The sequence below is a fragment of the Chenopodium album genome, chromosome 12 (genome assembly GCF_948465745.1).
Source record: "Chenopodium album chromosome 12, dcCheAlbu1.1, whole genome shotgun sequence".
Taxonomy (NCBI): Eukaryota; Viridiplantae; Streptophyta; class Magnoliopsida; order Caryophyllales; family Amaranthaceae; genus Chenopodium; species Chenopodium album.
Window position 1 is genome coordinate 54693848 of NC_137845.1, and position 102156 is coordinate 54796003.

General features: G+C 34.2%; 8 protein-coding genes, 1 long non-coding RNA gene, 1 other non-coding gene and 3 pseudogenes across 10 annotated transcripts; 3 read left to right on the forward strand and 10 right to left on the reverse strand.

Annotated features, from left to right (window-relative positions):
- Nucleotides 1–446: 446 nt before the first annotated feature.
- On the reverse strand, nucleotides 447–1682 carry LOC145572665 (RING-H2 finger protein ATL74-like). The gene has a single exon (XM_081631632.1). The coding sequence runs from the start codon at nucleotides 1267–1269 to the stop codon at nucleotides 616–618; it is 654 nt and encodes a 217-aa protein (XP_081487758.1). The 5' UTR covers nucleotides 1270–1682; the 3' UTR covers nucleotides 447–615.
- A 9050-nt stretch (nucleotides 1683–10732) lies between these two features.
- LOC145570642 (regulatory-associated protein of TOR 1-like) lies at nucleotides 10733–40792 on the forward strand. The gene is made up of 23 exons (XM_081629777.1): nucleotides 10733–10994; nucleotides 18391–18493; nucleotides 23274–23356; nucleotides 23500–23658; nucleotides 23742–23858; nucleotides 23963–24114; nucleotides 25587–25741; nucleotides 25840–25984; nucleotides 28249–28327; nucleotides 28494–28595; nucleotides 29523–29606; nucleotides 29735–29845; nucleotides 29993–30346; nucleotides 30446–30626; nucleotides 32443–32988; nucleotides 33360–33686; nucleotides 33784–33907; nucleotides 36617–36741; nucleotides 36868–37013; nucleotides 37102–37203; nucleotides 38756–38841; nucleotides 39524–39608; nucleotides 40002–40792. The coding sequence occupies exons 1-23, from the start codon at nucleotides 10794–10796 to the stop codon at nucleotides 40338–40340; spliced, it is 3906 nt and encodes a 1301-aa protein (XP_081485903.1). The 5' UTR covers nucleotides 10733–10793; the 3' UTR covers nucleotides 40341–40792.
- Nucleotides 40793–48344: 7552 nt separating this feature from the next.
- Nucleotides 48345–52831, forward strand: LOC145572666 (uncharacterized). Its single transcript, XM_081631633.1, has 8 exons — nucleotides 48345–48554; nucleotides 49358–49972; nucleotides 50193–50342; nucleotides 50478–50624; nucleotides 50836–51156; nucleotides 51318–51512; nucleotides 51668–51873; nucleotides 52540–52831. Exons 1-7 carry the CDS (start codon nucleotides 48426–48428, stop codon nucleotides 51845–51847), a joined length of 1737 nt encoding a protein of 578 aa, XP_081487759.1. The 5' UTR covers nucleotides 48345–48425; the 3' UTR covers nucleotides 51848–51873; nucleotides 52540–52831.
- Nucleotides 52832–53320: 489 nt separating this feature from the next.
- Nucleotides 53321–53830, reverse strand: LOC145571395 (non-specific lipid-transfer protein pseudogene; annotated as a pseudogene).
- Nucleotides 53831–55858: 2028 nt separating this feature from the next.
- LOC145571396 (non-specific lipid-transfer protein pseudogene) lies at nucleotides 55859–56773 on the reverse strand (annotated as a pseudogene).
- A 6315-nt stretch (nucleotides 56774–63088) lies between these two features.
- LOC145572668 (uncharacterized) lies at nucleotides 63089–68028 on the forward strand. The gene is made up of 3 exons (XR_014096915.1): nucleotides 63089–63168; nucleotides 63836–63945; nucleotides 67906–68028. It is a non-coding gene; the product is annotated as an uncharacterized LOC145572668 (long non-coding RNA).
- Nucleotides 66637–67617, reverse strand: LOC145572667 (non-specific lipid-transfer protein-like). The gene is made up of 2 exons (XM_081631634.1): nucleotides 67161–67617; nucleotides 66637–66918 (listed from the first exon to the last, which is right to left on the reverse strand). Exons 1-2 carry the CDS (start codon nucleotides 67505–67507, stop codon nucleotides 66909–66911), a joined length of 357 nt encoding a protein of 118 aa, XP_081487760.1. The 5' UTR covers nucleotides 67508–67617; the 3' UTR covers nucleotides 66637–66908.
- Nucleotides 68029–69411: 1383 nt separating the features above from the next.
- LOC145572669 (non-specific lipid-transfer protein 6-like) lies at nucleotides 69412–70652 on the reverse strand. Its single transcript, XM_081631635.1, has 2 exons — nucleotides 70245–70652; nucleotides 69412–69615 (listed from the first exon to the last, which is right to left on the reverse strand). The coding sequence occupies exons 1-2, from the start codon at nucleotides 70586–70588 to the stop codon at nucleotides 69606–69608; spliced, it is 354 nt and encodes a 117-aa protein (XP_081487761.1). The 5' UTR covers nucleotides 70589–70652; the 3' UTR covers nucleotides 69412–69605.
- A 3731-nt stretch (nucleotides 70653–74383) lies between these two features.
- LOC145571397 (non-specific lipid-transfer protein-like) lies at nucleotides 74384–74878 on the reverse strand. The gene is made up of 2 exons (XM_081630437.1): nucleotides 74529–74878; nucleotides 74384–74393 (listed from the first exon to the last, which is right to left on the reverse strand). Exons 1-2 carry the CDS (start codon nucleotides 74876–74878, stop codon nucleotides 74384–74386), a joined length of 360 nt encoding a protein of 119 aa, XP_081486563.1.
- A 2139-nt stretch (nucleotides 74879–77017) lies between these two features.
- Nucleotides 77018–78079, reverse strand: LOC145572670 (non-specific lipid-transfer protein-like). Its single transcript, XM_081631636.1, has 2 exons — nucleotides 77652–78079; nucleotides 77018–77202 (listed from the first exon to the last, which is right to left on the reverse strand). The coding sequence occupies exons 1-2, from the start codon at nucleotides 77993–77995 to the stop codon at nucleotides 77193–77195; spliced, it is 354 nt and encodes a 117-aa protein (XP_081487762.1). The 5' UTR covers nucleotides 77996–78079; the 3' UTR covers nucleotides 77018–77192.
- A 7577-nt stretch (nucleotides 78080–85656) lies between these two features.
- Nucleotides 85657–86106, reverse strand: LOC145571399 (non-specific lipid-transfer protein pseudogene; annotated as a pseudogene).
- Nucleotides 86107–94775: 8669 nt separating this feature from the next.
- On the reverse strand, nucleotides 94776–95810 carry LOC145570643 (non-specific lipid-transfer protein-like). The gene is made up of 2 exons (XM_081629778.1): nucleotides 95360–95810; nucleotides 94776–95069 (listed from the first exon to the last, which is right to left on the reverse strand). The coding sequence occupies exons 1-2, from the start codon at nucleotides 95704–95706 to the stop codon at nucleotides 95060–95062; spliced, it is 357 nt and encodes a 118-aa protein (XP_081485904.1). The 5' UTR covers nucleotides 95707–95810; the 3' UTR covers nucleotides 94776–95059.
- Nucleotides 95811–98200: 2390 nt separating this feature from the next.
- On the reverse strand, nucleotides 98201–98298 carry LOC145573283 (U6 spliceosomal RNA). The gene has a single exon (XR_014097332.1). It is a non-coding gene; the product is annotated as a U6 spliceosomal RNA (small nuclear RNA).
- Nucleotides 98299–102156: the final 3858 nt, after the last annotated feature.

Here is a 102156-nt window from a genome sequence, read left to right on the forward strand (position 1 = left end):
GAATTTTCGTTGGTAAACAAAAATTTGAATATTAATCTCTATACATATAATGGACCCAAATACAAATATCCAAAAGGTTAGTTAAAACTCTATTGAACCATCACATTATCGGATTGTAATTGAAGAAAACTATAATATCTATTTTCAAAAACACCTCTCCAATAATTCACTCAATAACCTAACAAGAGAGTTCTAATTGAGTTATCGACCTACAAAATAAAACTACTATATGAAGTATAGTTATACATACCAATTTTTGTACTCAAATCCATATATACATTGTTTCATGTATTACAACTTTCCAGTTTATGCACAAAACAAATTTAGTGTTGCTTATATCAAGCATCTAAAATTCTCAATTAAGGAGTAACAAAACTAAAAAATATTAAAACACCAAATAGAAGATGAAAGATGATAGTCAAAAGAATACCTTCCAAAATGGCATCTCAACAAAAAAAAGACTGGTGTAATTGATCAATTTGACTTAGCTATCTTAGCTAAGCTTCTCCCTCTTTTTGTAATACATAACAATCTAACTTTCTTTTTACAGGACCACTAATTTTTTCCACCAATACACAAAACATAAACTAAAAAAAAATCACAATTAATACTAACTCAATTCCCACCACTCACCTCAACCACCACGTGGTCCTGTCTGCCACTGCTGTCACCACCGTCACGTGGCGGTGGCGTCAGTAGGCCACCCCCATCGTTTATTATGTCCCCTCCTGCCGCCTTCGACGTAGAGCCAATAGTCTCTAGTAACGAGTGGCGGCAGTTGGGGCAGGATGAGTGGGACCCAAGCCACGTGTCGATACACGACACGTGGAACCTATGGTTACACTTAGGAAGCACTCTCACTTTATCCCCATCAATAAACTCCCCTAGACAAATGGGGCACTCTGTGTCATCACTTGAATCCATACTCATGTCAGATGACCCTCCTTTACTCCCGTCTGCCCCATAAACGGCAACAGGTATTTTCTTTAACGCGCTTTTCTTAAGCCCGGTGGCCGACATCCGTGCGGCCGCCTGTTCCGCAGTCTCCATCCCGAACCGTGGCCCACACCTTAAAATACACCGTACCATAGAGTTCAACCCTAGAGCACATATCAAAGCACACAATAAAGCAGCCAAGATGATCACCATGTTGGTGTCAAAGTTAGCTTGAGTCAACTGAGTATCCATATTAGACGGTGCTCCCGTCCGGTTATTCGTCGTAGTCGGTGCCGCTACCGCGATCTCCAACAACTTCCGGTGCATCATCATAGCTAGCTATAACAAGAGAGAACTTAAGAAAAAGAGAAATGGATAAGCTGAACTAAGCTAAGCAAAGGGAGATAACAAAAGAGGTGTAATATAAGAAAGGCCAAAAAAGAAGGGGTTGTATGTGTATTTGTAAGGTAGTATAGTTGAAAGGTTGGTTAATTGTTATCCAAATTGGGGACCAAGAGGCTAGTTTTTGTAGGTATAATTAGATGATTCCCTTAAAATTTGGGGTAGTAGTTCTATTTTCTTTAGAAAGTGAAAATTTCTTGAAAAAAATTATAGGAGGAATGATTTAAATTTTTAGTATGAGATTTTTTGGTTTACCTACGTTTGTTTGTTTTGATGTGAAGTGGTACGGTTATACTTGTGGTTTCTAGAATATCTTAAAGTTGATGAAAGCTAGAATGCTACCAATATAAGTTAATTATTGTGAGTAGTAGACAATTGATTTTCTATTTAAAAAACAATTACAATTTATTCAGATTGGAGTATACAACAGTGGTAGTCCTTTAGATTGTATATAAGCATTAAATGAATTTTAATAGTACACTCTTAAATTTAATGACAACACATATATATCAGTCGGTGTTAATAATATGGAGTATTAATCTTTTCTTTATTCTATTTTCTTATATATCGTAGTAAGGGATGTATATACGTAGTGATTTGAGTACTCCGTATTAATCTTTTCTTTATTTTTATTTTCTTATAATAATTCTATGGTAGTCATCTTTAGAATGACTATCATTATATTGATTTTTTTATTGGCTGATATTTGATTTATTTTTACGTTAAAATTAATTATAAATGTTTTTTCTTATTTTTAAAATCAGCCATAGAATCATTGATTACTCTTTTTAAATTAAAACAATGGATGTCAATTAGTTTTTTTTATTTTTAATAAAACAAGTTATTTATGAAGATGATGAAATTAGTAAAAGACACAAGTAGAGTGTGACCTCCTTTATGCTGGGAAAAGGGAAGGTTAGATGGGGTAATATTACCAAACTTTTGGTCCCTCTTTGTTTTGTGGAGAAGGTGTGGAGTGATTTAAGCAGCTGAGGACATATGAAGGGCGGACTATGTAAGAATAAAGTGAACGTGTGATACAATTTTATTATTTTAAAGCGATACACTTTAAAGGTTTAGACAATAACAAGTGTATAGACGTTTATCCTTGTTTGCGGATTAGTAGACATTTTGAGTTAATGTGGCATACAAAAATTGTTCTTCTTGCTTTCAGTTATATATGAAAATGGAATTTAAACTGATATGTTCTTTACATTCTTTATTGGTGACAAAGTTGACTTATGACAATACTTAAATAAATAGCTTGTTATTCAATTTCGTGTATCACAAGAGCAAAGCTGAAAAAAGGAGAGAAGAGCGGGAGGAGAAACAAATGTGAAGTTGTGGGTAAAAAAAATTGATTAAAGACATAAAAAAACACTTTGAGATTTTTGACACAATTTATCACCATTACTAAATACTAAGTGGTTTTATTTTATTTTATTTTATTTTTTATTTTTATGAAGTTTTAGGAAGTTTGGATTATAAAACAATTTAATAGAGTTTGTTTTCTAAATTGATGAGAAACCATCGAATTAATAAAATCCATGTAAAACTCTGTACTTATATGTCTGTACGTATATTCTTGTTTGTAACTTTGCTTCCCATGTTAGAATTTTTTTTTGACAATAAATTTTTAAGGCCAACTCTTAACAAAATAGAAGTATAATGAGATGTAGATGATTTTTTTAGGAGTTGACAATTGTTATTTTTTTATTTTATTTTATTTTATTTTTGGTAAAATTATTTTTTAATGTTTCATGATAATTTATTTTAAATTCGTGTAGACTCTCTCTCCCTTTTGTAGTTGTTGTAATTGCAGCCTATGATTCTATGAAGGATTTGGAGCTATGTGACAAGATTGACAACATTCAATATTTATAACTCTCCTAATTTCATTTAATTATTTATTTATTTAGTTTTAAAAAAAGAAACTTCCACTTACAAAAACCAAAAGAGTCTTGCTTTTTAGAAGGGAACATCTTGGAAAGTTAAGTGGGGGATATCATTCAATTTTCACAAATTTATTTTGGGTCTCAGATCAGAATTAAAAAGCTTGAATCTACAAGTATTTTATTAGATTATCCCAAAAGTTTTTAAGAAAATTTGTAAGAGATTCTTCAACATCTGTGTACACTACTACAAAAAAGGGCTTAGAGAACTGTCGAAATAGTCCTTATAGATCGCCTGAGGACCGTTCTTCTGCTAAGCGATGTATAAGGTTTATAGAACGGTTTGAATAGGCGTTTTGTATACTCAACTATAGAGAACGGTTGTGTTTGATCACAGTTCTCTATTCCCGGCCTAAAATGTGATAAAAATGAAGGAAAAGAGAACGGTCATGACACTTAGCCGCTTTGTTTTCCTTCACCATAGAGAACGGTTTGGTATGCCAACAGTTCTCTATTCCTCCTTTTTTAATAAAAAAAAAGAATTAAAATAATAAATAAATAGTGGAAATCCAAAAGTTTATTGAAAATTCCATTAAATTAATAAATTTTTTTTACAACTTAAATGTAGATGAAAAAGGAATAACAAGATTTAGAAAAAAATCTACAAGAATCTCTTATTCTTTCAAAGTTGTTGTGTTGCTGATCTTCTTTAAGCACAAAATTTGATCTTCTTTAAGCATAGTATTTGATCTTCCATTTATGATTAATCTGCATTAATATGAAAAAATACCATTGTTATACAACTAGCAAAAGAAAAATATCTATATAAATTCTTCTATCAAACGCTTATATCCACAAAACATGTCCAGCAATTAAAACAAAACTCCTACACTGTTAAAACAATTGATGATGAAAAAACATCTAACCAAAATCCAATCAAAACTCTACAATTGTGACAAATACAATTTCAAAATAACATCAAAATTAAGATTTGATTAAGAATCAAGCAAAATCCAACATAAAAAATTGAAATCATACGCATTTGGATATAACGATATCAATACAAATTTTCAATCATATACCAAACACTGATGGGTTTTTGCAGAAGTGTTCAACCAAAAAGACATGATTAATTTGAAATTTAATTTGGCACAACATGAGAAAAAAAAACGAACTTCTCAAATCTAAATCATATATATGTAAAAATAAAAATTTAAATAATGATAGAATCGAAATGGATGAAAAAATATGTCATACAAGATCTGAAACCAAATAAATATGAAATTTAACAAAATAAAGATGAAATGATGAATGATCTACCTTGAAATTGGATCTCATTGACTTCGACCTACTGATACGGCTTTAAAATAGTTCAAAAGGAGTAAAGGACCAACTTAAAATCATCGATTGTGGCCATTGGAGCAATGGGAAATTGCGGCGAAATCAACAGAGGAGTTTCATCATCAGCGTCCGCATCGCTCGCCATTGTCAAGCTTCTCTAATATAAGGTCGATCGAGTATCTCTTTCTCTACAAACAGCCAGATCAGTTAGGATCAAATTCATTGAGGGAAGAACTCTAAACGGATTTGAGGAGAAGAGAAAGAGGAAATCTATGAGAGGGATGAGAAGGAGCGGCTGTTGAAAAGTTAAGATTAAAGGAAGAAAGAGGAGAGTAGTCCTAGGGTTATATTCTTATGTTATCTGATTTTTTTTTTATTTATTATGTTAAATCAAATAGAACGGTTAGCTAAGAAAAGCGTTCTTTATGTAAAGTCATATTTTTTTAAAAAATATAATTAAAAGTCAAATAGAACGGTTATCTAAAGAGGCGTTATATAAGATTCAACATACAAAACGGTCATCTTATCTAGGCGTTCTATAAAATCCTAGAGATCGCCTATCCAACTTAACAGTTGTATACTATGCGTTCCTTATTCCACTTTTTGTAGTAGTGGTGTTAACTTTCATAGCTCCATATTGGACCGTATGTACCACCTAAGAAAAATAATGATATAATTGATAAGTATTTTTCTAAGATTACATTTTATATGCTTAGAAGGAAGGCACAAAATATTATACAACTTTAGTTACATTCCAACTTCCAATTCAGTTAAGCATACAAAACTAATTAACATATTGTTTATCACAAATTTTTATATGTGGTTAGGCACACGGTGTGACCAGCCATTATATTGATTACTTCATTAGTATAATAGATTAATAGGGGTTACTTGGTCAGTGCTAAAGGAGTTACTCAATCAGTGTTATAGAGATTACTTGGTTAGTATCAGGGGTTATTTGATCAATGTTATAAAGGTTATTTTTTTTTTATAAGTAGTCACACCACACACAAGACGAGCACATATAAGTATAGTTCAGAGTATGTCCTTCCGTTGATTATTGAGCATTTGAGCTTAGATAAAAATCATCTTTATATTATCGAATGTACGAAAATGAGGAGACCGTGCACTCTAGATCCATCTTTTGATAAGAACATTTTCCATGTATGTGATATGGATTAAGCATCTTTTTGTTTCGGTTGCTTTCAAACCTAGTCATCGAAATTATACTTTATTTTATTCTAGATTTTAAATACTAGAATACCAAACCTTAACTCCTACCTCTTGGAATTATGGTTCCTCTTGAAGTAACAAGAGTAGAACTTTCTTGTTAGGCTAGCTACTAATAAAGTATATAATAAGAAGATAATAATAATGTACAAAAAGAAATACTTAGTGGGAAACTAGGTGAATTAAACCTACCTTAGTTATCTCATTTTGACTGATTAATTAGTGACTTTTTGAAATATCATTAGAGATGAGTACTACGAGTAGGGACAAATATAAACTATCATCATTAGAAAGTTTAATTTTTAATTTTTATTGTTTTAATAATATAAGAAAGTTTAAAATTATTGATTACATTAATATCTTCCAAGAACCTTTTTACTTTAGTTATCATTGTTGAGACTTGAGATCTTTCTTAGCAAATTGAACTACGCCAGCAATATACTTTTTTTTTTTCCCTTTTAAAGTGAATTTTTATTATTGCATCATTTGGTTGGATTTTCTATTGATTTCATAGTACTTGTACATTTTGAATAATGAAGTTGCACCGTACAATTTCTCTTTTTTAGAGGTCGAATTTAGAAACTTTGACTGTTTTGTTGAAAACTCTTTTTGTCAGGTATATATAGTCTTGTTGAAAACTTCTCAATATGAATTTCAAATATCAATTATTATGAAACGGGGAAAATATATCATATAGGGAGCCATGGATTGGGATCGTCATTATAGTAACTATTTCTAAGCTACGCAAGTATGCATGCCCCATGCATGCTTTCTTAGTACTCAATACTTCGATCTATATGAACTTCTAATGTATTTTTTATGTGATCAAAACTAAAATAGTACAAAGTTTCAGGAGTAGAAAATAAAAATAGTAGAGTGAACACAAAATGTTTACTAATCAAGTTTTATATACATAAACAATACATAATTTATAAATTGAGATGAAAGAAGTATATACCACGCACACTATGTACGGTTAAACAAAGAATTGAATTTGTTCTCATAGGTGATCATTAAGGCTTTCAACGTCAAAATGGAATTAGTTGGTCTTATCTTTTGCCAAACAAATATGGAAAATCAATTTGTTAGATACACCACTTCTACCAAACTATTTAAATACTACATTAAGTAACTCATTATAATGTGTTTATTTTAAACAACCATAATCATAAAACCAATGCAGTCTAAAAGTTATAAACCAATGCAGTCTAAGAGTTATACGGAGTACTTTCTCCATTATTTTCTATTTACACTTTTTAATTAGGATTGTTCATTTCTATATGCGTTTTAGCTAACTTTTGGGTAAAGCTTACAGACAATTAGACAAATAAACATAAATTATGCACACAGCAAGTAGCTCTAATTAAGTTGAATTAGTTTATGTTCAATCATTATTACAAGATGTTTAATTTCTATTTGATGTAAATCTTGTACATAAAAAAGTAATCGTACTCCAAGTATTGTTGGCTTGGAGTAAGGAGTGACTAGTGAGCTCACAAGTACATTGTATCTTGTACTTACTCAAAACAAAATGAAAAGCCTTTTAGTTGTAACTTGTAAGGTGTAAGAATTGTGTTATCAAAGCAGCTTCAATGGTTATAACTAAGGACTTGTTTGCAAATTCAAATAGTTTATAGCTACTAGGTTAACCATTGGAGGAAGCTAGAATATGTAATTAGGTTGGCCAAGCAAATTAATAATTAGCTTTGACAGTCAAAGCTAATTTGCTTGAAAATAACTCAATAAAAAGAAAATGCTAAAAGTTTAAGATGAAAGTAATTAATTAACAATTAAATAGTAAGCTAATACCTAACTATTGAGGCTCAAACTAGTTAGAAAGATAATTAGCTTAAAAACTTATGTGACATGACAAGCTGATTTGACAATTAATTTGTCATTGGAGTTGCTCTCAATCATGTACTTACATATAAGAGAGTAAGAGAGTCGATGGCGACTTTAATTTTTTTGTTTAGTTTAATAATATGTTAAGATTGAAGTCCACTTACCTACACATATACTAAAAGATAATATAATAACCGAGCGACAGAAATACAAAATAGGTGAAGAAATCATATAGAAGAGTACCAAAAACAAGAATCATGAGGCCAATCATAACATATAATTGCATACAAATATAGAAGATGAACAATAATGCTGAGAAGATTTAAGAAGGTCCATGTGACATAGGCAAACTAGTTATTATTACTAAGTTACAAAAATGTTTAGTCAGTGATAAAAGGGAGAATTCATTGGAATGGGTCCGACCTTTATTAACCCCTACTATTATAAGTCATGTGATCGAGCCATGAGACATAAGACGCATCTGCCCGTGACTCGTCGGACCCACGTCCTATAGGGGTTTAATTCCGGCATTGCTCCCTTTCATGTGTGCGGTGTGCCTTCATTAGTTCATTTGTTGAAAGAGTATTGCGGAGTACTTCTAATAGGTGGTGGGCTGGTGGCTGATGGTGTACGTTGTACCCGTTAATCAACCGTTGACACATGTTCAATATGTATCGGACATTTCGAATGATGTGTCCTATAGTAGTATTTTCAAGCCGTGTAACAAAGATATTTTGTTTGAGATTTTATGTACGTGGCTTTGATGATTGACGGTCAACTACCATAGTTCGGTATCATATTGGGAGGAATTATAATAAGGGTATTATTCATCTATTCCCTTTTATCGCACTTGGAAAAAAAATTTCATAACACGCGTTGGTATTTTATTATATTTCAGATGATATCATCATGATATCAACAACCTTATTCAGTGATATCAACGAATACGAAAATGTTTTGTTGGTATCGATACAAATTGTTGTTGGTATCATGTGAAATACCAACACCCTTAATTTAGTGCCAAAAATGTTTTCGTCTGTTTTATTATATTATTAGACTTAGAATAATGAAGTGGGAATAAAAATATAGTAAGTGAAATAAAAAGATGCACGACGAAATAAAGCAGACAATACATCCTTAAGATGAAAAGGACAATGCATATATCATGGCTATCAATCCATCATTGTTACACATGTAGAAATTTTACCAGACTACTCGTACAGTCTTGCAGCTTACTAGTTATGTCTACCAGTTATACAGCAAGGTTGACTTAATTACCTGTGTAATATTTTCATGTCCTATAGTACTCCATATTAATTTTAATTGAATCTTCTTAGGGAGAACGAGAAAGAATGATGGGCAAGATTGCACATCATTTCTTTTTGATGCACATCTTTAATCATTTACGTAATATATTTCTTATTTTGTGTCCTTGAGGTTAATCACACTAGAGGTTGACATTGAGTCTATTACGGAGTATTACTTTAAGACTGCACGAAAAGAATCTAAACAATGTAAGCTCATAATAAATACTTTAAGATACGAAACAATGTAAAACAACCTCCAGTATCCCTTAGCAGCCAATTTCAAACATAAAGTATACATGATAAACTTCATGTATGTTATGAAAGATGCAAGTTTTAACTCATTAAGCAAATCCGTTAAGTTTAGTTTTTATAGAAATTAAAAGTCCTGGCTAGTTGCATGATCAACTGTCCAACTTATTCACTATGCCAACCATATATAAACGAAGTATTATGTAATATAAGAGCACTGAGCACCCGGTGCAAGTATATATGATAGATCGATGTTCGACAAAGCATACACCATCATTATTAAACCATTTGAACATGAATGTAATTCAGCTTAAACGCCATTAAATCATAGTTCATGGATCCCATCACTTCACAAAGAATAACTCATCAGTTTAAACATGAATGCAACAACTCTTTAAAATGGTTACCATCAAATGACCATTCCAAAACAACGCCTTCAAGCTTCAATTCAATGTTTCAGTCCATATCCTTAAACATAGGATACACCTAATCAAAGCATCCATTGCACTTGATGTAGGGGGGCATGCAATAAGCTAAGAGTGCATGTGAGATTGTTATGAAATCATATCCATAACAAAAAAATTGTGTAACTAGTAACTAAAACATTTAATTGTGAAATCGATCATGTGAGATTGTTATGTTAAAAATCATTCAATTGGTGTGACATTATTCATGTTACTCTTGCTTCCTTTTTAACCATGAGTTCATGACAAAAAAATTGAGTAACTAGTAATTAACTAAAGTGCAATTCATGATGGATCTTTGACATCTTTATAACATTATGCTATGTTTCAAAATTGCCTCAAAAATGCAATACATAACTTTAGCTACGGAGTTTAGTTTATTGAAAAATTTATAAGAAGAAACTTTTGATTTTATGCTATCCATTTTGTGAGAAAGGATTTTTTAAATAAAGTGGCAAAAAATGACTGACCTTTTATGTATTTTTGGTTGTGGGATGGGATCTTATGTTAGATGTTAAGATTGTTTTTTACCAACCAAAAAAAAAAAAAAAAAAAAATAAAATAAAATTGGGCCTATAGGGATTGTAGGCGGGTTGGTGGGTGATTGGGTGGATATGGCATCAAATTCACCATCTACCAGTTATCCACGGTGGGTATGCATATGACTTTTGTATCATACCCGCCTACTTACCTGCCAAAGTTGGACTCATACCCACTTCAATTGAGGCGGGTGCGGTGTGGGACCCACATTTTATACCCACCTGCCATTTTAAATGTATTTATCGTCTAAACAAACACGTAGTAACGGTAATGATTAATTGAATTTATAAGTAAAACACACTCCTACTAAACATATTCTTAAATATATTTATCGTAGAAATATTGTAATTATGCTTATGTTATTCTGTTACCAAATAGAGCTACTACAATTACAACCTACTTTTCTTAAACCCAAAGAATAAATATCCTAAGTCCTAACGGAGTCGACTACTCGACTATCAAGTCAATTTTAATGTATACGAGTATTTTCGAGCAAACTTTAAAGAGAGTCAAATTTGGTGGCTAATACTTAGTATGTTGCAAGCATTTGTTAATAAAACCTTAAATAATGTTAGGACTAAACCAAGAAAATGGACCTTTACTCCATGAGGTCTGCACCCTGGGCGAGTGCCACTCTTGCCGATGTCGGGTTGTACCGAAGTCGTGCCGAGGAAGTTTCCGACACCACTAGCGCCAGTGGTACGATGTATTTTCCTCCAAGTATTGAGTTTTACGAGGATTCTGTCCCCTCTGACAGTGGGTTTGTTTCGAAATGGCGGCTTAAGGATCGAGTAAGATTCCTATTTATATTCCTAGATCATCTTTGTTTTTGTTGTTGTTGCTTTGATTGATTTATTTAGAGAGTGCCGCTAAGACAATGATGTACTCCGTAGATGGGGTTTGATCCCAAGTGTTGAGTTGCTTTGCTTCGGTTTTTTATTTGATTTTTTGGGTGTGGAGTGAGGCGCAAGGACAATGATGTAGACGGGGTTTGGTCATAACTCATAAGTGTTGAGTAGCTTTGTTTTAGGTGTAATTGCTGCTTTTATCTTGTGTGAATAGAATTATATGTGAATTGGGTAAATTGTATAATGTATCAAAAATCCGTGAATGTTGATTTTGTTTTAGGGCCTTTTTGGTTGTTGCTGTTGTTGTTTCCATTTAGAGAGAACAGCAAGGACAATGATGTAGACGGAGTTTGATCCCAAGTGTTGACTTCCTTTGCTTCGGTTTTTTATCTGATTTTTTGGGTGTGGAGAGAGGCGCAAGGGCAATGATGTAGACGGGGTTTGATCCTAAGTGTTGAGTAGCTTTGTTTTAGTTGTAATTGCTGCTTTCATCTCGTGTGAATAGAATTATACTATGTGAATTGGGTAATTGTATATTGTATAAAAAATTTGTGAATGTTGATTTTGTATTAATATTGAGTAGAGTTTGGGTGTATTTCTTTGAGATTGTAGAAATCTGTTGTTGGATAACGAGTTCTTCAGCTTCAAATTTTCCGAATTAGTGGATTACATGATATACTCTTAGTTGTGTGTGGTACTTTTAGGAAGTCCATATATCATATTTGTGGATGGTGAACCTTGCTCGTGTCGAGATTATCATCAATTAATCAAATATGTGAAGAGTGAACCTTGCTTGTGTTGAGATTATCTTCAGTTAATCAAATTTGTCAAGAGTGAACATTACTCGTGCTGAGATAATCTTCAATTAATTTTCATCGAGAATGCAATGCGGTATGACCACTATGCACAATGGAGTGCATTAGATTCAGAAACTGGGAGAATCTAACAGTGCTGTATGGATTTGTGTGAAAAATGGTATAAATAATTAAATGGAGAGATGAACTATATTGAAAACCACAGATTGTTGAATCTTTTAGACTCATTAAGTACTTAAATGTCTATAATTTGCTGTTAGGAAGACAACTACAGAAAATTAGAAATTGATTTTTTAGCCTATAAAGAGCTTGGAAATACTCCGAAGTATTAATCATCTGGAAATTGGAAAATTCTCTGAGCTCTCCTGGAATTGCACTTTGGTATTGTTTGTTGGTTAGATAATGTGTTCAGTAGTTCATTCTTCCCTGGTTACTTGGTCAGTAGTTTCCTAGGATGCTTGGTTCCATGTATCGGAATGGAAAGAGTTGCCTTTTTTGGTCAATTCGACATAGACTTGAGAGATCGGGTGAAGATTGGAGAAGAGGTGATTTGCTAGTGCTTTAGCCATTGGGAGATATCTTCTGGAAAGCAGACATCATATAGGTGAAGAAACTAATGAGAAAGCTAGATTTTGTGTTTTTGGATATTGCTTTTGTGGATACAAGTTGTCACAAATTGTACAATCGATTTCCAGAACAAATGAAGAAGAAAATGAAGCAGAAAACTCAAGAACTTTTAGAGAATTTTAGAGAGAGAAAATAGGAGAATTTTTGTATTAGATTTTGTAGAAATGAAAAGCTTACCGCATATTATTACAACAGGGCTATTTATATTTTCCTAATGTAAGGAAGAAGAAAATCTGGAAGCATCCAAAATCCAGCAGTCAAGAGTAAGTTTGTTATAACAAACTTGCTGACTTGTATAATTCTGTTATAACAGAATTTTGGGTTATACTAATGTGACTTGCTGTGACTTATTGCTGAATCCTTGGAATCCTTATCAGTATGTTTAACATCCCCCCTCAAACTTGGGATGGTATCAATCATACCAAGTTTGGAAATGAGAAACTCATGTTGTGCTGAAGGAAGGATTTTAGTAAACACATCAGCAAGTTGATGTCCTGTAGGTAAATAGCTCAAATGTATCAAACCTTGAAGAACCTTGTCCCTAGTAAAATGACAATCGATTTCTATATGCTTAGTCCTCTCATGAAAACAGGATTCTTAGCAATATATATAGAACTCTGATTGTCACAGTGAAGGGTAACAGGTTTAAGCTTATCCAATCCCAATTCAGCCAGCAGATTAACAAGCCAAGTAACTTCACTTCACTAGCAGCAGATGCTAAAGCCCTGTATTCAGCTTCACTGGAAGAATTAGACACAGTCCCTTGTTTCTTAGATTTCCAGCTAATTGGAGAAGACCCTAACATCATCACATAACCAGATATAGATCTTCTGCTATCAAGACAGGAACCCCAATCAGAATCTGAATAAGCTTGCAAAACAGGTTCAGCTGAACCTTTAAGTAGAATTCCTTTACCAGCAGTACAAGCAACATATCTAAGAGTATGATAGAGAGCTTGCAAGTGAGTAGAATCAGGTGACTGTAAAAATTGACTCAGATGTTGTACTGTATAAGAAAGATCCGGTCTTGTATGAGTCAGAAAATTGAGCTTACCCACCATTCTTCTATAATACTCAGGCTCACCTAACAAATCATCATCTTCAGCTGTTAGCTTTAAATTCAGTGGTAAAGGTGTTACTACAGGCCTGAAATCACTGAAGCCTGAATCCTTGAGAAGTTCCTTAGTGAACTTTTTCTGAGTCATTGAGATTCCACAATCAAGATATCCAATCTCTATTCCCAAAAAATAGTGTAACTGCCCAAATCCTTGATTGTGAAGATTTCATGCAAATGATCCTTAAGAGACTGTATAGCATGAACATCATTACCAGTAATAATGATATCATCCACATAAACAGCAGCCAAAACCAAAGAATCTCCAGATCTTTTAAGAAACAGGCTACTGTCATACTGAGATTGTTGGTAACTAAGAGTTCTGAGTTCTGCAAGTAGCTTAGCAAACCATTGCCAAGATGCTTGCTTGAGGCCATATAGAGATTTTTGAAGTAAACAGACCTTGTTTTCAAGATTAGGAATGCCTGCAGGAACTTGCATATAAACAATCTCATCCAAATCACCATGCAAGAAGGCATTATTGACATCCAATTGGAATAAGGACCAAGATTTAGAAGTTGCCAAGGAAATTAAACACCTGACTGTAGCAAGCTTGATTACAGGTGAAAAAGTTTCCTGATAATCAATTCCATACTTTTGATTATACCCTTTAGCAACTAATCTTGCCTTGAACCTTTCAACAGTCCCATCTGATTTTAACTTGACCTTATACACCCATTTGCACCCTATTGCCTTTTTACCCTTTGGCAAATCAACTAAAACCCAAGTCTGATTAGACTGTAATGCTGCAATTTCCTTGTTCATAGCCTCAACCCAAGCAGGATCACAAGAAGCCTCAGCATAACATGTTGGTTCTGCTATATTGTCCAAAGAACCAATAAAAGCTTTATGTTCAGAAGATAAATTCTCAAAAATAACCATATTGCACCAATGTTGAGATTCAAGAACAGTGTGTCTCTTAGCAGGTTTAGAATGTGGAATGAAGTCTTTATGGTGTTTTGGTGGGTTGATAGGTCGAGTAGATCTTCTAAGGATAGGCTGATCTTTAGATTCAGACAGATTCTAAACTGATGCAGGAACAGATGGTGTTTAGGTTATTTTGTGGTGTGGAATTGTGAGAGTTTGGGCTATTTTGTGGTGTTTGGCTATTTTGTGGTGTTGACTGTAAAATGTAAAATGTAAAATGTTGGGAATATCATCATCAAAATAAGTTGGAATAGATGATGATAAAGGCAGGAAAATTTGAAAAGGAAGATTAGAGACAGTTGTGCTTGGATCAGAAGTAGTGTAGGGCAGATTTTTCTCATAGAAAATTACATCCCTGGTAACATGAATTTTACCGGTAGAAAGATCTAGAACCCTATAACCCTTTTGTGATGCTGGATATCCTAGAAAAACACAAGGGTTTGCTCTTGAATCAAATTTGGATCTGCCTTGTTTGATGGTAGACATATAACGCAGGCAGCCAAACACTCTAAGGTGGTCAATATCAGGTTTTTGGTTGAAAAATTTCTCAAAAGGAGAAACAAAACCAAGGCATTGTAGAGGCATTCTATTGATTAAATGAGCTGCTGTCAACACACACTCTCCCCAAAATCTTGCAGGAACCTTGACTGAAAGAAGAGAGCCCTAGCTGTCTCTAAGAGGTGTTTGTGCTTCCTCTCAACTACCCCATTTTGTTGAGGGGTTTCTGTACAACTAGACTGATGACAAATCCCTTCTCTAGCATAGAACTTCTTCATTTCACCCTCACATAACTCTGGTGCATTATCTGTTCTGACTTTCTTGATTGTGGCCCCAAACTGATTACCAATAAACACTGCAAAATCACATAATACTTGGACAACATCTGATCTATTTTTAAGCAAGAAAATCCAAGTAAATCTTGTAAAATCATCTACTATTCTCAGAAAAATATTACAACCATTATGAGTGGTTACCTTATTTGGTCCCCATACATCTAAGTGTAACAACTCAAAAACCTTAGATGTTTTGATGGAACTATGACCAAAAGACAATCTATGTTGCTTAGCAAAATGACAAATCTGACAAGTACAAGATACTAAATAGTCCTTAGTATCTAAGTCAGGTATGACTTTATTCAAATTAGCTATTGGCATATGACCTAATCTTAGATGCCATAGCTTGACATTATTTATAGAACTAGAATCTAGGACAGATTCTTGTGGACAATGAACTGCTGCACAACTTGACTCTTGGCAACCTTGAAAGAAAGACCTCTCCAAGCAATACAAACCATCTTTTAATCTACCAAAGCAGCAGTGGCTTCGTCATAGGGCCCTGAATGTAACATTCATCATGAGAAAAATAAGCCACACAATCCATATCCTTACACAATTTTGGAATTGAAATCAAATTGAATTGTACATGCATCACATCTTTCAGCACAAGTTTATCACCAAAACTTATTGTTCCCTTATTTTGAACACTCGGTTTTCTTCCATCAGGTATAGTAATATTACTAGCAGAATTATTCAAACTATGATAATTCTGGAACAAACTAAAATCATGACTCATATGATAAGTAGCTCCACTATCAATAATTCAATGAGAATTACTGAAAGACAAAAGACAGAAGTACCTGCTACCATTGCAGCTATCTTGGTTTTCTCATCTTCATTCCTTTTGTCTAGAAGAGATATAAGATGATTGTATTGATCCACAGTAATGGTTGTAGTTCCACTTGCTTCATTAGGCTGCTGAGAATCATCCTCAACATCAAACTCACCATGTACTGCTGCTGCAATACCTTTTCCCTTCCAATTCTCCTTAATGTGAGGTGGATAGCCATTAATCTTCCAGCATCTCTCAATAGTGTGTCCTGAGATCTTGCAATGATCACAAAAATAAGGTGAAGGTCTTCTTGAAGTATTGTTCCAAGGCTGGCTGAGAACTTTGCTGTGCTCCACCTCTTTGCAAACCAGTATTAAACATTCCAGTTGGTCTGTTTCTCTGCTGATTACTAGATTCATAGAATCTTCTCTTATGTGCTGCTGCAAAAGCTACTCCCTCACCTGAATGTGAAGCAGTATACACTTCTCTATGCCTTTCTTCTTGCATTAACAGTCTATATGCATGAGAAATAGATGGAAGAGGAAAAATCATCAAAATATTAGCTCTGACTTGACTGAATTCTTCTCTCAACTTCATTAGAAACTGTATAAGTCTCTGATCCTCTTGTGCCTTCAAGATCTTCTTAGTAATATGACATGTGCAGTTAGCACAAGTACAAACAACAGGCAAAGGATTTTGAGCATCATACTCATCCCAGAGCATCTTCATTTTAGTAAAAAATGTAGAGATATTCTCTGATTCCTGATGTATGTCTGCAAGTTGCTGTAGTATAGTATAACTCTGTGTGTTCCAGAGGTCTGACCAAAACGTTCTTCCAAGTTTATCCATATTTCTCTAGCATTGTCAAAGTATAGTACACTTCTAGCAATTGTAACATCAAGAACTTGAATAAACCAGGAAATGAGTGTGCTATTACACCTATACCAAGCCTTATGCAATACAGTGTCTGTTGGTTCAGGTTTCTCAATTGATCCATCAATGAATCCAAGCTTATTTTTAGCTGATAATCCAATCATAACAGTTCTCTTCCAGTCATTGTAACCACTACCATTGAATTTTTCAGAAACTAGTTTATACTGTGAATCACTAGGATGTAGATAATAAGGTGATGTAGGATCAAGTGAAGGATCAGATTCAGTTTGTGCAGCCATTGAAGCAATCAGAAATTTGCAAAATCAAACTAAGAATCTCAGATTTGCAATGCAGATCAACAATATCAACACCAAAAGAATTAAGCAGCTAGAACAATCAATCACAAATACTTGCAGATTTCTGACTTTTGATGAAGAAATTATCAGAAAAAACAAATTTGAGATCGAAGAAATTCTTACAAAATTGTAGAATCAAACGTTTGCTTCACCAAATTTTGATTAACAGATCAGAAATGAGCTCCATAGCTCTGATACCATGTCACAAATTGTACGATCGATTTCCAGAACAAATGAAGAAGAAAATGAAGCAGAAAACTCAAGAACTTTTAGAGAATTTTAGAGAGAGAAAATAGGAGAATTTTTGTATTAGATTTTGTAGAAATGAAAAGCTTACCGCATATTATTACAACAGGGCTATTTATATTTTCCTAATGTAAGGAAGAAGAAAATCTGGAAGCATCCAAAATCCAGCAGTCAAGAGTAAGTTTGTTATAACAAACTTGCTGACTTGTATAATTCTGTTATAACAGAATTTTGGGTTATACTAATGTGACTTGCTGTGACTTATTGCTGAATCCTTGGAATCCTTATCAGTATGTTTAACACAAGTAAACAAAGAGGCAGGATAAGGATGGCTGACCTTAAATGCTGGCTCAGGAATTTATGGACAAGGGCTTGGCTTGTCCTTATCATTCATAATGGCTTAGATTTTATGTCAATCTTGAAGTATCAAAATAGAAATTTATGCTCATAATGTGGTTTCTGCTCATTTAGTACTTAGAAATTCATCACTTTGAAATTGATCCTAGTTGCCAATCATCGGGTTGGCTGTTGAATATTTACTCAAACATTATCTTTTTTTATTATATTTTCATGTTTTAGGTCACAGAAATTTCTCAGAATTTGATTTTGAATCAGATATACCCGTATATTGGCTTTTGATGCGCAGTGCTGACATTCTTTATTCCTTCTATCATGACTCTGATTTTTCCTAGGATGAGATGTGGTTGTTCAATGCTTACCACTTAAGAGTTTGTCAGTAGATCCATCTCTTACAATACCAATATATTTTTGCAGACGTCGACGATAATGGCAGCTCTTGTTCTATGTCTAAATATCAATTGTGACCCACCTGACGTTATTAAGATATCTCCATGTGCGAGGTTGGAGTGCTGGATAGGTACGTCTAACTTCTTTCATGTTTATTTAATTGTAACATATGTTACTTAGATTTGGCTAGACTAATAATTGGATTGTGATCCCGGGCTCATTGTGCACCTGAAGAACCTTATGGCTAAGTTCCCTTTAGTGATGATGACGATTCAATGGATTTGGAGATGAGATGTTCCTAATGTTTTTGTGTTAAGTTCTCCGTTACTTTCATATATTTAGGCAAGAGAACTATTCTTAATGATATTTTACTGGGGGTAAACGAACTTACTCTATATAATTTCGCTACTGAAAATTTGGGAACGCCTTTAGGGTCAAGCAAGCTTTTTTAGCATCTTTATGGTCAATTTTTTTATTTTAATGAGAAAATAGTCTCCTTGATTATTTGATTAGTATGTAGTTGTAGATTTTTTAGCAACATTACATCATACTAAGTTTAAAATGTTACATTGAAGGTGGCATAGTTTTGATTAGGAAAATTTGAAAAATACCACCATGTAAAGTAGTGAATTTTGACATTATCACCTCAAGTTTTTTTTATTTAATTGTACCACCTAGTTTTTTCCAAAACGCTAAAAAGTACCACCATTTTTCCGAGTGACGTCATCATGGGATTGTGTTAGTGTTTTCGCCCCAATTACATGTTTTAATTGTGTTTTCGCCCCAATTACATGTTTTAGTTGTCCAGCTATTCATCAATTAATCAATTTATAAACCCTAATTTTTTGAATTGAGCAAAACCCCCAAATTGATTACCCAAACCCTAATTACGCTAATCGATTCAATTCATTGAAGGTTTAACTGCAGAAATTAATACCCTAATTTGCGAAAATGCTATAATTGAAATCAAATTTGCAAGATGAATAGGTAGGTAGAAAGAGGGGAAAAGATAGGGGAATTTGAGGGAAATCGAGGGGAAAGAGAGGGAAAATGAAAAAGTGGGACCCATGATGACGTCATTCAGAAAAGTGGTGGAACTTTTAAACGTTTTGGAAAAAACTAGGTGGTACGATTAAATAAAAAAAACTTGAGGTGGTAATGTCAAAATTCACTACTTTACATGGTGGTATTTTTCAAATTTTCCTTTTGATTATATAATTCTAAATGATAATGGCAGAATGAATATATCTATTGAAATATCTAATGAAGATAATAAGAAGTAAAAGATTGTTTGAAAAGTTTTTAGCTGTTAAGTTGCTGCCATTTCTCCATGTCATAAAACTTTGAAAAGGTCGTCTTACTGATGTATGGTGCTTAACGAAGGGAAAAAGAGAACCTTTGAAATCCATGAATGGGTTTATGATGAATTAAAATTATACAATACAGCAAGTGCTCGTTGTCATATGTTAGCAGAGACTAAGCAAATTAGGGGTCAATCTACAAGGAGAGGAAATCCTTTTAATTTTTATTCAATTATCATAAGCTATTTTTGTAAACAAATAATGATTTGGTTAATTTGTTAGCTAAACTAAAACTTTAAAGTAAAAGAAGTTGTAGTCATTTTTTTTACAAGTCTTAAGGTGTTTGTACCATGCTTATAGCAATTCTATGTTGTAATTCAGTTAAATTATAAGCATGGTTCAAAATCTGGTCTTGTTTGTGATTGTGGGAATTGTTGCGATGTCATAAGAACAGATATGATGAGTTGAACGCGGACCGTGTCACTGTTGCACGCTATTGAATTTAAAATAATTGTACAATATTGAGTAGTAAATAGTAGATTAGTAGAAGATTAGAGTCCTTAATGGTGAGAGATTGGGGATTCTTTCACTATATATTTAAATAAGAAGTAACTTTAGACTAAAATACAAGATATAATGTTCGGGTGATATGGGGAACATTTAATTCGGATAAGATTGCGGGTTTTTGAAACACCCTTTGTTAAGATGGACAATTTTTGTTAGGTCAATAAAATATGCTTTACAATGTGAAATGGTGAGGCTTTGTTGTTAAACCATGATTATATTTAAACTATGTAATTTAAGTATTTGTTAATTTTATAATCTTGTATTAACCCTTACGATTTAACAAATGCCTACAAAAGTCTCGTATATGTACACTTTTTCCTGGAATGCAAAGTTATATGCGCCTTAATATTGGGGAGAGGTAAACTGCTGTATTGAGTGTATCCCCAACTCCATTCGAAGAACCCTAGCTACTGGAAACATGATCCTTTTACCTAAAATTCTTATTTTAGACTTGTTTGTGCCTTCGCCTTGCACCTAGGCTCCAAGAACTTTTGTGTGCACCTCGCACCTTTTTACATAATGCAATTTTCCAACTATAGTTGAGCCTGTAGAAATACTTCCTCCGTTTCGTATTATCTGCAACAAATTTGGCTACACAATTCCCAAGAAAAAATTTCATAAAAGTAGATTAGCAAAAGGAAGGGTAGATGAGTAAGGTTAGGAGGAGAAAGTTGGATGATTTAATTAAGCTACCCACCCCAACACCCATAACACCCGCCTCACAAATCCACTAAGCCACCTACTAAAACGGCCACCCCATCCAACCTAGCCACCGAAATCGCGTTACCCACCCCACTACCATTCATCTCTTACCACCCCGCCATTAACACCCAAAACCCACACTGGCCCCACCTTGACCCCGTAAATCATCGTCGTCAACCTTAGCCACCTCATAAACACCCTCCCAACCACCTATAACCAAATTAACTCTCCCTGAAACCTCACCCATACCCCGAAGCCTTATACCCACCCTCATCACCACCATTGAACCTCATGTCGAAACTACCTCCACCAACAAAAACAACCGACTACCTCCACCAGATAAACCACCACCAGAAACCCCTTCCCTATCCATACACACACACACACACACAAAAAAGCCAACAACCTTAAAATATGAACGATAAGGATAAAAAAAAAAGACAATTTATTACCTTCTCATCATCAATTAGGACTTTATTTGACCATACAAACCTCAAGAGCTTTAGTGGAAATGATGAAACAAAAATAGAGGAGAAAAAGGGGGAGGCAAATGCAAAGAGAAGGAGACGACGAAGGGAGATGAAGAAAGAGAGGAGAAATATGTGGGTGGATAAAGGGAGAGACAATAGAGATTGGTGGTGGTGGTTGCCATTAAAGGTGGTGGTGGTTTACATTGAAGGTGGTGGTTAGAGGAGAGAAAGAGAAATGATATTGAGTTGAAAGATGATTTTAGTTGAATAGGGGTGAATTGAAAAGGTTATATTAATGGGCCGTTTGGTTCGCACATAGTAAACGGAATGGAATGAAAGAGAATGGAATGAAAAACCATTCCATGTAGTGTGTTGTTTGTTTCAAAAAAACAAAGGGAATCACCGGATTTACCACCACCACAGCACCATCACCTACATCACCACATCCCATTTTTCCTTCACTTTCCCACTTCTCTAGCCACCTCACCGCCCAGCCACCACCTTGTCGGAATCTCCTGGAGCCCATCGCACAAAACCTTCCCCTAATCCCTTTCACCTTTTCTTCATTCTCCTCTAGCCATTGACGTCAATTCTAAGCTCATAAACCATAATTATCCATCATCAATACCTTCCAAACCCTAGAAAACCCCAATTAAGAAATCCAACGAATTCTCATTTTTCTTCAATTCGAACTTCGCTCGATCAAAACAGGGGCAGCGATGGCCGATGAGGGGTCGGGGAAGGTTTTCGAGGGATGGGGGAGGTGCGACAATTTCAGGCGAAGGGTGGGGGAGGTGCAAACAGGGGAAGTGAGTTCTAACGAGGGGCCAGGGAAGATTTTCAAGGGAGATGCGAGCTTACCAAAGTTCCGCGAGTGGCGGAGAAGGGACATCGATGGCCGGGGGAAGGGCGGCGAGGTGGATAGGTGGTGGTTGGGCGGTGGGGGTAGGGTAGAAGGGTGGTTGCTGGTATAGGCATGGTGGCTAAGGAAAGGGAATGGAAAAGGCTGTTGGGGGGGGGGTGGGGAATCAATATAGAGTAATATTGGGTAAACTTATAAATAAAAATGGGTAAAGGGAATGATTAAAAGTGACAAACAAACACCAACAAAGGGAATGAGGCCTGCTCATTCCCTTTCCCTTTGATTATTAACCCCAACCAAACGGCCCCTAATTAGTTTGGGGTGAATTGGGTGAGAACCATTGACTTTAATTAAGTTAATAACAAGTGTTTTATATTTATTTAATGTGTTAATTGAATTTAAGTAAGGGTATTTGGTAAATTCATTTAAAAAATTTACTAGAAAAAGAAAGTTTTATTTTGTTGCGGATAATGTCTAACATTCGTGTTTGGAAAATGTTGCAGATAATATTAAACGAAGGTAGTATTACCTTTCAACAAAAAGGAAAGTAAGGGTATGTTGGTAGATGTTTAACTCATGTTATTGGCCAATTACATGAATTAAACAAAAAAAAAATACTTCTCAATTATAATTATTCATGCTCTTCTCTACAATTTGTGATGTTAAAAGCAAAAATTATCATGGTATAAACATGGCTTCTATCACTTAGCTTAAAAGATCAACTCAAGCGTAATCAAATTAAGCAAAGCAAAAACAATTATTAAGCAAGAATCCATGAAAGATTGATTAGGCATTTTTGGTGAATGAATTGTTTGTTCTTGAATCTTGATGACTATATTTTCAGTAGGTTCTTTCATATACTTCCTGATCTCTTCTTCTTTAATGTGATATTATGCTTTGTTGTTTTGAGGCTTTTGTGTTCTCTCTGTTGCTGCTGCTTTGTTGTCTGCTCTTGTTATATGTATAATATTTTTTTTACTCATCCTAGCCTGTGCTCTATGGTGTCAGACCCATTGGCCTTGCCACCTCAAAAAGCACTGGAAGCCATTGGAAAGGCCCTTAAGTTGCAATATGAAAGATGGCAACCCAAGGTGATTACTTACTATCCTTGCCATAGCACACTTTTGTTTTTTTGCTATTTTTTAAAATTATTTTTTATTATCATATTCATTCCCTCTTCTGGCTGGTTTTCGGAATGATGTTGCTCGATATTAATTTTCTGGTTTCTTCACAGGCTCAGTATAAGTACCAGCTTGATCCGACTGTAGAAGAAGTGGAGAGATTTTGTAATATTTATCGTAGCTTTGCGAAGAAAAAGAGAATTTTGTTTCACTACAATGGACATGGAGTACCAAAACCAACGAGTGATGGTGTAATGTGGCTCTTAAATAGGGTAAATTGCTTCTTGAGTGTCCCACTTCCCTTTTAGCTTAAACTCTTGGAGTTGACTCATTGCTTCAATTTGCACTTATGCAGAGTTATACACAGTATATCCGCTTGCGAGTCACTGAATTGGATTCCTGGCTAAAATCACCTTCAATCTATGTGTTTGATTGTTCTGCTGCTGGAAATATAGTTAATGCTTTCATAGAGGTATAGTAGTATAGACCTTTTTATTGGTGCTTAAATGCCCTTTTCCTCATGACCCTAAAGGTAAATTGTTGGTAGATGATATTGTTAGTTTTGATTTTTGACAGCTTATCAATGCTTCTATTTCCTCTGGTGCTGCAAAGGATTGCATCTTGCTTGCAGCTTGTGAAGCTCATGAGACCCTTCCTCAGAGTGCTGAGTTTCCTGCTGATCTTTTCACTTCTTGCCTCACAACACCTATGCAGATGGCCTTGAGATGGTAATTATCTTTCTTACTTTTTATTTAAGTCAAGGTTTCCAACTACCTACCTGTTTACTCATTAGAGATATGTGTGATATTTAATTGATTCACTTTAAAAATATATATATTTGGTTTTGTTAGAAAATGATTTATCTGGCAGTGCCTCTTTTGCCCTCGTTAACGTTTACATTGGTGTGAAAGAATATGTCAATCTAGTAGGCTCACTCAAGCCAAATTTTCCCTTTTGTGATGCATGGACTTGTCATATGACAGTGCAGCTTCACCCGTGTGTGGACATGTAATGCTGAGGTCTGGGGGGTCTCAGTTAATCCATGTTTTCTTTTCAAAATTCTAACTTCAGCAAGCAAATCAATACTCTCTTGCATAGTAGAGTTTACTATGGAGAACCGACCTAAACCTTGAAGGGCTTGAACCATTACTTTGCATGGAAATGGAACGAAACGCTGGAGAGAGGCATACCTCATTTTGGTATCCTTATCGCTGATGGATGGGTGGTTGTCTGAGAACGATTAGAGAAGTGGTTGAATTTTGGTGGATGGTGGCAGTAGCTCTGCATCTCTGCTATGTCTATGTAATAATCAGGCAGGGTTTCAGTTTTAGATAGGAGAGAATGGCTATCAAGTACATGAGTGACTTTTACTAAACGTTTCTTGCTTTCTGTTTTGCTTTTCTTCGCCTTGAATATCTTTAATTGTTTACTTTCTCTAAATAATATGTAGGCTGTCAATCCTGTAAGAACTATTTTCTGAATAAACTTTAAAAGAAGATTGATACTGTAAAAGGCAATGGATTAATTTTTATCAGAATTTCTTTTTATAATATAGATTGTCCTCTTTATAAGCGCATTCTTAAAATTATGGACGGCTCTTAAACATGTTCATGTGAAATTGAATTTCGAATTTACTGTATCTAATTCTTATATACATAACTGAGTTCTAAACCTGAATATGATCTCGAACATGATATCTTTTTATGCTAATTGAAGTTTTTTATGTTTTTTTTTGGTTTCTGTCAGCGTGTCTGTGGCTTATGTGTGTGAGAAAAGGAACAGTGCTGGGTATAGGGCAAACTTTTGACTCTTGCTACGCTGAACTGTGTAGAAGCAAGCCGTATCAATGTCGTCAATCAATTTGGTGAAGAAAAGACTGCTTATGTAGGGCCAAATAGTAGGATGGATGAAGTTTAGAACATAACTTCATAGTATTTAATAGGTCTCCTATGTCTAGATGATCTGGGGTCCAAAAACTTATCCCTTGTAAACTTCATATGCTTTTAATGGTAGTGTTATATGTATCTCAAATAATTGGGGTTATAATGATGCCTATAGAGTTTTTCATGCTTCAATCCTGGGGTTATAATGATGCCTATAGAGTTTTTCATGCTTCAATCCTAATAACAATCTTATATTCTTGCTTGTCATGTCACATTTCTGTAGTGACTCATTTATTTTGTTTGAATTTGTTTATCAGGCTCTGCAAACGATCCTTGCTTCACGAATCTCTTGATCATTCACTCATAGACAATATTCCTGGTTGTCTAAGTGATCGTAAGACACTTCTTGGTGAGCTTAATTGGATATTTACAGCAGTGACTGACACAATTGCATGGAGTGTTCTCCCACGTGGTAAAAGCTGTTTTTTTTTTTTTTTGGATTTTTTTGTGATGTGTGATTGTGTTTTGGTTAAAAATTTGGGATTCTTGGATATGTTTTTCATGTGACAGATCTTTTTCAGAGGTTATTCAGACAAGATCAGTTAGTTGCCAGTCTGTTCCGTAACTTCTTACTAGCAGAGAGAATAATGCGTTCAGCCAACTGCTCTCCAATTTCATACCCAATGTTGCCACCAACTCATCAGCATCATATGTGGTAAGTATATAAACTTGAGCTTTCCAGCACCATTCATCTGCAAGGAACTGATGTAAGGGGAAGGGCATTTGAGGCAGTTTCATTATAAGTTATTTATGTGTAGCTTTGGAAATAAGTTAGGGAGTTTGTTGTCAAAGAAATTCGATAATTGGATAAGATTAGGGAGGGGTAAGTCATGTTTTGAGTAGTTTGGGTTTGCTCAGTTAAGCTAAATTGGGAGAGAATCCACCTCTCAAAACAGAATTTAATGTTCATACCATGAGAAATGTTGCTAATAACCATGTGGTGGCTTTGCCTTGGGTTAAATCTTCATCCAAGCGACAGGGGGTAGAGACCATGAGTTGAGATGTTAAGCCTTTGGTCTGGGGCTTAGAGAGTGAAGTTCAAGGAGTTCATGATCTCACATACTAATATAAAAAGTTCACGCTATAGAAAAAGAGAGAAAAAGTAGAAAAGTATAATGACCTCACACGACCTTTGTTTGAAAGGCTTATATAGATGATGCATAAAATAATTTAGCTAACATAGTGAGTTAATAGGCTTGATAGGAGGTTGAGACTTCAGAGTACCACCATGTCCACCTGTGTATACCTATGTATGTAGTGATCTAAGGGGTTCATCAGAGTCATGGAAAATTCCTAATCATGACAAATTTCGGGTAGTTTGGCTTGACAGAGATTGGAGACTGGAGAGGTTGCTTTTCTTTGATGTAGTGAAGTAGTAGTTAACAAATTTATATCTAGGCGGATGGAGATGTAGAAGAAATTATGTAAAAGGTTGGAAGAGATGAAAGTGAATGGATGAAGATTTACCTGAACATTTCTCACTTTTCTAAAACCCTATTAACCCTTGAACTTATGAAGAGATGCAAAGCTGTAAAGGATTGAAGAGCTGAAGAAAGATAAATTTATGGTGTTGTTTTTTTTTTCGTGTTACCTGTATTTTATATGCATTGCTCCCTCTATCCCCATAAGATTGCCCCAATTCCATTTTGGAGGTCGAACTTAAAAAACTTGATTAAAAATTCTCACTATCTGGTAAACACTTGCTATATTAAGGGGAAGAGATCTGGTTCCCTTTTAATATTCTAAGTACTTGCTTCTGCATGTTAAAGAAGATCTTGCAATGCAGAACTTATATTGATCAATGTGGAGGATTGACTACTGTTATGTAAGGAGAGATTGTTTTATTAAAGCTATCCATGAAAAAGTTCCCTGGAAGAAGCTTATTTGTAGCGAGACTAGTCCTTGGAGTGTTTATTTATGCTGTGGTTGTCTTTACAATATAAGATCATCTTACCGCTAAAAATAGATTGACTGTAGAATAATTTGCAGCTGATGTGATGTGTGGAAGACTTTTCACCATCTGTTTGATTTGTCAATTTTTTTCGTGCTGTTTGGAGGAAGTGTTTGCAACTGTTAGTATTTTCAAGGAATGTAATAATTTTGATGCTGAAATACAGCAAGCAACGAAAATTGTCAAGAAGAAATTATATTAGTAGTTTTGTTTTACTCTCATTGTACCTGTTGCTTCTTACAGAAATCATTTATTCAATTTGGTGTTGTAGAAATTGTATTATTTTTGCTTAAGGTACTAAGAGTAATGACTCTTAGAGAAATTGTGTTTAGAGTCTCTGTTAGAGCTACTGAATAGATGAGGAGTAGACTTTTTGTTATAGTTTAGTGTGTTGTTTCTGTAAAGACATCTCTATTTTAAAGTCTTAACTGTTGTTTGACACTATTTTTTCATATGCTAATCAATTACATTAATCTATTAGAAATATTATAGACTTATAGTCAAGTGGTATCTTGTCAGACTTCTGTACAACTTATATTATAAAAATTTTAAAGTTTTTATTATTTTTATGCCTAGAAATGTTGGTGTCAACAAACAAAGATGTATGTTGAACACCATGTAAAGTCAAATGGAGCAATGAAGGGATGGAGGGAGTAAAACTGTACAAAGCAGTCTTTTCATAAAAACTGGTACCTATCAATCAATCAATCAAAGCCTTAATCCCATAAGTGGGGTCGGCTACATGAACCAAAAGTAATTTTTCCGTATAGTCATCCACAAAATTGTATTACGCAGTCTTTTCATAAAAACTGGTACCTACTTGGCCTTTTATTGCTTACCTTCTAAACAATTCTGTTTGTTAAAATTGTAAAAGTCAAAATGGGATTTGGTAAGTAATTGCAACCCATGCTCGAGCAATTCTTTCTCACACCAAGTTTGTTAATGTTTTTCTGTAAAATTGACTGTAGGGATGCATGGGACATGGCTGCTGAAATTTGTCTTTCTCAACTTCCATCACTGATTCATGATCCAACTGCGGAGTTCCAGGTGTGTGCCTTTTGTGCTTGTTGTCCATTTAATATGGATCTCTCACTTTAAGTTGAGATGAACAATGTTTAGAAACATGACCCTAGTATCCTGGAGGATTCTGGGAATCTGTTTTCACATAAATTTGTCACGAGTTAATGAGTAATAATGTGATTATTTCTTTCAGCCTAGCCCTTTCTTCCCTGAGCAGCTGACAGCATTTGAAATATGGCTTGCGCATGGATGTGAGCAAAAGAAGCCACCAGAGCAGTTGGCTATTGTTCTTCAGGTGTAGAAAATACGTAACCCTCTCTCTTTCTCTCTCTCATGAGTATCATATTTTTTTTTTTTTGGGAAGTGTTGGATATGATGTTATTGAGGTGTTTTCAGTTTTGCTTAATGCTCCGAGGTTTACAATGCAAGTGAAGGGACAGAACTGAACGACCTTCTGAGTGAAAGCCCCCTTTTGACTTTAGGAAAAGGGATTTTAGGTTTAAATTAACTTGTCTATAAATTGAAGATACACCCTAATGTCTCTGCTCTTGGTGCTCTTTCTACTGCAGTTACACTTTTGGATAAGCTTTGACTGCGTTATCAGGAATTTAGTGCAGCTATCTGCTACAAAACCATACTCCGTAATTGTTTTTTCAAAGGCAGTGTTGGGGTCCAACTGACAAGTGAAAGCATGAGTTTGTTAGGATTTAAGTGGTAGCCAGCTTATGCATTATTCTTATGATGTAGGCTTGGGTTGGTTCAAGGCCAACTATGGATGTTTGGGTGGGTGAATATTTTGGTCTTCTTAATTGATGTACTAATGAGTTTAAAGAGGCTAATCACTTTTCGACCATGAGATCATATTTTTTAATTTAAGATTTCATTAGAAAAAGACAAGTTGGATAGAGTTGATTACCAAGCCTGTATCTTGATTGCAATATCTGCGTTTGGTCGTGGCTTTATTGCAATTCTCCCTAAGTCCCTCCCCTTGTCACAGTTTACTAGATATGTTTGCTCGGATTATGGCCAAAAAAAAAAAAAAAAAAAAAAAAAAGAAGAGGTTTCTTGGGTGTGCTAGGAGTGGAGAGTGGAGTCTACTATTTATATATGCTCTCATTTCTTACAAGTTAAAACTACTGTATCTTTTTGGTCATTACCTTATTTGTAGTTTGACCATCGTATTTGGTTTGACTATAGTGACTAATTTCATTGTTTGATGTAGGCCCTATTTAGTCAATGTCATCGTTTCCGGGCGCTGGAGCTTCTTGCGAGATTCCTTGATATGGGTCCCTGGGCTGTTGACTTGGTAGTTATTCATTACTAGCACATTTGCTTTTGAAACTCCTTTTACTTATTTATTTTTGGGACCTGTTGCTCCTCTTATGGCTTATGCTTACAGCAAGTTTGGCAATAAGGAGTTTCTGCTTCCTGTAGGCATTGTCTATTGGTAACTTCCCAACTCTGCTTAAGCTGTTGCCAACTGCAGCACATGAACTACAACAAACTCTTGTTTTCATTTGGAGTAAGATTCTTGCTCATGATAAGGTAAATACGAAACATAGTGTTTTATTATGTACTATTCCAGTAGTCCGCTGTCAATTTGCTTTTGTCTTCACACATTTGAAGGTGCTGTATGAAGTTATCCATTCATATCGGGTTCTTTCTAAAGATATTTTTTTGCTTGAATGTCAGTCATGTCAGGTTGATCTAGTGAAAGTTGGAGGTTATACATATTTTATTAGATTTCTTGACAGCTTGGAAGCCTTTCCTGAGCAGCGTGCTATGGCTGCATTTGTTTTAGCCGTCATTGTTGATGGGCATAAAGAGGGACAAAAGGCTTGTATTGAATCTGGTTTACTTGATGTGTGCCTTAAGCACCTTCAAGATTCAACTCCGAACAATGCTCAGTCTGAACCTTTATTTCTTCAGTGGCTTTGTCTCTGTCTGGGAAAGATGTGGGAGGGTTTTACAGAGGCTCAGTTAGTAGGTTTACAGGCAGGTGCTGCTGTGATATCATCCTCTCTACTCTCTAAGCCCCAATCTGAGGTTTGCCTATCGTACTTTATAGCAATAAATGTGTTTTGTTATAAAAGTTAAATTATTATCTTCTCCCATGTATGAAAGCAAACAATGCCTACTTTTCAGGTTAGAGCCTCTGCTGTATTTGTATTGGGAACTTTTCTTGGTGTTGGATTCAACTCTTCTAGAGATGGAGGGGATGAGTGTGATGATGATGAAAAGCTAAAAGCTGAAATTACTATTATCAGAAACCTTTTAAGTGTTGTTTCAGATGGAAGCCCTCTTGTCAGGGCTGAGGTTGCAGTAGGTAAGTGGTACACTTCCTCTGTTCATTTTTTAATTGCACAACTTGGAGTTAAAACATTTATATCCTTATCACCTTTTTGGAAAATTATAAAGAATTTGATACTGTGAAAGTATATATTAAAAAAAAAAAAAAAAAAAAAAAAAAAAAAAAAAAAAAAAACTAATGGCTTACATTTATATCCCAAATTGTGCAACTAAAAGAACAGGGGCAATATTAAATATTGGAAATTCTCAATGATGACTACGGTTGTTAAATGGGTTGTGTCGTGTCAAATTAGTATTATAAATGTGCTGAAAACCCTGGACATTAACCTAACCCATTTTAACTAATTGTGTTGAATTCTTGAATGTTTAAGTTAAAATCTCAATAACTTATTAACTATGAAAAAATTTATTATGCCTGATTTGTTATATCACTAGATAAAAGCTATCCCTTAGTTTGTAACTACATATTTAGTATTTGAAAATTCCATCCAAATTATGCATGCTCATGCCTATATTGTGCTAAAATATCAAATTTTTCTATATACTACCTCTGTTTCACATTTTTTGCAATTTTGAAGGGGGCACGGACTCCTAGGCAAAATTTGTTTGTGAGTGTAAGATAGAGAGAGAAAAATAGGAATGTATGTAATGAGGAGAGAGACACAAAGAAATGACAACCTAAAAAGGAAAGAAAACATTAGTTACAAATAATGTATAGCGTCCATTTTTGGCAAAAGTTGCAAAAAATATGAAACGGAAGTAGTATTTGTTTGGAGTAAGGTCTGTTTCCTTGTTCAAAATTTCAACACCATTATGTCAGCTTCAATGGTGACCCTAAATTTTGTACAATATTTAGTAACTAAAAAGTTTCAGAAATCTCAATGGTTACATCTATTGCTATTTATTCCCTGATGTGGCAATTTCAAAAAAAGAAAAATTAATTTAAGTCATAGTTGTTTGATGTTGGATTGGTGGAAGCTTTACTAACATCCCCTAAAAAATATCACTCTTCCATGATTAATCACTACCCATTCCTTTTCTCTTTCAATGATCGTTCATTGCTTTTTTTAAAATTAATCATCCTCAAAATTTAGTTTTTCTCACACCAACAATAATGTATTTAGCATCATTAACCACATGAACAACCAGCAAATGTTGCACTTATAATATGCCCTTCTAAGGTTGCTTCTTGTATTGAAAAATGTATAATTTTAAGGGTAAGAGTGGTACTACCAAACATTAATTTTGACCCACGGCCCTTCCATGGCTCCTCCGCAAAATAAATAAATGAATTAATAAAATAAAATAAAAGTAGAAGAGAAGACAGGCAAATATGTGAGACTATGTTACACGGACTCTTCATTTCACCTCACGTACCCGTGTCGGACCCTCGACTCTTGGTCATGGGTATGACACCCAGACACTTCACTTTTTGTTCAAAATTATGGAATTTTTTCACAAAATTGCCGAGTCGGACGCTTGAACACCACTGAATCTAACTCTCTACATCTTTTTGGATTGCTAATGTGTTATGCCTTCTGAATTTATTGACATTTATTGATATGTGAGGTGAAAATTTATTAACTAGATGTGGTGTAGGTCTGTAGGAAGACAATGTTCTATGACATTTTGTACTAGACTACCGTTAATGAAACTAGTCTGTTACGCTAATAATCGAGGAAACATATTTTGATATATCAGGAATTTTCATGTTGGTGAAAGCTGTGTCTAGTCTGTCTACCTTGCCACATGTGCATCCTCATAATATGAATATTTTGTTCCCTTTCAACTTTTAAATTGCCTTTAACTGTTTCCCTGTGCTATTTGATCAGCTCTAGCTCGGTTTGCTTTTGGCCATAACAAGCATCTCAAAGCTGTTGCTGCCATGTATTGGAAATCCCAGCCAAACACTGGGGTCAGTACTCCGGGAAGTATTATTACTTCTCAAATTTGTATGTTGAGGATTGGGGGTGACAGTACTCTAATTGTTCGAGATGGGAGAGTCTCCACAAGTAATCCACTGGCTACTACTGGAATAATGCATGGGTCTCCTCTTTTAGATGATTCATCTCAATATTCTGATTCTGGTGCATCAAATGATGGTGTCGGCAATGGAATAATGAAGCATGTTAGATCTCGACCTCTTGATACTAGTGTTTATTTGGATTGCATATTATCCATGTGTACATTAGCAAAGGACCCATCTCCTCGCATTGCAAGACTTGGGCGGAGAGTTCTCTCTATCATTGGCATTGAACAGGTTGCAAGACCCATCGTGCCCTCCACTAGCAATGCTCGGCCAAGTGAGCCTATCACTTCTGCTGCTGTGCGGCTTTCTGGACTAGCTCGATCATCATCATGGTTTGATATGAATTCTGGTATGTTGATATGAGATCTGGTATGAATCATCTTATAAGCTGAAAAACATACACCTTGATTAATTTTAATAATGTATTCGACAATATTTGTTGCTGTTGACCGATTGTATCATTGGCTGTTTACTCTGAAGCTACAGTGTAATTTCTTCCTTGGATATTTTCTTTTGTGCTAACAAACGTACACCCTTATTAATTTTCATAATGTGTTAGCGACAATATTTGGTGCTGTTGATTGATTGTATCATTGGCTGTGTACTCTGAAGCTACAGTGCAGTATCTTCCTTGGACAATTTCTGTATTCAGAATTTCAGATTTAGTTGGTATTTTGCTAAGATTTTTTATACTGAGCTGACTTTGTGGTGGCTTTACAGGTCATTTTCCATTAACTTTCAGAACTCCACCTATTTGTATTCCTAAAGCGAGTTACTTGGCAAGAATAAGAAGAGTTTCTTCCTCGGAGTTTCGACCACACTTGCTCAACTCTCCAGATTTAGGTTTGGCAGATCCACTAGGTTATGGTGGGTCTGATGCTAATACTGAGTGCAGTCTTCTTCCACGGTCAAACATATATAATTGGAGCTATGGGCACTTCTCAAAACCTCTTCTTACACCACCAGATGATGCTGAAGAATTATTAGCTAAGAGGGAAGCAAAGGAAAGATCAACCTCGGACCTCATAGTGAAATGCCAAAATTATTGTAAGTTGGCTTTGTTTTGTGTCGATTGTGATCTGAACTTCTTCTGATTGTCATTGATTGACATGTTGATCCTTTATTTTAAAAATTTGGTTTGCAGCAGTTAGCAAACTATATAATCAGATTGCAAGCTGGGATACGAAGTTTGAAAATGGTACAAAAACCACCTTATTACAACCTTTCTCTCCTGTTGTGATTGCAGCAGATGAGAAGAAACATATTAGGTATGAAAATGTTTGTTAATTTATTTACTTTCCAATGCCTTAGTTGTATCTTGAGAACTTAGTACTCCCTCCGCCCTTTTATTAGAAGCCTATTTGGTTTTTTTCACGGGAATTAAGGAAGTTCGTTGGGGGTACAAATATGCATGTGGGGTTATCCCAAAAAAGAATACAAGCTTCTTATAAAAGGACAGGACGGAGGGAGTATTTGTTTATGCTTATTATTAAAATGCTTACGGTTAACATCTAGAAGGTTATAGTTTGTAGGTTTTTGCATTTAAATAGATCTATTTTAAAGTCTATTTTTTGTTAGGTTCTGGGTACATAGAATGTAAAGTAGTGAAATATCTGATGTTTATTCCATTGCTGAGACTTCTGAATGTGTTTCTCTTTCAATAGTTCAGCTGACTTCAGCAGAACAGGTTGTAATTTGTGATTAGTTTCCTCATATTGATATTTAATAGTGTAGAGGTTTCTGTGAGGGGGTTTTTGTGGCTTGCTTCTTATTGTAAACCATCAAATCAACTTCTGTAGTTCTGGCTGTAGGAAAGTTTGATACCGGTTCTTTCTGGAAGATTATAGACAAAATAGTTGCCGATATAAGATCAAGGGTTGATGTAATTGTGCTATTTTTGTGCACTAAGTGCCCTTGCTGCCCATCTCTGTGTGACACAGTTCTGTATGCGCGTAATGTATACATCAATACATGTGATGCTCTCAATTTAAGTGAACAAGTTGTCGCTGTCTCCGTATTTAAGTGTTACACTTATTAATAGCGGCCATTTTTGTAAGTGTTAAACTTCCATTTCCATTTTTGAAAAACTATTACACTCTAAATTTTTAATATTATCTCTTTCCTCTCATGATCTCAATTCTAACTCGCTACAACTTTTTTTCCCCCTCTTACATCCCTTCTTTTCAATAAACTTTTAACTCCACTATCTTATAATTTTTTAATACCTCAACCCCACTTACATCTTAATATATTAAAGTCAATTAAGTTACCTTAAAACTCTTTATTGGTCAAAGTGCAAGACGTAAAAAACAAAAAAAAAAAATTAAAATAAAAATAAAAATGAGGGCGTATACAAATGGAACAATTGCTTTCTAGAAGTTTTTATTGTAGAATTTGCCTCCTTTGTTTCAGATTGAGTGTATCACTTTGCCTTTTGCACTACTCTTACACTAACTTTGACCATGTATATGATGTAATTGTTATTTTGCAAAGTGCTATTAGATTAGTCACAATGCATATATTCATAATATTAACTCTTTTTACTCCCTCCATTTCTTAATAATCGCAACACTTTCTCTTTGCATCTATTTTTTAATAATTGCAACATTTTGTTACTTGGTAAAGACCAACTACTATTTATTATTTTTCTACTACTCACCCTACTTGCACAATTATATTAATTTGTATTATTTCTCTCTTCTACCAACCCCAGTTGCACTAAATTTTTTTTTTATAATTATTATATCTCTCTTCTACTAGTAAATAAATATATCTCCACTAACTATACTTTATGTTATAAAATTCCCCTTTGGTCCCCACCTTTAAAATTTCTTAAATCTTTGTGCAATGCTTAGTGTTGCGATAATGGAGGGAGTATAATTTTTGGTAATATGCAATTAAAGATATTAATGGTCAAAATTTTGCATTGGCATGTGTGTACTTTTTGGAAATAAAGCGAGTATTTCTTAGGTGATTGTTTTTTTGGTTTATGCTCAAATTTTGATGATTGATGAGTTGGGGTTCAATAGTCTATAATATTCGGAGGGTTTGTAGAGCATAAAGTGGGAAACTTAGCCGAACTGTCTTGCAAATGCTGCTTGTTTGTTTACATCTGGTGTTTAAATGTCAAATACACCATAATACACCTCTGGACACTATGCTTTCAGCAGCCGGCTTATTTTTAAGCTTGTTCATGGTAATTTTCTTTTCTGTTATTGGTTTGCGTCTCAGTTTGTATCTTTTGGGTTATAGTTATTGCAATTGGTTTGGTGGTCTGCACATGTTGTGCAAGTGGGCTTTTGGACAAATTGGGCAAAGATAGAGAGGCTTTGCATTTAAAGTTGATGAAAAAACTTTGAACCTGTGTTACCCAATGGGCTACTTTGCCACACACTTGCTTGCCGGGAGCCGACGAAGGCAATTTATACTAGTGAATTGGTAGCTTTTGGCTCAATTTAACAAAAGTAGAGAAATACAAACTTGTACTGGATCTCATATTAGCAAATTGGGTGACCTTGATTTGAATATTGAAGCATTATTATCTTTTCTAGCAAAATTAGTTTAGTCAATCTCTTTTGCTTGTTTCTTCTTATAGTTTGACACCAGATTTAAGTGCATATCCTATGTTACTCGGACACTTCATTTCACCTCACGTACCGGTGTCAGACCCTCGACACTCGGACATTGGTATGACACCCGGACACTTCACTTTTAGTTAAAAATCATGGAATTTTTTCACAAAATAGCCGAGTCGGACGCTTGGACACGTACCCATGTTGGACATGGGTACCCGAGTCCAAGTAACATAGTGCAAATCTACCCTTTGTTTTTTTTTTTTTTTTTTTTTGGGTATTGGTTCCCCTTTAATTTTTTTTTGGGATGCTTTATCATCCTATCAGCTGGTTGAACACAGCTGATGTTTTATTAAGTATTATTTGCTCACCTACATGTGACTTTCCACTTTTTGTTTCTCTCAGGGTTTGGAACTACGAGGAACCTGCCCTTTTGAATACTTTTGACAATCATGAATTTCACGACTCTGGAATTTCTAAGCTCTGCCTTTTGAATGAACTTGATGATAGCTTGCTTCTTGTTGCTTCTGGTAAATGTTCCTCGTCTATGTTTCTTTAATTTTCACTGAGTCTGAAAATTCTTACACATTAAGCAATAAAGTCGCACCATATTATTAGCGCCAAGGGTGAATTTAACTCATGTCTTCCTCATGAAGGTGATGGAAATGTTCGAATATGGAAAGACTACATGGAAATGGGGAAACAGAAGCTTGTGACTGCCTTCTCTTCTCTGCCTGTTCATGGACCTACTATTTGTAATTTGAATGCTAATGTGGATTGGCAACAACAATCTGGATACTTAGTAAGCACTTGTTAAGTAAGCCATTTGAATTTTATACAAATTGATAATTAGTCTAAACTCAAAAATATTTCCATCTACTTTTCTTTAGTTTGTGGCTGGGGATGTACCTTCAATTAAGGTCTGGGATCTTGACAAAGAACAACTTTTGCACTCCATTCCTTCATCCCCTGATAACAGTATATCAGCACTGGTATCTCTTCTAATCCCTACCCCTGCAAAAAAGTAGTTACCTGTTGCATTTGTATTGATGTTTGAGCTCTTATCTTTAGTGTTTCGTTTATTCATTCAATTCTTATCTTACTCTATGATTTTTATTTTTATTATTATTTTTTAATATATTTTTGATGAGAAAAATATACACTTTTATGGTTACACTTCACTAGTTCACTTTTTTAACCAAGAAAAATATTGGAACTGCGAGAGAGTTATGGAAAGAGTGGAATTTGGAAAGAAAACAATGGTGAAAAAGAAAACCTTGTCGACCCAGAGTAAGGATATGTAAAAAAAGGTTAAGTGTAACTATTTTTGGATCATCCAAATGGAAATTGTAACCATTAAAATTGAACGGGGGAGTAATTATTTGCTGAAAAAATGAGTAAAAGAGAGAAGTCTGTCCTTAAATCAAAATTTTTAACTACAGATTATGCCAGTTTATCATAATTTCTCCAATCAATTAGCTCTTTAATGTCCCTGCAGCTTTAGCCCATAAATTTGCTAGATAAGCTACTTTGTCCCCAACCAAATCAGAAGATAATGAAGCTCCTGGGAACTTCAAACACAGCACAAAGCTTCCATAAAAATGCACTGTGTTCTCCTTGTCCTTAACAAACCTTGAGAACGAATTTGTAGCCAATTCACCTCCACTAAAGGGCAAACCCAAGATTCTTGATACAAAGAAAAAAAACCTCCTCCAAAGGTGATTGCCATTTCATAGTGAAGGAAATAATATGAATATATGACTCACTAGCACTTACTTTTGCCTTCCAAATCAAATATGTTATCAGAAATGTCAAAAGGAATAGATATAAAGAGAGTGGAAACTGCTTATTCTCATTGACTGATCCCATAAGACAACCTGTGACCATACATATGGAGTGGCCAATAGGCACTTCAGAGAGTTTTACAATAAAAAGACAAGAAAAAAAATTGCATAAGAGAGATATTCAGGTGCAGTGCACTATTACAACTGGAGAATCTAGATAATAAGGTAAATGCAAAAATATGTATGGCTTCCCTCATCAAGGAAAATTGGAAAGTGAGGAGGCTGTGTTAAACAACAGAGAAAGTACATGTTTTGGTCCTGAAAGAGTCTCCAATCCATACCCTTGGATCCTTTTCTGTATTCAATTGAATGTTGAAAGTCTCAATAGAAGAAGGAAGCTCTTCTATCTCTTAGTCAAGTGGAGGCCTTTGGAAATGTAAATTTCAAGCAGTTCTGCAATAAAATCCAGACATGGGGCCATTATGCCAAGTAGACTAATGGAATGATCAAAGGAAATAAACATTGAACAGTAGCTCTCCCCTCCAAACCTCTTCCCAAAAACAAATGTGTGAACATTTTTTTTTTATCTTGAACCTCACTGAAGGGGAGATTTAAGTGAAACACATATGAAATAAATTTCCAAAGGGTTAGTTTCTGTTCATGATTAGCCTACCAAACTGATTATGATAAGCTGCTGTCCTTTTGTTTTATGTTTGATCAGATTCTATTGTCTGGTTAACACTCTAAAATGGGTTTGCAGGCTGCTTCTCAAGTTCATGGAGGTCAATTTGCTGCTGGGTTCGCTGATGGCTCTGTCAGAGTCTTTGACATTAGAACACCTGAAATGTGAGCTGATTTAGGGTTCTTCTTATGTCTTCTTTTTTTTTTTTTTGCTTATGAATTGCATTGTATGTAGTCTAAGCTATACATATTGCTAGCTTTCCCTGTCATACTTGTGCTTTTCTTGGGTTTGAATTGACTTGATTAGTGCATCGGACATGTTGATAGTGTTGCAACTATGTGGAAGACTTGAATAATATTAATTGCAGTCTTGCAGATTGGCCCTTGAAGTTTAGTTTGGATAGCTGTATTATGGTTTACTATGACCAATACCGTTATTTAGTACATGTGTTAAGAACTAAAAAAAGACGATGAATGACTGAAGGGGTTGTATAGGGAAAAAAATGATTACGTTAAAGTTTAGATATTCACTAGAGCCAATGGAAGGGACTGGTTGAATCTTCTCTCTTTATCGATTATTTCACTAATTTTAAAGCTTTTTCTTGTGTACCACGCTCATATCTTATCAAATCCAATAAATGATTAAATGAAATGTAATTTTAGAAGCTAGATATAAATTTCAAGCATGAGAATACTTTACATTTATTTTCTGCTGCTCTTGATGTTCTTTACTCTATGTTTGGTGAAATTAAGAGTCTCTTCTCCCAAGCCTCTTTTCATGGCTAAAATCTAAAGATATATGTAACCTTCTTTGACTTTTTTCTAATGTTGTTTTTCTCCTTTCTAGGCTTGTTTGTGCTGCTCACCCGCATATTCAGAGAATTGAAAGAGTTGTGGGAATCGGCTTTCAACCAGGGCTAGATTTGGGCAAGGTGAGTACTTGCCAAATAATTATTTATGTAGCTGTAAAATAGAATAAATTAGATAAAAGTGATAATTAGTACTACTATTTGTAATAGGTAGTATTTGCACGTAAAGGTAAGAACTAAGAAGAGAGATTAACAAAGTGGGAAACATGTGGCAAAAGCATAAAAATTTGGCCATTTAATGGCAAGTGATTGATCAAGTAGGGTAAGGAAGGATAAAATAATTTTCAAAAAAAACAATTATCGCAGAAAAAGGTATATGTAGAAGTGTAAAGAACAAAGTGTAACAGAGGTAGTAATACATACATACTGCTGTAAATCCAAGTTTTTTTGGGGAAAAAACTCTGTAACTTACACAGTGCTGCCTAACCACGTGTTTTTTCACTCTTCTTTTTCCAGATTGTCAGTGCATCTCAGGCTGGTGATATTCAGTTCTTAGATATTAGAAATCACAGCGATGCATACCTCAGTATTGATGCCCACAGGGGCACTCTCACAGCCTTAGCTGTTCATCGGCATGCTCCAATTGTAGCCAGTGCTTCTTCAAAGCAGCTTATTAAAATCTTCAGTGTAGAAGGTGAGCAACTAGGCACCATTCGATGTCATCCAACATTCATGGCTCAGAAGAGTGGATCGATAAGCTGTCTTACTTTCCATCCCTATCAAGTGCTACTTGCTGCTGGTGCTGCCGATCCTTTTGTTTCCTTATATGCCAATGACAATAGTCCCACAAAATGAACATGTGTACAAGACAAAACATGGGGACATGATTGAGATCTATGTTGAAGATACTGGTAGTGGTGCTGCATTAGTCGTGCCACTATGATCTCATACAGAGTATAATGGAGTCGTGGAGGTTGGCTTTTGGAGTTTGGTTCTTCTGCTGCACATTCATAAGCCCCCGTGTAAATATCAAGCCGGATGGAAAAGAGTCCATTAATTCCAAGGAGGCTTTGGCTAGCTAATAAGCTAGCTATATAGGCAACAACGGTGTACATATGTAAATGCATCATTTGTTATTATGACCTATTTTTACAATTTTCTGTAAAGGGAGGGGTTTTGTAATGTTTTCCTTTCAATTTTTATTTTTAGGACAATGAATATGGGATGTTGTTGCATATATATATATACATGTAGCTGATTAAGAATGCTTGTTGTAGAGGGAAATAGGAGATGCTAGAAAAGTTGAAAACCCATACGTAACATTATGTATATATATATATATATATATATATATATATATATATATATATAGAATTTGTTTAAATTGTGAATGTAGAATTTTCTTTATCAGCATATTTGTCTCTCCGAGATGTCAATAATAATAATAATAATAAAATGAATTTCCTTATTTTCATTGAAATTTACTCCAACTGTTTGTCACTTTTTTAATCTTTACATTTGGAATTTGTTTGTGACAAAGAAATGATCTAATTGTAAAGATTAAAGTGATGGAGGGAGTACATATTTTCATCTTAATCTTAAGTAATCAGACCGACACATTTACTGGTTCGAAAATTTGACTAATTATAAATTTAATTATCAATAATATAGATTTAAATTATAAAAATTAAAAATTTGATATCAGAAAACTATATATCGAGACTATTCTGATAGATACCCACGTGGCTATGTTTGTTTTATATACTAGGGCAGCTAACGCGCGATGCGCGCTCAATAGCTAGCCATATCCAAAATCTCTTTCGATTTAACCTTGGATCACAAATTTAGTTCTTGACAACTTTTTAATGAGAAAAATATATAAACAAATATATATTAAGAGGTATAAATTCCATGCATTATTCTTAATAATTTTTTTTTTACAAGTAATCATTATTAATGAGAGTGAATAAATAGTCTAGATGGTATAATTGTCCAAACACTATTCATTACAAAATACACATTTTGAAGGGCATAATTGGCATAACACTATTCATAAGAGTAATCTTGTACTTTTTATAAGGTAGGGATAAAACGCAGATATTTGGTTATGTAAACTAGTTTTTGGACCTGTTCTACTCACGGGTTGTGGTTAATTTATTAGTTTTACTAGGTAAGCACCCGTGCATACCATTAATTTATCTTTGTATATTTGTATTTTTTTTTTGTTCATAAGTTTAATTTAATTGCCCTCAACTATGCTAATAATTTACAACTCCTATAAAGACTCCAACAAACAAATATCAACATAAATTGTTTTTTGCTCGGACTTGTTCTTCATTTGGATCAAAAAAATAATATCAACATACATAACCAAAATAATAGGTACCTATTTTAAATTAATTACCTAAATAATAGCTACTCTATGTTTGAAATTAATTAGCATTTTGTTTCAAAAAAAAAAAAGTGGATTGCTAAACACCGCCAACAAAAATGATCACCATCGCCAACATTTGGAGTGAATGGATAATCGTACCCTACTTCACCACCCCTTATCCTCCCGGCGACCCACAACCCCTTCCGACCGGCGATGACCACAACCACCCTGACCGGCGACCCACCACACCCTCCTCTATGACGACCCACCACCTTCCCTCGCCGGCGGGAAAGTGGTGGTTTAATATTTTTTTTATTTCAGGCAACCGTGGTAACTGGAGCCCAACACGGTAACCGATTTTGGGCTCTGGTTACCGTGCACCTTAACCGATTCCATGGTAACCAGAGCCCAAAACCGGTTATCGTGCCCGGTAACCGTTTTGGGCTCCGGTTGGTACGGTTGCCAAAAAAAAAAGAAAAAAAAAACCACCACCTTTCCGCCAAAGAAGGAAGGTGGTGGGTCGTCTTTGAGGGGGATGTGGTGGGTCGCCGGTCAGGGTGGTGGTGGTGGTCATCGTCGGTCAGGGTGGTGGTGGTGTTAGTCGTCAATTGGGGTGGTGGTGTCAAGGTGTTAATGATGGGTGGCAAGAGGGAAGATAGTGGTGAAGTACTAAGGGTATGGTTGTCCATTCACACTAAATGTTGGCGATTTTGATAATTTTGGATGGCGGTATTTAATACCCCAGCATTTGAGCGAGAAATTTCATGAAATACCGCCACATGTACAACTTTGAAAAAAGATGACATCAGCGATTTCTACTTTAGTATTAGTTATAGATTTAAAACCTTACAAATCACTTGAATGAATTCATTTCATCATCTTTTGACATTAATTACATTTAATAAATAAGTAGTAATAATTGTTGAAAAATGGCTTAAAATTGTAAAATCAAATCTCTATTTGCATGATAGTTAATCAACAATTTGTATTAAAAAAACTAAATACCAAACACTTATTATAATTTTACATTTTTACATCAAATATGAAGTTATAAAATTCTTCTTTATCAATATATTTCTCTTATAGTGCGCTTTATATCTTGAAAATAAAATTCTATGACATGCAACCAATATCAACCTACGGAATTTCTATAGTATTCTTGCACGAAACTCTTCATTTTTCTTGTTAAATTCAAGTTTTCCTTCTTTGCCGCCTCAATATTTTCCTTTTCAATCATTGTCTTCATTGTTGTAGAAAATTTAAATAGAATTTTGAGAGATATTTCTCTAATTTTTTTTTTTATTTGGAACTTAAGTGATGTGAAAAAAGCTTTAATGAAAATTTGTATGTATATTAGAAGAGAGGAAAGATAAAGGTCAATTGAATGATGAATGTGAATAAATTGAATTGAAAGGTGGAGGGAGAAGAGGGAAAGGTTTATAAAATTTAATTTGTTGAATTAAAATAGAGATTACAAAATAGAAAGAGTTATTGAGAAATAAATGAGGAGATGAAGAGAATTTCATTAAAAACATAAAACAATGGGTTAAGGAAAGAGAATGATTGTAAAGAAAGGTGAAAGAGAAGGATGACATGTGGCAACTTCGGTTTGCGTTTTTAAATTCTACTCCGTAATAACTAACTAAAGGTTTGTTCTCTTCAGCTTATTTTTAGTCCAGTTCAGTTCAGCTCTAATAAATTAAGTTCAGTTTAGTTCTTATCTTAATTTCCTTCTCTCATAAAATATTCAGTTCAGCTCAGCTCAGCTCAGCTCTAATAAGTTTAGTTCAGCTCAGTTCAGTCAATCAGAACAGGCCCTAAGTATATACGGAGTATATAGATAATATGGTATCAAAATCAAATTGGTGCACTTAAATAAAAACATGAGTGAATAACTAAGGGTTCGTTTGGCATTATTGTGGTTTCTGTTTTTTAGTTTTTGTTCTTCAAAATCATATGATATATATGTCATACTCCGTATAATTAATAAAAAAATTAGTCAAACTTATTAAGATCATGATAATTTTGAAAACTAACAACTGAAAAGTGAAAACACTTTTTTCTTGTTTCCTTTTTTGGTTTTTTGTTTTTTTAAAAAAAACTGAAAACTGAAAACAAAAAATGATGTCAAACAAGCCCTAAATACTCCGTACCATTCATTTATCTTGAAATGAATAGTGTAATGAATTCTCCATCTATTTCATAATAATTGCAACACTTTAACTTTTGCATTATCTATATGCTTGTTTTGATTATATTATTTTATCAATACATAATAAACATATGTTGGCATGTAAAATATTTCTAGATTAGTGTTTATGTACTTATTGTATTAAAATACTTATTAAAAATATATAATTATAAATAGGAAAATTTGAAAATATCACCACAAATTTTACAAAAAATGAATTATAACACTACAAAATCTCAAACTTTTATTATAACACCACAAAAAAAAACCTAAAAATTGGATTTCACCACCATTTAACGGAATTTTTAGATGAAATTTGTTAGTGGGACCCACTAAGCACACGTGTCATTCATTGATTGGTTTTAAAAAAACAAAAATTCAAAAAAAAAAACAAAAAACCTAAACCCTAACCCAACCCCACCACCGGCAACCATGAACTGCCGCCGCCAGCCCCGAAAACCTAACCCAGCCCCACCGTCGGCACCCCTAGCCACCGAAAAACCCACCGGGCCAATCTCAAAACATCCTAGCCACCGAAAAACACACCTAACCCATCCTGGAAACACCCCAGCTACTAAAAAACACCCCAGCCGCCTCTAGCAAGGAATGGGGTCGCAGACTAGGGTGGGGATTAGGGCGGGGGTCGTCGCGCAGACAGAGTTCGGTGGGGGTCACTGTCTGGGTGCTGGAGTCGGTACACGTGAGATAATTGCAGTGGCTAGGGTGAGTTTTAGGGAAGAGGGAGGAAGGATGGATTAGGTGGAGTCGGCGGTTTTGGTAGGGTTAGGGGGTTCCGGCAGGAGGTCAGGGGGTTTTGACGTGTTCCAGCGTGAGGTTAGGGTGTTCTGGCGGGAGGTCAAGGTGTTCCGACGGGAGGTCAAGGGCTGTCGACGGCTTTGGCTGGTGGTTCCAGTGGTGTGGTTGGGTTGGGTTAGGATTTAGGATTTTTTTTTAAAATATTGTTTTTATTTTTATTTATTTTTTTTTTAAATAAATCGCTGAGTAACATGTGTCCACAGTGAGCCTCACTAATGGATTCCATCCAAGAATCCGTTAAATGGTGGTGAAATCAATTTTTTGATTTTTTTTTGGTGTCATAATAAAAGTTTGAAGAATTGTGGTGTTATAATCCATTTTTTGTAAAATTTGTGGTGTTATTTTCAAAATTTTCCTTATAAATATTAATGGTCAAAATTATGCATTGACATCATAACATGAATTTCAATCAAAGTATTGCAGGTTGATATATTGTTCAATGAATCATTATTAAGAATCTAAACACAATGACAACCACTTATTTAAGACATTAAATTCAAAATAATACTCCGAAGTGTTGTGAAATAAAGGGGAAATAATATGAGAGTTTGAGAGAGAATTAATTTGTGTGTGTTTATTCCATAGAGTAGGGGATATATATACAGATACAATGTTAGGGTTTGCTTTGAGAATGATAAACCCTAGATCTAGAATGTTTCGAAGAGTACAAGAGTATATAGACATCCACAAATATTTCATAACACTCCCCCTTGGATGTCTATTATCGAAGACTGTGCCTCATTAAAACCTTACTAGGAAAAACCCTGTGGGATAAAAACCTAATGAAGGAAAAAGAGTACAACGTTCTTCGTGTGTAACCACGCTCGGGATGCTGCCTCATTAAAAACCTTACCAGGAAAACCCAATGTGGGACAAAACCATGGTTTAGGGAAAAAGAGTGCAGCGCGTATTTTCTCCTGATGAATACATAACTTGAGATTATCTAGTGCTGCAATGAATCCAATATGGCTATGTGTCTTCTCATATGTAGTAGAATATCATTCCTTAGCTTGCCCTTCGACCCTCCTAATTTGAATTTGCATCTTCAAGTCTTCACGTGAACATATGAAGTTCCTTCATTTCACCATGTATGGATTTATCTCTATATCATTCCAGACCTATATTTGAATAAAGTTACTTTAATAGTTAAACTTATGCGGTTACGCCTTCTTTTGGGGGTCGTGAATAATATAAATTGATGATATTATTTGATCAAACATTCCTTAATAGCAACACATGATATTATTAATGTTGCTTTTCAATCTCGTATGAATTAATATAACACATGTTATTATATAAATTGATCATGGTTCTTCTAGACCATAATAAAACAGTTTCACACATAAGTATTCTGTTGATATTCTTTAGAATATTCATAATTGACATGATAGTTCTCTTGCAAATACAAATAGTAATTCTCACTAACTTTCATATACTCAATCTTCAGGTTGAGATGTCAATGATGTAGTCACATAGACTAAAAGTTTGATAATAATTACAATATTCAAAATATAAAATTTGTAGGGCTATAAATACGTTGCATACAAGTTTTTCGGGAACTTTTCTTACATGATTCATAAATAATATTAGATCAAAGTCATAAATAATTTCATCATAATTGTAAGCCCATTTGAATATAAATATGTCTTTCTAATATTGCATCAAAGTTGTATATATATATATATATATATATATATATATATATATATATATATATATAATAAATATTTACATATACCACAAATATTATATGGAAACTAATGTATGCAATTTGAGATATAGAAAACATGATAACATATTAAACAAAAATTACAATGAGTAATGCATCTAACAACTTCCGACATATATATGCAATGAATAATCCATTAACCTATGACTCATACATGTATATGAACATACATAAGACTCAAAATAATGTAAGATACTGTACAGTGTGGATTTAAAATCCATATTTCATCGGGCTTCTGGTCCATAATAAACTTTTGATCATTATCATTATGTCGACATCAAAATTGACATATATTTATGATCCCTTGTTCACAAGTCCATTCCTTCTGCATATGCGTATTATTTATCGGTTCCATCATATAATTCCTCAAGATACAATTTTTATTTGCATGCTATTTTGACAGTGATATCTGAATACAATCTCATTGGTACTATCATAACTTTTCTTACGTCATAGACCATCTATTGTAATAATTTAGATATGTATACCACTTTTAGAGTATTTCATAAACTATAGTATATATATTTTGTATTAAATATTCAATAATTTTAATTATAGGATATTGGCATGCATGTTACTAGTAATATACTACTTGTCTTCCCTATTATATGTATCTCATGTAATAGTAGCATGATTTGTAAATCATCCTCATTAAGATTAGTCCATAAACTTTAGTGCTCCATTAAACATATACTCATAGTATTGGCTGCTATCTCATACTACGTATGAAAATATTTCCTTTGGTAGTATTATTTCCAAGCACTTTTACATTTATAAGTGTTTCAACATCCAACATCTAAGACAAATAATTATTCCTGATAATATCAAGAGTAATAAATTCTAGTTTTGCAAGATTAGACGTAACTTATTATAAAATAAATATTACGAATTAAAAGAAAAGGGATTTAAAGGTAACATAACGTTCTATTAGTATAAAGATTATTAGGAATTTATACATGACCACTCATACCAAACAAAAATATTAGTATACTCTAAAACGTATTGCTCATAAACTGTCAAATATTAGCAGGGGAAAATAAATAAATTAAGTTGTGTTTGTACAATAAACGTCTAGACATCAAGTCATCAATAAAAGCTAAATTAAATCAAGCATGATCATGTAGTATGAATCTGGATATATACCACTCCACTGTCAAATTTACTTAATTTGCTCCAATCCATTATATCAGTTTAATGTGTTATTAATTATAGTCAAGAGGCTATGCATAATATATAAAAAGATTGACACACATGCAAATATATGTGTATCAATGCGTGACAAATTACATATAACTAGTGCACAAGTTTATATAGGGTGAAATTCATAATAAAGTTGAGTTAACAATCACTATTTAGTAATGCAAAGTTTCAACAAAACCTGAAATTCCACTAAAAAATAAATAGATAGGGTTCTAAATCGTCCTTTGTTATCTTTAAACCATGACTTTTAATCGGATGTGTATAGCGATCATGGTCCTTAATAATCTGATCGGTCGGTTAGGGATAGTGCTGATAACGTGTTGTGAAATAAGGGGGAAATATGAGAGTTTGAGAGAGAATTAATCTGTGTGTTTATTCCATAAGGTGGACGAAGTAAATTATCTATTTCCCGCTTTACCCATTTATTTATTTTATTTCCCCAATAATAATTTTTTTTAAATTTATTTTTTAAAAACGTTTGACGCCTCTTTACTCACACAGTCACACTCAAAGCTTCCCTCGCAAGCTTAACTCTTCCTCTTCCTCTTCCTCTTCCTCATTCTCTCTCCTCTTTCATCTTCACAAAAGTTTCTCTTTCCTCCATTTTCTGAACAATTCATCTTCGCAATCATGAGACGCAGCACAAGGAGGTCAACAATGGCGGTTTCTATTCACAGTTCTCTCGATTTTGACTCCAACAGAATAAGTACCAGAAGATCTTCCTCCATTCTTCCTCAATCCGAAGAAACCCGCAATCCGGTATATCAATTCTTTCTTTTTATAATGCTGAATATGTTATTAATTAACTCTTGCTTTGTAATTCAGTAATGTGATTTACTGATTTGTTTGTTGCTTCAGGTATTAATTTCGTGGTGTCCTGTTTAGAAATTGGTTTCTGAACTTTGAATTCGGATAAAGGGTAATGATGTAGACGGGATTTGAACACGGCCCGAAGCGGCCTATGAACTTTCACCAAGTAGTAGTTTGTCTTGAATGTTACTTATTTTTTTAAAAAAAATTAATTTGCTGAAATGTAGTAGTTCATGTAACAATGCGATGTCAGAATGTGTAAAATTCAAAAGGTTTTTTCTTTTTGTTGAAAAATAAAGTTATTAGGTACTAAGAAAGGTTATTGAAAGAGGAAGGTGTTAAAAAAATGTGATTTGTTGCCTTTTAATTAACTTTAAATGGGATATGAGTATGTGAATGATGTTTCAAATTAAAATTACACCCGGGTGTATGATGAAAATCGCGTAATGTGAGAAGGGTGAGTCTGTTCTCTGTTCAATGGTTTGAAGATCAAAGGATGCATGTCAAAGAAAATAAATAAAAAGGTTTTATTCTTAAGGATTTGTGTGTTTTGTTAAAATATAGGAAGAACTCCTAGAAGCTTGGAACAAATAATTTGAGTGTATGGCTTTGTTAAACTAGTCTTAGTTATATTATAGGAGGAAATGTGTAGTTTTAAGTATTGAGATAGATTGAGAACTAGAGATTTGATGTGTTGATTTTTTTTTTTTGTATGTTTTTAACAAGATGAAGCCCCTTATTATTGTTGGCAGGCTGGGAACTTTACCACCAAATTTTCGATGTCCTCATTTGTAAAGAAAGTGGAACAGCTCACACATGATCAGAGAACTGCTATTGAAAAAGTCGGATTTGGAAATTTGCTTCGCGTTCCTCATCATAACCTACGAAAAAATCTGTTAGTTGAATGGATGGAGCGCTGGGACAGTGAGAAAAGGGCATTTGTACTTCATGATAAGGAGCTTACCATTACTGATGTGGATGCTGCATTGATCTTGGGGTTGCGTACTGTTGGTAATCCTGTAAGTTTGAGTGAAGAAGATCCATTATCCGAAATGGAAAGGGAGTATGGAGCTACCATAATTAATCAAAAAATCAGTATGTCTGCAATTGAGGGAAGGTTACAATCCCTTGGTGATGATGCTAGTGAAGATTTTGTAAGGAATTTCTTGCTATTTATGTTTGGGACGATTCTTTTCCCAAGTTCAAATGCTAAACTAGACTCGCGCTATCTTTCCTTTCTTAAAGACCTTGATGGAGTGTCCAAGTATGCTTGGGGTAGGGCTGTTGTTGAGGACCTATTCAATTGGTTATCTAGAAGGAAAGAGGAACAAATAAAAAGCATGGAAGGTTGCCTTATTCTTCTTCAAGTAAGCTCTTGTCATCTTTGTGCTGGATGGCGTGCTTTAATTCATATGCTTTTAGTGATGTTGCCTTTAATCTCTAATAATACACATTATCATATGCTTTACAAACTACTGGACTTGTCCATGTTTTAAGTATCAGACTTGCAGTTGCATTTTACGTGTCAAACACATAGACTTTCTGGTTCTAATGAGGATTTGGTCTTCAACTTTCTGATGTAAACAGATTTGGTCCTACGAACATATAGACATTGGGCGTCCAATTCTGATAAGTTGCTCGGTGGACTTCCCTCGAGCTTGCCGTTGGGAAAGTAGTAGGTGTAACAGCCCAAGGCATTGGTTCACTTCCAAGTTCAATGAGGTTGAAGAGAATCAGGTGAGGAAATTCTATTTGGTTTATGCCATTGCTAGTTGTTATATATCTACTATTTAGAAGTTTCAATCTTCCATGAACTAGTATTTTACTTTCAACGGCACATTGGTGTTAAGACTGTTAACATTGTACCTTCAGGTAATATTGAAGCTGCAACCAACAGCAACTGAGATGAATAATGATTACATACGAGAGCTACTTACTGAAGAAGCTGCGGGAGGAGAAAAGATTCTCTCAACTAGGACAAACATCACAACATCAATGACGAAAGAGATCCCATCTAAGGTTAGACATAATGAAACTAGCCTGCAACTTAGAGTGGAACTTGATTGGCATGCAAAGCCACATTTTTCAGGGATATTATCTGCTTATGTGTATGAATAAAGAAAACATACTATCATGTTACTGATCAATACTGGCAGGGTGGGATTAAACTTATTTCAATTTATGATATATTTTGGGCTGAAATTTGATTCTTTTGTCAATTGCCCTGCAGTGTTTAAGCCAGAAGACTTTATTAAATGAGAAACCAGAGGGAGGGGTGGCAAGAGGCAAGCATGATCAACGAGCTGCGATTTCAGAGGATTCTGGAACATCAGAAATATCATCAGAAGAATTCGAGAGGGAAGAGGTTTGGAAAACTAGAACAAGAGCCACATCTGTAGCCATTGGGCTCCCACCTAAGCATGATCAGCAAGCTGATATTCCAGAAAATTCTGGAATATCAGAAATATCATCAGAAGAATTCGAGAGAGAAGAGGTTCTGTCAACTAGAACAAGAGCCACAACATCTGCAGCAGTTGGTCTCCCACCTAAGGTTGTTAAGCATGTACAAATATCCATGTGTGCATTATTATGAGAATTGTAGAGAAAATCTGAATTTTGGCAGCTGGTGGACAATTGTGATGTTAGGTTTTTTAGCTCTACTGAAATGACTTTTGTTGCTAAATTGTAATCTTTTATTTGTTTGCTAAACAGAGTTTAAGCCGACATGCTATATTGGTTAAGAAGCCAGACGAAGGTACAGAAAGAAGCAAGCATGATAATCAAGACTTACCAGAGGATTCTAGGCAGTCAATGGATGTGTCAGTGATAACTGAAGATTATGCGGAATGTTCCTCATTGTATGGTTTGCAAGAGGACCAGAGTGCAGAGACATCCCATAATGTTAAGGTGATTACTGTTAAGTTGTCGATTTATATATTGGTACTATGATCTTATTTGTCATCTTTTGAAGGAGTAGGTTATAGATTGGAAATATGCTTTTAACAAAGCAAATTAATGTGGTACTGTTCAAACTTCTAACTGACAATTTCAATAATGTACAGGAAGAGTATGTTTTGGAGAATGAGAAACTCAAGAGAGAAAATGCTGTTATGAGGAAGATAATAGAAGACCTAAGAAAGGAAAATGCTGAGCTGAAAGAAGATAACCAACGCTTGAGGGCTCCTCCTACACTTGCTGATAATATAGAAAGGCTTATTGATGAATACTTTGATGGAGTTTAAGATGCTTCAGAAGTTGTTTGTTTTCGGTAAGATCATGAAGTCAAGCACTAATCGTATCCTTGTGTGTCTAATGTTGAGTCCCAGGCCTTTTTTTTTATGCCATCGCCAGCTATTCTTCATCAATTAGTTAATGGTATCTGTGAATCAGATAGATTAGGCTCTACATCATTTTAAAAGCACACAATTAAGGCAACTGGTAGTAGTATTGATCAAATCAGGATAATCCAATCAACACAATTCCCTACTCTGAGAGGTGGGAAGTCTCTCCCAAAGTATCCTCACTTAAAAGCCTCTCCAAAGTATTTCCTCACTATCTTTCTGAATAACTTATTACACAGACTAAACCACTTCTAATAGTGCATAGTGCTACTACAGATTCTTCTAGCAAAAAGCATAACTAATTATGCAATCTCCTCCCCTCACACACAACAAACTCCTGAAAATTTTAATTTCCTTATTTTCCTTCTCCTTGCATATGTGAATACAACAGAGGGTTTAGGTTGATTGACTTGGTTATACTATAATGCGATTAAGCATAAACGAATATTTATGGGCACAAAATAAGATGTGCATTGATATTTAGAACTGCTATGGCGTTATAAATTGATAAAAGTTAGTGTTGTCAGTTTTTTGTCATCTGCTTAGCAATGTGCACTATTTCCCCTCATCATCCTATCACTGTGTTTTGGCAGATGAATTCACTTCCTTCACCATAAAAGCGGCATCAGCTGATTGCTTGTCGTTGGTTAAGCGTGCATATATTCAACATCTGATTTCTGCTCTCTGGTATAAGTAAATATGTGTACTGGTATGATTGCATTATATAGCGACTTTAGTCCCATGCTGTAAGTACTAGTTCATAGCGTGATCCAATTTACGAGTGTAACAATTGGAGATTGTAATAGTCCTTATAGGCAATTCCTTTATCCTCACATTATCTATAGTAAAATAAACATGAAGCATGAAAGTCTGGCAAAACTCTGTTACATAGCCTTGTCTGTATAAGTTGCAGTAGCAGTAGCGTTGCTAGTGTATATAATTTGAAGTAAATTTCCTAATATTCATGTGTGTATGTGTATTTGTGTCCCCATTTGGGGCCTTTTTGAACAATAATTGGGGCTGGATTTGAGATCGTATTTACACTGTTAACTATTAAGTCTCTTTGCCTCTTTCTTTGTTGAAGATTTGAAGAGGATTCGGATGCTTATTTGGTCTTGATAGCATGATACATAGTTTAGAGTTGAGGATATTACATTAATTATAAAGTGAAGTTGATAGATAATTTCATCAGCCAGGGATTTAGAAGGTTTATTTGTGTGAAGTTGTCAATTTATCGTTATGATTTCATCAAACTGCAATTTATTGATAGAAATAAATTTTACAGCAGGACATCAAACTCCAGTACAGAGAAATATAAACTTCACTACAATGAAACAAAGAGACTCTTAGGTATAGTCTCATCCGCGAACTTTATTAGTAAACCTGTTTCCATCTTCTTTGAAGTTCTAACCCGTTCTGCATTAACATAAGAAAACAAAAGAAATTAGATGCCTTGTACAGCTAATCAAGCAAAGAGTTTTAAGAAATCTTTGAGTTTAGAGACATAAAACACACTTTGGTGCAGTCAGTGTTGGGGCTGAAGGTGTAAGACATGCTAACCCCACACTGTGCAGGAAGCTTAGCTGCAAGGTCATAGTTGAGTCCTTTGGTGTTAGCTGCAGTTGATTTCATACACTCGCAGAGGGCCCTATGCTCGCCTGTTTGTTGGGCTGTGGCCTGGAGTGACCTTACCCCAGCGCAGCAGCTTTCTGGTGGAGTTGCCTGGGTAGGGCTACTGCTCTTCAGGTGTGGCATGCAGGGTGACAGAGTGTCAATGACTCCGCTGCATGATATGGCTGCCTCTGCAGCACGTGAGGTGGCTCCCAATACCATACAGATGGCCACAAAGACGCGAGCTAGCTTGAGAAGTGAGATAGCTGCCATTTTTTCTGGTTAGTGTACAAATTTTTGCTGTTGGAACTGGTTTAAAAAATTGCTGCTAGAAATGTATGTGTATATATACATCAGCATAATAATAGAAAATTGGCTTAGTTTGATATGGTTGGGGACTTGAGGGTTGATCAGATTTAATGCTGAGAAGTATGTTTTCTGTGTGTGTATCCATATTGGTGTACTGTCTGTCGAATAAAACTTTTTGGATGAACTTGAAAATTGGAAACTTGTAGACAACATCTTAAAGTCGGCATTTTGAGCTGATTTCTACGGAAAAATGCTGATAAAACACATCAAAAAATTTTGAAATGCAAGCTTGGTGTCAAAATCCCTTAGCTTTAATGGAAATATTACAAAATTTCTAATATTGATGTTGTCACCATGTCTGTTTGTTTGCCAATTTTGGATGTAACTTCTTGTTTCAATTAAGTAGAAATTTGTAAAAGTAAAAATTGTAGATTTATGATTCCAAGTGTTGAAAGAAACATTGACAGAGCTATAAAGATAAATACAAGCATATACTCCGTGTTTTTTCTAGTTTACTCCCTTCATACTTTTTCGTTATTAGCATTGTTAATACGTGTGATTTTATTAGATTCGTCTTGATTTTTACTTTCATTACATTTTTTTTATAATACTTTTATGTTAAGTGTAAAAATGAGAATATGTAAACTAAAAACCAAAAAGGAAAAAAAAAATATCTAGAAAAGGAAAAGAGGAGTATCATGTAATTAAGATTGTAAACCCTGATGAGTAAAGGAAATTCAACATACGTAGCACTTATCAAAGCTTTAGATTTTGTCTGAGGGTCTTGGCCATTTTTTTGGGGTCAATGAGTCGATAAAGAGTTAGAAGATTATAGCCATTGTTAACGAGTATGCCAAAGCACAGGTAATTGCAGGCAGTCGTGATGCATGATCAAAAACCTTTATGGTGCAGAGGAAGTCCATTCTAGAATAAGGATTTGGGTCTAGTGGTCTATTCTTTGGTAAATCATAGAGTAGTCTATATCTAGTAGTGTATTGATAATTATTTAAGGAATATGATCATATAAGCCATTAGTCATTAATGAGTATATATTAGGAAGAATTAATTGCAGGTTGTGTGCATATATAGAGATATGGAAATGAGATGGCGCATGGTTTTGTGTTACTCCGTAATGTTTTGCAAGGAAGGCCGAAGCTCTATATTAGAGTCGATAATTTACCTGCCATGATTTATATCTCGGATGTAGGTAACTCTCGTGCACCTCATAGAATAGATTTAAATCACATTGTTGGAGTGAAGAGGTTCATGCAGATGTTAATTGTATGGTTGCACCTTGCACCGTATCAACTGGTGCATCAAAATATGTATCGGAGGCTGCAGATCTGCAGTGTATCTGAGACTGGAGGAAAGTTTCTGTGAGGGCTTAAGGGGTATATGCTGTGAACTTTGAAGGGTAACTGTCATAATAACAATGTGATCATGGTTCTCTGATGTCTTTATTTTGGCATTATTGTTCTTAGGCATACTAGTCTGCAGCCAAGTTTTGCAGCCTCTACAGCAGTGCATCAATATAATCTCCGAATTTGATGTGCAACAGAAGTTAAGATCGTGATACAGTCTTTGTTCATCCCACAAGCTTTTTGAACCCCATCTTAGGAGCTAAGTCAAGTCCCCTTAATTGTGCCATTAACAGGTATTAAATTGAATCCCATATTAAACTTAAAATTGAATTATTTGTCTTCAAATTCTGATTTATGAAGTCCTTCATATATCATATAGTGATACATCTAACCAAACCTAGATGTAACAAAGTGAAAAATAACCTCTCATGTAGATAAAATCATAAGGATTTCACATCATAATAGCTTATTGAAAATACATATAAGCAAGACATGCATCATTCATACATGATTGCATATCTAGAGTTACAAAACTAGAGTAACACTATGATGAGACATCGATCGAAGATCTCAGAAAGATGTAACTACATATGATCTGAAGACTGCTTTATTTTTCATTTCTCTGTTTAATTCATTCCTGGTTTTTCTTCCACAAGGCTTCACTGTATGCTGCAAAACACGAAAACAAATGCATATTCATTAAATTACTCACTTTCTTCAGTTCTAAAATCATAAAGACGTACTGAAATATGATTATTGATTACTCCATTCGTTAGGAAATATTAATATGCCTTTGATCCGGGGTCAATTTTAAGAAATTGATTGATAACTTAATTAATTTTAGGAAATATCAATCTATAGTAGAGTATTTTTAAAATCTCGTTGTATATAAAAAATTGTCCATCCTATGACACAATTACACAAGTAATATCTACTTCGTATTACCTATTAGAGTGTTTATTTATTTTGTTGATGATCTTATAAAGTGATATGTGCAAGTTAATTAATATTTGAAATTCGTGTCAAAAAAATTTTTATATTTGAAATTGAACTAGTATTTTGAAATCAATATAATTTTAAACATAGCTTATTTTACTTGTTAAATTTATTATATAGATAAAACAAGTTGGGAGTACAAATTAAATTGCAAAAAAAAATTGTAATACGAAGTATATTACCTGTTGCAGTTGATTTTAGGGTTAAAGGAGTAGCTGACGGGAACCCTACACAGAGAAGCAAGTCTAGAAGCAAGGTTATAGTTTAGACCTTTAGTCTTAGATGCTGTTGATTTCATGCAATTACAAGCCATCCTACGGTCAGCCGTGGTTTGAGCCGCGGCCTTAAGACCTGCAATCCCGGCACAACACTTAGGTGACGGTACACCCCCAGCCGTTCCCCTCAAGAACGTCATGCATTGTCCTAGGTACTTGGTCACCGCACCACATGTTGTCAAGGCCGCCTCGACTTTATTGGGCATGACAAGGGCTTGCACCACCATGCAAACCACCATGAAACATACCAACTTCTTTAGCATTACACTTGCCATAATTTTCACAATTTGTTTTTTCTTGTTGATTATTTTGTATTTTTTTTTCTATGAAGTTGTGTAGTATGAGTGTAAATACGTGCATGGTTTTATAGAGTTGATCTAGGTAGTTGGACGTTGCTAAGCTATAATTTAATGCTAAGGGATTATTTTTGCTAAATTTGTGGGCATTTACGTGTCAATTTTTGCAGTATTGTAATTAACGTTGCACCCATAACTAATTCTGAATATTGCTAACGTATTATGAAGGGAAGTTTTGTTCGGATGTTGATAAATTCGGGGGTTGTGAGTTTGTGACCACAGTCCACAGATAAGGAGACGTATAAGTCATGTATCAATGTATGGACCGCCATGTTAATATATACGACCAAGACCACCACTTTGCGAAATGAAACAAAGTGTCTTAGACATTTTGACTAACTTTTATCAATAAAGCATATATAATTTTTAATTATTATATCAGGGTAACTTATATATATATATATATATATATATATATATATATATATATATATATATATATATATATATATATATATATATATATATATATATTGGGTAACTTTCATTTATTATAAGGTAACTTTTGATTATTTTACGGTAACTTATACTACAGAGTAGTGTTTTAAATGCCTATCGTTAACCTTTTTCCCCGATTCTCATTGTCACGCTGCTCCGCGCTCTCTCTCTCTCTCCTTCATTGAAGCGTACTGCTATACAGCCATTGAAGTGGCTTCTGAGCTTTCTCTATTCGATTGAACCTTTTGAGTTTAAGTTGTTTTTTCACAATCTAGGGTTTAGTTTCATACCATTATTTCTAATCTAATTGTCCGTATAGTCAATTTAGGGTTTGTTATCAAACCAAAAAAATATTAGGGTTCATATTAGGAGGATTCTTGAACTATCGTTCATTATTATTAATTACAAAAGCTATGAAATATTATAGTATGCAAATTTTTTGCTACCATTTTGATGTATGCAATTTACGTTAGATATTCTTGAGCCAGAACAATTTTATGTGATTTTTCAATATTAATTTCATAATTGAGTTAAATTTGGTTGTTAATGAGTTGCATGTATTGACCCTAATTGAGCCTATAGCTTAAAGGAGTTGAAGATTTTTAAGGCTATTTATTCGAGGTTCGTCGAGCTTCAAACTCGAGTCGAGCTTGCCTAAAACCCTTAACCTCTCTTAATTGTTTTGTTTTTTGGAACTCTTTTGCTTTGTTGAATGTGATATATAGTGCACTAGTATTATGTGAATAATTAAATGTTAGAATTCAACTTAGTACCATATTATGTAAATAATTAAATGTTAGTCGTAGAATTCATGTCGAAGTTTGATTTAATTGTTTTGTATAATAAGGTTGTCAATCACTTGAGATGAATGAATTTGCTTTTGTAAGTTTGTTGTTATTTGTATTTTCTTGTGTCAATGAAATGCATATTTACTTGTATATATACTTATTTAGCTTGGATTATTGAAATTGATTTGAAGGAAATGACCTTGTGTATTCTAAGTATGTGAGGCATATGTGCAGGTCATATTGGTGTTTAGATCTTAGAAAATCGATCAACATGTCGACGTCAACTCGTCGGAAAATTGATGGCCTTTGATCGTCACATGAACATTGTCCTTGGCGATTGTGAGGAGTTTCGGAAGCTGCCTCCGACTAAAGATAGCAAAATCAATCCTAACAAAGAGATAGAAGAACGTCGTACCCTTGGCCTTGTCATCCTTAGAGGAGAAGAGTTGATTTCCATGACTGTTGAAGGACATCAGATTATTAATTTTTTCAGTGCGCCGTGTAGGATAATAAAATTTAGTGGTAACCAATTAAATACGAGATTATTAATTTCTTTTAGAATTAAATAATTTAAATGACACGTAAGCAAAATTGGCGAATGAGATTTCCCAATTTAAATTAATTAAATATAAAATATTATCTTTTTGATATCAGGAATTTTATCTAAATATATAACAAAATTTAACACCTATATATATATATATATATATATATATATATATATATATATATATATATATATATATATATATATTATTTTAAAAAATTAAAATAACCGTGCATCGCACGGGCTTCATCTAGTTACTATTAATTTTTGGCTTGAATTAAGTATGGGATGAGTTGATACACTTACAAACAATTTCTTGGAAATCTAAAATTTCAATACAAGTATAAATTACTTCAAAACTAATTACATGATTTACATCGCAAGTTTTGATAAAAAAAAAACTTCGTCCGAAGCAATATAATATGTGAGTTAGCACTAATTTGGCTTAAAATCCACTGATGAATAATTGTTTGAGTGAAAATACTCATATGGTCTTCTAGATTCTTCCGGCGATTATGAGATTCCAAATTTCCAATAAGAAATTAATCCTAATAGAATAACCACCATTTTAAACATGTGATCCATTTATTGAAAGCAATTAAAAAGTTTTTTTTGATGAATTAGTACTTGGTCTATTTTTGTTTTCTTACCTATTAAAAGGAAACTAGATGGAAAAAGGACCTAGGAAGAAAAGGAAAGGAAACTAGATGGAAAAACATTTAACTATATTGTTAAAAGAAAAGGAGAGGACACATGACGTCATGACATGGACACATGAATTAGTAGGCAAAATAAAACAAGAATACTTTACTTTTTTTTTTTTTTTTTTTTTTTTTTTTTTTTTTTTTTTTGGGAGCAAGAATACTTTACTTCGATAAGAATAAACATTCTTTTAAATGAAGATACATGATCCATAACCAACATACCTTAAGACATTATTTACATTAAATCTTCCCATTATCAATACAAACCATTAAAAGAAAACATCATGCATGTTGGAAATGCGGCAATTTCCTGTTTATCTCTTTGATTGCTTTAAAACGTCAATCTAGGGGTAATCTAGGTATTTCCATCATTAAAATTGGGGATTCGTTGGTCAATTTACCTATATGACATGTTCATACGCCCACGTTGATGATGACTTGGATGAATACGTAAGACACGGAGTTAACACCAATTTCATCGTTAACTCGCGTACTTTACCTTTCTTCAAAGCTTGCTACCTTCATTCAACAATGGCAGCTGCCTAGAAACACCACCTCCACCTTTCTCTCTCCACCATTCTCCACCCACTGCTCACCAACACCATGTTCTTGGTCACCTCTACCCTTTGGGGTTAACCATACCCTTAATTTCACCTTTTATTCCTAGGGTTTTCGTTTAATTCGGCGGTGACAGGGTAATGTCGTATCCCCTAATCAAAAGTAATACCTAAGTCCTCTAACTAAAGTAGATAGGGAAGTAGGGTCGAATCCACATGGAAACTGGTCTTTCTACTCCTAATTAATTAATATAATCTAAATTATTAAGGTAACCAATTTGTTGTGTTTAATATGAAATTATACTACGGAGATTAAGTTTAGGGAGAAAATCAATAATAAGAAAGCCTAGGGTCACAGGTTCACCAATAATTAATATTCCGGGATAAAACATAACAATCAATAATTAACATTGCACAAATAACATGATTAACAGGCTCTCGCAATTTATTAACCAACATAGATCTAACAAGCTCTCGCAATTTACTAGATCTAAGTTCCTATTGAAAATAGCCTTTAATATTAAATTAACATCTGCTCGATTCATCAATTCAATATTGCTAAACATTCACAATCAAATTACATCTGCTCGATTCATAATCCAATTGCAAAGAATTAAAACAATTCAATAAGAAATTATCATGCAATATCAATAATCAACAACAATAAATTATCCCTTCATATTAATTATGGATTCCCTTAAACCCTAAAAATAAACTACTCGGACATAATTAGATCTAAAACATGCATAATAATAAAATAAGCCATAAGGAAATTGAAAGGAAGAAAATACTGAGATTAATTGAAATAGAAATCGTACCAAGACGGCGAAATTACAAAGTAGTTGAGATCAAAAGTAAGGTAGAGAGAAAAGTCTAGAGAGAGAAAATATTAAGTAGAGAGAGAAAGTGAAAAGAAAAAGTGTACGTAAAAATTCCAATCCTAAACGTACTTAAACGAAAATAATTAACAACTCCTAATTAGAACTAAGTGCCTTCGACAAAACAAAGCCACCCAGAAACACGCGCCCGATCGGGCTAAGGGCCGCCCGATCGGGCGCGCCTTTTTGCTCGCATAGTCTTCTCCGCAGCGTCGCCCGATCGTGCTAAGCCTCGCACGATCGGGCGAGCCTTTGGCCACGCACCTCTTGTTGCTGCGCACCTTGCCCGATCGAGCTAAGCTTGCCCGATCGGGCCCTTGTGCTCCTCGAGGTTTTGGACTTGTGATTGGGCTCGACTCCTCGGCCCAATCCGGATCTCCTCTTTGGGTCTTGAATGTTCGGTCCAAACCTCGGTATTCCAAATACCGAGCCCTTAATCACCGGATCGATGGCTTCTAGCCGGCCTTGGGCTTCAATGACGGTCAAACTCCTCCAATGCTCGTAGTAGCTTCATAAAATCCCGGGAAAGTGCTCCAAAGGTGCAATTCCCTACAAAACTCAACAAACACTACGAAAACACTAGAAAACGCATATTAGTAATAAAAGTGGCTCTAAGGAGCCAAAAACACTACTAATTATGACCGAGGGATGGGGGTAAAACACTATATAAAATGGACATATCAGGTGGCAAAGCTGCCGGAGGTGGTGGTGTCGGTAGACGGTTTAACGGCGGAAGATAGTAATGTCGGTGGTAGCTTCAATGTAGGAAATAAGTGTCGGGTGGTAGCTTCAATGGAGGAAATAAGTGTCGCTGGTAGCTTCAATGGAGGAAATAAGCGGCGTTTACAAATCGCTTGCATATGTGTCTATATGCGCCGCTGAGTCATCACAATCTAACTTCAAATGCTGAGTTGGCGAAATAGATTGACAAACTAAAGCAATCAAAGAGATTAACTGGGCATCCCCTTGGAAATGTAGGTTATATCAAGGCTAGAAGGGACACTATTGGAATAAAGAAATCACAAGAGATTTGTACATACCTGATGATTAGGTAATTATGTGGTGTTTGTAGAAATTATGCTCAACAAACATATTTAATTTTCTAATTTTAGTTTCATGAAAGGAAGTAAGTAAAAAAAGAAAAAAGAAAAAAGGGATTTTGATGAATACTCTGGAATATCCAATCCCTTTTCCAATAGCATACTCCCTCTGTTTCAAAATGAATGCACAAGTTGACTGATACGTATGCCAATGCTAAAATTTAACTAAAAATATAATTGATTATCTATAAATAATAAAAGATTGATATTCTAAAATAATACATTGAGATGATTCTAATTAACAAATATCCACATGATTTTTAAATTTTTTTTTATTTTTGTTTTTTTTAGTATGTAAATAGTGCATAAAAGTCAAAGTATGACATTTACTTTCTCCATTTTTTTTATTAGATGCATCACTTTTGAAATTGCGAACTCGTAGGCAACTTTTAGAGCTGAGAGAGATAGAGATAAAAATACAAAGAGGGTCCATGTGATATGGGAGAGGTTAATTTATTGACTAAGGGAATGTGATGCATCAAAATTGAAACTTTCAAATATAAAAAGTGATGCATCTAATAAAAAACGGAGGAAGTATTTGTAGAGAGAATAACATTAGTTTGAAACAAATATAGGAATACAATACTCGTAAAAACGATTTTCTATTTATTCTTTTCGGGTTAATTTCCCTCTATCAAAACCTATCAAGTGTAGGGATAACAAACGGGATGTGCGGGTGCGGATACCCATACCCCTACCCCATATCTATGCCCAACTAAAATTTTACCCACTACCTATGTTGAATACATATATTGCTTGGGTTTAAAAGAAAAACCTAAACGAGTAAAAAGAAACCATTTTTGATCGCATATAATTCTATATACACCCGAATGTGTACAAAATGACTTGATAAATGATAATTAAGGGCATGTTCTCTTCGGCTTAATTTCAGTTCAGTTTAGCTCCTAATTTCCTTCTCTCATAAACAATACATTTCAGCTTTATTCAGTTCAGTTCAACTCCAATCAATTCAGTTAAATTCGATTATTTTCAGTAAATCAACACACCCTAAATATTAGCCCTTCGAACTTGGTTGGGGCCGGGGGGTTTATTACCCACTAGCGTATAAGGAAGTGAGATCTCTTAACCATTTCCCTAGTTTTTTGATTGCTAACTCAAACGGAATTTACCTGTGTGACTTTTTGAAGCGCCAAAAGTTTGAAGAAACACTTAAATAAAAAATATCGTCATCTGACGTCCCTTCTTTGTTACCTGAAAAAACTGTCACCCGAATTTTAGGTCGTGAGAAGTCAATTTCTATCTTCAAATTGCAGGAGCAAGAAACATTCGGCTATTTTTCAAGTAATTTTTCTTCATTAATTCGATTTTTTTGGTGTTTGTTTTGTTGATCATGTTTAGGTTTTGCGAAGGATTGATGCAAAATGAATAACTTATACTGGAAATTACCTTCACTTGAATTCTAAATTCTTTGAATTTGTTGATTTTCTGTAAAAAAAATTGGGAAATCCTGATTAAAATATGTTCAAATGCCACAGAAAATGCAATGAAATTAGTTTTTATGGCTCTAATTTGCTTTTTTCCTACAAATTTTTTTAGTTGTTTTAGAATTTACTGTATAATTTATGCTTTCAATCTGAAATTGTGTTTGTTATTTTGAATTATTAAGCAAAATTGATACGATTATGTCGTTGAATTGTACGTTATATTGCTTTTGAATCAATTACTGAGACATTCCATTGTATGTTCGGATTCATGTTTATATTGGTAATGGCAATATATCTCTATGGAGTTTATGTGAGCGCTTGAGTGGTTAGCATCATCTAGCAGCTTTGAAGTATGTTATATGTATACATGTGTGATGTGTCTACTTTGTCGACCGGAGCGTTGATACCGTGAAATTTGGGATACTAGAGCTGTATTTCATGATTTTGTGTTATGGGTTAAAATTTGTTAGGGTTTTTGATATATGATTATTTTTATTAAGTCCTACAACTCGTGTGGTTACCAGATGCCTGTAATTATAACTTTTGCTTTGGACGAGCACGGTGCCAACTGAATACTTAGCACTGCCTGGGTTAAAAGAGATGATATTATTGACATATTGTTGATTCTTTCCAGGTATGAACAAGTTTTGGATACTGCGATTTTACAACTTGTGCCATTCATTTGGTTTATTTTATTAGTGAGCGTATGTGATATGAATATGTTATTCTCTTGCAAGCTTTGACAATTGAGATATGTTGATGCTAAAGAAACCGAGTATAGGTTTTTCCTAGATCTTCCATCTAAAACTGAGTGCATGTTGGTGTTATGTTTTAGTATTTGCCAAATAGTTCATTGCTTATATTGTGCATAGTGTCCATTGAGCTTCAAGGACTAAACTCATCTGTATGAGGTCCTTTTTAGAACTTTCACTCTGTATAATGGAGTGGATTGGCTACCTCTGTGGCACCCTCTGAATGTGCCAGGATTCACCAAATAGTTGGTTGCTTATCTAGCTATTCTAGTCAGAGTTCATGAAGCATGAAGAGTTAGTTGAAGGGTAAAATCATCTGTTGCTGTAACTTATCAATGTTTTATAATGTGAGGTCTCTAATGGAACCATCACCCTGTAACATAGAGTGGATAGACAAATTCTGTGGCAAACGCACAAACCTGATGATCTGTCATCTCCAATTCTCCATTCATGTGATTTCCATTTCAAATGTGCTAAAGCATCGTTATAGGAGCCTCTGCATGTATGTGCCATTTAGATTGTAGTATGCCAAATAACTTTAGTGAGCCAGCTGCTTATGATGACTGACTGTGTAGGAATAACATATAATGTCAGGGATTTGCAATGATTGTGGAACTCTTGAGATTGGTTCCTTGGTTTAGTTGTACCAATAGAAAGAATAAGTGAACTGTAATGGAAGCATATTTGTTGAGGAGTGATATATAAAGAGGGGGAGGTAAGGGATTTCCTACCTGTAAGTACAATACTTGGTAAGATTTGAACCCAGGACCTCTAGGATATAAGGTAAGACTTTTACTAATTGAGCCAACTTTTGCTTGTTAGTCTTAATTCTTAATCATGGTAGCCTTATTTTCCAAGCAGGTTTCATCAAGATAGTCTCTTAATGACTTGCTGGTCTTACATGTGGTTCCATTTGATTATGGTGGAGAGGCCTGAAACCCTTTGAAGAAGCTGAAAGTGCATCCTTGATTATTTGTTAGCTTGGTGGAGATTAAATGATTAAATGACAAACTGACAAATGATGTTGTATGGAGTATGGACATATGATAAAGGATCCATCTTCTGTTTGATAATGGAGGAGAGACTAGGAGTCCATGGAGATTTCATTGAGGGAACAAACATGCATATTAGTTAAGCTGGAGATGCAGCTGTAAAAAGTTATTGAATTTTATGTTAAAGGTGAAATTGTTACTTATCCTAAATAGTTTGGTCGCACTGGAGATGAAACATGGGAATCCCTTTTTTTGCTTTTACCTGAATTTGATAGAATGGCATGACCTAGACCACGCATCTTTTGCTTCTGAATTGACTCTACTTATAGCTGTATCAAAAAAAAATATGCACAAGAATTACATAAGCTTTGAACATGGTGGTTTTGGTGGGGTAAAGAAGACGGAGCCATGACTGAGTGTAGCAAAACTGCAGAAGGCTCATTAAGAGGATTTGTAGTGAAAATTAGAGTGAGGTATGGGAGAGGCTTGAACTTAATATCATCTTTGCTTTCATACAATGAAAACCATGAATAAATAAAGACTGTATTTCTTTTTGTCAGAGTTTTGATCATCAAGGGGTTCAGATTTTCTCTCACATTATTTTTCCAGCTCGTAAATTGAAGTATTTTAATTCCTTTTAAGTTTTAATGTTTTCCTACTAATTCTAATGATTACCAGAAAAGTGGAGTGAATAAGAATTGTAGAATTTATTTCTTCTATTTTCGTACAATTTTTTCGACTGAACTCTATTGACACATTGTAATTGGAATCATTAGAAGCTTCCGACATGGGTTCTTCAACACTCTCTTAGCTGGTCTAAGAATTTTGGAGGATCAGTATCCTATAGCTAATCCATTAACATCTTGAAACAATTTTTCATGGATGTTAGGCAACACAATGAATTTCTGTATCAAAGCCTGTACTCAATTTTTCGGACAAATGAGAGGAGCCGATGGATCAATTCAGATATTATGTGGAGTACACTCATTAGTTCTGACCATGCTGCGTTGAATCGCATTTGACCTTTGTTGTGGATGTTAAGATCCATTTTGCTCAAAACTACCATGAATATTTTCCTTTTAAAATGTAGAATGTAAGAAGTAATTTTTTGTTTTTATCACAAGCGTTCAGAGAAATTTCTCGGCCTTTGAAGTGGGTATCCTTTTTTGGTTTTGAGATGTAATGACTAACGAGTGGGTTTTCCATGGTGTTAAATTCATCATGAGCTATTTAGATTGGATTCTGTTCTGAATTTCTTCTTAGAATCCTGTTAACCATTTGAAGTCATCCATTTGTTTCTTTTGCATTCGATGAAGCCTTTGACAGATAGTCATTACAGAACTGCCTCTAGGGTTCTTGTGGGCTTTGTGGCCCTCAATCTTAGATCAATTTGTATCTTATTGATGGTTAGTGTATTTACTCTGTCTTTAAAGACTGTATTGATGTTAGGATTTAGGAAGATGTTTCGACTTTTCAATCATGACAGTTTCAATCTTAGCATGTCAAAGAGTTGTATAATTCTTCCCTCTGGAAATGTCATGCAGATTGCAGCAGTGTTGCTTGTTTTAGGCAATCAGTTAGTAAGAATTAAAAGATAAAGATATTTTATTTAAATTTTTAATCTTCCTTTCTATCTGTCACATAGAAATATAGAATATAAGATGATATATGGCACTCAAGATATACATAACATACATAATGTATGTGTAACAATTACTTGATAAGCTGAAAGCTAAGCTTCCCTAAGCCTGTACTTGAAGAGAAATACTAGTGAACTCTTTTTTTAATGATTTCAGAACCCAATTAGGTTTATGTTTGGTTTTGCAAGTGCTCTACTCCTGGAGACTTTAGGTCTACTGAACCCTGCAACATAACAAATGAAAGGAAAAATATTAGATGTATCAAAATAATCAAATGATAATTACTCATAGCCTTGAAAGAACCCTTTTATTTTTAGTGCATGCTATATTCTGTGACTGTAAGCTAGTGAAAATTTTGTTATTATTGTTAAGTGTTGGACATGATAATTCTATTAAATGGAGTGATTATATTAGCTCTGTATGTCTGACTTGGAAGAAATAAACAGAAATAAGAAAGAGCTGTACTGAGAGCAGTCTGTTTGGGGGCCAACAGCTCCTGGAATGCTGACTCCACATTTGTTGGGAAGTGCAGCTACGTTCTTTTGGTTGATAGCAGGAAAGGCTGTAGCAGCTGATTTCATGCATCTGCAAGCAGTTCTTTTGTCTTGGGTTGTGGTAGCCTCAGTTTTGAGGGCTCTAACACCAGTACAGCAAGCTGCTGTTGGTCCCTGACCATTTTCTAGGAATCCAATGCATGGCGCAAGGTGCTGAGAGACCATACCACAGTTAATGGCGGCTTCTGCATATGGTGCAATTACCATTATGCACACAATAACTGCACATAACACCCTTTGGATAGCTGAGCTAGCCATACTCAGATTGCTGCTAAAATGATCTCAAAATTTTAGATAGAGGTTTAGAGAGAGAGAGAGAGAGAGAGAGAGAGAGAGAAAGAGGTAAAGAGTTTAATGGTAGTAGATGGTATGTACCCCTCCATTTGGTCTATTTATAGAAGAGTAAAAAGAGCAGGGAAGTTCTCAATGAGGAATAATTAGGTCAGGGGATTGCAGTTGAGTCTTGATTGCAGTTGGTATTGAATGACAGCTCTAATTGCTACTATTTTTTGGTTGATTTTCTTTGCTGAAATGTTTGTTCACTTCAGAAAAACCCTAATGTGCAATCTGGTTTCTCGGAATATTTAGCATTTGAGAAATTGAGATCTTATGTCTGATGCTTAAATGTGGAACTTTAATGTATTCTTCCTTGACAGGACCCCTAGGGGATCAATCACTTCAGGTTTATTGAGCGCCTCAAATTCCTTCCTTTGAAGTTTCCTAATATGAGCACAAATTAATCTGCGATTCGAGTATCACTTGCTTAAAAAGTCGCTTGGGTGAGTATATTATGATTGTTGTGAAAAGAAAAGTGTTTAATTATTATGCTTATTGCATCGCACATTGCTAAAAGAGGAACGTAACACATTTGACATAGACACATTCTCTTTGACGTTCATATGTCCCATGTTTGTTATCTTTTCTGTCTACTTTGTGGTGCTTTTACTGATGGGCAAGTAAAGAATGTACTGATTGGCGAGTACAGTGATTTATACGTTGGCTGAATTTTTGATGTACTGTTTTCTGCTTTTCTTAGAATTTTACCTATCTAAGTGTCTGCCAACCACCTCTATCCTCATATAATAACGTCTCACCTAGAAGTACGGCTTCTATTCAATTTCCGCATCACCTACATCAGGCTTTCTTCTGTAACTGAATGAAATATTACACTCAAATATAGTAAATTATAATTAGTTTTTATGTATTGTTATGTTAGAATAATATGCTATTTATATTAGGACGTAGGGCCAAAGGAGTATAATTTATGAGCCAATTGGCCAAACATGCACATGGGTGTCAACCGTTAGGTGGGCAATAATGTATTGATCTTGATGGTTAGCAACCATTATGTTGTGATTAATTCTATGCTACATTCAGAAATTGCTTATACTGCCTCTCCCTTACAATGGTTGGAACTTGGAAAATTAGGGTCATCCAAACATTTGCAGTGTCAAGTTCCACTTAAGACCTTGTAGTATGAACCCATTTTACATAAGCCCTTAAGCTCGCCCACCCGATTCTTGAGCCTCCTTCACAAGCTTGTGCTAGAATTTTCTTTAGTATTATCTTTTCTTTTAATCCATGTTTGGAGTAAATTTTTTTCGTGGGTGTGAATTTTGTGAAGAGATTTATGTCAACAAAGACAAGGGCGTTTAGCACACATGAACTAATGGACCAGAGGAGTAGGCTCATTGATTATGAATAATGATTTATAGCCTGGAGAATTTATGCTCGAAAATCTTATTTATAGCCATAGCGGTCATTTTCTTACCTGTTTCAATGAATGCAAGAGCATAAAATAGAATTGATTTATGTATCAAAATAAAATGTTGCATTTTTTAGCCTGCTTGGACTATAAGGAATATCGTACCTTAAGCTTCATAGAGTCGCTTATTGAAATTTTTACTTAAAATTTTTCTGATTTACTCCGGATGAATGTAAATACCTCTCATTTAAAACCGATGGCATACCAAGAATTATCTATTTTTTAGGCGTGTTGATTGGATACATTGATGGAATTTTTAGCCTCCTATAAATCTCTATTCAGCCAAAAGAAGTGAGTTTTCTGTGTCTGGTTAGAGTGAGTTATACTTGGGTTCAAGTACTCATGTATCTTGCTTACTTGATATATCACATGTAGTCATGTAGAAATGGGGTGCACAATATTCTCATTTATAATAAGTAAATAGTTTATAGGCAACAATGATAATTATAAGTGGAATGTAAAGTACAAATTTGCTTTAAACATAAAAATAAATGGACATGTAGATCGAGATAGAACTCCATCTCTTTATTTTTCAAGCTTCTTGGCCAATAGGTAGGTAATGTTGATCACTTCATCTGGAATATCATCCTTCTAGTTCACCCTGCAGCATGAGAAATATGGAACATGAAAGTTAGTATCTTGGATGGGAAAAACCACACCAAATCTCTCAACTAAATTTTTTTTATACATGCAGTCATGCTCCTGAGTAAAGCCTGTGGAATGCACGACATGACACATAAACAGCATGACAAGACACTCTAAAATAAGTTGAGTTTAGATTTGACACGCAAACATAGAACGTTGGCACGTGAGCTTAGACGATGCACGGGCCGCCCTTTTGAGATTCTGGAACCACACAACACGTAGCGACTAGGTTCAATCATGGGTCTAGCCTGGCCCAAGGCATGTAGACTTGGCATGAGACACAACCCACAACTATCTTAACTCTTGATTAATTTAGCAAAACAATCAAAGATGGGTATAAAATTGGAGACCATTTTGTCTTTTGAGACTGTCATATCACTTGGGAACATGATGTTCTAAGTGTATCTAGGTTCTCTTTCATAGCTGCTTTCTATCAGCTTAGCAGAAAGTACTAGAAATTTTTATAATAAGACTCCAAATATGGTGGATTTTATTCAATTCGTAGACATATATTTTTACTTAGAGGTGTTGTCATCTATAAAGTAGATGAGGGATGGAAGAGAGAAATAAAAGTTGGAACCATACTTAGAGCAGTCAGTCTGGGGGCTAATGGAATAAGGAATGCTGACGCCACATTTGCCTGGAAGAGCTGCTGCCTTCTTCGTGTCAAGACCTGTCACGGAGGCAGCTGCTGTTTTCAGACAGTTGCAAGCAGTTTTCTTGTCTTCTGGGGTGGAAGCCAAGCTCTTTAGGGTCTTAACCCCAGTGCAGCAAGCATCTGATGGGCTATCGCCGCCCTTTAAGTAAGAAATACATTGTGCAATATCTTTGGTCACTGTGCTACAGGTCAAAGCTGCCTCTGCATGAGGTGCTATTACCACCATGCACATTAAGACTGCACAAGCTAACTTGAGTGTGGAGCTAGCCATTGGTTGGTTTTCAGGAAGAGAGATAGAGAAGGGATTATCTGCTGAATGTGGAGATATCTAAGGATCTTTCTGGCAATTGATGGTTTGATGTGTACCTTGTTGGTTGTTTTTATAGGAGAGTTTAACAGGTCTTGTTGATTGGTAACTTTAGCAAGGAAATAAGGAATAGTTGGTAGTTTCTTGTTGCATGTGTTGGATTTAGATAATCCTTGATTGAAATTTGATAGGAGAGTATAACCTTAATCCTTACACAAACTTGTATAATAGTTATTGGATATATTATAAGATTAATTATTCTGTTAGAAATTAGTTGTCACGTTGTTTTAACCCTTTTAAAACGTATACTATACAAAGTAATATAAGTGTATTGTATGCTTTTAGTCGAGCCATGTATATACATTTTCCATAAATTATTCAAATTACGTAATGATATATTTAGAAATTTAGAAATCTAATCATAAACCATTAAATTAAGAAAAATTATTTTTCAGATCTGGACGGAGGAGGGAGTCTAGATAATTGTATAAATTTTCAGGCCCAATACAGTTGGTGGCATACCCGTGTTACTTGTTCAGTTGATAAAAGTGCTGTCTTTGTTTCATTGATGGGCTGATTCATTATTCTTCTACGAAGTTGGCCTAAATTTTTAAGACTTTGGTGAATTTTTTTTGGAATATTTGTGAAGCTTAAGCGTACGAAAGCAAGTCTTGAGTTACAAGTTAATTTAATTGTGTAAATCTGACATAAAATATTATATAATTTGGATTGTATATAGATTTCTTGAAGATATGGAGCTGTTTTTGTGTCGTTAATGACATAAATTTGGGTTAGATATGGTTACAAGTTTTTTTGTTGTCCATTTTCGTGCTATTATTTGTAAAGTCAATGAGCATAATGTTATACATAGTTTTTTCTTTTTAATTATATGGAATAGTTTTTATCTTTTTAATTATTTTAGTGAAGAGTTGACAATCCTGGTTCTACATATAAAAGAGTTCTAAGTTTCTAACAATTGGTTTTACTTGAGGTGGAAGTAGGATATACTTGTTTGGTTAATATGAGATCTTATTTCCATATAGGCAATTGCATTTCATTGGAATTAAATTCATACATTCAATTTTCTATGAATTGCACAAATTCGTTTGGTTGTTATCAAGGTATTTGCAACTCTATGAGAATTTTGAGTTATCAAGGGGCCTTAGTAATTTAATTCCTACATTTTATAGGCATTGAAAATTCCTTTGAATTTGCAATCATTACATATTTCATTTTTATAAGCAACCAAACAAACTCTTCATTTCTAAATTTCCATGATTTTACATTTCCTTGTTTTTTTTCAACAAAACAAGGTAATTTATACTTATATATTAAAAAGCGTTCCTAAAAATGTCAATGTGTCACGTGTATCTCATTCTTGCACCAGCATAATGCCACGTCATCATTCAATATGTCACGTGTAATCCTAGCACATTTTTGTTTCATGTCATGGTTAACCAAAAATGCATCCAATAAGGTTTGAACACAAGACCTCATTGAACGAAGACCAACTTATTACCATCCAAGCTATAAGCTAATGTTGTTCTATCTACGCACATAAATATATAAATACATATTAGAAATAAAAGCAAAATTATTCAAAACTATTTATTATTGTTATTGTAATATTATAATTTTCGACAATAAAAAATTCTTTCAAGCTCTTTAATAATAATAATGATAAAAATACTTAAAGTAACACTCGGAGCAACGCTCGGGCCAAACACTAGTTTATATATTCTTTAAAGGCCTTATTGATTTTTAATTTTTAGTTACTCTGATTTGTGCGTGATTTTATCACCAAATTTTCAACTTTATTCTATTGTAGGAAATCTTTTCCCTAATGGTTATATATATGATTGTCCAAAAAGAAAATGATAAACATATAAAAAACAATAGCCTGATTTGATCGATGAAATTTGAATAAATAGCAATAGCGCTTTTTCTGTGTGGGGTTACTTATTCAAGGGTTACTCGATTGGTCATGAGTTACCTATAGGGGTTACTTATTCAGCCATGAGTTACTTATAAGGGTTAATTATTTAATAAGTAACCCCGACCACATGGTGTAGCGAGTCACATATAAAAATTTGTATTAAATAAAATGACGCTAGAGAAAAAGGATTTAAGTTGGATAAGATTTTTTTGGATCAGATGAGGTTTCTATCTAGAGATGAAAAAGTAATAGTGAACTCCCCCTGTATTACGTTTGGTGATTATATGCATTTATTAAGGTAAATAAGATAGTGGAAAATAATGACTTGATTTCTCATATAAAATCAAGTATTAAGACATTTAGACATTCGGAGAAAATAGAAAGAGTTGCTTTGGGTGTACTATAGATTTTGGTAAAATGGAATAGTTGCATTGAAAATGGGTACGTATGAGGGAATTGAAAATGTATGAAACAATTTATATTAATCTATGTAGAAATTGAAACTTAACCAACAAATTGGAATGCCCAAAATGGTGAATATAACTATCTTACAAGTTGAGGGAGTAGCTTATTGTCAAAATTGGATACATTAATTGTAAAACATTGAAATATTAAGCCGGCCTAATTACCGTTTAAAACATTCCCACACAAATCCAACCCCTAAAATTTTGACTTTTTTCAGTTTCAAAAATTCCAATTTCAATCAAATTTCAAATTTGTGTTTGTACTATCCAAAGATTAGAAAGTTTTGCTTACCGTCAGCTGTCAATTGTTACATACTATAGTTAAAACGAAAATTTCTATTTAATTTATTATATAGTAGCTGATGAACTGAGATCTGTCTCTTAAGTTTTCTGTGTGAAGTATTTATTGGACCATTCCATTTTCTTTACATGCAAGAGCATCTAACATTATGGCGGTCCCAGTTGGTTCATATGATTCAGTCTTTTAAGACTTCAATGCATTATAAATGATGATACACCTTCTGCATCAATGTCAAGTTCCAAGTTCTTTTTATTATTGTTTTCTTTTATTATATGGAAAAAAACTTAGTCTATCCAATGTGTAGATGTCCGCTTCTAATAGACTTAAGTTATCTGTGGACTAAGGTTTATAGGTTTTGAATTATGTTCGTTTTTGTTATGGTAATGTCAAAATTATGGTCCAGCAAACCAGTGAATATAGAATTTCAGTTACGATATGTATCTACTTCATACTCGAGTTAGACAAAGGTACATTTCCGTTTTAGATAGATTGTAATGTAATACTAGTATGCTTAGCTCGGAGTCTAATGTCAAAGAGGCTACTGAGGTTGCTGAAACCCAGATTTACCGCCATAGTCTCTTATTTCTGGCCACAAATATTTTTACACCCCTGCTATTGTGTAGCTCATCCATATATGAACTTTGAAATTTTGGAACTGTATATGTTTAACAATTGAAATCAACCATTTTATGTTTTGGTTTACAATGTATCTGTTCTTTGTATCAAAGTGAAGAGTTTTGAGTAATGCATCTGTTTATTAGGATGGAAATCGAAGCGATGAACCATATTGAACCAAGATCCCTATCACATTCTTTTGCATGTTTAGGCTGACAGAAAGGGCACTAGTCTTTTATATAGTAAGAAGTAGCATACAATCTCTTTGGTGATAGCAGTATTATTGTAGCAACATGTAAGCAGTAATCAGGTACAAAGATGCATGATATATTAGTAAAGAAAACTAGTTGAGATGGAGTCTCTTGAAGTCTTGGAGACCCTATTTTATTGTTCATGCTTCCTGCTACGAGCTCGATATGTCTTTTTGCTGAAAAATCACCCTTCTACTTGACCCTGCAACATCAGACAAGCAGAGGATAGAATGTACAAACTTAGATGTATATACAGTTCATGCCCTAATTCTAGCAAAAAGATGTAATCATTGATCATTCTGTTGAAGTACAGAGATCTTAAACTTAGTAATCAGACCTGGAGCAGTCTGTCTTGGGGCTAATGGCAAAGGGAATTATGACATTACATCTTCCAGGGAGTCCGGCTGCCTTGTCGAAGTCTAAGGTCTTCAATGCAGTAGCAGCTGTTTTTAGGCAGCCACAGACAGTCTTCCTGTCTGTTGGGGTCGAAGCTTTGCTGTTGAGGGTCTTGATGCCGGCGCAACAAGCAGTGGGTGGTGATATTACCTTGCCTGTTAGGTAAGGGATGCATTTGCCGATGTTTGTGGACACCATGCCACAGTTCATGGCTGCCTCAACATGCGGTGCCACCATCATCATGCACATGAAAATTGCACTAACTAATTTGAGAAGAGTTGTGCTAGCCATTGGTTTAATGCTTTTAGAGGGAGAGAGGATTAGCTAAAGAATGTAGGGGGGGTGTTGGAGGATTTTTTTTTTTTTTTTGGCTAAGTGATGGTTTAGGTCTTAAGGAGCTTTCTAGGTGGCTCTATTTTATAGTGTTGTTTTGAAGCTGGGAGTTTTGGAAAGTGAACTATGGCTTGTGCTTTAATTGATTTATTTTTAATTATTTAATATAAGTGTGTTTTGAGTGCAAAACAAAGGCCTTATCGAGTCTAAATCTCGTACAAGTCAATCTTACCAAGCCTAGGTGGGTTTGTTGTGGAACTATACTATTTAATTCTTGGATACTTTTTTATATATAGAATAAAATCTTTAAATCAGTGTTTTGCAAGTGTTTATATTGGTTCATTTCTTACATAAACACAATAGCAGATGTATAGGGCATGATCCAATCCTATAGACAAATGCCCTTGTGAAAGTTTTCACATTGTATTATATTAATTAAGCCGATTTTTACTTATCTGAATTATTATACGTTCTTACAACTTATTTTAGTCGCACAACTGAATTATGGTAATCCTCATTTACTCTTATCATAATATAATTATTTTGAAAGGATATTAAGTTATTTTTCCTAATATAAATAAAAATAAGGTGAAAAAAAAAAAAAAAAAACCTTTTATACATAGTCATGTTGAGATGTGTGATTCAAACCTGTTATTTTGTTAAAATTGTTACCATCTAAATTTTACTGTAGTTTAATAGTTACCACTTACCAGGCCATTTACAAGTGGTAACTGGTAATGTCTTAGAAGATGGTACCAATTTTTTAGTTAACTAGGTCATACCAAATGACACCTTTGAGGTTTGAGATGCCAAGTGTGATCACTTTTATGACTTGAATTGATGTAAATGTGTCAATATTTTTTGTGAAATAATAAAATATATATAGAAAAATTCATTTTAATAATTCAACTTTGACCGATTAATTTTGAATGATCTCAACTTTTGATTATTATCTAATAATCTCTCATTTGATTTGAGTTTACCTCCAAGAGGCCAAATCGGTCAACATCGAGTAAATGACCTATTATAACAGATACTATGATACGTGTCAACACGTGATTGGTTCAAAATTATTCCTGAATCCATTAGGTGTATTAACACCTTCAATTTTCTCATGCCAAATTGCCAATGTCTAGATGATTGCTTCCGCCAACATGAATTAAATTTGTTTTGTGTCAATGAATAGCAAAGTTGATCTGATCTTCTGGTTGTGTAGCAAATAATTTTCGTATAAATAATTAGTTTTTTGTATATATAATTCCAATTTAAAAGTGGTTTTTACATTCATTTGATGTTTTTTTTTACCTCCTTAGTAAAGTGCCTATTGCAAATGTGCCATTATTGTGCAAATAATAGAGGTTATTCCTATAACTACAGAACATTGGTTGGAAGTTGGAACAATGCTGTTGTCAAAGACTTAAAACCTTGTTTTGCTTGTAAAGTTGTAATACTTGGTTTGTACTTATTGATTGATTGAATTGATACATCTACTTCCCTTTCTGTTTTACTGAATCCTTTATCACCTCCTAGACTTGTTTTAATGGAATTAAATGAATCAAATATTAACCATTTTTCATGTTCTTAATTCTCACAATCACTGCTATATTTCCCCTTGTAAACTTCTGGACGAATAATCAAGTCTTTGTTGCTCTATAGTTCTTGCAATTTTGCAAATACGATTACTTAAAATTTCAAGGTATATTTTCTAGCATGTGTCTAGTCCAGATTTAACATGTTCTCTTGATGTCTATTATTGATGAAGTATGTAGCATGTATATAGCTGTTTATAAGTTTTATACAACGGTTGCACCACATCAATGGTTCGGGAAATTTGATTTAATTAAAAGGTTGTTTGCTTCTTGCTTGCATGGTTGCGCCACTAAAGATGTAAAAGTATCATATTAGATGTGTCAATGGTTGCTGTAGTGATTCTAAAGTTTTATCATAAGTCATAGCCAATACATATCATTTCTTGGTTTCTTAGGCGGATGCATTGGATATTTGAAGACAGGTGAAATGGAGGATAGAAGAAGGAACCAGCACATAACAGTTACTCGTATCAAGTAAGAGCACTAATTTATGTTTAGAAAACCGAACTCAGAAATACAAAGATACAATACATGACATAGCAAGTACAAGCAACTCGTAGGCACGTCTCATCAGGACTCAAGTAAACTCATGAAGGAGTCTCATCAGGACTCAGTCTTATTATACACACTACTACGTATACGATTGGTAGCTAGATACTTCACTGTTGCCTGAAAATGGCCGCTTAGTTCACCCTGTAAAATCAAACGTTGAAGAAATAAGTTAGATAGATTTGCTAGAAAAGAAAAAAAAAACTGTTCTTTGGACTTTATATATAGACATTAATTAGTTCTTTTATTCAAAGAAAAACCCTTTTCCTATTTTCCCAAAACCCCTATGACAGTTACTCAACATGTATCCGTACCATATATAAACACCAAAGTTGTATACTTAAACACGTACCCATGATAGTTACTCAACAAAGTCAACATGTAGTCCTACTAGATATAAACTCCAAAGTCATACTCTTAGACAGTTAGACACGTACCCATTGTCATTTGTCAATATGATTAATTACCCAAGTTTTGGTACGTGGTAACCTTTAAGTACTCAATATAATCGTTACAACACCTTTTTTTTTCCCTTACCACTTGACCTTCAGTTATAAACTTCAAATATTTCTATGAAAGAGAGAAAAACTTACTTAGAGCAGTCAGTTGAGGTGCTAATAGGGTATGGAATGCTAACACCACATTTACCAGGGAGGGAGGCGGCATTGCCGGCATTAAGACCCTTGATAGCAGTAGAAGCAGACTTTAGGCAACCGCAAGCAGCTTTCCTGTCAGCAGGGGTGGAAGCCATGCTGTTTAGGGTCTTAACCCCGCCGCAGCAAGAGGACGATGGGCTGCCACCTCCTGTAAGGTAGGTCATGCATGGAGCGATGCTGCTAGTAACCTGACCACATGTTAAAGCCTCAGCATGTGGTGCAGCCACTAACATGCACATCAAAACTGCACAAGCTAACTTGAAAACTGCTGAGCTTGCCATTTTTTTGGTTAAGTTCGTTGCTTTAAGAGTGACTGAAGATTGTTGGCTTAGAGAATTACGAATTAGAATGCGAGTGTATGTGTTTTTGATGGTTTAGGAGTTACATTGTTGGTGCTATTTATAGGGAAATTAGTACGTAGAATGAAGTGTAGGAAAATAAAAACATGTCCCTATTTTTTGGGGTTGGAAGTAGTTAGTTGATAGTTGATGATCATTGAATGCTGAATTGAATTATTGTGCTGATTTGTAGTACAATGAGCCATCTTCTTAGGTCTTAAGTTTTTAGTATTTTTAAAAGCCTCTTAATAGTGACAACCTCAGGCACACGTACCTGTATTTTCTAACCGTTGGTGAGATCTGCTTACATGTTCTCATCATCTATTGGCTATTTGGCTGTCTAGGTCCGCGAGCCAGAAATAACTTTGTCTACCCATTGGGTAAATTATCCGCCATTAATAGAGATTAGTGGTAGTTGAATTCAATTAGGGGTGAATATCTACCCGATAGCTGTTTATTTTGGTTGAATTGAAACTAAAGGCTTGTATTACCTCAATTATCCTAGTTTTCTTTTTGGCGTTTGTTCTTTAAGTTAACCTTTTACGGGATTTTATTAGCACAAATCAATATCCATTAAAGTTACAAGACTTTGGGGGAAGGAAGACAAACAAATATGTTCCGATGAGACATTATATCCCATCGAGCGACACTATGAGTTTTGACTCAAAATTTGGCAATGGGACAAAAAAATAAGGGATAGAGGAAATATACAGTTAGTAGTTATAAATGATTGCAATTTTACTCACATCATACACTTATTATTATTTTCCGTTAGGTTTTTTCCCTCATATGGATTCCACCCAACGAAACCTTAAACTTGGAGAGTGACCCTACTCAATCTAATGGGACAATCAGACAATTGTGGGGGGACAAATGAAATAGATGAGAAGAGATTACAATTGTAATGAAACAATTCTGTTAGGGAATGCTAACAGAATATTGAAAATGTGGTAGGGAATGCTAATAGGGTAGGGAATGCTAACACCACATTTACCAGGAAGCTTTTAAAATAACAATTTTGTTAGGGAATGCTAACACCACATTTATCAGGGAGGGAAAAATTGGCCACAATGACACTATCTATGGATGAGGTACCAAAATATGCTTATTTGGTACTTGGGCTTGTAAAATTGCTATCATTGAAGATGGATAGTCTTCATTTTTTTTTTTTTTTTTTTTTTAACAAACTCAGCCCATTATTACTATAAATACTTGTGAAAACTTTTTGGGGCCCAATTTGTCTTTGCTACTAATCTACCAGTTTATGATGAACTTTATATACATACTATATTTAAGAATCATGTATTTATTATTCAAGTGTTTGAGATATTGTATGATTAAGGTTATGCATAAATTTTGTTGTTTAGAAGAAGTGTACTAAATTGTTAACATTCTATTTTCAGAAACAACCCTAACAGAATATTGAAAATACAATTTTAAAAGCTTTCTAATCTTGATTGAAATTTAATTTCCTTTTGTCCTCTATTGCCAATTGTAAACATGGCCAGGCTCTCTCTATTATCAAACCATCTAGCTACCTGTGGTGTTTAAATTTTTCAAAAGGTAGTCCAAGTTCATGAGCCACCGAATCATGATATACCATGCTTGTGTGCCTAAGTGTCGTGATGTTTTTCAATTACATGAGCCATAGTCTAGACCACCCACAAACGCAAGAGGTTATCGTGATGGTGTCTAGACATTATCTAGACCAACCACAAACACACACTAATTTGCACAAGGCAATAACGATAACAAACACAAGCACACAATTTTTTTATGAGTGTGAGTGATAGCTCAAGTGGTTAGAAATTCCCTCCTAATACCAGAAGATCCTGGGATCAAAAAACACAATTTTTTTTTATTACTTTTGAGAGTGTACTAGGCAAAAGCCCATAGTGAGTGACGGTCAAATCCCAAGCCATTAACATACAATAAATTGCTAGGTAATGCATACAATCAAACATTGGGACGCTTCTTTAGCCTTGTCGCCAAAGTCTCTCCTTGGGAGCATTCGTAACCACTTCTTAGGCATCCCTTCAAGAACATCCCGAACAACTACCATATTTAAGGACATGAAACTAAGCCAATTATAACTATATTTCAACGTGCTTTGATGCGCATGGTCGTGTTTTGTACTTTATCTTGTCTTTCCAAAAAAATTTGTGGTTCAATTCAATTCATAGCCTTGCTTGACACACTTAACATTGTGTCAAGCTTGTGTCGTGCTTTTTTTTTTTCGTGATGGGTCATGTCATGCCAATGGTACCATGGACGGACTTGACCTAGCTAGCAACTTATAAATTGTGCCATTTTTTAGTGCATGTCATTTTAAAGGACTATACTGCCTATTTTTTACTCACTCATATCACACACATGTAATTAAGTTTGCTTATTACGGAGCACAAGAGATGGCTGCTAGTTACACTCAAATTTTCACGTACAGTGTATGCTCATTATACTTCTTAGTTGTTACTAGTTAGATTTCTGAATGACAGTCCCTTATTAATGGCACATCTATTATTTATACTTATAATAGCCTAGGCCCATAAGCAAATTAATTTCTTATTTACACAAAAAAAAAAAAAGTACTTATACTATTTACATATAATAGGACTTTGATGTACTCTTTTCGTTTCAAAATTAATTATTTTTATTCATTTTAAAATAATGGTGGTACAATTTTTTTCCCTTCTAATTTGGGATATAACCCACATGATTTTTTATTCTAAACTTTTGCTCCATTTTATTATTATTTTCTTAAAATTTACTTGTATATAAATACTTATATTTCACTATTTTCACTTCTCTTTATATTTTGCCATTTGTTCTAGTGAAGAGAATGTAATCACAATGAGATGATGAAGATTCCCCTGAAGAGGTTATGATGCAGTATATTTTACAATATGTATGGAGTACATTACTATGCTCTAATTATGAATTATCCATGAACAAAATAAAGTCCATCATTTCAATGTACTTGGTATGTCGATGCATATAAATACAAAATAATTACATAAAATAAAAATCGACTGAAAGAGTACAAAATATATACGGAGTACAACTCTATTTAAGTACGTACTTCCTGATAATATCTTTGATAAACATTATAAATACATGTATGATAACCCTATGATGTATCATTTATTTTGGAAACAATTATTATAGGATTCATGAAATAAAAATAGAGAAAATACCATTCTTATGATTGAAGGGCATTAAAACCTAATAATTCGGTCGTAAATCGGCCAAACTATTTAGAAAACAAGGCAGCAGACTAGCAGTGTGTGTCGGTGTGAAATGTAATAAGTGCGAGAATGCCTACACTATTACTACTACACCCGTTACTAGCAACGTGGTATGATTTCTTTGAAAGCTATCTAACTTTGTACATGCACCTTCTTTATTGGGATGGTATTCTTTTGTGGGGCTATTTTTTTAATTTCAGATCCAAAGTATTTATGTTTGATTTTGTTGTTAAGTTTTTTCAACTTATATAGTTATTTTATTCCATACATAATCTAGAAAAGTCCACACCTTCACTCAACATATGCCAAGTGTGTTGTCTGTTTCAAAAAAAAAAAAAAACAAGAAATGCCAAGTGTGCTATTGTAGGAGGTAGAGGGAAATTCATGTATGTTTTGATCGCGTATGTTTTGTTTGTTTTGATAAAAAACATTTTAGGCTAATAATATCTATTAATATCAATTTGTAAAAGGTTTGCTAAAATTCAAACTGGAAGGGAAAAAATGGCTAAAAGGTGAGGAAAAATATGTGCAATATATGGATTTTGGATAAATATATTATGATATTACTTCATTTTGTAAGGAAAATGATTTTCACCTTTTGTGTGGGTAATGTTAAGCCGTTAAGGGAAGGAAACGGTAGGGAGGGGGGTGAAGGGGAGGGAAAGGAAAGGAAAGGAAGGGAAAGGAAGAAGGGTGAGTGCTAGGTTTTCATCCCAATCTCTTCATTGTTGGAGAGATCATTTTCTTAGAATTTAATCTCTCTATTTTTCTTTCCTCCAATTCTCTTCATCCTTAATTTTTTATCTAAATGAAAGAAACTCCCTCCCTTCATTTCCCTTCCCTTTTTTTTCCCTCTATTCCCTTCAATCCAAACACACTATTATTAGGAAAATTGTTAATTATAGTTAAATCACTTATAGTCGTTCATCAAGTTTTACCATTTTAGAGAAGATTTGACTCCTGATAAATAGATATAAATGCAATTAATTATTCGATCAATTGAGATAATGGTTTGATCAACTTTTAATTAAATATCTGATTATTGAGCACACTTTTTCAATTTATAGCATGTTTGGTTAGAGTATTTTTTGGGGTGAGAATGGATTCAATTAAACCATTATCATTACTAAGTATTTTGTTAGAAGGTTTAGGTAATACTTACTATTACATAGGGGTAATGGTTTCCACTATTTGTTACCTCTCAAAAACATAAAGTGACAATTACCCCTTACCTTCTACAAACAAAAAGAAAAGGAGCTATGGTTAAGTGATTCCTTTCCATGGTCAAACCAAACAAATAGAAAGGTAAGTGTTAAATAATTCCTTTCCTCTTTATTTGTTTTCTTTCCACTCCATTTACAATATCTATACCAAACGCCCCCTTAGATTTAAAAAGTCCAGAAATAGAATTGAAAAAAAAAAAAAAAAAATTCACAATCCAAAAGAAGACCTAACAATTGACTTAGCTTGAATTGAGCTTGAAATTAACCGTACTTTACCCTTAACTAGGGCTGTACACAGTTTGGTCTGAACCATAACCAAACCAGACCAAACCGCATTTTAGCGGTTTGGTTTGGTTTACGGTTTGCAAAATTATGGTTTGGTCTCGATTTTTTTGTAAATATGGTTTATGGTTTGGTTTGGTTTTGCAAAAATTATAAACCAAACCAAACCGTAAACCAATAAACCGTATTTTAATATTTATATAATTTTTAAATAATTTTTTTTTTATTATATATATAAAAAAATTAAAGAGTAAATAAAAAAATCATGGAAAATAGATAAAAACTATACGGTCAATACTCTATAATTAATGACTATAGTGTAGTACTCATATTGAATATTTTTTATTGTTATGTATTATTTTTATTATGTGTTAGCACTTGTTATTTTTATTGTAACTTTGTAGTACTTATTTAATCCGTTTGGGCTACTTAGTTGACAATTTTTGGAAAAAAAAAATATCATCTCATCATAAACCGCTAACCAAACCGCACCAAACCGTATTATTATGGTTTGGTTTGGTTTGGTTTCAATACTAATATGGTTTGGTTTGGTTTGAAAAATCTACCAAACTGTATTTTGCGGTTTGGTTTGGTTTGGACTCAAACCGCACCAAACCAAACCATGTTCACCCCTACCCTTAACCATGAAGCTTACGTAATGGATGGTAGAGTATAAAATAAATTTCTAAGCCTTAGCCATCAGTTATATAATATATTTTTGGGCCTCAACCATCAATTTAAGCTTTTGGTTAAGTTGATCCTCTAACATGGTATCGGAGTCAGCGTGACACAAAGGTCACGGTTTCGAATCTCATGCACCCCCATTTTAAAGCGGAATATTAAGCTCTGGGTATGAAGAGGGCTCATGTCGCATCTACTCTTCTAAGCCCAATGGGCTCTTGTGTAAGGGGGCGTGATAGAGTATAAAACATAATCATGGACCTTAACCATCAGGTTAAGCTTTTGGTTGAGTTTGTCCTCTAACGATGGACTAGTGTTATTTATGTTCATGGCCTCATTAATTTGGTTTAATCTGGTTTGTGTCTTTTTTTTTTTTTTTTTCAAAGTATTTTGAGCGTGCTATATGTACAACTTTGAGCAAATATATGTACATTCGTTTTTTAAAAAACATAATAAGAAGAAGAAAGAAAGGTACACAATAGTTAGAATAGTTATAGGAAATTTTGTAGTAGGTGGACTGATGATGATGAATACGATAGATTACAAAAGTGTAATCCTATTGGTTCTATCACTATTTATGCCTTCGAGATGAAGCAGCATTACAAAATGGTCCCAATCCTTTAGTTGATAGTTTTAATGAATTTGTCACTCTTGTTTGCTGTCATACTCTGTATTATAAAGGAGATTATCAATTATAAGTAGGAGAGTATATTGTTAATCGTCGTATAAATAGAGTAATATGGGGTCTGCCATAAATGAAATATAATTAAAGATAATGAAAAAGACAAAAGCTCGCTAAAAAATTTAAAAAGCTTTAACCACTTGAGCTATCACTTACGCTCTCAATTCAAAAACATAAGTAGTATTAAGTTATCAAACACTGTTTTAGTTGAGTATATTTTGGTGCTTTAAGTTAAATTAATTTTAATATCTTGATCAACCCCTAAAAATAAGGTGCCTTTTTTGAATAATTGATAGAATGGTGGTGAACATGCACATTTTACTACTTAAAATGATTTGTTTTTCCTTTCACGTCAAAGTAATTTACTATTACTGAAAAATAGTGTTATATATTTCATATGCGGCATATTAAGTAAAAATGTATTTTTATGGATAGAAATTGATTAAGTTATGTAAATCGATTAACTTATGCTGATTTTTAAGAAAGATGTAGAGTACCGCACCTTTGTACTTGATCTTTATAAGCACAAATATATAGCTGGAGGATTATAATTAATAGTCTAACAAAGAGTAGATTACATTTATGAGGGATTGAGGGGATCGGATGGATTAAATTGAAGTTATTCTTAGATCTCATCTTTATTAGAAAGGCAGTCGTATAGCCAACATAGTTGATAGACAAGATTTGATCATAAATTCGAAATTCGAAGTTCGTTTTGAGCCAAATGCATGCAGTACATATCCTTATACTACAATTTTATTTTATTTTATTTTTTTTAGCTAGGTAAGATGAACTGTTCTTTCAAACCAAAATCGTTTATAGGTTAATCATGTCGAGTTTGCAGGTTAGGCACTTTGAGATCAAGTAGGGGGAAGGATTAGGAAAGTTCCTACACTCAAATACGCGGTAACTCTTTAACATGGAGCGAAAATAGAGCTATGAAGAGGCACATAATATAGTAAATACTACATAAGTGGTAGTAGTTAACTAGTGATTTTATAACAAGGAAGGTAAGGTAATACAAAAGTGACAATGCATCAAACAGGAAATACAAATTACTAATCGCCGTAGATCGGCTCGCATTAGGACTCAATTTTTATTATATACTCGACTAGATGAGTTCGTTGTTGGGCCACTCCTATGTAGCTCCATACCTCCATCTTTCTGATCTGCTACTAAGTTTGTTGTTTAGTGGATGCTGCGAAAAAAACCAATTCAAACAAATATGTTAAGTTCATAATCAACATGATTAGTACTCGTATATATAACTTACAAAAATGCATCAATACGTAGTTTGTTACGTTGTTTTAAATATCGTTCATATGCTAAATATGGGCAAATAGCGATGTTGTGATGATTGTTAACTAACTAATTGTAATTAATTTTTATATGCTATAAAACTATATATTAGAATGGTGCATTAGAGTTTGCCTTGTCTAATTTCCTCACTTTATAACATTTATTTATATTGTGTGGGTAGATAGAATTGTTTTATAAAGAGAGACTGTCAAAGGAAATAAGACAATCTTTAAAGAACAAAGGGATTACGTTAAGAAAATAAACATAGGCAAAAGAACAAGGGAGAATAACATACGCGTTACAGTTGGTGTTGGGGCTGATGGAGTAGGGAATCCTAACACCACACATGCCAGGAAGACTGTTGGCCTTTCCGTAGTTAATACCGGGAATGGCATGAGCAGCGTTTTTCAGGCATATGCATGCTGTTTTCTTGTCAGCAGCAGAGGCAGCTGCTTGGTTGAGAGATTTAATCCCAGCACAGCAAGGGCCGGATGGACCGGGACCTCCCTTCAAGAAGGAAATGCACGGGCCAACTTTGCCTGAAACCATGCCGCAGTTTATTGCAGCCTCGGCGAGTGGTGCAGCCACCACAATGCACATCACAAGTGCACAAGCTAACTTGACAATAGCTGAGCTTGCCATACTTGCTTACTAAGTTTCTTTTTGTTTGGAAAATAGGTATTTAGAAGTATTGACTTTGTCTTTGGTTTTGCTTTTGCTTGATGAATAAGATAGTTTACTGAAGTGGTCTATTTATAGAAGATGTTTAGGAAGTGTGAACTAAACATGGGACATAAAATTGTGGTTGATGCTTAAATCAATTGGGCAAGTAGGTTGTTGGTAGATGAACATTGGCCCATAATATTATTAAATACCAATACGTTTGCTTCTTGATTGGCTAATTGGATGCCCTATTGCCTTGCTCATTGGTGTAGTACATTTAGTCGATAAGTCATGGTACTATGGGCTACTACCAAGGCCTAACGCTTTTGATGTAAAATTTGCATAATCAAGTTAATAAAAGAATTTCCATCAATTAAGTGTTTCTAAGATTTAGTTGAAATTACCTATTATGATATCTCTAATGATTTAGTGACGAGAGGAAAAGAATATCTGATAATTTCTTTACTAGCTAGTTAGCTTACTTAGCTAGATCCAACTAGTTAGTGACTTACTGTTGAGAACTTTGTTGATCAAACAGTGTTAAATTATTATTATCATTAAATTGATTTTGTTTTTGTTTGTTTTAGACGTTTTAGATAGTTATTAATAATCAAACTTATTGCTCAAAACCGGAACTTATAGAAAAAGGAAAAGAGGTACTCCGTATAATTTTAATCAATAAATTAGAACATTGAATCTCAAACATTACATGCTGGTTGATCTGATATTCAAATCCCTACTTTATAAAAAGTAAAAGATAACTCTTAAAAATAGTGTGTTACCAAATATACCCTCAAAATATGTACAAAAATGTGTATTTACTATTTTACCCTCATTAATATGTTTGCGGCTCTCATTAATATGTTTAATATATTTTTTTCATTAAACAAATCATCAATTAATTCAAAGTTTGTTTTTAGCAAAAAACTTGTAATGCCTTTTTTTTAATATAAAAATTATACTTTATATGTTATTATTATTATTATTTAAAAAGAAAAAAAAATCTATTTACGAAGAGACTGTTTATTACCAAGAGACTGTTTATTTTTACTCCTTCGTGGTTACTCTTCTTATTTACAATCTTGTCGTCCTTTAATTGCAACACTATTGTTAAAGTTTATTAGCTTTTGAATTGTACATTGTTTGATGGCACATAAATAACGTTATGGAATTCATATTAAATAGTTATATTTAAGCAGATGTTCTTAAGAGGTGTAAAGAACTTAAAATTTTCTAAAATTAAGGGAAATCGATGGGGAAAAAAACTGGTATGGAGTATTAATTATGGAGAGAATTTATGAGGAGAAATATAACTAAGTAGTTATTGATTTAGTATTAGATATAGATATAGATATTAGATGGTCGTAGAACAATAAAGAATTTAGATTATTAAATTTTTAGCTAAAACGAACATTTCACATATTATTATTCCGTATGACCAGAGCTCAAAAAAAAATTCATTTGAAGAAAAACACACTACGTATTATTGAATCATGCAAATCAATTAAGACTTCTAAACTAACAATAGTTTAAGATATGAAGGGATGCAAATCAATTAAATATTATTTAATAACGATTTTGAAATAACAGTGTCAAACTTTTGTGGGTTTCAAAAAATAATTATCATAAAAGATTTTGGTGGCTTTTTATACTTTTACAAAGTCACCACATAGACACATAAATCAAATAGTACGTATTAAAACTAGCAGGTCTACTGCCCAAACCAAAAGTGTAAATACACATCAATATAACTTCTCTACAAAAGCTGATGCGCGCATAGGCCATCCTAATATTATATTAAGATTGTTTCAAATTATCATTTTTTTTTTGGACAGGAAGATGGGGAGAATTATTATATGCTCAAATCATCAAGAATTACAGCATCCGATGCACAATCCGGCACCTCTTCCATCCAAACTCTCATCACATCAAACATAACACTACTTTGAGCAAGTCTATGAGCTACCCCATTCCCTTTCCTCCCAACATGAGAAGAAACAAAACTACTACAATAGTCAGAAAGCGCACAATCCGGCACCTCTTCCATCCAAACTCTCATCACATCAAACATAACACTACTTTGAGCAAGTCTATGAGCTACCCCATTCCCTTTCCTCCCAACATGAGAAGAAACAAAACTACTACAATAGTCAGAAAGCATAAGAATATCTTTAACAATTAGACCAAATCTGGAATTATGGATCCTTTTGTGCTTCAAGTGCTGGTGTAGTTTCAGATTATCAGTTTCCAATATGATGTTTCGAAAGCCAGCTTCAATGGTTATTTTGAGCAAGTGTCTAGCTGCAAGAGCTTCACCTATGTCCACATCATACTCCTCCTTCAACCTCCAGCTCGTAGAAAGAAGGACATCACCCAAGTGATCCCTAGCCACACCACCAATACCCGTAGTTTTGTCACTAAAACAGGCCACATCAGAGTTGATTTTGCACACCCCAGCTGGGGGTTTCTTCCAGCTTGTTTCAGCCACCATATTTTGCTGTAGGGGAGTAGCTTTTGCCTCATTAGCTTTATGATATTCACCCACAATATTCACGGCTTTCTGTATCACTGATTCAATGTTGAAGGCTTTCCTTTCAAAACACCAGGCATTCCTCTTGAGCCAAATCCCCCACAACAAACTCCATAGAATGTCCCACCATTCTCTCTTTTTATTTTCTTTCAGTTTTTGTATGCAAAAAGACATGAAAGAAATAGAGTTAACAACAGCAATAGACAAGCGCAGAGGGGAAAAATACCAAATACTCTTAGCAGCAGGACATGATACAAGTGTATGCATAACCGTTTCTGCCTCCTCACCACATACAGGGCAAACATCATCATCACAGATGCCCCTACATTTCAGCTTGTTTCTAACAGGAAGCCCTCCATGAAGTGCACGCCAGCCAAAATTCTTGACTTTGGGAGGCACATTTGCATTCCACAGCATTTTCCAAATGTCATTGCAGGGAGTAGAAGAAGCAGACGCACCAGCATCTTTGTTAGCCTGAAGCAACGCAAAATAAGCACTTTTGACAGTGAACTCACCATTTTTAGAGAGTTGCCAAGTCCAACAGTCCCTTTGAGGGAACGCAGGCAGAGGTATTCTCTTAATTTCTCTTGCTTCCCACTCCACAAATGTGTTGTCAATCAGCTGGTAGTTCCAAGCACCATCCACGAGCAGCTCATAAACAAATTTTGGACTTTCAAGTTCAATATGGGGTCTTGGCAGGACCTTGAAATTGGGTAAGTTGGGAACCCAAGGATCACACCATATATCAATTGAGCTACCAGAACCCACCATCTTACACGCACCAAGCCTCACAACATCTCTGGCAGAAAGTATCGATTTCCAGGTGTAGCTTGCATTGGGAGTAACTTTTGCAGCCATTAGATCAGTATGTGGGAAATATTTTTGCTTCAGAGTGCGTACCATCAGTGAGTTGGTATTAGTAAGTAGCCTCCAAACTTGTTTTTCCAGCATAGCTTTGTTAAAGCATAGTAAATCACGCATTCCCAGCCCCCCTTCCTTCTTAGACACAATCAACTTGTCCCATGCCACCCATGAGGTCTTATGTTCCTCCTTCTTCTGACCCCAAAAGAAGCTTCGACACATACGCTCAATTTCTTTTAAAATGCTAACTGGCAAATTGAAACACTGCATTGCATACGTGGGGATGGCTTGAGCAATTGATTTAATTAGAACTTCACGACCGAGAGAGGTAACCACCTTTCCACCCTTTCAATTTTTTCCAGACCCGATCCTGAATAACGGAGAAAATTCTTTTCTTTGAACTCCCTAGATAAGTAGGAAGTCCAAGGTATTTGTCATGTCCTTCAACTGCCTTAAAAGTTAACTTCGTCTGAAGCATAATCTTCTTCTCTGGCTCAACATTTCGGCTAAAGGAGACTTCCGATTTTTCCATATTCAGTTTCTGACCCGAAGCAATTTCATAGATGAAAAGAATATCAAGCACATTATCCACTTCTTCCTCGTTGGCTCTAATAAACAACAAGCTATCATCCGCAAAAAATAGATGGGAAATCGGGTCCACACTTTTTCCAATCTTGACTCCATGGATGATTTTCCTTCTCTCGGCATCCCTAAGAAGGGTGGAAAGCCCCTCGGCACATATAATAAATAAGAATGGTGACAAAGGATCACCTTGACGCAAACCCCTAGAAGGCAAGAAACGTCTCGATGGCTGCCCATTTACAAGAATTTGAAAGGAGGCAGAGGTCACACACTTCATTACATTTACCACATAGCCGCTCGGGAAACCCAATTTCATCATCATACTCTCCAAAAAAGACCATTCAACTCTATCATAAGCTTTACTCATATCGAGCTTAAGCCCCAAGAAACCTGTCTTCCCCTTCTTCTTTTTACGCAAATAATGGAAGCATTCATACGCAACAAGGATATTATCAGAAATTAACCTCCCCGGCAAAAACCCACTCTGCGACTCATGAATAACATCCGGCAATACAATTTTCATTCTATTTGCAAGCACCTTAGTCACAATTTTATATATCACATTACACAAACTGATAGGTCTATAATCTGCAGGAGACTCACACTCTTTTTTCTTGGGAATCAAAACAATGTAAGTCTGATTAATCGACCCAATCTCACTCCCATTATTCAAAATATCCAAGACTAAATCAATAATATCTGGACCAACAATATTCCAGAATTTCTGATAAAATAGGGCACACATACCGTCGGGACCCGGAGCCTTTGTGGGATGCATTTGCTTAAGGGCTTGAGTGACTTCTTCCGCTCTGAAAGGATCAGCAAGCATAGTAGCCATTGTATCTGAAACGCGAGCCTCAACCAGGTCTATAATCTGCCCCGTATCCACATGACATGAGGAGCCGAATAAATTCTCAAAGTGAGCAGCAAGAACCTTTGAAATTTTCTCTTCTTCATTAAAAATATTGCCAGCTTCATCAGAGATGGATTTTATGCTATTGCGTTGGACTCTTTGTTTGGCTTTCGCATGGAAGAATTTTGAGTTTCTATCACCGTTTTTTTACCACTCTTGTCTGCTACGTTGCTTCCAATAAAGCTCCTCCCTTTCCTCAAGTTCGTCTAACCTCTCATCAATAGCCTTCATCTGAGTTGAAACATCAACTGTTTGATCTTCTTCCATGAGCTTCGACATCTGGGATTTTAACGTTCTCATCTCCTTAGCAACACTACCAAATTTATCTTTGCTCCACGAACCAAGTTTTCCCGCTGTGGTACGCAAATTAGTCTTCACATCACCTCCACCATCCCATGCCTCTCGAATAATATCCACACATGACTCTTCTCTTAACCACATTTCTTCAAATCTGAAAATTCTTTGAATTTTTTTCTTTTTCTCTATATGAACACGGTCTTTGACACAAAGAAGTAAAGGTAAGTGATCGGACTTCCTTTTGTCAAGGTGAGACACAAAGGCCCCTGCAAACATTTCCTTCCACTCCATATTGGCCGTGAAACGATCCAATCTCTCCTGTAAATTATCCATACCACTTTAGTTGTTGAACCAAGTAAAAGGATAGCCAATGTAACCAAGATCTTCTAATCTACAATAAGTAAGAGCATCCCTCAAAATGGCAGCCTCTGCATATTTAAAATCAGCCCCTCCTTGTTTCTCCGTAGACCACATCATCAAATTGAAGTCACCCCCAACAAGCCACGGCATATTATCATTATTTGCTAGTCCTTCCAGAAGAGCACCCGTTCTATGTTTGTTACCCTCCTCCGGAAAACCATAAATCCCCGTGAATCTCCACAACGCCCACTCCTCACATTTTACATGAACATCAATGTGGTTTAGGGAGTTATACCCTACACTAAAGTAATAAATCATTCGACAAATTAAATATTAGTTACTTAAACTTCATTTTATTAAGTCACTACATAATCCACGACACAATTTTAGAAAGATGGTAAATAAGTCAAATAAAATCAAATTAATCAAATAAGTTTTAGGAAATTTTGTCAAGAACTACCAATTAAAGCGCGTGTTTTAAATACAGCCACCTATTAAAATTTTTTTAAAAAAAGAACTACCACTAAGTTGTAAAAAGTTTAAGTAGTACTACCACTCTAATATTTCCAACTAGAATATTCGGCATATAAATTTCATTTTTTACCTTTACTTCATAAAATAACCATCTAAATTGACTAAATTACCCTTCATAAAGATAAAAAGTGGTAAAAAGTGAGACTCAAATGTCGGAGATTCTAGCCAAAATTGTTAGAGTGGTAGTCCTACTTAAACTTTTTACAACTTTGTGGTAGTTCTTTTAAATTTTTTTTTTTAATAGGTAGTTGTTTTCAAAACACGTGCTTTAATTGGTAGTTCGTTGTTGACAAAATTTCCTAAGTTTTATACCGACATGCAAAAAAGGTTATAGTCATGTCGGTGTCATTATAAAATAACAGAGAAAGTAATAAATTTAGGCATAGAGAAGATACGGTGTATTTGAAATTATGGAACATCTTAATTTTTAAGAGATAAGAAAACTCATTATTGTTGATATGTAGTTGATTTTTATAATTGTTTCCGTGGCAGTTTTGTCCTTGTGTTTGAAGGGCATTAATACAATCGCCAATGTGCCAAAATAGACAGAAATAATACGAGTGTCGGCGTCGTATGCAATCAGTGTTACGGTGCGAGACTGCGAGTCTAGAGACGACCCATACTCTAGTTCTACTACCAGCCATGTTCAATCTGATTTTACTTGCATTGTTTGGACGGCATCGAAGTGATAGCCATTTTCGATTATTTATTTTAACATAAAATATAATTATGTGAAATTTTATTACTTTCGTTTGGGTAGATTGTAATAGGAGACTTTGGATATATTAGCTTAACCATTTCCTAAACTAGATTTTATCCCAGATTGGATTTGGCCAAAATCCAAAAAACACTGAATTAACACCTCAACTCAAATCGAATTGAATACAAAAGAAAATTAATTCAAGATCCAAACATTGGACCGACTATGCAAGGGATGAACATTTTTGGACCAATTCTAGACTTTTTTTTTTTATTTTTATTTTTTATCATTTTAATTAGTCCTTTTTATTATAACAATACATGGAAAAAAAATATAAGCAAAAATATTATTTTTAATGCCTTTTTGCATTTTATCATAAAATATCTCATATAATATAAATATATTCCAACATATTAAAGGAAGAAATGAATCAATTATAGGTTTTTAATTTTTTATGCATAAATTTAAATATCAATCCGGTATAGTATAGGTTTTCATTGGGTTCTTGGACCGGAGAGTGGACTGGTTTTTAATACCCATAATGGCTAGCTAGTGATCGAGTACATGTGAAAGTTTTTATTTTGGGTTGATCGCTTAGTGTCACGGTCCGAATAATCTGACACCGGATCGTGCGGCGCGCTCTTGTCTATTGATGGCAAGGACGCAAGCCTAAAGCGGGAAAGGTTCGTGAGCACGCAGCAACACGGACCAAGGGTATCTCAAGGAAGCACTCGTCAACCACGGGTGCAGAGTCGGGGTTTGTGACGGCCGATGCTTCAAAGCGGGCACAAGCGGAACCGACGAAATGGGGCGTCTTTTGGAGGTTTCTTGGTTTGGAGGGGGATGCTTTAAAACAAGGTAAGCACAATATCTATAAAGGCTTAAAACAACACACAAGTCTTAAAGCAATGGCAATGGGGTAAGGAGCTATGATTCAATAACCAATCACTCCTTAAAGAGCTTTATATTGATTGCATAGAGAAATACAAGTGAACACTGGAACTACAGTAACACAATAATACTCCCTAGAGACTAGAAAATAAAAGGAAAGGACTTAGAAGGTAAAACCTAAGGACAATACAAGAAAAGGGAAGGGGGTACATAGAAAAAGAGGCGGATTCTAACACTTAGACATTCACATATACTCACTATCACATTATCTATCAAATGCCATCATATCAAACGCAAGTCATATTATTTAATTTCAGGGCATGGTAGGATCATAAAGTTATTATTATTATTATTATTATTATTATTATTATTAACGTTTTTGTTAAAGGTAAGATTATTGCAAGATTACATAAACCAATCAATGACAAAAGTCATGGTCTTAGCAGGCCATTAAATGATTGAGGTTGTGTTCTTTCGGAACGGATCACTTGAGTAAGTGCTAATTGAAATGTTTAATCACATTATGTAATTAATTACATCATCCGTTAAATGGTACAGATCAATATTGAGTTCATGTTTGAATTGAGTGAATGAAGATAGTGTTGAAGACGTGTGTTATAGTACGAATATATTACTCCCCAAGCAAAGTAAAATGTTTATTTCCTTAGCCGTTTAACAGGACTTTATTCTTTAATTCTTGGGTACGTGACCTTACACTTCATCACTCAATATTCTCTTTTACGTTGTGTTACGTTCCTCAAAGTAATTTAATGTACTCATAGCTCCCTTCAAATTTTAATGTCAATATTGGCCATTTCGAGCTTATAAATTTATAATTATTCATTTGATTATTTTAAATTGTCAACTTTTAATTGCCATTAATAGGCATAACCATTTTTGTGACTATAATTATGTTGAAGAAGACAGTACAAAAAATAAGAACATTGCATTTATATTGCAATGAGATTGTGACAAATGTGGTAAGTAATCGAGCCATTCATTTCAAATATAAAAAGTACAACCATCTTTAATTTCACAATCGAAATTTGATCATAGAAATAGTAGAATTTTTATAAAAGAAAACAAAAGCACAAATTTAAAAGTACAGTACCATGCAACAATACAGAAAAATTAAACAATCTACGTGATATGACTCGCCAAAGATCGACGCGAATATCGTCACGACTCTTTTTTTTTTTTTATTATACTACTTAGGCCACTTCTAGGTAGCTCCATCTTTTAGTTTTGCTACAACATTAGCCGTTTAGTGGATGCTGCAAAACAAATCAAATTCAAACAAAGACATTAGATTATTGTATAAACAAGATCATCAATAGAAATCTAGAATAAATAATGGACCTTTATAATATATTGTACCACCTCTGTTAACTTTTAGTTGCGACAAAAATGTATTATTTGTGAGAAGTAAAATATTTCTTTGTTGCAACTAAGAATTAACGGAGGTAGTAGATTTTTTTTTTCTTTTTTTTGTTAAGTAGTGATCTTGCATCTGATTCGTTAGTTAAATACGGAGTACTATAATAGAGAGAGAATTGAAGCATACGCGTTGCAGTTGGTGCTGGGGCTAATGGCGTAAGGAATGCTAACACCACATTTGCCAGGGAGACCAGCGGCCTTAGAATAGTCGATACCGGAAATGGCTGCAGCAGCATTTTTCAGGCAACCACATGCAACTTTCTTGTCAGCAGCAGTGGCAGCTGCTGTGTTGAGAGCCTTAATCCCACTGCAGCAACCCGCCGTTGGGGCAGCGCCTCCCTTTAGGTAGGGAATGCACGGGGCAACTTTGCTAGAAACCAAGCCGCATGTAACAGCTGCCTCGGCTAGTGGTGCGGCCACTACAATGCACATTACAAGTGCGCAAGCTAGCTTCACAACAGTTGAGTTAGCCATATTATAGTTTTACGTAATTTGTTAATTTGATTAACAGAATGCAAGAGTACTGAGGGGTTGGTTTTTTTTTTTTTTTTTTTTTTTTCTTTTGTTTTGCACTTTTGCTTGGTGGTTTTAGAAGCTTATGTGAGTGGTCTATTTATAGAGAATTTCTAGGGAGTGTGAACTAATGAAACTTAGTCTTATTATTGGTTGAAAATTGTAAATGGACAAGTTGGTAGTTGGTTAATTGATTATTAAATGCTTGTATTTCTGCTTGATTGATTGGTTATTGGATGCCAAGTGTACTTTTTTTACATTTACCGTTAAAACTTAAAACATACATGGTGATCATCTACGTTACAACGACCTTGATATTTTTTACAATTCTCGCGATTTACCAATTTTTAGAATATAATATTACTTGTTGGGCTTCTATGTTTCTAATTTCTACTGTAGCAATTTTTGGTATCATGGTATGGGAGCTGAGAGCTGATATGATGATCTTGGAGATTAAATTAATTTTATTGATTTTAACTATCATAAACGTCAAATATCTTTTTAAGTACGACTAGATTAATGAACAATTGTCTTTCAAGATACTCTATAAGTCAATCTATAGTATTCAGGTTAAGTACTTTACATATATTTAAAGTCTTATAATACACATTTAAAGTATTCTTTATAAATTATGTTGGGTATGTACTAACATAATTTGGTAAAGGGTCTTGAGAACATGTAATAGGTCTCCATACGAAATTAGAAAGCGGGTAGGCAGTCCTAAATTTGAGACTAATAATATGGATTAGCGAGTATTTCTTCGCTCGCTTTTTATAAATTGTAACATCAAAGCTAGTCTAAAAAAAAATATAAGATGGGGATTAAAGTGGAGATTTTATAGTTTAAAATATAGTTGGTTGAGGTATATATAATTATTAGTGAGAGAGGGAAATAATAAAAAGTAGTAAAAAAGGAGTTAGTAAAAGATTGGAACTAATCAAAAACGGATGAAAGGAGAAAAGGTTGCAATCAGAAACAAAAGGAGTAATCATATATGGATTCAATAGTTCTTTTTTCTCGATTTGGTTATGTGAGGAATACGCGTTTTCAATATAAAAACAATCCAACTCCACAAAGTATTGGGTGAGTTTTAAAATGTGAAATGTTCGTTGTAGCTAAAAACTTAATAATGTAAGTTCTTCACTTAGGTATACTTTTCCTCTTGAATTCTCCCCATAATTAATTAATACCAATTTTTTTTTCCTACCATCGATTTCCCTTGATTTTAGGATTTTTAAGGTTCTTTATACCTCTTGATAACATCTACTCAAATATCACATTTTAATATAAATCCCATTCAAATTCCATAATGTTGTTTATGTGCCATCAAACAGTGTAGATTTCAAAACTAATAAACCTTAACAATAGTTGCAATTAAATGACGACAAGATTGTAAATAAGAAGAGTAACCACAAAGGGGTAAAAATAGACAGTCTCTTGGTAATAAACAGTTTCTTCGTAAATACAATTTTTTTTTCTTTTTAAAAAATAATAATAACATATGAAGTATAAAGCATTAGAATTTTTTTATTAAAACAAAAAAAGCATTACAAGTTTTTGTTAAAAAAAAACTTTAAATTAATTGATGATAGGTTTAATTAAAAAAAAATTAAATATATTAATGAGAGTAAACATATTAATGAGGGTAAAAAAGTAAATACACATTTTTGTACATATTTTTGAGGGTATAGTTGGTAGAACACTATTCCTAAGAGTTATCTTCTAATATATATATATATATATATATATATATATATATATATATATATATATATATATATATATATATATATATATATATATATATATATATATATATATATATATATATATATATATATATATATATATATATATATATATATATAATATTTCTTTTTCATATTTATAACATGTTTGATAATTAGTTTAGATGGCTAAATAGTCAATTTTACTGTAAGTGGTTTGGAGTTTGAATTCTCTTATCTTCATATTTTTTATATTTAGTGATGATGTGGCATATTGTGATCGATGTTGGGTAGGTGACGTGGCGTCAACAAGTGTTGTGAACTGACGTGGCGTCATGATTTGTTAGTGAAGTGATGTGACGTAATTTGAAAAAGTTTACGTGGTGCATGGACGTTTTTATAAACGCCTTTTAATATATTAGTATAGATGTCGAATTAGTAATTACTTATACTTGATCATACAATACTTTCTCATATGATTCATTATATTCTTTAAATTAAAGAAAATCTGCCTGTAATTAAGGCCAATAAAGTAAAAGTGTTACAAAAAAGTTTGAAAACAAGTCGTTACTTAGAAAGGCTAGTACCATACTACCATTTCTTTCCCTCTTCTAATTCATTAAAATAACTGGTGGCAGCCTTTCTAGTTGCTATACCTTTCATTATTATTCCTTTTCATAAATTTATTTTAAGATAATGATGCTTAGCCTTGGCACTTATTAAGTTTTTTTTTTTTTTTTTTTTTTTTTTTTGTGCGTGTCATCCTTGCGCAGGGGCCATGCTAATCTTCTCTGAAAGTTATTAAGTTATTATATACGAAGTATAGTTTTACTCAATTTGAAAGGGAGGGATTTTACCTTTAAAACTTTAAATTATTATCAATATACTTTACAAGCCAAGAATTAGTGAATTACTACACCACAAGAAAGCAAAAAAGCGTTGAATTGTTGAAGTTTTAAAACAGATGACGCTTTAAATTAGTGTTCAAGTGACTCATGATACATCCTATATTTACTAACTTATCAATGGAGCTATATAGCTATCTATTAATAGAAACATTATTGCTTTAGATATCCATTCTATTTGTTGCGTAGACTCTTTTTTCGAATTAATTTGCTCTTAAACATTGCTTAATTAGTTACTATAAAATTTGGAAGATTATACCTTTATGATTAAGAAATGTAACATATTATACTTTTTCACATAATTAATAGAGAAAGCAAACTTGTAAAAAAGAAAGGGCAGGCTCTCTACTTAAATTAGTCCTGTGCCCTTCTGCTCTTCTAGTGTACTGTTATAATTTTCAGTGATGAGTTCATTCTACCAATGTATAGGAACGAGGGAACCCTAGTAGTTTATCTTCATGATAAACAAAAACTGCTTATCTAGTGGCATTTCTGTAAAATAAATAAACTCAACAAAATATCTATCTTAGTCAACATGACATTTTTGTAAATAAATCAACATTTTTGGGATCCACATTTAATTAAAATTGTTGACTTATTTACAAAAATGTTACTAGATAAACACTTTCATGAAAATCAACTTGTATTTTCTCTATAGGAACTGGATGATTTTATTTTTGGTCAAATACTTAGCGATAAATTGTACTCTTTTGTTTCTTTTATTACGGTATTTTAATTATTTTTCTGAATAATAATTAAGAAACCTAAAGTTTTCTTATCTTTCATATATCCTTGGAACAATTTTGACTCATATTGAATTTTTTGGAATACAATTAACAAACAAGCTAAGTGACAAGTGTAACCTAGCGTTTGATCAAAGTAACCGTCAAGGCATCAATTGTTAATCATGTCAAGGTCTTTTCCAAGGGGTTATTTGATGAGCATAATGTCATTAATAGTGTTGATTAAATTGTTAATTAATTTTTAATGCTCCCTCAATTGGACCTACTAATATAAAGTTGAAAACTACCCATAATTAATTACTTAACTCTTAAGGGTACAAGCATATTTGAAAGTTTAAATTCTTGTTTTGAGAAAATGCGATGTTGTTGAAGGCAATTCAATTCTGATAGGAAATAGGAACAAAAGTAAAGAAACCACGGCAGTGTCATTGTCAAATGTAATTAATGGGATGGCATGAAGTCTCAACTGTCCAAGAGCCATTAATTACCCATCTCTAGATTTCTCTTGTAGGGCTCCAATTTAGATCTTGAAACTTTTTTTTTTTTTTTTTAATAATATGAACGCAATTTAATATTAAGGTTCCATTACTTTGCTCATTTTATTCACTTATTACGATGACAGTCGATAAGTTTCAAGATTACATAAATATTATAGTTCGTACATGATTTTAATTTTCTTAAGTACTATAAAGGAGGCTATGAAAAAATAACATACACGTTCTAAGTGAACAATTCTAAACTCATCAACAATTATGTTCATCGTGATATGTCATGTATGTAATTATTTAGAACGTGGGAAAAAACCAAATACTCCGTACTACTTTTGTTTTCTCTTTTAATATAATTAAAGGATACCATAATTATTGTTCATCATAAAGATCGATGTATATATACATTGAATTGGGGTTAGACTGTTAGAGTAAGGTCTTCCATGTTGTATCCAGGGTTTTATATTACACTTATGCTCTTTTGTCAATTTTAGACTTGTAGTCCAAAAACATATGGATTTCATTGAATATAAAATTTAATTGTATTATTGTAGATCAACTTTTCCTTTACAATAAAAAAAAAAAAAAAATGCATGCATGCATGTAATAAGTTTGCACATGAGAGCAAATTAAATCAACTTTCATGTCATGGTCTACATTATTCGAATTTGAGGCTCAAAGAAAGCAATATGCAATTACGTATACGTGTAATATGAACATTAAGTACGAGTACTACTAGTAGAGCTGTTGTAGGTTGCGAAGATGACAAGACATTGGCCAAAAATTTTGATTGAACCAACCAACCATAGTTGGTTTGTATTTATTACAATAGTTTTCAACATAGGTTACATGGCAACAACCCATGGTATGACCGTATGAGGTATTGGCATAATAAGAGTTGAGGTCAGATTGGGTCGGGTCTAGATTTAAAATAGAGTCATGTTAAATTATTGTGTCCATACGAGTAGAAATCTAAATTAAGTTTTTTCTGTTCGGTTTAGAGTCTGATCGTAATTTAACACCTTTAGGCATAAGAGCAGTAAAGATAGGGGGCTCTCCAAAAAAAAATAGAGGGTTTGAGGCTGTGTTCTGTTCAACTTATTTTGCTTAATATATTTGATCTAAACATTTTTATTTAGATCTGATCTGACCTAATTATTGCTTGATTTTAATGAAATAATATATCAAATGACCTGAAGTGTTATTCACTAGTAGAAAAATTGAATTAGGCACCGCTTAATGGCCACCAGTTTTCAAAAACCGGTGGGGATAAAAATGGGCGGGATTGGGGTATAGGTAATTGGCATCGGTTCAACCAAAACCGGTGCCATATGTGATAAAGGCCACCGGTTCAAACCGGTGGCAACAAAAAAAAAAACCCGCCCTTATCTCTCCCCTTCCTTTCTTCCTTCTCTTTCCTTTTCATTTCACTTCTCAGCATTCCCTCCTCTTTCGAAAAGGCGAAAACCCTCCACTGTTGCATTCCCCTTTTCCCTCCACCACAGCCGCCACCTTCAACGCCGGCCACCTGCATTGCCGGAGGTTCGAAAACCCTCCACCACAGCTGCCTTCTCTTTCTCCTGTCCTTCTCTTTCCCCTTTCTTTCTCTTTCATTTTCGGACCACTCCACCACAGCCGCCTCCACCATTCCACCACTCCGCCACCTGAAAGGTCGCCACAGGCCACTCCACCACTCCGCCACCTGAAGGGTTCCTCCAAGCCTTGAGATTCTGTCGTCCGTTTCAAGCCATGCCCTGAGGTTCTGCCATCCAGCTTCAAGCTGCCGCGCCACCGCCCCTGGTTCCTCCACCACCGAGGGTCGTCCTCTGCCCTCAATCTCTCCTCCCCTTCCACCTCCAACTAGGGTAAGTTTTAATTTTTTTGTTAAAATTTGAACAATTATTTTGAAATATGTACTTATATTATTTTCAATTGCATTTTGAACAATTGTTAAGCAAATTAAAGTTAAGGTTTGAATATAATCTTACCCTAATTTTTCTGAATTTTTGGTTGTTTATTGGAAAATTTTGAATAAGTTATAGATTAGCTAGTAACGTTGTTACTTAGTTGAAATTTTGTATGTTTTAATGGGTAATTTTAGGTTGATTTAATGAGTAATTTTGAATATATTAGAGATTAGTAAAATTGTTACTTAATTAGTTGAATTTTTGTATGTTTTAATGTGTAATTTTAAGTTGTTTTAATGGGTAATTGTGAATACATTAGAGAATTAGTGACCTTGCTACTTAGTTGTGAATAAATTAGAGAATTGTGATTAATTAAGAGAATTAGTGATCTTGCTACTTACTTGAATTTTTGTATGTTTCAATGGGTAATTTTGAACAAATTAGTGAAAAATTAGTTTAGCAAATGTTAGTTTGATGAATGATGTGTTTTAGCTTAGAAATAAACCATTTGATAAGAAATGTAGGAAATAGGCAAAGTAGAATTCATATAGGCCATAGTTGGGCCATTTTTGATAAAATGCGTCTTAAAATTTAGTAAAATGCTCTTTTGATGTGATTTCAAGTCTTAGACTCCTAAAACT

What these genes read in the sequence shown, in the direction of transcription:
- LOC145571397 (XM_081630437.1), bottom strand. Translation starts at nt 74,878, where the DNA reads ATGGCTAGCACAACTCTTCTCAAATTAGTTAGTGCAATTTTCATGTGC.
- LOC145570642 (XM_081629777.1), top strand. Translation starts at nt 10,794, where the DNA reads ATGGACCTTTACTCCATGAGGTCTGCACCCTGGGCGAGTGCCACTCTT. An exon ending in ATGGAGTGTTCTCCCACGTG is followed by an intron (nt 25,742 to 25,839) that starts GTAAAAGCTGTT and finishes TTCATGTGACAG; the next exon opens with ATCTTTTTCAGAGGTTATTC. An exon ending in ATAACAGTATATCAGCACTG is followed by an intron (nt 37,204 to 38,755) that starts GTATCTCTTCTA and finishes ATGGGTTTGCAG; the next exon opens with GCTGCTTCTCAAGTTCATGG.
- LOC145572670 (XM_081631636.1), bottom strand. Translation starts at nt 77,995, where the DNA reads ATGGCAAGCTCAGCAGTTTTCAAGTTAGCTTGTGCAGTTTTGATGTGC.
- LOC145572666 (XM_081631633.1), top strand. Translation starts at nt 48,426, where the DNA reads ATGAGACGCAGCACAAGGAGGTCAACAATGGCGGTTTCTATTCACAGT. An exon ending in GTTGCCTTATTCTTCTTCAA is followed by an intron (nt 49,973 to 50,192) that starts GTAAGCTCTTGT and finishes TGATGTAAACAG; the next exon opens with ATTTGGTCCTACGAACATAT. An exon ending in AGACATCCCATAATGTTAAG is followed by an intron (nt 51,513 to 51,667) that starts GTGATTACTGTT and finishes AATAATGTACAG; the next exon opens with GAAGAGTATGTTTTGGAGAA.
- LOC145572665 (XM_081631632.1), bottom strand. Translation starts at nt 1,269, where the DNA reads ATGATGATGCACCGGAAGTTGTTGGAGATCGCGGTAGCGGCACCGACT.
- LOC145572667 (XM_081631634.1), bottom strand. Translation starts at nt 67,507, where the DNA reads ATGGCTAGCTCAGCTATCCAAAGGGTGTTATGTGCAGTTATTGTGTGC.
- LOC145570643 (XM_081629778.1), bottom strand. Translation starts at nt 95,706, where the DNA reads ATGGCTAACTCAACTGTTGTGAAGCTAGCTTGCGCACTTGTAATGTGC.
- LOC145572669 (XM_081631635.1), bottom strand. Translation starts at nt 70,588, where the DNA reads ATGGCTAGCTCCACACTCAAGTTAGCTTGTGCAGTCTTAATGTGCATG.